Source organism: Anomalospiza imberbis, unplaced genomic scaffold (genome assembly GCF_031753505.1).
Source record: "Anomalospiza imberbis isolate Cuckoo-Finch-1a 21T00152 unplaced genomic scaffold, ASM3175350v1 scaffold_56, whole genome shotgun sequence".
Taxonomy (NCBI): Eukaryota; Metazoa; Chordata; class Aves; order Passeriformes; family Viduidae; genus Anomalospiza; species Anomalospiza imberbis.
This window is the reverse complement of record NW_027100171.1, coordinates 484400-625617: the sequence shown is the minus strand read 5'-3', so window position 1 is coordinate 625617 and position 141218 is coordinate 484400. Positions and strand designations below refer to the sequence as shown.

At 52.2% G+C, this 141218-nt stretch overlaps 3 protein-coding genes across 5 annotated transcripts in view; 2 read left to right on the top strand and 1 right to left on the bottom strand.

Annotated features, from left to right (window-relative positions):
* Positions 1-38372: 38372 nt before the first annotated feature.
* On the top strand, positions 38373-100716 carry LOC137467278 (serine/threonine-protein kinase pim-1-like). 2 transcript variants are annotated; one of them, XR_010995476.1, is made up of 3 exons: positions 38373-38643; positions 39285-39657; positions 100567-100716. XR_010995476.1 is itself a non-coding variant. In XM_068178775.1 (2 exons), the coding sequence occupies exons 1-2, from the start codon at positions 38388-38390 to the stop codon at positions 39548-39550; spliced, it is 522 nt and encodes a 173-aa protein (XP_068034876.1). In that variant the 5' UTR covers positions 38373-38387; the 3' UTR covers positions 39551-39952. The 2 variants fall into 2 exon arrangements, 1 of the variants encoding a protein (XP_068034876.1); XM_068178775.1 differs by lacking the exon at positions 100567-100716 and having other exon boundaries at positions 39285-39952.
* LOC137467276 (serine/threonine-protein kinase pim-1-like) lies at positions 80516-101092 on the top strand. Its single transcript, XM_068178773.1, has 7 exons — positions 80516-80538; positions 81248-81369; positions 98599-98708; positions 98964-99014; positions 99243-99585; positions 100196-100372; positions 100615-101092. The coding sequence occupies exons 1-7, from the start codon at positions 80516-80518 to the stop codon at positions 100719-100721; spliced, it is 933 nt and encodes a 310-aa protein (XP_068034874.1). The 3' UTR covers positions 100722-101092.
* Positions 101093-134256: 33164 nt separating this feature from the next.
* Positions 134257-141218, bottom strand: part of LOC137467282 (TOG array regulator of axonemal microtubules protein 2-like) — a 16830-nt gene continuing 9868 nt past the window's right edge. Inside the window, exons 8-12 of one of the 2 annotated variants that reach the window (XM_068178779.1) lie at positions 140141-140345; positions 138748-138964; positions 137576-137662; positions 134957-135406; positions 134369-134500 (exon numbers count right to left, since the gene is read on the bottom strand). In XM_068178779.1, the coding sequence (XP_068034880.1) occupies positions 135105-135406; positions 137576-137662; positions 138748-138964; positions 140141-140345 (811 nt within the window). In that variant the 3' untranslated portion in view covers positions 134369-134500; positions 134957-135104. Of the gene's footprint in view, positions 134501-134956; positions 135407-137575; positions 137663-138747; positions 138965-140140; positions 140346-141218 lie in introns of both variants that reach the window. The other variant, XM_068178780.1, reaches the window with a different exon arrangement.

The following is a 141218-nucleotide window of genomic DNA, read 5'->3' as shown; positions in this document are numbered from 1 at the left end:
GAGTACATTCTCTGATCATCTCTTGTGCAGAGCAGCCGGGGGTGCCCAGGGCTGTCCTGCAGAGCAGGGTCCTGCAGCTCAGGGCGCTGTGCTGGGCCAGGGACTCTGCTGCCTGCCAGGGACAGCTCTCAGCCGGCCCGGGGAGCTGCTCCCAGCACTGGGGGACAAAATTTGGGTGGAAGGAGACAGCTGGAAAGGCTGGAAAGTGTTCTTCTTGTGTGGTGAGGATTCTGTATTGCTCAGGATTGCTCCCAGCATGACATTTACCTCCAGAACATTTCCAAGCATATTAAACAGGGAGCACAGCCAGTCATGGGCTACAAAATGGGAAAATTCTGCATTTTTAGTGTACTGATCTGTGTTGCCTGTATGGGAAATTGCACATAGATATTAATCTCTCAGTTCACGATGAGAAATATAAAAAAATTGTCTCAGATCTGAATAAACCAGGCAGTGACAGAAATGAGCACAGGGCCCCTTAGAGGCAGCATCAGTGTTGCTTTTCCAGCGTCCTCAGGGTTGCTCTGACATTGCCATCAGAGCCTGCAGAGCCAGAGCTGCCCCTGGGCAGTGCCTGAGCTGGGAGGGGTCTGCAGGGCAGAGCTGAGCCCCCAGGGCTGGGCTGGGCTCTGGCAGCACTGGCAGGGCCCAGCCCTGGGCACAGGGAAGCAGCTGCTGGCAGGGACAGCTCCAGGCAGCAGAGCCCTGGGCAGGCAGGGGGGGGAAGTGCCCCCAAGCTGTGCTGGGATATTTAAAGTCCTCTCCAAACCCAACTATTCCATGATTACTTTTATTACAGAACCCCATGTGCAGCCACAGCCAATGTCCAACAGCAGCTCCAACAGCCACTTCCTCCTGCTGGCACTGGCAGACACGCGGCAGCTGCAGCTCCTGCATTTCTGCCTCTTCCTGGGCCTCTCCCTGGCTGCCCTCCTGGGCAACAGCCTCATCATCAGCGCCGTAGCCTGCGGCCACCACCTGCACTCGCCCATGTTCTTCTTCCTGCTCAACCTGGCCCTCAGCAACCTGGGCTCCATCTGCACCACTGTCCCCAAAGCCATGCACAATTCCCTCTGGGACACCAGCACCATCTCCTACATGGCATGTGCTGCACAGCTTTTTCTGATTATCTTCTTCCTTGGGACAGAGTTTTCCCTCCTGACCATCATGTGCTATGACCACTATGTGTCCATCTGCAAACCCCTGCACTACGGGACCCTCCTGGGCAGCAGAGCTTGTGCCCACATGGCAGCAGCTGCCTGGGCCAGTGGCTTTCTCAATGCTCTGATGCACACAGCCAATACATTTTCCCTGCCCCTGTGCCATGGCACTGCCCTGGGCCAGGTCTTCTGTGAAATCCCCCAGATCCTCAAGCTCTCCTGCTCCAAATCCTACTTCGGGGAACTTTGGCTCATTGTGGTTAGTGGCTGTTAAGCTTTTGGCTGTTTTGTGTTCATTGTTTTCTCCTATGTGCAGGTCTTCAGGGCCGTGCTGAGGATCCCCTCTGAGCAGGGACGGCACAAAGCTTTTTCCACCTGCCTCCCTCACCTGGCTGTGGTCTCCCTGTTCCTCACGACTGCCACATTTGCTCACCTGAAGCCCCCCTCCATCTCCTCACCATCCCTGGATCTGGCCTTGTCAGTTCTGTACTCGGTGGTGCCTCCAGCCCTGAACCCCCTCATCTACAGCCTGAGGAACCAGGAGCTCAAGTTTGCAGTGAGGAGACTGATGACTGGATGCTTTCAGGAACATTAAACTGCTGGCCAATTTCTGCAAATCACTTGTAATAAAAGTTATCTTTGATGCTTCTTGTTGGTTTCATTTTGGAGGTTCTTTTTCTTTGTTTTACATTTTAATGTTGTCCACAAAGAAATGTCCTTGTTTGTGCCATTTCTCATTTTGTTTCTCTCCACCTTCCCTGTGGCCACAGACTGTGTCAATGAGGGGCTGTGCTCTTGGTGGATTTAAAGGAACTAAAGGGTCTGCCAGCAGAATTTTCAGCAGAGATGCCCTTTTGTTGCCTTCTCTGGAGCTGCAGCAGCAATGTCTGTGTGCAGAGCGGGGGACAGAGTGGCTGGACAGCAGCCAGGCAGAAAGGGACCTGCAGGGACTGATGGACAGAAGGCTGGACATGAGCCAGCAGTGTGCCCAGGTGGCCAAGAAGGCCATTGGCTCCTGGCCTGGTTCAGGAATGGTGTGGCCAGCAGGACCAGGGCAGTGATTCTTCCCCTGTGCTCGGCACTCGTTGGGCAGCATCTCGAGTGCCGTGTCCTGGCACTTGGACTTGTTAAACCTCACCTTGTTGGATTTGGGCCCTGGATCCAGCCTGTCCAGGTCCCTGTGCAGAGCCCTCCTCCCCTCCAGCAGATCAACACTCACAGCCAGCTTGTCATCTGCAAATTTCCTGATGGTGGACTCAGTCCCCTCATCCAGATCATGAATGCAGACATTTAAATCCACGCTGGCTGGCTCTGACCCCTCGGCCATCCTGTGGCTGCCCTGTGATGGCACTCAGGGTGATCTGTTCCATAACCTTGCCGGGCACCGAGGTCAGGCTGACAGGCCTGGAGTTCCCCAGATCCTCCTTCCAGCTTTTCTTGGGGATGGGCTCACACTGGCTCCTCCAGTGCTCTGGGACCTCCCTGCTGAGCCAGGACTGATGGTAAATGATGGAGAGCAGCTTGGCGAGTTCATCCACCAGCTCCCTCATCCCCCTAGGATGGATCCCATCTGATCCCATACACCTGTGAGCATCTGAGTGTCTCAGCAGGTCCCCAGCTGCTCCCTCCTGGACTACAGGGGGCTGTTCTGCTCCCTGTGCCTATCTACCAGCTCAGGAGATTTCTTGTCCTGAGGACAACCTATCCTAATATTGAAAATTGATACAAACAAGGTGTTAAGTTACTCAGTCTTTTCTTTGTCTTTACTTACTATATTCTCCACTGCATCCAATAAAGATGTTCTCCTTATCCCAGATTTTGCTATTAATTTATTTACAGAAACCTTTTCAATTTTTTTTCACAGAAGTGGCCAAGTTAAGCAGTAGTTGAGTTTCACCTCTCAACTTTTCTTTCTCCATGACCTAATAACATCCTTTAACACTTCCAAAGTTGCCTGACATTCTGTCCAAAGTTAATGCACCCTCTATTTTTCCTTTGAGTTCTCACAGAAGCTCCATGGGCAGTCAGGGCAGTCATTTTCCTCACCAGCTCATCTTTTGCTACACTGGCACAGGCTGCTCCTTCCCCTGTAAGATTACTTCCTTGAAATGTGTCCATCCTCCCAGGACCCCTTTGTTTTAAAGGGCTGTTTCCCTTAAAAAAATCAGTACCTGATTCGGTACTCCCCAAATCTGCATCCTAAATAGGCCAAAGTCTGCCCTTCCTAATTTCAGTGTGGAAGTTTTGTTGCTACCCCTCCTTCTTTCACAAAACATTGAAATCTTGATTATTTCATGGTCACTGTGCCCCAGGCAGCCTCCGACCCCCACATCTGCCACCAGCGCTTCTCTGTTTGTGAGCAGCAGGAGACAGAGCTTTCCTTGGGAGTGGGAGTGTTACCAAAAATTCAGTAAAACAGAAAACTCCTTAACCCCAATGCAGCATTAAGAAGCAGCATTCTTTATTCAGCTGGATGCACGGGGGATAGCTCCTCCCAAAGCCGAGCGTGCTGAGTACAGGAAAGTTTCTGTTCATATTCTGTATTTTGCACACATATTCATTGATTGTCCTGGACTAAACACACATCTGATAATCATTCCCCCAGAATCATTAACGTATTTCCCCTCCCCTTTTGCATGCTCTCTTCTGTTCTGGGGGTCTCTCTGGTGGTCCCTGGTGGTCGTGGACCCCAGTGTTCCAGTGGGCCTGGCTGAGCTGGCAGGACACTGAGGCTGGTGAACTTCCAGTTCCCCTTCTGACACAATGGGCATTGTGTGGTTTCCATAGGCCTGAGGTTTTGGAGAACAAGCTCCGGTGTTAACTCACCTGGTGTAGATAATTTATCATCTGGTAACATGAGGTCACAGAGTTATGTGAGGTCATCGAGCAGCTACAGCATCATAGACTGCCTCTGTGACATCCCAGAGCCTGCTGTGACATCATAGGGCAGAGGTCTGATATCCCAGAGCAGGCTGTGACATCACAGAGGGGCTGTGTGACATCCCAGGAGGGCTCTGTGACGTCACTGGGTTGGTCACTCCGCCCCAGCTCCCCCTCACAGTTTCTCCCAACAAGTCCAATGCTGTTCATGCCCAGCGGGGTCCCTTATCCCCTGGTATCCCCCCGGTCCACCTGGAGCCACAGCCCCCACCAAAGGACATTCCACAGGATCCCCCCCAGAGCCTGACATGGGGAAAAGGGGCCAGGGCTGTGTGACCAGGACATCAAGGACGTGGATTATCCAGGTCCCTGTGGCCTGGGTTGGGTTCCCCAGGGCAGGAAAGATGTCTGGCAGCTGGAGCAGGGTTAGGGAAGGGCCTCCAAGGTAGGGCTGGAGCCCTTGGGCTGTGAACAGAGGCTGAGGGAGCTGGGCTTGTCCAGCCCAGAGCAGGGAAGGCTGAGGGGCTCCTCATCCCAGCCTGGCAGCGCCAGCAAGGAGGGGATGGAGAACACAGAGCCAGGCTCTTCACCCTAAGACAGCTTTGTGGCTGCCCCGGCTTTGGGATGGGCCCTGGGCCTGGAGCAGGAGCAGCTCTGGAGGGCCCCAAGGCCAGGCTCTTGTGCTGGCCTGGGCAGATGGGATGGCAGCAGGGGCTGCAGAGCTCTCAGCACCTCAGCCCGAGGGGAGCAGGGCACCCAGGGAGCCTCCTTTGGCCTTGGCCAAGCCCCTTCCCCCATGGCTGGGGCTGAGTCCTGGCTGAGCTGCAGCTGCTGCTGTGCCCTGGCCAGGGGCTGAGGCCGTGGGGCCAGTGGCCAGAGCAGCCTGGGCTGAGCAGAGCTGTGGGGCCAGAGCCGGCTGGGCTGTGCTGGGGAGAGGCCCTTGGTGCTGCACAGAGCTCAGGGCAGCTGGCAGAGCTTGCAGGGAGCTGGGCTGGGCTCAGAGAGCCTGGCACAGAAACCATCAGTGTCCATCCCAGCCTGGCTGAGCGTGCAGGGCAGGACTCAGCCCAGGCCTTGTGGGGCAGGGCCAGCGCCTGTGCAAGGCATGGAAAACAGGCAAGTGTCTGAGAGAGGAGGCTGCTGTGTGCCACTGGGGACATGGACACAGCAGGGAGGGGGCCCAGGACATTTGTCTCCGCCTGCCTCTGTCCCCAGCCCTTGGCAGCCCTGGCTGCTGAGCCCAGCTTTGCCCTGGGCTGAGTTTGGCTGTGGCCCAGCTCCATCCTCCTGCGGGGCTCAGGGCCTTTTCCCAGCCATGGCCAGCCCTGGCCGGCCTCTCTGCTGGCCCAGAGGCCGGCAGAGCCCGGGGCAGGGCTGTCTGTGCAGTCCCACAGGTGGCACGGGCTCTGCAGGAGCTGGCAGAGGCTGCCCAGCAGGGAGGCCATGGGGCACAGAGTCCCAAGGCTGCTGTGGGCACCACGGCACAGGGGCCGTTCCCAGCCGCAATGCTCCTGTCCTGGGCTGGGCCTGCACAGGGGCTGTGGCACCATGGCCGGGCCAGCACAGGGTCACAAAGGGGCCACGCAGCCGCTGCCGAGGCTGGCAGCAAGGCCGGGCACAGACAAGGAATTGCTGAGCATGGCCGGCGCTGGCCAGGGCTGACTGCGCCAAAGGCAGAGCTCAGCTGCCCTTGGTGGCTGCAGGAACACTCAGGAGCCCAAAGAGCCTCCATGGCTGTGCTGGAGACCAAGGCTGGAGCAGGGAAATGCAGGCTGCTGCGCCATGGGGAGGGCATTGAATTCCAGCACACACCTCAGCTCTCTGATGATCCCGGCACCATGCTGGGCCCTGTTTCAGAATGGAGCAGAGCAGATGTTGATGGCACAGGAGCCCTGCGGGGCTGGCAGGGACCTGCAGCTTGCAAGGTGCTCTGCTCTCCCTCAGCTCCTCTCTGAGAGATCCAATCCCAGTTCGGCACCTCAGGGCACAAGTGGCACTGCCTGTCCATGGGCACACAGCTGATATCTGCCTGGAAAGGGGCACAGGTTTAAATTCTTGTACATTTCATAATATACAAGGACATTTTTATTATCTGGGTCACTTGAGTACTTTTAAGAAATACCAAAGTCTTCCCTCCAGGAATTTCCTGGAAGTGTACTGATGGGAGAAGGAGAAGAAATACTGATCTTCCCCTTTACTTGAGTCACCAATATTGTTTACTACATCATCTCTCTCTTCCTTCAGGTATTTCCACCTCTTCTGTTGAAATGGCCATGTCTAAGGACATCTCTTCACTAGACCAGCTGGATCTATGTCCTTCCTGTTACTCCCAGATTTCCTCCTCCAGATGCTCTCTGGTCACGCAAGGGCCTCTCAACTGACTGGTTATATGCTTTGAGCTTCAGGGAGTTGCCCAATCTTTAAGAAGTTCAAATAAATATCACATTAATCAACACCTTACTTATATTAATATTTGTCACAGTATTGCCTTTTCTTATGTCTCTGTCTAAAACTGTTCCTGTATGGAAATCCCTTGGGGATGGGGGACATGTCAGATTCTGCTGGGACATCACAGAGAGCTGAGGGAAGAGCTGTGATGGTTATTAAACTGTTCAAATATTCAGCTTGTGTTTGTTGGCAAGAAACCTTTCTGTGCTTCTGAGTGTCACCAGTCCCTGAGCCCAAAGGACACAAACCTGATGAGTTGTGGTTCCCTGCAGGGGCCCTTGGACCTTGGCTCTGCACAGGAGAGCTCTTCATCCACTTTCCCGCTTTTCCTCCCTCTGGGCATGGAAGGAGCTCGTGCCTTCAGTGTGTGACTCGTGTGTGCAAAGAGCAAATCTGGGCAGAATTGGGGCAGGGAGGGTTTGGGGGGACCTTGGGACCTGTGCTGGGCACAGAAGGTGTTTTGCATTGCTCTGAGACTGTCTGCTGTGCAAAGTGGATTTAATATCTAGCAGAGGAATGACTTTTGCATTTGATGGAGCTGTGTTTTCCCTTGGCTTTGCTGGCTGACAAGAAAAGAACATCCCTCTGTGTTTGGGGCAGCTCCTTCTCCAAGGAAAGCAGGTGGGAGTTGGAGCTAAGGAGCTGAAACTTTGGCAAAAGGTTTAATAAGACATTCAATGAACACAAAACACTTCTCAAAGCTGTATATTGGTCCATTCAACTTCACAAACTCTAAGCCACCTGAGTTTTAAGTTGCTCAAAATTTTCAAGAGGTCAGAAATAAAAGAACGAGAGACAGAAATAGAGAATGATGAAAAAGATTTAGAGAAGCACACACAGAGCTACCAACTCCTGGGTTCCAGCACTGTTTAGATAGAAATTCCAAGAGGAGGTAGGGTCAAGATGTGTGCTCGCCTTGTGCTCAGCCTTAAATACCCCTTGGTCTTCCTGGGCCCTTCCCCCAGGTGGGACTTGGGGTCATTTGGTCACTCAGGAGCTGGGCTGGGGGCTCCAGAGGTGGCTGTGGAGCATTGCCTGTGCTGTGCCAGGGACTGGCAGACACTGCTGGGCTGGGATAGAGGCCCTGGGGGGATTGGGGTTCCAGGGCAGGGCAGGGCTGGGGTTCCAGGGCAGGACAAGGCTGGACCTGCCCCTTCCTTCCCCACACACAAAATGTTTCCAGCCCACAATCTCCTCCAGTCTGTCACAACAGGCAGTGTTGGAGGTGAAATCCCAGCTGTGGCCATGGGCACCTGCAGGAAGAAGGACAGTTCTTTTCCATAGGAATGAAAGCCCCAGTTCTCGGTTTATTTCTGGTTTAATTGCCTGGAATTTATTTGGTTTTGTTGTTGCTTTGTTTCCTTTTTTGTGCCTGAAGTGTCCAGTCAGGAGAAGAGTGACTCTTGCCAAGGAACTTTGTGGTGCTGTTGCTCAATATTAAATCTGGTTTTTACTGCTCCCTTGCTGGGGATTTTTTCAGCGCACTCAAGCCCTCGTTGGTAACAGGGTGAAGGAGCCCTGGGCCAGGCTCTGGCCCTGGGGGACACAGGGACGCTGCCGGGGGGTCCCTGTCCCCTGTCCCGCCCCCCATGGCCCTGTGTCAGGCTCTGGGGTCGATCTCATGGAACATCCTCTGGGGGAGGCTGCGGCGCCGGGGGCGGGGGGACCCGGGGGGACAGGGGACCCCGCTGTGCACGAGCAGCGTTGGACTTCTCTGGGGGAACTGGGAGGGGGGGCTGGGGCAGAGTCACCTCCCCAGTGACCTCACACAGCCCCTGTGATGTCACACAGCCCCTGTGGTGTCACAACCCACCCTTGGATGCCACATAGCTCCCTTGTGATGTCATAGGCCCAACTCTGCGATGTCACTCTGTGATGTCACAAAGCTGTGCTGTTACAGAAGATTCTGTGATGTCAGAAATTCACCCTGTACTATGACATCACAAAGTCATCCTGTGACATCACAGTCTGTTCCATGATGTCATAGCCTGCTCTATGATGTCACACAGCCAACTCGGTGATGTCACAACCCACACTCTGATGTCACAGAGCCACTCTCTACATGACGGCAGAGTCTGCCCTATGGCCTCACACTATGATGTCACACCCTGCTGTGTGATGTCACAAGCCCCTCAGTGATGTCACAAAACCCTCCCTGTGATGTCATACTGCCACTCAGTGATGTCACAGCACACACTTTGACCTCACTGCCCGCTCTATAATGTCATACAGCCATGCCATGATGTCACAGCCTGCTCTCTGATGTCACACTGTCCCCTCTATCATGCCATAGCTGCTTGATGACCTCACACAACACGCTCTGTGATGTCATAGCCCAATCTGTGACCTCACACAACCCACGCTGTGCTGTCACACAGCCCCTCTCTGACATCACAGCTGCTCTGTGCCTCTGTGACACAGCCACAGAGGTGCTGCTGTGACACAGCCCCCTCTGGGACACCCCACAGCCCCTGCCAGTGCTGAGCCCCTGTGAGCTCTGTCTGCGCCCTGCTCGTGTCCCTGGGATGCCCTGGCAGTGCCCCAGCCCTGCTGGGCTGTGCACAGGAGCTGCTCCTGGCCACAGCTGTCTCTCTGCAGCGCTGCCCTTGCCAGGAGCTGCCTCTGGGCCAGGAGCCTGGCCCAGCTCAGCAGCACAGACACAGCACCAGGACGTTAATGACCCTCTGGGGCTTTGGTGCTCTTTGCATCGGACCCAGACCTCAGAGTGTGCTCAAAGAACTTCTCAAGAACTCAAAGTCAGACTCAAAGCCCAGACTTTCTTTAACTTTTAATGGGTCCCACTGAGGGACACAACTCATGTGAAAGTGTCCCCGGGTTCCAGTTAGAGCAGAACACTGGAGGCAGTGATGACAGCTGGGGACAAACAAGGCAAAGGTGTCTCTGGTGCTGAGCAAACCTGGATATCACCATGGTGTCCTTGGACCTGCATTGTCACACCGACCCACAGTTCCATGAGGTTCCCCAGTGTCACCATGGTCACTGTCAGAGGCTGGATGAGATCAGTGTCCCGAGACACCTTGGGTTGAGCTGTCAATCAGTCCCACAGCTGGGACAGCGCTAACCCGGCTCTGAACGCCCGAGCAATCACAAGTCCCAGCTGGGGGGAGGCCCACAAAGGCCCAGGGGCTTAAAACCAAGGAGCACAAGGTCAGCCCCTGCTATGGACTCTGCCTTCTCCTGGGGTTTGTGTCTCACCCACACTGGAACGCCAGGAGCTGGGAGCCACATGTGTGTCTTTCTGTGGAGCTTCTGTCTTTCTGTCTCTCTGTCTCTTTCCTCTCCTTCTAATGCTCTTTCTATGGAACATTTTTGGGTCCCTGAACAACTGAAGTGTTTAAGGCTGAGAGGTCCAGCTTGTTCTGGTGCTTTCCATGAACTGACTGAACTCTTGATTTATGAACCAATGCACTAGATGTGGAATCCTCTACACTGAACTCAGAAACAAACGCCCTCTGTCAGAGCATTTTCATCTTCTAGATCACTTTCAAGATGCCCATGGGGATGTTGCAATGATTTTCACACAGCTCTCCATTTCTGGCTGCAGGCTCTGCAGATTCTTTCTCTGCATTCAGTCCGGCTTGCATTCCCTGACAATTCCTGGTACCCCCTCATGGTTTCTTAGGGCAGAACAGTAACAATGAAAACCTTACCAATGGCACAACTGCCCAGCCCACAAGGAAAAGAAAGAACAAGCTGTCAAATCCTTCAAACATTTCTCCTGCTGTGCTGCAAGAGTTGAGCTGCACACACGTTGTGGAAAGCCATGAGAAAGTGCGGCTGGTGGCACATCTTGTGACAGAAGCTGCACCTCGTTCTCCAGGAAAGGTTCTTGGAAAGAGCAAACAGGAGTGTGGAGAAGATTCTGGGAAAACTGAAACAGCTTTTAAGGAATGAAATGAAAATGGCAAGAAACAACTGAAGATGTTTTTCTCTGTTTTTTTTATGCTCCTCTTCTCCATCTTGAACTACTGCTCCATCCCCTTAATCCAAATAGATCTCATCTCTAAGATTCATTACTTGGCGAATTTTAGACCCTGTAAAATACCATGAGCTACACACAGTTTCACAGTTTGCCTTCCCCATTTTTGTTTTGGTTTTTTTGGGGTTTTTTTGGGGTTTTTTTGGGTTTTTTGGTTTTTTTTTTTTTTGTTTTGTTTTGGTTTATTTTGGTTTTTTTTTGGTTTTTTTTGTTTATTTAATCATTGCTGGAGAGGTAAGTGCAGTGCCTGGGTAAGGTACAAATTCTGCATTCAGGGAATGTGCTCCGATAGGGTTTGATCCTCAGCAGGGACAAGGCACAGCAGCGCTCAAGGGGATACCTATGCCCCTGTGCAGGAGTCCAGACTCTGGGTCTGGGCTGAACAGGGCAAAGTTCCCGTGTTTGGACAGGCTCAGGGGCTGCCCCTGGGGAGCGGGGGGCTGGGCGCGGGGGCGAGCGGGCAACGGAAAAACGGACACGGGGACAAACGGCCCCGGAGCTTCAGTTGCAGCGGCAGCAGCAGCGGCAGCAGCAGCGGCAGCAGCGGCAGCAGCGAAAGCAGATAGTCTATCGACCCCCTCGCACGCCTCTCCCTCTCCCGCTGTCCCGCACCCTCTCCTGCTCTCCCTTTCACGGTGTCCCCTCCTCTCCCAGTCTCCCTCTCCCCTGCTGGCCTGGGCCATGTCCCCAGCCCGTCACCGGCCCCGTCCCCGCCCCGGTTCCCGTCCCCGACCCCGTCCCCGGCCGTCCCGCCGGGGTCTCGCCTCCGCCCGGCTCTGGGCGTGCTGGCGGTGGCACTGCTGGGCGGGCATCAGTGCCTGGGGCTGGGGTGGCATCGCCGCCCTCTGGCTCCGCCTGGCCCGAGCCCGGCCCCGGCCCCGACGTGGGCTCCAGTCCCGGCCCCGGCCCCGGCTCCTCCCGGGCCCCGCGGAGGACACACGCGGCGCGGCCGCTCCCGCCGCCCCCGCTGCGGCTTCCCCGGCCCGAGCTCCGCCGCTCGGCACCGCGGCCGCCGGCCCCGAGCCGCCGCTGTCCCGTTCCAGGGACAGAACGCCTGGGGAGGGCCGGCCCGGGGCGCTCGGGGGGTGCTCGGGGGCCGCTCCTGGCCCCGGGCCAAGCGCTGACAGCCGCGTCCCGCCCGCAGGGAAGTCGCAGCAGGGCCTGAAGGAGCGGTACCGGCTGGGTTCGCTGCTGGGCAGAGGCGGCTTCGGCAGCGTCTTCGCAGCCACGCGGCTCTCAGACGGCGCCCCAGTGAGCGGCGGGGCCGGCGGCGGGCACAGGAGGAGGGGGCGGAGGAGGAGGAGGAGGAGGAGGTGGAGGAGGAGGGAAGGAGGGGGAGGTGGAGGAGAAGGAGGGGAAGAAGGAGGAGGAGGAGGTGGAGGAGGAGGGAAGGAGGGGGAGGATGGCGCTGGGCAGGGCAGGTGGCGAGCTCAGCCCGCTGCTGCTCTTGGCTTGCAGGTGGCCATCAAAAGGGTGCCAAGGAACCGCGTCCGGCACTGGGGCGAGCTGGTGAGTGAGCGGGGCCAGCGGCAGAAGCTGGGCGGGGATGAGCCGAGGCCCGGCAGGCTGGAAGCCACCAGGACACCTCGAGGGAGAGCAGGCGTGGGGCCAGCGCAAGGCGCAGAGCATCCCGGGCCGGGTGAAGGGTTCCCGACCCCCGGCACGGCATCAGCCCCACTGACGGCATCGCGCTCCTCCTGCAGCCCGACGGCACCAGCGCACCCCTGGAGGTCGTGCTGCTGGCCAAGGTGTCCACTGGCTTCCCCGGTGTCGTCCAGCTGCTGGAGTGGAAGGAGCTCCCCAGTGACGTCTTGATGGTGCTGGAACGCCCGGAGAGCTGCCAGGACCTGCACCATTTCATTCAGGAACGGGGGTTCCTGTCTGAGGAGTTGGCGCGGGAGCTGTTCTGCCAGGTGCTTGAGGCCGTGCGGCACTGCACCAGCTGCGGGGTCCTGCACAGAGACATCAAACCAGAGAACATCCTGGTTGACCTGGCCACCGGGCAGGCCAAACTGATTGACTTTGGCTGCGGCACCTACCTGCAAGACACAGCCTACACTCGTTTTGCAGGTGAGCCCACGCAGGGGTGTGCTCTCAGTCCCGTCATCTCATGGCCCAACACCTCACAGCCCAAGATGGGTGTGGCAGCGGGGATTCTCCCTTTTGCTGCCCTTCATGGCACTGAGATTTCAGCTGAGTTGCTTTTGAGCAGGGCTGGGTGGGGAGCCAGCTTCCAGCCCTGCTGGCAGCCTTTGCCCACCACTCTGCCCAGGACTGGGGCTGGGGCTGGGGCAGCCAGCCTGACAAAACACCCATGGGTGGGGGTAGCAGAGAGGGGGGCCGGAACCTGTGTCCCAGCCGGTTTGGTGTGCAGGTGACAAAGGGCTTGGACTGCTCCACTCACCTGGTTTGTTTTGGATTCATATTGTTTTTGGGGCAGTGCAGGCAGGGAGGATGAGGGCATGGTTTTCCCAAGCAATGAGTGGGTTTTTTTCCGTCTTGGTCGGGCCTTGACAGGACTTCTGCTGCCCTCTTCCAGCACCAGTGGCTTCTTTTCCATCCCCGAGTCTGTACACAAGTCCCAGGTGCTGGCGAGAGGGCAGCGGTCACCCCGTGTGCCACTGGGGCAGCCCCCACACACCCAGGGATGCTGGGGCCAGGCTCAGGGAGCAGCAGCGTCCCCCTGATGAACCCCATCTGTATTCCATAGGAACACGGTCATACAGCCCACCAGAATGGACCCAATTTGGCTGGTACTACGGCAAGCCAGCTACCATCTGGTCCCTGGGCATCCTGCTGCACCAGATGGTCTGCGGGGAGCACCCTTTCAGGAGGAGCCAGAACATCAGCTGGGACCATCAACTCTCGCTGCCACAACGGCTCTCTCAAGGTGGATCCTCATCTCTGGCCACGGGGGCAATACCAGTGCTGGGAGACAGCAGCAGCTCGTCAGCATCCCGCTCTGGCAGCTGCTGAGGAGGTGGCACATGTCCTGCTCTCCTGCTCTCCTCCAAAACAGGGAATTGATGGGGACGTTTAGGCCCAGCTCTGAGCACATCCAGCATGGCCTGGGCACGGGAATAGTGGGGCAAAGCCAACAGGAGCCTTCTCCAACTGACCGGCGGTTTCTGGTTTCTCTGCCCAGAGTGCCAAGATCTGATCAGGCGGTGTTTATCCATGCTGGACTTGGACAGGCCCTCTTTAGAAGAGCTGTTCTGTGATCCCTGGCTGCAGGATATTGATCTGCCCTAGAAGAAGGGAGAGAGCCACAGGCACGCTTTGATGCAAGGCCCTGGTAAGTTACAGCTCCACACATGCCTTGGCAATGAGAAGCAAAGGAAGCCAGACATTTTGTCCTGCCTGTGTCACTGCCCAGGGGTCATCAGATGGGAACACGCAGCCCTTGTGCTGGAGCTCAGCTGCTCTGCCTAGCACTGGTGGCCACCATCCAAGCTGGTTTTGCTTGTCCTGGTTCCCTGACAGCTGGGGCCCTGGGCAGAACCCTGACAGCCTGGGCTCACCCCAGGGAAGGAGAAGGAGCCCCTGGAGAAGCTGTACCAGGTGGGGCTGCTGCTGCTGGGGACACGGAGGATGACATCAAGGATGACAACCTCTTCCTCCACCTGGTCACCGGCAGCTGAGGATGATGGACTTTGATTCTGGCACCTTCTCCAAAGCCAGGCTGCACAGGGAATGTGCAGATGAGTCCACACGCAGGGGGATGCTCCCAGATTTGGGCATTGCACAGCCTGGCCAGGAACCAAAGGTTCCCCCCTTTGCTGGGGCGGATGCAGCTGATCCTTCAGTCGGCTGCCAGGCTGCTTTTGGCAGGGCTGGGGGGATGGGCTGGGGTGCTGATGAAATGGGAGTGGGCTCCTGGCCCTGCCAACAGCCCCAGGACCCACCCTGCCCCGGGCTGGGGCTGGGGCAGCCAGCCCGACACAAACAAACCCCCATGGTGGGAGCAGAGGTGGGACTCCAGAACCTGTGCAGGGGCTGCTTTGCTTTGCAGGCAAGGAAGGGCTTGGGCTGCTCCACTGCCCCTGTTTGCTTGGGATCACCGTTATTTTGGGGGGCAGTGCAGGGGGGAAGGGAGCAAGCCTGGGCTTCCCTCACCTCTGGGTGGGTTTTTCCCTGGCATGCAGGGGTTGGGCCTTCCTCAAGCCCCTGACAGAGATAAGATTTTTGACCTTTTTTCTTGTTCCCCTTTTTGTCTGTAATCTATTTTCAATAATTTGTTGTGTGTTTTTCTAGAGGAAGCTTTCCAGGTGGGGTCCAGTCTGGATGGGGAAGTGCTTGGGAGCAGCTGTGGCGTGGATGGGCCGTGCCCTTGGAGAAGGCTGAGGACATCGTTTGGGACCAGCTTTTCTTCCAGCGTGATGTGGGTCTTGTCTGCTTGGCATGGTGGGATCAGAGCTTTGGGGAGATGGCAGCGAGCACAGGAGCATCCTGCTCTGGGCAGCTGCTGAGGGCTGGATGTGCCGTGGCTGGCTGCAGGCTGGGCACATGTCCTGCCCTCCTGCTCTGCTCCCAAAGGCAGCAGGGATGGGCAGCTCTGGGCACAGCTCTGGGCACGGCCAGCATGGCCTGGGCACCGTGGGCGGCTGGGACAAGGGGACAGGAGCCTTCAGCTGACGGGCGCTTTCTGGTTTCTCTCCTTGCAGCCGGGCTCTGCGGGTGCTGAGGCTGCTCTGGGCTCTGCCAGGGCTCTGCTGGAGCTCAGCACCGGGCCGCAATCAGCCAAAGAAGAAATGGGGTGACCTGCAGCACAGACCTGCTGGAGCATTTCAGCAACACAGCTCAAGTGTGCAGAGTGTACACCTCCCAGGGAAAACATGACACCACCCAAAAATTAAACTTGTTCAATAACTTCTGAAATGAAATCAATCTGGGATGACCCCAAATGACATTTTGCAGCTTGCTCAAGCTGTAGCTCAGCCCTTCTCTGAACTGTTCTCTCCCCCACCTGCCTTTTACTTCCCAACTGCTCCCTCTTGTCCCCCAGTGAGTTCCCAGCCCATGGCAGTCTCCATCACACTGTTGCCTTCCTTGGTGCCTCTCACCATGAGGAAGGCCGAGCCCCAGGCTTAGGGACTCATCCTGTCACTGGCTGAGGAGCAGCAATGTCTCAGAGCTCCAGTGGGATTTTAGTGTCATTCAGAGCTGCTCTCCAGCCCTCAGCTCTCCTCACTGCTGAGTTCCCACTCCCTTTTCCTCGTCCTTGCAGGAGGATGAGCTCAGTGAATCCCCTTGAGCCTCCCCACTCTTCCCAGTCCACGCACCCACCTCAGTTATGCTGAAGCTGCAGCTTCTCTGTCTCCTGTGGCACACCAGTCCAGTCCCCTGTGCGGGGAGCCCCAGCCCCAGAGCACAGCACTCAGCAGTGCACTCCGGGCTGGAGCAGCTCCCTGCCAGCCCCAGCCCAGGGACCCCTCCAGCCCCGGGGCTTGGGGCACCGTCAGCACCCGCTGCTCCAGCCACCGCTTCTGCTGGCCCTGACAGCAACACCCAAAGTGGGGCTGATCCCGAGGGAGCAGCAGCAGGGCTTGGATCTGATCCCTGGATCTTCGGCTCGGCTTTGGAGCCCTGCCAGCTCCAAACATCCCCCCAAAAAAATCCCAAACTCAGGCACCCCCCAGGATATTTGGGCCGAGCTCCCCCTCCCCGGGCACCTGCGGGATGGGGGCGATGCTCCCGGGGTGCTGCGAGCTCAGGCAGCGCCAGGGCCACGCGATTCCTTCCCTCCTCTCCTCCGGCTGCTCCCTGCTGCCGCTGCGCCTCTTCCTCCCTCCCTCCTCCTCCTCCCCCGCTCCGGGATCCTGAACCGTGAGGGGAAAGGAGCGAGGAAAGGGCGGAACCGTGAGGGGAAAGGAGCGAGGAAAGGGCGGAACCGTGAGGGGAAAGGAGCGGGGCCAAGGGGACGCACTGTCCTAAAAAAGCCCGGTTTGACCCAAAATCACTCAAAAGGGCATCAAATGCAGCCTACATCCACATGGTTCGGCCTGACATCAACCAAATGGGATTAAAAGTATCCAAAGGGCTCTAAAATCCAACCAAAGGGGCTTAAAACTGCCCCAGGTGTTTTATAACCCTCAAGAAATGGCTTAACATCACCCGTTGTTCAAATGTGACTAAAATCCAGCCTGAAAGTATCTGGTCCAGCCTAAAATCATCCAAAGGTATCTAAAATCACCAAAATGTCCCTGACACCAACACAAGAAGACCTAAAATCACCCTAAAAAGGCTTGGTTCAAACTAAAATTGCCCAAAGAAGCAAAAAACCCTACTTAAACGGGCCCAAAACACCCAAAAAAGGGACCTAAAATCACCCACACAGGATTAGGATTCACCCATATGGGCCCAGTTTTTCCTAAACTCACCCAAATGGGCACCAGCCCCACCCCCATGGGCCTAAAATCATCCAAAGGGGTCTGAAATCCCCCCTAAACCCCACCAGATTCGGCCTCAAATCAGCCACAGGGGCTGAAAATCCACCCGAAAAGGCTCGGGATCCCCGCAAGGGATCTGAAGCCCACCTAAACCTGCCCGGTTCGGCCCAAAATCCCCCAAAGGGGCCGAGCCCGAGGCCGAGCCCGGGATCGGCTCCGGGGTCGCTCCGGGACCTCCGCTCTCGCTCCGGGCAGTTTTGGCCGCGGCCCCGGACGGGCCTGGGCGGGACCGGGAGGGACCAGGCAGGGCTCGGGAGGGGTTTGGGCATTTGGGGCTTTTTTGGGCTTTTGGGAATTGTGTTGGGAGTTTACGGGGAATTGTTGGGGTTTTTGGGGAGAGTTATTGGGTTTGGAGGCAGTTGGGGGATTTTGGGGAGTTTGGATTTTGAGGGGCTTTATTGGTGCTTTGAGTGGGAAGTTGTTTTCCTGGGAGTATTTGGGGGTTAATTGAAATTTTTTGTGATTTCTTTTGAATTTTGGAAGGTTTTACTGGGATTTTGTGGGGATTTTGTGGGATCCTCTGGAATTATTTCTGGGTTTTATTGGGATTTTTAGGGGATTTGGAGGCATTTTATTGGAATTGTGGGGGCATTTAGTGGGATTCTTTGGGGATTTGGGTTTTTTAGGAATTTTAGTGGGGATTTGGATGGGGTTTGTGGGTTTTTTTGGGTGTTGCCAAGATTTCTTTGGGTCTCGTGAGGATTTTGTGGGGCTTCTTGCGATTTTGGAGACATTTTTGGGGGGGGATTTGTGGGGTTTAATTGGGATTTTGTGAGCTTTTATTGGGATTCGAGGGTGTTCTAATGGGAATTTGTGAAATTTAATTGCGATTTCATGGGGTTTATTGGGACTTTCAGGGGTTTAAAGCAGATTTTGGTGCCTCTCGGCCCTTCCCCACACCCTGGGACAACTCCAAAGCCCCCCAGAATTCCTCTAAAACCCCCCCAAAATCCCCCAAAAATCCCAATAGAAGACTCCTAAACACCAAAGAATCCCACAAAATCCCAGTGGAATGCACCAAAATTAAAAAAAAAAAAAAAAACAACTCCCAAAAATTTCAATAAACCCCCCAAGAAATAACCACCCCAAAACCCTAAAAAAATCCCCAAAATCCAAAAATCATCAAATCCCACAAAACCCCCATAACCCCACAAACCCAGTAATTCTCTCCAAAATCCAATAATTCCCCCTAATCTCCCAACAAAATCCCCCAAAGCCCATACATGCCACCAAACCCCCCCCAAAATCCCCCCTGAGCCCCCCAGACTCACCGGGGGCCGTCCTGGATCAGGGGGCACCAGCTGGTGGAACAGGAGCCACTTCAGGGGGCCCGCGGAGCTTTTTGGGGAGGGGGCACCATGGGAGACCCCCCAAAAACGGGGGAGGGGAACCCCTGTGGTAGCCCCTCCCCAGAAAGCCCCCTCCCCCGGTTCAGGAATAGCCAAACTCAAGAAAATGTAAACCAGGCTTGACTTTCCAGAAATTATTTTTGGCCAGGTTTAGCTGCATCCTCCAGGCTCAGGATCACCGGTGTATTTGCAGGTTTTGCTCTGCATCATCAGCCTGCCCAGACTCTGCTCGGTGTTTCACAAATGGAGAAGACAATGGACATTGTGCCAAGCTTCCTTGCAAACAGCAACACCTGCATCAGCATGACAGAAAAGAAGGAAAAAAAAAAAAAAAGAAAATATTCACTGGTTAGAACAGAGCCAGTGTCCCACCATCTTCCCCTCCACTGTTATTATAGAGGCACACCTGGGCCTAAAGCTTCCACCTCTCAGTTCCTGATGCTGTTTGACTTCAGCCTTGACTCCCCCTGATCTACCTGACTGCTGTCCAAGTGGGGCTGGGGATGCTCAGCCTGGAAAGAGGAGACACTGGGGAGGCCTCACTGCAGCTCTGCAGGACTGGAAGGGTCCCACAGGAAAGATGGGGACAGTGTTCAGCCGGGCCCGTGGCAACAGGACAAGGGGGGATGGCTTTCAACTGCAGGAGGCTGATTGAAGTTGGATCTGAGGAAGCTGCTCTTTTACACTGAGGCTGCTGAGGCACTGGCCCAGGCTGTGGATGCCCCATCCTTGGCAACAGGGCTGTGAGCAGCATGGTCTGGGGAAGATTGCTCAGCTCGGAACAAGATGCTCTTTAGATCCACTGTGATGTCACAGATGTGATGTTCCAGCAGGAACCTCCAGCGTCCAGCAAAGAGCACAACACAACCACTGGCCCTTGTGTCAGCCCACCCTGTGCCAGCCCTCGTGCCAGCTCACCCTTCACCATGCTCCCTGTCACCCTTCTCGTCACCTGCGCCCTGATGCTCCCATCAGTCCTGAAAGCTCTCTGTTGCCTGGATTTTGTCATCTGTCCCTGCAGGATGCTCACATTTGTCCTGAGGAAGGTACGGTGCCATTCCATGGAGGTGGACACCCCCCAGCTGCCCGGCTGGGCTGGAGTTCTGTGGGGATGGGGTGGGACAGGGACCCCACTCTGAGGTGTTGCTACCTCTGCAGGCTGTCACAGAGAGAGAGGACGAGATGGAGGTGGACATGCAGGCTGATAGAGAGGAGGACATGGAAGTGGATGGGGAAGAGAGTGGAGACGAAGAGATGGAGGTGGACATGGAGATTGATACCGAGGAGGAGATGGAAGTGGATGGGGAAGAGAGTGGAGACGAAGAGATGGAGGTGGACATGCAGATGGATCCAGAGGAGGAGATGGAAGTGGATGGAGAAGAGAGTGGAGAGGAAGAGATGGAGGTGGACATGCAGATGGATACAGAGGAGGAGATGGAAGTGGATGGAGAAGAGAGTGGTGAAGAAGAGATGGAGGTAGATGTGGAAGAGGAGATGGACATGGAAATGGAAGAGTACCTTGAGGACATGGACATTGATGAGAAAGATGAGGAAGAGGCCATGATCTTGGGATGAAGAGCAATACCAGCAGCAGGACAGGCATGTGGTCCCCACAGGCAGAGTGGGTCCCCTGCTGCCAGGCTGGGACTGGGCTGGGTGGTCCCTGCTCAGGGATGTGGGACCCGGTGCATTGGGTTCTGGTGGCCATCCCCAGCCTGTGCTGCGCTTGCTGGGCCAGCCTGGGGGCACATGGAAGAGCCCTCTCTGCCTGATTGGAGTGACTGTGCCTCTTGCTTTTCCTCAAGGATGAAGGAGATCCCGGATAGAGATGCCACCCTTTTGTACATACGTTGTGGAGTTTGTTGTTGTCTTTAGGCTATAGGTTTTAGGGCTTCTTTTTGGCTTCTGTAAATACGTTTCATAGACTTTTGTTAGATATGTTCTTGATTATATACGTTCCATAGATAGTTGTTGTTACAAATATTCTTACAATGTAAATGTGTTCTGTGTTTTCTTTGCTGTTTTTCTGAAAATAAACAAGCTTTATTTTTCACACCCCAGTTCTCTTTCCATTTGCTGAAGGCACAGGTAGCATTTGCAAAGTTGTGGTTTCCACTTGCTCCAGGTTCCCAGGGCTGGAGGTCGGTGGGGGCGCTGGTACAGCCACAACCATGTGCTGCTACCCAAACCAGGGTAAGCTGGACCACATGGTGTCGCTTAACGAGGTTTCTATAGCAGCACACAAAAATTAGGTTCCTCAAGAACTGTTATTCCCTTTTCCTCTCGATGCCCTCGGGCTGCAGGTTGGGCACCAAAATCTGTCTTGGTTTGAAAAGACAGGTGTCTGCTAAGGAAGGCAGGAGCCTTCCTGGAAATGGAAAATGTAAACCCCCTCCCTCCAAATTATTATAATTTTGAAAGTGAAAGGCTCTCAGGCAAAGATATGGGAATAGGAATAACAGTTCTTTACTAGAAAAACTTAAAAGATAACTGCAATAATACAAACAAACAAAAAAACCAAACTGCTGACAGAGTCAGAACACGACCTGACACGCTGTGGGTCAGGGTGTTGGTAGCAGCACCCCAAACCCAGCTGGGGGAGCGGAGGTTTGGGGGGAACAATTGGAAGGGGGTGGGAGAGGGGGCACAGGGGGAGGTGGGACCCACTGAGGCTCCCCCAGGTCACCCCAGGACCCCCAGGCCCCGTCCCAGGCCCCCCAGTTCCCTCCGCAGCCCCGGCTGAGGGGGGCTCAGCCCAGGAGCCGCCGTCGTTCGGGGCTCCCCCGAGGGCAGCCAACGGGAGAGCTCCCGGCTCGGAGAGGCCCCAGCAGAGGAGGGGATCTTGTCCCTCCTCGAGGGCCCTGAAGAGTCTTCAGGCCCCTCTGAAGAGGAGTTTTTCTCTTTTTAAGGATTTTTGGGGGGACCTCACCATTTCAAGGGTGTTTTTTCCTCCCCATTTTCAGGTGTTTGTGGGGCCACAGCCCCACAAGCCCCTTTTCAGGGGTGATCATGACGGCTTTAAGTGACATTTTTCTGGGGGACTCACTCCAAGCCGCTGTAGGGGATGTTTTGCCCCCCAGGGTGGATTTTTGGGGTTTAAGGGCCCCCGCTCTGGTCGGGTCCCACTCTAACTCCCCTGAAGAGGCCAACACCACTCCTGCTGATTCCGGCAGCGCAGCCCGGGGAGGGTTGGGAGTCCTGGGAGGATTTAGGGGTACCTGGGAGGGTTTGGGGGTCCCAGGAGGGTTTGGGAGTCCCGAGAGGATCTGGGGGTACCCGGGTGATGCCAATGATGGTGATGGGGACCCCGTGCTGAGTATAAACTTCCCTGAAGAATTCCTGGGGGGGTTTTGTCTATCTCCAGGGTTTTTCGGGTCCTGGTGGATTTTGGGGGGTTCCCAGGGGGGTTTTAGGGATTCCCAAAGGGGGGGATTGGGCAATCCCAGGGCGAACCCAAGGCTGGTTTGGGGTACCTGCTGGTGACAGAGATGGGGAACCCCTGCCAGGACCGAACCTTCTCAGGGGGGTCTGGGGCGTGCTGGGAGGTCTTGTGGGAATTTTGATGTCCTGGGAGGGTTTGGGGGGTGTCTGTGTGGGGTTTTTGCGGTCTTGGGGAGTTTTTGGACGGCCCAGGGATGGTTTTGGGGTCCCGGGGAGGTCGAGGTGTCCCGGGGGGTTTGGGGGTCCCAGGAGGGTTTGGGGGTTCCTGGGCGATGCCGGTGACTGAGCTGGGACCCCGTGCCGGGTATGAACCTTCTCACTGCGCACGGGCAGTGTCAGCGTGTTCAGGCAGATCCTGGGGGGCCTGGGGGTCACCCCAAAACCCAGGGGACCCCAAATGCTCAGGGACCCCCCCAAACTCCCCTCACCGTTGGATCTGCTGCAGGCAGGGGGGCGCCAGCACTCGGCCCCCACCCCCACCATCACAGGGGGCTGTGGAAGAAATCTGGGGGTGCACGGACAGGTCAGGGGGACCCCCAAAGTCCTGGGAAAGGGTAAACACAGGGGAACTCCCAGGAATCCCCACTGGGGGCTTAGGGGAGATCCAGGAGGAGTTTGGGCGAGCTTAATTGTGTCACTATCGTCAGCAAAGAGGACTGCAAGGGTCCCCGGTGTCCCCATTCCCAGCAAAAGGTGGGAAAACCCGGGCTGGCTGGGAATAGGGGTCCCGGATGTCCTCGGTGTTGAGGAAAGGAGGGGCTGGGCGCTAGGAAAGGCAGGAATAAGGGTCCAGGGGGTCTCTGGGTGAAGGAAAAGGGGGCTCTTGGGCCTGGAGGGCCGGCATGGCCAGGAAAGGGGTGCAGGGCTCCCGGGGCCGCCAGGGGCTGCTCCCAGCAGGAGCCCAGTTGCTGCCAGTCACTCCCCATTATGATACAATTTGCCCCCAGCGCTGTCCCCGTTGTTCCCAGTGCCATCCAGTGTTTTCCCAGTTCTCCCAATTGCCCCTAAATTAGTCCCAGTCACTCCCAGTACGATCCCTGTATGAGTCCTGTATGATCCCAGTCTCTCCCAGCAGGGCCCCAGTCACTCACCCTTGTCCCCAGTTGCCCCCAGCGTGGTCCCAGTTACCCCCAGCACATTTCCAGTGGCTCCCAGTGTGTCCCAGTCCTAGTGCTTGTTCTGGTGCTTTCCATGAACTGACTGAACTCTTGATTTATGAACCAATGCACTAGATGTGGAATCCTCTACACTGAACTCAGAAACAAATGCCCTCTGTCAGAGCATTTTCATCTTCTAGATCACTTTCAAGATGCCCATGGGGATGTTGCAATGATTATCACACAGCTCTCCATTTCTGGCTGCAGGCTCTGCAGATTCTTTCTCTGCATTCAGTCCGGCTTGCATTCCCTGACAATTCCTGGTACCCCCTCATGGTTTCTTAGGGTAAAACAGTAACAATGAAAACCTTACCAATGGCACAACTGCCCAGCCCACAAGGAAAAGAAAGAACAAGCTGTCAAATCCTTCAAACATTTGCCCTGCTATGCTGCAAGAGTTGAGCTGCACACACGTTGTGGAAAGCCAAGAGAAAGTGCAGCTGGTGGCACATCTTGTGACAGAAGCTGCACCTCGTTCTCCAGGAAAGGTTCTTGGAAAGAGCAAACAGGAGTGTGGAGAAGATTCTGGGAAAACTGAAACAGCTTTTAAGGAATGAAATGAAAATGGCAAGAAACAACTGAAGATGTTTTTCTCTGCTTTTTTTATGCTCCTCTTCTCCATCTTGAACTACTGCTCCATCCCCTTAATCCAAATAGATCTCATCTCTAAGATTCATTACTTGGCGAATTTTAGACCCTGTAAAATACCATGAGCTACACACAGTTTCACAGTTTGCCTTCCCCATTTTTGTTTTGGTTTTTTTGGGGTTTTTTTGGGGTTTTTTTGGGTTTTTTGTTTTTTTTTGTTTTTTTTTTTTTTTTTGTTTGTTTTGTTTTCTTTTGGTTTTTTTTTGGTTTTTTTTGTTTTTTTAATCATTGCTGGAGAGGTAAGTGCAGTGCCTGGGTAAGGTACAAATTCTGCATTCAGGGAATGTGCTCCGATAGGGTTTGATCCTCAGCAGGGACAAGGCACAGCAGCGCTCAAGGGGATACCTATGCCCCTGTGCAGGAGTCCAGACTCTGGGTCTGGGCTGAACAGGGCAAAGTTCCCGTGTTTGGACAGGCTCAGGGGCTGCCCCTGGGGAGCGGGGGGCTGGGCGCGGGGGCGAGCGGGCAACGGAAAAACGGACACGGGGACAAACAGCCCTGGAGCTTCAGTTGCAGCGGCAGCAGCAGCGGCAGCAGCAGCGGCAGCAGCGGCAGCAGCGAAAGCAGATAGTCTATCGACCCCCTCGCACTCCTCTCCCTCTCCCGCTGTCCCGCACCCTCTCCTGCTCTCCCTTTCACGGTGTCCCCTCCTCTCCCAGTCTCCCTCTCCCCTGCTGGCCTGGGCCATGTCCCCAGCCCGTCACCGGCCCCGTCCCCGCCCCGGTTCCCGTCCCCGTCCCCGTCCCCGGCCGTCCCGCCGGGGTCTCGCCTCCGCCCGGCTCTGGGCGTGCTGGCGGTGGCGCTGCTGGGCGGGCATCAGTGCCTGGGGCTGGGGTGGCATCGCCGCCCTCTGGCTCCGCCTGGCCCGAGCCCGGCCCCGGCCCCGACGTGGGCTCCAGTCCCGGCCCCGGCCCCGGCTCCTCCCGGGCCCCGCGGAGGACATACGCGGCGCGGCCGCTCCCGCCGCCCCCGCTGCGGCTTCCCCGGCCCGAGCTCCGCCGCTCGGCACCGCGGCCGCCGGCCCCGAGCCGCCGCTGTCCCGTTCCAGGGACAGAACGCCTGGGGGGGGCCGGCCCGGGGCGCTCGGGGGGTGCTCGGGGGCCGCTCCTGGCCCCGGGCCGAGCGCTGACAGCCGCGTCCCGCCCGCAGGGAAGTCGCAGCAGGGCCTGAAGGAGCGGTACCGGCTGGGTTCGCTGCTGGGCAGAGGCGGCTTCGGCAGCATCTTCGCAGCCACGCGGCTCTCGGACGGCGCCCCGGTGAGCGGCGGGGCCTGCGGCGGGCACAGGAGGAGGGGGCGGAGGAGGAGGAGGAGGAGGAGGTGGAGGAGGAAGGGAAGGAGGGGGAGGTGGAGGAGAAGGAGGGGAAGAAGGAGGAGGAGGAGGTGGAGGAGGAGGGAAGGAGGGGGAGCATGGGGCTGGGCAGGGCAGGTGGCGAGCTCAGCCCGCTGCTGCTCTTGGCTTGCAGGTGGCCATCAAAAGGGTGCCAAGGAACCGCGTCCAGCACTGGGGCGAGCTGGTGAGTGAGCGGGGCCAGCGGCAGAAGCTGGGCGGGGATGAGCCGAGGCCCGGCAGGCTGGAAGCCACCAGGACACCTCGAGGGAGAGCAGGCGTGGGGCCAGCGCAAGGCGCAGAGCATCCCGGGCCGGGTGAGGGGTTCCCGACCCCCGGCACGGCATCAGCCCCACTGACGGCATCGCGCTCCTCCTGCAGCCCGACGGCACCAGCGCACCCCTGGAGGTCGTGCTGCTGGCCAAGGTGTCCACTGGCTTCCCCGGTGTCGTCCAGCTGCTGGAGTGGAAGGAGCTCCCCAGTGACGTCTTGATGGTGCTGGAACGCCCGGAGAGCTGCCAGGACCTGCACCATTTCATTCAGGAACGGGGGTTCCTGTCTGAGGAGTTGGCGCGGGAGCTGTTCCGCCAGGTGCTGGAGGCCGTGCGGCACTGCACCAGCTGCGGGGTCCTGCACAGAGACATCAAACCAGAGAACATCCTGGTTGACCTGGCCACCGGGCAGGCCAAACTGATTGACTTTGGCTGCGGCACCTACCTGCAAGACACAGCCTACACTCGTTTTGCAGGTGAGCCCACGCAGGGGTGTGCTCTCAGTCCCGTCATCTCATGGCCCAACACCTCACAGCCCAAGATGGGTGTGGCAGCGGGGATTCTCCCTTTTGCTGCCCTTCATGGCACTGAGATTTCAGCTGAGTTGCTTTTGAGCAGGGCTGGGTGGGGAGCCAGCTTCCAGCCCTGCTGGCAGCCTTTGCCCACCACTCTGCCCAGGACTGGGGCTGGGGCTGGGGCAGCCAGCCTGACAAAACACCCGTGGGTGGGGGTAGCAGAGAGCGGGGCCGGAACCTGTGTCCCAGCCGGTTTGGTGTGCAGGTGACAAAGGGCTTGGACTGCTCCACTCACCTGGTTTGTTTTGGATTCATAATGTTTTTGGGGCAGTGCAGGCAGGGAGGATGAGGGCATGGTTTTCCCAAGCAATGAGTGGGTTTTTTTCCGTCATGGTCGGGCCTTGACAGGACTTCTGCTGCCCTCTTCCAGCACCAGTGGCTTCTTTTCCATCCCCGAGTCTGTACACAAGTCCCAGGTGCTGGCGAGAGGGCAGCGGTCACCCCGTGTGCCACTGGGGCAGCCCCCACACACCCAGGGATGCTGGGGCCAGGCTCAGGGAGCAGCAGCGTCCCCCTGATGAACCCCATCTGTATTCCATAGGAACACGGTCATACAGCCCACCAGAATGGACCCAATTTGGCTGGTACTACGGCAAGCCAGCTACCATCTGGTCCCTGGGCATCCTGCTGCACCAGATGGTCTGCGGGGAGCACCCTTTCAGGAGGAGCCAGAACATCAGCTGGGACCATCAACTCTCGCTGCCACAACGGCTCTCTCAAGGTGGATCCTCATCTCTGGCCACGGGGGCAATACCAGTGCTGGGAGACAGCAGCAGCTCGTCAGCATCCCGCTCTGGCAGCTGCTGAGGAGGTGGCACATGTCCTGCTCTCCTGCTCTCCTCCAAAACAGGGAATTGATGGGGACGTTTAGGCCCAGCTCTGAGCACATCCAGCATGGCCTGGGCACAGGAATAGTGGGGCAAAGCCAACAGGAGCCTTCTCCAACTGACCGGCGGTTTCTGGTTTCTCTGCCCAGAGTGCCAAGATCTGATCAGGCGGTGTTTATCCATGCTGGACTTGGACAGGCCCTCTTTAGAAGAGCTGTTCTGTGATCCCTGGCTGCAGGATATTGATCTGCCCTAGAAGAAGGGAGAGAGCCACAGGCACGCTTTGATGCAAGGCCCTGGTAAGTTACAGCTCCACACATGCCTTGGCAATCAGAAGCAAAGGAAGCCAGACATTTTGTCCTGCCTGTGTCACTGCCCAGGGGTCATCAGATGGGAACACGCAGCCCTTGTACTGGAGCTCAGCTGCTCTGCCTAGCACTGGTGGCCACCATCCGAGCTGGTTTTGCTTGTCCTGGTTCCCTGACAGCTGGGGCCCTGGGCAGAACCCTGACAGCCTGGGCTCACCCCAGGGAAGGAGAAGGAGCCCCTGGAGAAGCTGTACCAGGTGGGGCTGCTGCTGCTGGGGACACGGAGGATGACATCAAGGATGACAACCTCTTCCTCCACCTGGTCACCGGCAGCTGAGGATGATGGACTTTGATTCTGGCACCTTCTCCAAAGCCAGGCTGCACAGGGAATGTGCAGATGAGTCCACACGCAGGGGGATGCTCCCAGATTTGGGCATTGCACAGCCTGGCCAGGAACCAAAGGTTCCCCCCTTTGCTGGGGCGGATGCAGCTGATCCTTCAGTCGGCTGCCAGGCTGCTTTTGGCAGGGCTGGGGGGATGGGCTGGGGTGCTGATGAAATGGGAGTGGGCTCCTGGCCCTGCCAACAGCCCCAGCACCCACCGTGCCCCGGGCTGGGGCTGGGGCAGCCAGCCCGACACAAACAAACCCCCATGGTGGGAGCAGAGGTGGGACTCCAGAACCTGTGCAGGGGCTGCTTTGCTTTGCAGGCAAGGAAGGGCTTGGGCTGCTCCACTGCCCCTGTTTGCTTGGGATCACCGTTATTTTGGGGGGCAGTGCAGGGGGGAAGGGAGCAAGCCTGGGCTTCCCTCACCTCTGGGTGGGTTTTTCCCTGGCATGCAGGGGTTGGGCCTTCCTCAAGCCCCTGACAGAGATAAGATTTTTGACCTTTTTTCTTGTTCCCCTTTTTGTCTGTAATCTATTTTCAATAATTTGTTGTGTGTTTTTCTAGAGGAAGCTTTCCAGGTGGGGTCCAGTCTGGATGGGGAAGTGCTTGGGAGCAGCTGTGGCGTGGATGGGCCGTGCCCTTGGAGAAGGCTGAGGACATCGTTTGGGACCAGCTTTTCTTCCAGCGTGATGTGGGTCTTGTCTGCTTGGCATGGTGGGATCAGAGCTTTGGGGAGATGGCAGCGAGCACAGGAGCATCCTGCTCTGGGCAGCTGCTGAGGGCTGGATGTGCCGTGGCTGGCTGCAGGCTGGGCACATGTCCTGCCCTCCTGCTCTGCTCCCAAAGGCAGCAGGGATGGGCAGCTCTGGGCACAGCTCTGGGCACGGCCAGCATGGCCTGGGCACCGCGGGCGGCTGGGACAAGGGGACAGGAGCCTTCAGCTGACGGGCGCTTTCTGGTTTCTCTCCTTGCAGCCGGGCTCTGCGGGTGCTGAGGCTGCTCTGGGCTCTGCCAGGGCTCTGCTGGAGCTCAGCACCGGGCCGCAATCAGCCAAAGAAGAAATGGGGTGACCTGCAGCACAGACCTGCTGGAGCATTTCAGCAACACAGCTCAAGTGTGCAGAGTGTACACCTCCCAGGGAAAACATGACACCACCCAAAAATTAAACTTGTTCAATAACTTCTGAAATGAAATCAATCTGGGATGACCCCAAATGACATTTTGCAGCTTGCTCAAGCTGTAGCTCAGCCCTTCTCTGAACTGTTCTCTCCCCCACCTGCCTTTTACTTCCCAACTGCTCCCTCTTGTCCCCCAGTGAGTTCCCAGCCCATGGCAGTCTCCATCACACTGTTGCCTTCCTTGGTGCCCCTCACCATGAGGAAGGCCGAGCCCCAGGCTTAGGGACTCATCCTGTCACTGGCTGAGGAGCAGCAATGTCTCAGAGCTCCAGTGGGATTTTAGTGTCATTCAGAGCTGCTCTCCAGCCCTCAGCTCTCCTCACTGCTGAGTTCCCACTCCCTTTTCCTCGTCCTTGCAGCAGGATGAGCTCAGTGAATCCCCTTGAGCCTCCCCACTCTTCCCAGCCCACGCACCCACCTCAGTTATGCTGAAGCTGCAGCTTCTCTGTCTCCTGTGGCACACCAGTCCAGTCCCCTGTGCGGGGAGCCCCAGCCCCAGAGCACAGCACTCAGCAGTGCACTCCGGGCTGGAGCAGCTCCCTGCCAGCCCCAGCCCAGGGACCCCTCCAGCCCCGGGGCTTGGGGCACCGTCAGCACCCGCTGCTCCAGCCACCGCTTCTGCTGGCCCTGACAGCAACACCCAAAGTGGGGCTGATCCCGAGGGAGCAGCAGCAGGGCCTGGATCTGATCCCTGGATCTTCGGCTTGGCTTTGGAGCCCTGCCAGCTCCAAACATCCCCCCAAAAAAATCCCAAACTCAGGCACCCCCCAGGATATTTGGGCCGAGCTCCCCCTCCCCGGGCACCTGCGGGATGGGGGCGATGCTCCCGGGGTGCTGCGAGCTCAGGCAGCGCCAGGGCCACGCGATTCCTTCCCTCCTCTCCTCCGGCTGCTCCCTGCTGCCGCTGCGCCTCTTCCTCCCTCCCTCCTCCTCCTCCCCCGCTCCCAGATCCTGAACCGTGAGGGGAAAGGAGCGAGGAAAAGGAGGAACCGTGAGGGGAAAGGAGCGAGGAAAGGGCGGAACCGTGAGGGGAAAGGGCCAGGGCCAAGGGGACGCGCTGTCTTAAAAAAGCCCGGTTTGGTTTAAAATCACCCAAAAGGGCATCAAATGCAGCCTACATCCACATGGTTCGGCCTGACATCAGCCAAATGGGATTAAAAGTATCCAAAGGGCTCTAAAATCCAACCAAAGGGGCTTAAAACTGCCCCAGGTGTTTTATAACCCTCAAGAAATGGCTTAACATCACCCGTAAATCTTTCAAATGTGACTAAAATCCAGCCTGAAAGTATCTGGTCCAGCCTAAAATCATCCAAAGGTATCTAAAATCACCAAAATGTCCCTGACACCAACACAAGAAGACCTAAAATCACCCTAAAAAGGCTTGGTTCAAACTAAAATTGCCCAAAGAAGCAAAAAACCCTACTTAAACGGGCCCAAAACACCCAAAAAAGGGACCTAAAATCACCCACACAGGATTAGGATTCACCCATATGGGCCCAGTTTTTCCTAAACTCACCCAAATGGGCCCCAGCCCCACCCACATGGGCCTAAAATCACCCAAAGGGGTCTGAAATCCCCCCTAAACCCCACCAGATTCGGCCTCAAATCAGCCACAGGGGCTGAAAATCCACCCGAAAAGGCTCGGGATCCCCGCAAGGGATCTGAAGCCCACCCTAAACCTGCCCGGTTCGGCCCAAAATCCCCCAAAGGGGCCGAGCCCGAGGCCGAGCCCGGGATCGGCTCCGGGGTCGCTCCGGGACCTCCGCTCTCGCTCCGGGCAGTTTTGGCCGCGGCCCCGGACGGGCCTGGGCGGGACCGGGAGGGACCAGGGAGGGCTCGGGAGGGGTTTGGGCATCTGGGGCTTTTTTGGGCTTTTGGGAATTGTGTTGGGAGTTTACAGGGAATTGTTGGGGTTTTTGGGGAGAGTTATTGGGTTTGGAGGCAGTTGGGGGATTTTGGGGAGTTTGGATTTTGAGGGGCTTTATTGGTGCTTTGAGTGGGAAGTTGTTTTCCTGGGGGTATTTGGGGGTTAATTGAAATTTTTTGTGTTTTCTTTTGAAGTTCGGAAGGTTTTACTGGGATTTTGTGGGGATTTTGTGGGATCCTCTGGAATTATTTCTGGGTTTTATTGGGATTTTTAGGGGATTTGGAGGCATTTTATTGGAATTGTTGCGGCATTTAGTGGGATTCTTTGGGGATTTGGGTTTTTTAGGAATTTTAGTGGGGATTTGGATGGGGTTTGTGGGTTTTTTTGGGTGTTGCCAAGATTTCTTTGGGTCTCGTGAGGATTTTGTGGGGCTTCTTGTGGTTTTGGAGACATTTTTGGGGGGGAATTTGTGGGGTTTAATTGGGATTTTGTGAGCTTTTATTGGGATTCGAGGGTGTTCTAATGGGAATTTGTGAAATTTAATTGCGATTTCATGGGGTTTATTGGGACTTTCAGGGGTTTAAAGCAGATTTTGGCGCCTCTCAGGCCTTCCCCACACCCTGGGACAACTCCAAAGCCCCCCAGAATTCCTCTAAAACCCCCCCAAAATCCCCCAAAAATCCCAATAGAAGACTCCTAAACACCAAAGAATCCCACAAAATCCCAGTGGAACACACCAAAATTAAAAAAAAAAAAAAAAAACTCCCAAAAATTTCAATAAACCCCCCAAGAAATAACCACCCCAAAACCCAAAAAAAAATCCCCAAAATCCAAAATCATCAAATCCCACAAAATCCCCATAACCCCACAAACCCAGTAATTCTCTCCAAAATCCAATAAGTCCCCCTAATCTCCCAACAAAATCCCCCAAAGCCCATAAATGCCGCCAAAATCCCCCCAAAATCCCCCCTGAGCCCCCCAGACTCACCGGGGGCCGTCCTGGATCAGGGGGCACCAGCCGGTGGAACAGGAGCCACTTCAGGGGGCCCGCGGAGCTTTTTGGGGAGGGGGCACCATGGGAGACCCCCCAAAAACGGGGGAGGGGAACCCCTGTGGTACCCCCTCCCCCGAAAGCCCCCTCCCCCGGTTCAGGAATAGCCAAACTCAAGAAAATGTAAACCAGGCTTGACTTTCCAGAAATTATTTTTGGCCGGGTTTAGCTGCATCCTCCAGGCTCAGGATCACCGGTGTATTTGCAGGTTTTGCTCTGCATCATCAGCCTGCCCAGACTCTGCTCGGTGTTTCACAAATGGAGAAGACAATGGACATTGTGCCAAGCTTCCTTGCAAACAGCAACACCTGCATCAGCATGACAGAAAAGAAGGAAAAAAAAAAAAAAAAGAAAATATTCACCGGTTAGAACAGAGCCAGTGTCCCACCATCTTCCCCTCCACTGTTATTATAGAGGCAAACCTGGGCCTAAAGCTTCCACCTCTCAGTTCCTGATGCTATTTGACTTCAGCCTTGACTCCCCCTGATCTACCTGACTGCTGTCCAAGTGGGGCTGGGGATGCTCAGCCTGGAAAGAGGAGACACTGGGGAGGCCTCACTGCAGCTCTGCAGGACTGGAAGGGTCCCACAGGAAAGACGGGGACAGTGTTCAGCCGGGCCCGTGGCAACAGGACAAGGGGGGATGGCTTTCAACTGCAGGAGGCTGATTGAAGTTGGATCTGAGGAAGCTGCTCTTTTACACGGAGGCTGCTGAGGCACTGGCCCAGGCTGTGGATGCCCCATCCTTGGCAACAGGGCTGTGAGCAGCATGGTCTGGGGAAGATTGCTCAGCTCGGAACAAGATGCTCTTTAGATCCACTGTGATGTCACAGATGTGATGTTCCAGATGGAACCTCCAGCGTCCAGCAAAGAGCACAACACAACCACTGGCCCTTGTGTCAGCCCACCCTGTGCCAGCCCTCGTGCCAGCTCACCCTTCACCATGCTCCCTGTCACCCTTCTCGTCACCTGCGCCCTGATGCTCCCATCAGTCCTGAAAGCTCTCTGTTGCCTGGATTTTGTCATCCGTCCCTGCAGGATGCTCACATTTGTCCTGAGGAAGGTATGGTGCCATTCCATGGAGGTGGACACCCCCCAGCTGCCCGGCTGGGCTGGAGTTCTGTGGGGATGGGGTGGGACAGGGACCCCACTCTGAGGTGTTGCTATCTCTGCAGGCTGTCACAGACAGAGAGGACGAGATGGAGGTGGACATGCAGGCTGATAGAGAGGAGGACATGGAAGTGGATGGGGAAGAGAGTGGAGACGAAGAGATGGAGGTGGACATGGAGATTGATACCGAGGAGGAGATGGAAGTGGATGGGGAAGAGAGTGGAGACGAAGAGATGGAGGTGGACATGGAGATTGATACTGAGGAGGAGATGGAAGTGGATGGAGAAGAGAGTGGAGAGGAAGAGATGGAGGTGGACATGCAGATGGATACAGAGGAGGAGATGGAAGTGGATGGAGAAGAGAGTGGTGAAGAAGAGATGGAGGTAGATGTGGAAGAGGAGATGGACGTGGAAATGGAAGAGTACCTTGAGGACATGGACATTGATGAGAAAGATGAGGAAGAGGCCATGATCTTGGGATGAAGAGCAATACCAGCAGCAGGACAGGCATGTGGTCCCCACAGGCAGAGCGGGTCCCCTGCTGCCAGGCTGGGACTGGGCTGGGTGGTCCCGTCTCAGGGATGTGGGACCCGGTGCATTGGGTTCTGGTGGCCATCTCCAGCCTGTGCTGCGCTTGCTGGGCCAGCCTGGGGGCACATGGAAGAGCCCTCTCTGCCTGATTGGAGTGACTGTGCCTCTTGCTTTTCCTCAAGGATGAAGGAGATCCCGGACAGAGATGCCACCCTTTTGTACATACGTTGTGGAGTTTGTTGTTGTCTTTAGGCTATAGGTTTTAGGGCTTCTTTTTGGCTTCTGTAAATACGTTTCATAGACTTTTGTTAGATATGTTCTTGGGTATATACGTTCCATAGATAGTTGTTGTTACAAATATTCTTACAATGTAAATGTGTTCTGTGTTTTCTTTGCTGTTTTTCTGAAAATAAACAAGCTTTATTTTTCACACCCCAGTTCTCTTTCCATTTGCTAAAGGCACAGGTAGCATTTGCAAAGTTGTGGTTTCCGCTTGCTCCAGGTTCCCAGGGCTGGAGGTCGGTGGGGGCGCTGGCACAGCCACAACCATGTGCTGCTACCCAAACCAGGGTAAGCTGGACCACATGGTGTCGCTTAACGAGGTTTTTATAGCAGCACACAAAAATTAGGTTCCTCAAGAACTGTTATTCCCTTTTCCTCTCGATGCCCTCGGGCTGCAGGTTGGGCACCAAAATCTGTCTTGGTTTGAAAAGACAGGTGTCTGCTAAGGAAGGCAGGAGCCTTCCTGGAAATGGAAAATGTAAACCCCCTCCCTCCAAATTATTATAATTTTGAAAGTAAAAGGCTCTCAGGCAAAGATATGGGAATAGGAATAACAGTTCTTTACTAGAAAAACTTAAAAGATAACTGCAATAATACAAACAAACAAAAAAACCAAACTGCTGACAGAGTCAGAACACGACCTGACACGCTGTGGGTCAGGGTGTTGGTAGCAGCACCCCAAACCCAGCTGGGGGAGCGGAGGTTTGGGGGGAACAATTGGAAGGGGGTGGGAGAGGGGGCACAGGAGGAGGTGGGACCCACTGAGGCTCCCCCAGGTCACCCCAGGACCCCCAGGCCCCGTCCCAGGCCCCCCAGTTCCCTCCGCAGCCCCGGCTGAGGGGGGCTCAGCCCAGGAGCCGCCGTCGTTCGGGGCTCCCCCGAGGGCAGCCAACGGGAGAGCTCCCGGCTCAGAGAGGCCCCAGCAGAGGAGGGGATCTTGTCCCTCCTCGAGGGCCCTGAAGGGTCTTCAGGCCCCTCTGAAGAGGAGTTTTTCTCTTTTTAAGGATTTTTGGGGGGACCTCACCATTTCAAGGGTGTTTTTTCCTCCCCATTTTCAGGTGTTTGTGGGGCCACAGCCCCACAAGCCCCTTTTCAGGGGTGATCATGACGGCTTTAAGTGACATTTTTCTGGGGGACTCACTCCAAGCCGCTGTAGGGGATGTTTTGCCCCCCAGGGTGGATTTTTGGGGTTTAAGGGCCCCCGCTCTGGTCGGGTCCCACTCTAACTCCCCTGAAGAGGCCAACACCACTCCTGCTGATTCTGGCAGCGCAGCCCGGGGAGGGTTGGGAGTCCTGGGAGGATTTAGGGGTACCTGGGAGGGTTTGGGGGTCCCAGGAGGGTTTGGGAGTCCCGAGAGGATCTGGGGGTACCCGGGTGATGCCAATGATGGTGATGGGGACCCCGTGCTGAGTATAAACTTCCCTGAAGAATTCCTGGGGGGGTTTTGTCTATCTCCAGGGTTTTTCGGGTCCTGGTGGATTTTGGGGGGTTCCCAGGGGGGTTTTAGGGATTCCCAAAGGGGGGGATTGGGCAATCCCAGGGCGAACCCAAGGCTGGTTTGGGGTACCTGCTGGTGACAGAGATGGGGAACCCCTGCCAGGACCGAACCTTCTCAGGGGGGTCTGGGGCGTGCTGGGAGGTCTTGTGGGAATTTTGATGTCCTGGGAGGGTTTGGGGGGTGTCTGTGTGGGGTTTTTGCGGTCTTGGGGAGTTTTTGGACGGCCCAGGGATGGTTTTGGGGTCCCGGGGAGGTCGAGGTGTCCCGGGGGGTTTGGGGGTCCCAGGAGGGTTTGGGGGTTCCTGGGCGATGCCGGTGACTGAGCTGGGACCCCGTGCCGGGTATGAACCTTCTCACTGCGCACGGGCAGTGTCAGCATGTTCAGGGAGATCCTGGGGGGCCCGGGGGTCACCCCAAAACCCAGGGGACCCCAAATGCTCAGGGGACCCCCCCAAACTCCCCTCACCGTTGGATCTGCTGCAGGCAGGGGGGCGCCAGCACTCGGCCCCCACCCCCACCATCACAGGGGGCTGTGGAAGAAATCTGGGGGTGCACGGACAGGTCGGGGGGGACCCCCAAAGTCCTGGGAAAGGGTAAACACAGGGGAACTCCCAGGAATCCCCACTGGGGGCTTAGGGGAGATCCAGGAGGAGTTTGGGCGAGCTTAATTGTGTCACTATCGTCAGCAAAGAGGACTGCAAGGGTCCCCGGTGTCCCCATTCCCAGCAAAAGGTGGGAAAACCCAGGCTGGCTGGGAATAGGGGTCTCAGATGTCCTCGGTGTTGAGGAAAGGAGGGGCTGGGCGCTAGGAAAGGCAGGAATAGGGGTCCAGGGGGTCTCTGGGTGAAGGAAAAGGGGGCTCTTGGGCCTGGAGGGCCGGCATGGCCAGGAAAGGGGTGCAGGGCTCCCGGGGCCGCCAGGGGCTGCTCCCAGCAGGAGCCCAGTTGCTGCCAGTCACTCCCCATTATGATACAATTTGCCCCCAGCGCTGTCCCCGTTGTTCCCAGTGCCATCCAGTGTTTTCCCAGTTCTCCCAGTTGCCCCTAAATTAGCCCCAGTCACTCCCAGTACGATCCCTGTATGAGTCCTGTATGATCCCAGTCTCTCCCAGCAGGGCCCCAGTCACTCACCCTTGTCCCCAGTTGCCCCCAGCGTGGTCCCAGTTACCCCCAGCACATTTCCAGTGGCTCCCAGTGTGTCCCAGTCCTAGTGCTTGTTCTGGTGCTTTCCATGAACTGACTGAACTCTTGATTTATGAACCAATGCACTAGATGTGGAATCCTCTACACTGAACTCAGAAACAAATGCCCTCTGTCAGAGCATTTTCATCTTCTAGATCACTTTCAAGATGCCCATGGGGATGTTGCAATGATTATCACACAGCTCTCCATTTCTGGCTGCAGGCTCTGCAGATTCTTTCTCTGCATTCAGTCCGGCTTGCATTCCCTGACAATTCCTGGTACCCCCTCATGGTTTCTTAGGGTAAAACAGTAACAATGAAAACCTTACCAACGGCACAACTGCCCAGCCCACAAGGAAAAGAAAGAAGAACAAGCTGTCAAATCCTTCAAACATTTGCCCTGCTATGCTGCAAGAGTTGAGCTGCACACACGTTGTGGAAAGCCATGAGAAAGTGCGGCTGGTGGCACATCTTGTGACAGAAGCTGCACCTCGTTCTCCAGGAAAGGTTCTTGGAAAGAGCAAACAGGAGTGTGGAGAAGATTCTGGGAAAACTGAAACAGCTTTTAAGGAATGAAATGAAAATGGCAAGAAACAACTGAAGATGTTTTTCTCTGTTTTTTTTATGCTCCTCTTTTCCATCTTGAACTACTGCTCCATCCCCTTAATCCAAATAGATCTCATCTCTAAGATTCATTACTTGGCGAATTTTAGACCCTGTAAAATACCATGAGCTACACACAGTTTCACAGTTTGCCTTCCCCATTTTTGTTTTGGTTTTTTGGGGTTTTTTTTGGGTTTTTTTTTTGGTTTTTTGGGGTTTTTTTGTTATGTTTTGTTTTGGTTTTTTTTTTGGTTTTTTTTGTTTTTTTAATCATTGCTGGAGAGGTAAGTGCAGTGCCTGGGTAAGGTACAAATTCTGCATTCAGGGAATGTGCTCCGATAGGGTTTGATCCTCAGCAGGGACAAGGCACAGCAGCGCTCAAGGGGATACCTATGCCCCTGTGCAGGAGTCCAGACTCTGGGTCTGGGCTGAACAGGGCAAAGTTCCCGTGTTTGGACAGGCTCAGGGGCTGCCCCTGGGGAGCGGGGGGCTGGGCGCAGGGGCGAGCGGGCAACGGAAAAACGGACACGGGGACAAACGGCCCTGGAGCTTCAGTTGCAGTGGCAGCAGCAGCGGCAGCAGCAGCGGCAGCAGCGGCAGCAGCGAAAGCAGATACTCTATCGACCCCCTCGCATCTCCTCTCCCTCTCCCGCTGTCCCGCACCCTCTCCTGCTCTCCCTTTCACGGTGTCCCCTCCTCTCCCAGGCTCCCTCTCCCCTGCTGGCCTGGGCCATGTCCCCAGCCCGTCACCGGCCCCGTCCCCGCCCCGGTTCCCGTCCCCGTCCCCGGCCGTCCCGCCGGGGTCTCGCCTCCGCCCGGCTCTGGGCGTGCTGGCGGTGGCGCTGCTGGGCGGGCATCAGTGCCTGGGGCTGGGGTGGCATCGCCGCCCTCTGGCTCCGCCTGGCCCGAGCCCGGCCCCGGCCCCGACGTGGGCTCCAGTCCCGGCCCCGGCCCCGGCTCCTCCCGGGCCCCGCGGAGGACACACGCGGCGCGGCCGCTCCCGCCACCCCCGCTGCGGCTTCCCTGGCCCGAGCTCCGCCGCTCGGCACCGCGGCCGCCGGCCCCGAGCCGCCGCTGTCCCGTTCCAGGGACAGAACGCCTGGGGAGGGCCGGCCCGGGGCGCTCGGGGGGTGCTCGGGGGCCGCTCCTGGCCCCGGGCCGAGCGCTGACAGTCGCGTCCCGCCCGCAGGGAAGTCGCAGCAGGGCCTGAAGGAGCGGTACCGGCTGGGTTCGCTGCTGGGCAGAGGCGGCTTCGGCAGCGTCTTCGCAGCCACGCGGCTCTCGGACGGCGTCCTGGTGAGCGGCGGGGCCGGCGGCGGGCACAGGAGGAGGGGGCGGAGGAGGAGGAGGAGGAGGAGGTGGAGGAGGAAGGGAAGGAGGGGGAGGTGGAGGAGAAGGAGGGGAAGAAGGAGGAGGAGGAGGTGGAGGAGGAGGGAAGGAGGGGGAGCATGGGGCTGGGCAGGGCAGGTGGCGAGCTCAGCCCGCTGCTGCTCTTGGCTTGCAGGTGGCCATCAAAAGGGTGCCAAGGAACCGCGTCCAGCACTGGGGCGAGCTGGTGAGTGAGCGGGGCCAGCGGCAGAAGCTGGGCGGGGATGAGCCGAGGCCCGGCAGGCTGGAAGCCACCAGGACACCTCGAGGGAGAGCAGGCGTGGGGCCAGCGCAAGGCGCAGAGCATCCCGGGCCGGGTGAGGGGTTCCCGACCCCCGGCATGGCATCAGCCCCACTGACGGCATCGCGCTCCTCCTGCAGCCCGACGGCACCAGCGCACCCCTGGAGGTCGTGCTGCTGGCCAAGGTGTCCACTGGCTTCCCCGGTGTCGTCCAGCTGCTGGAGTGGAAGGAGCTCCCCAGTGACGTCTTGATGGTGCTGGAACGCCCGGAGAGCTGCCAGGACCTGCACCATTTCATTCAGGAACGGGGGTTCCTGTCTGAGGAGTTGGCGCGGGAGCTGTTCTGCCAGGTGCTGGAGGCCGTGCGGCACTGCACCAGCTGCGGGGTCCTGCACAGAGACATCAAACCAGAGAACATCCTGGTTGACCTGGCCACCGGGCAGGCCAAACTGATTGACTTTGGCTGTGGCACCTACCTGCAAGACACAGCCTACACTCGTTTTGCAGGTGAGCCCACGCAGGGGTGTGCTCTCAGTCCCGTCATCTCATGGCCCAACACCTCACAGCCCAAGATGGGTGTGGCAGCGGGGATTCTCCCTTTTGCTGCCCTTCATGGCACTGAGATTTCAGCTGAGTTGCTTTTGAGCAGGGCTGGGTGGGGAGCCAGCTTCCAGCCCTGCTGGCAGCCTTTGCCCACCACTCTGCCCAGGACTGGGGCTGGGGCTGGGGCAGCCAGCCTGACAAAACACCCGTGGGTGGGGGTAGCAGAGAGCGGGGCCGGAACCTGTGTCCCAGCCGGTTTGGTGTGCAGGTGACAAAGGGCTTGGACTGCTCCACTCACCTGGTTTGTTTTGGATTCATAATGTTTTTGGGGCAGTGCAGGCAGGGAGGATGAGGGCATTGTTTTCCCAAGCAATGAGTGGGTTTTTTTTCCGTCATGGTCGGGCCTTGACAGGACTTCTGCTGCCCTCTTCCAGCACCAGTGGCTTCTTTTCCATCCCCGAGTCTGTACACAAGTCCCAGGTGCTGGCGAGAGGGCAGCGGTCACCCCGTGTGCCACTGGGGCAGCCCCCACACACCCAGGGATGCTGGGGCCAGGCTCAGGGAGCAGCAGCGTCCCCCTGATGAACCCCATCTGTATTCCATAGGAACACGGTCATACAGCCCACCAGAATGGACCCAATTTGGCTGGTACTACGGCAAGCCAGCTACCATCTGGTCCCTGGGCATCCTGCTGCACCAGATGGTCTGCGGGGAGCACCCTTTCAGGAGGAGCCAGAACATCAGCTGGGACCATCAACTCTCGCTGCCACAACGGCTCTCTCAAGGTGGATCCTCATCTCTGGCCACGGGGGCAATACCAGTGCTGGGAGACAGCAGCAGCTCGTCAGCATCCCGCTCTGGCAGCTGCTGAGGAGGTGGCACATGTCCTGCTCTCCTGCTCTCCTCCAAAACAGGGAATTGATGGGGACGTTTAGGCCCAGCTCTGAGCGCATCCAGCATGGCCTGGGCACAGGAATAGTGGGGCAAAGCCAACAGGAGCCTTCTCCAACTGACCGGCGGTTTCTGGTTTCTCTGCCCAGAGTGCCAAGATCTGATCAGGCGGTGTTTATCCATGCTGGACTTGGACAGGCCCTCTTTAGAAGAGCTGTTCTGTGATCCCTGGCTGCAGGATATTGATCTGCCCTAGAAGAAGGGAGAGAGCCACAGGCACGCTTTGATGCAAGGCCCTGGTAAGTTACAGCTCCACACATGCCTTGGCAATCAGAAGCAAAGGAACCCAGACATTTTGTCCTGCCTGTGTCACTGCCCAGGGGTCATCAGATGGGAACACGCAGCCCTTGTACTGGAGCTCAGCTGCTCTGCCTAGCACTGGTGGCCACCATCCGAGCTGGTTTTGCTTGTCCTGGTTCCCTGACAGCTGGGGCCCTGGGCAGAACCCTGACAGCCTGGGCTCACCCCAGGGAAGGAGAAGGAGCCCCTGGAGAAGCTGTACCAGGTGGGGCTGCTGCTGCTGCTGGGGACACGGAGGATGACATCAAGGATGACAACCTCTTCCTCCACCTGGTCACCGGCAGCTGAGGATGATGGACTTTGATTCTGGCACCTTCTCCAAAGCCAGGCTGCACAGGGAATGTGCAGATGAGTCCACACGCAGGGGGATGCTCCCAGATTTGGGCATTGCACAGCCTGGCCAGGAACCAAAGGTTCCCCCCTTTGCTGGGGCGGATGCAGCTGATCCTTCAGTCGGCTGCCAGGCTGCTTTTGGCAGGGCTGGGGGGATGGGCTGGGGTGCTGATGAAATGGGAGTGGGCTCCTGGCCCTGCCAACAGCCCCAGCACCCACCGTGCCCCGGGCTGGGGCTGGGGCAGCCAGCCCGACACAAACAAACCCCCATGGTGGGAGCAGAGGTGGGACTCCAGAACCTGTGCAGGGGCTGCTTTGCTTTGCAGGCAAGGAAGGGCTTGGGCTGCTCCACTGCCCCTGTTTGCTTGGGATCACCGTTATTTTGGGGGGCAGTGCAGGGGGGAAGGGAGCAAGCCTGGGCTTCCCTCACCTCTGGGTGGGTTTTTCCCTGGCATGCAGGGGTTGGGCCTTCCTCAAGCCCCTGACAGAGATAAGATTTTTGACCTTTTTTCTTGTTCCCCTTTTTGTCTGTAATCTATTTTCAATAATTTGTTGTGTGTTTTTCTAGAGGAAGCTTTCCAGGTGGGGTCCAGTCTGGATGGGGAAGTGCTTGGGAGCAGCTGTGGCGTGGATGGGCCGTGCCCTTGGAGAAGGCTGAGGACATCGTTTGGGACCAGCTTTTCTTCCAGCGTGATGTGGGTCTTGTCTGCTTGGCATGGTGGGATCAGAGCTTTGGGAGATGGCAGCGAGCACAGGAGCATCCTGCTCTGGGCAGCTGCTGAGGGCTGGATGTGCCGTGGCTGGCTGCAGGCTGGGCACATGTCCTGCCCTCCTGCTCTGCTCCCAAAGGCAGCAGGGATGGGCAGCTCTGGGCACAGCTCTGGGCACGGCCAGCATGGCCTGGGCACCGCGGGCGGCTGGGACAAGGGGACAGGAGCCTTCAGCTGACGGGCGCTTTCTGGTTTCTCTCCTTGCAGCCGGGCTCTGCGGGTGCTGAGGCTGCTCTGGGCTCTGCCAGGGCTCTGCTGGAGCTCAGCACCGGGCCGCAATCAGCCAGAGAAGAAATGGGGTGACCTGCAGCACAGACCTGCTGGAGCATTTCAGCAACACAGCTCAAGTTTGCAGAGTGTACACCTCCAAGGACAAACATGACACCACCCAAAAATTAAACTTGTTCAATAACTTCTGAAATGAAATCAATCTGGGATGGCCCCAAATGACATTTTGCAGCTTGCTCAAGCTGTAGCTCAGCCCTTCTCTGAACTGTTCTCTCCCCCACCTGCCTTTTACTTCCCAACTGCTCCCTCTTGTCCCCCAGTGAGTTCCCAGCCCATGGCAGTCTCCATCACACTGTCGCCTTCCTTGGTGCCCCTCACCATGAGGAAGGCCGAGCCCCAGGCTTAGGGACTCATCCTGTCACTGGCTGAGGAGCAGCAATGTCTCAGAGCTCCAGTGGGATTTTAGTGTCATTCAGAGCTGCTCTCCAGCCCTCAGCTCTCCTCACTGCTGAGTTCCCACTCCCTTTTCCTCGTCCTTGCAGCAGGATGAGCTCAGTGAATCCCCTTGAGCCTCCCCACTCTTCCCAGCCCACGCACCCACCTCAGTTATGCTGAAGCTGCAGCTTCTCTGTCTCCTGTGGCACACCAGTCCAGTCCCCTGTGCGGGGAGCCCCAGCCCCAGAGCACAGCACTCAGCAGTGCACTCCGGGCTGGAGCAGCTCCCTGCCAGCCCCAGCCCAGGGACCCCTCCAGCCCCGGGGCTTGGGGCACCGTCAGCACCCGCTGCTCCAGCCACCGCTTCTGCTGGCCCTGACAGCAACACCCGAAGTGGGGCTGATCCCGAGGGAGCAGCAGCAGGGCCTGGATCTGATCCCTGACTCTGGGGCAGGGCTGGACAAATGACCCCCAGCAGCAGCAGCAGCAGCAGCACGTGGAGCTGACTTTCAGCACAGCCCCTGCCACTCTTGCCTCCCGTGTGCAGCGGTGTCACAGCAGCCTGAGGCACCTGGGAGCCCCCAGGGCCAGCAGGGACTTGAGATGGCAGCCCTGGGCTCCTGGAGCTTGTGCAAGGAGCGGAGCTGGGGACTCCCTGTCCATGGGGAGCTTCCAGATGGAAAAGGCTGCTGTGCCCAGGCAGCTCCAAGGGCAGAGAAAGGAGGGTCTCGACCACGGGATCTGTGCCAGTCCCACAGTCCTGGGCAGCAGCCACCGAGCCCTGGGGGAGCAGAGGGCACAGCAAGAGGGACAAAAGCAGGCAAGGTCAGAGACTGGAGAGAGCCAGACCCGGCAGCAGGAACAGCTGCTCCATTGCACTCTTGGAGAAAGCTCTTGGCTGGTTCAAAGCGCTGAAAGGCGTGCAGGGCAGAGAGGAGACCACACCAAACACTGCTCCTGTTTCCACAGCCTCCCCTCTCCGTGTCCGAGGAGGAATTGGATGGACTGTGCTCTTCTCTCCGAGTGTCTCGTTCAGCACGAGCGGCTGAGCACCAGGAGCGGAAGGAGCTGAAGCCTCAGGCCTCAAGAGCTGGGCCTGAGGAGACTTTGTGAGCAAATGAATGCTGCTAACATGGACCTGGCTGAATGCAGCAGATGGAATCATGGAATCACAGAATCCTTTCTGTTGGAAAAGACCTCTGAGCTCATCCAGTCCAGCCGGTCACCCAGCAGTGTCGAGCCCAGCACTAAACCACGTCCCTGAAGTGCCAAGGCCTGGACAACAGCCCTGAGTGAGGCCCTGAGCCAAAGGTGGCCTCTGGATGAACCTTCCAACCAAAGGTTATCTTTGTATCTGCTCACTAATGAAATATGCATGGTCATTAGCACTGTGATAGATGTATCCACTCGTTAGTGAAACATGGATTGACCTTTCTGTGTTTAGAAGCCAGACAAGGCCATGAAATCTGACATCTGGCCTTGTCTGGGGCTGAATGGTCAAAGTCACCTCCCTTGGTTCCTCTTGGGCCCTGGCCAGGCTTTGGGAGGAACCCAGGAGGAGGATGAAACCAGATGTTCCCGCACCAGCAGCGCTGTCAGTTTGTTCATTCAGCGCTGTCAGAGCTGGGCCCTCTCCCAGCGAGGCTGGAGCCTCACCTGTGGCTGGAGGCACCTGCAGGAATTCCCAGTGTCCAGGAGTGGCTCTGCAGCCCTTGGCTGTGACAGCTTCCCCAGCTGCTGTGTAGATCTGGAGCATGGTAAAGCCTGAGGGTAACTGGGGCTGGATCTTTCTTAATCACTGCTGCAATCTCTGGTGCTGATGGCTGGGTGCATTGCTGAGCTGCTCCTTTTGGGATTCTTTGCTGCTTTGAGCTACAGTCAATGACACTGAGTCCTTCAGTTGGTGTCTGTGTCTTTGGTGCTGACCCTGCCCACTGGGGAAACAAAACTGGCACAGTCTGGCCAGATCACAACAAAATGTCACTTTTTAAATGTAAATGTGAGGAATCAGTCCCATCAGAAATTCCCAGATGGGAAGCCCTTCCCTGGAGTTCCCTGCCTCTGGAGTGGGCTGAGGTCAGAGCACCCTGTGAGCAGTGGGGCACTCGGTTAATAGAGGCTGAACCCCTGGATGTCTTCAAATGCATCCCAAAATTGCATATGGAAGAAGGAAAAGAACTTGTGGGTTTGGGAAGATGAGGGAGAATTTTCTTAATGGCACATTGGAAACAGCACCAACAGAAGGAAGAATTGGTTTTGGAATGCTCCCACATGGAGGGACAGAGGAAGGTTTAAATCTTGAGCTCAGGTTCATTTGTGCAAGTGAAATATAACATGATTATTATTGTCATTAATCACAGTTATATAAAAAATATAACATGATTATACATTTTTTTCAGATAGAATTAAAAATTGATACTGTGAAAAAAAGGCTGACAATGCCAATATGTCAGCTTTGGCTGCTCAGTGTAACACTAAATACCCTACAGAAAAGGACTGGCCAAGACCCAAATGTCACAATTGAACTTTGTGAATTGTGTATCATGAATAAAGGAGGAAGGGATGATGTGGAAACCCAGGACACCGGGAGTATTTCTCTGTCTGCCCTGTGTTAAGTATTTGTTCTCTATCTATTGATATGATTGATAACATCTTCCACTTACTACCATACTGTAAAATAAGCAATTAAGGCTCGATCAGGATTTCAGTTTCTTCCCAGAAGTTACAGTGATTTTATTTTTCACAAGCCCACAAGACTTCAGGCGAGTTATGTTCAGTGTCCTAAAGAATTCTTTTCTCCAAGGGCTATCCTTGAGGTCCAGTATTTTTCTGGCTCCCATTAAAAAAGACCAGAAGCCTTCTGCCTTGTTATTTACCTTCTTGCTTTCCATAGAGCAGTTACATTGCAGTAGGAAAGCCAGCACCAGCTGTATTCATGCTTTAAAATCTTTAGGAATTATTTGCATTTATATAAGTGCCAAGAAATTTTATTCTTAAGACTGTATTTTACTACCCTTTCTGCTGGAGCCAATCTTTACACCCCACATGCACACACACAAGCAAAAACCCAGAAATGACTGTACTCAGCAACGCGGCTACAAACCTCATCGGGAAAACCAAGTACATTATAAACATTAATTAATTTCAGCCACATGCCCTCCTCAGTGAAGTGGGTAATTACAATCCACATTTAGCACAAGTGGGAAAACTAAAGGAGAATGATTTGCCCAGGTCAAACAAGGTGTATGGCACAGAACAGAGCGCCCATAACCCTAGCCAGCAGCCATCCTTTTCATCCTATAACCCACCTAACTAAATTCTTTCAGTCCAGTAGGCAAATTACCAGAGGTCAATATGATGAAAGCAAAGCTACAGTTTCTTCCTCAAATATAACTAATATGTCCATCTCCTCACTTGCCTACTTTAAGTATTCTCATGAATATTCACAGCAGAGTTTCCCCCTCAGAATGCTCTGGAGAAAGAAAAAAAGAGGAACGACCTACTTAAAAAAATCTATATCTAATGACCTACTGCAACTTGGAGCCATGTATTGGCTGTAAGGTGATTAACTGTGTATGCACAGCCTAAAAGGCAAAAACCAAAGTTTGTGGACTGGGCCCAAAGAGAGCAACCAGGTTCTGATGATAAAGAGAGATCTGCCTGCAGTAAGGAGGTTTGAACTGAAAACCTGACAGAAGCTTAAGAGATTCACCTAATTTACATATATATTCGGATTTCTTGCTTTTCAGGGGGGCAGAGGGAGGGACAGGGTACATCATAAATAAGCCCAGTTTCCTTACCACAGCAATAGAAGCACTTTGTTAGCTGATTTCATCAGCAGTATAAACCTGCACCTAATTGTTTCTCTCTGCACCCTTGGCTTAAAGGAAATAAGTTAGCTGATGGGTTAATTCAGGAGAATTAACTCCCATAAACACAAAGAACAGTTGGGTTGGAAGGGACTTGAAAGATCACCTGGTTTCATACCATGCTTGCCACCCTGTTCCCTTCACAGTCTCAACTTCCCTTCAGCCCGTCTCAACTCCTTCATGGGTTAAAGTGGAGGGCACTAAATTTTTTTATAGGGCTGGGTGGAATAAAAAAAGCCCACGATGCTCTCCAGAATCACTAGAAGAAGTCAGAGCCTGCTGTGCTGACTCTGCCACCAAGCTTTTTCCATCAGCCTCAGGAGCCCCACCTCACATCCTTTTATCACTACTTTCCATTTCCTTACCTCAGCAATTGTGTCAGATGAGACCAAGGGATGTGGTGGTCACACTATCTCAGCTCATCAGTCCACCACTAATGCCTTCCTGTGTAAAGACATCCCTTGGTTACATAATATATCCTTGACACCATTTCTGTTTACATTAAATTAAAATTAATCAGCCAGGCACTTGCCACAGCAATCCATGTAACTCAGCTTGGCAGCTTGATATTATCAGTGGCTAAGCAACATTAGCTTTGTAGGGTTAGGATCTCCTGGGGACTCCTTCCACGAGAGGACTGCAGGTGTTGTAGTCATAAAACATTATGCTCCCTCCCAAGCATCTGTATGACAGTCTCTTCCAAGGACAGCAGAGAAAACTGCAAGGGCAGCTCAAACCTGATTTATTAGCCTGGGCATCACAGGTACACAAGTCCTTAAGCTATCAACTCACCCTCCAGCAAGAAATCCCACAGTTCATTAACCCTTTCAGTAGGTGTCCCAGTGCAGGTCTGCCTACTGTCAGACATCAGACTGAGTCACATCAGGGAGGCTTTAATCAAGTTGGCCTTTTCCTTACTTATTCTGCCCCCAAGATATTCAATTCTTCAGACTTTTGATGCAAATTATTCCCAGGTGTTTACTAGCATTTTAGTTCCTAATTACTGTAGGAGCAACCCTGCCTTGCTGTTGTCAGATCAGTTGCCCACGCTGAGCTGCTGGGTATCAGCTGGCAAGGGCAGACCACAACATCTTCTGGTGACCTGCTTATTTACTAGAAATAAATATCTGTAAACATCCCTGAACCCATGCCAGAGGATTCGGATAAACCATATTGGGACAAAACTAAACAAAACGACACCAATGCATGAAAAGAAATTCTTTAGAAACTAAGTTTTCGGTCTCTGCTGCTAGACTGGGATGGTCATTTCAAAGCCTGTTAAGGATAGCATCAGAACAGTCAGGACAAACAGTGACAGTCTTTGCACCCAGACAAGCAGATTGTCCCAGTCAGAGGAAAGGTTGCCTAAAGGTACAGCTTCTGCCAGAAGAGAGAGCAGCTGTTGCACTGGAAACAGAATCAACTCCAGCATTAGATTACAACCAATGTGACAGGGTTTTGTTTTCCCTTTACATTCTCTGTTAGCCAAAGAACATTTCTCTGCTTAGGTTTCATCCCATCTAAAGGCAGGCTATTAACCAGGATGGTTTCCCAGGAAAAGGACAAAACACACATACAAACAAACAAATACTTTTTTTTTTTAAAAAAGAACATTTTTCCTACTACTAGTTTCAGTGCAGTGAATAACCCAAGCCAACCTATACATTAATAATTTTCCTAGAGACAGATATGCTTCACTCTTGACCTGCAATTGCTAACTTGTCTAGACACTTGTGCACATGTGTACATGCATGCAAAAACATTTGTATAAATCTATACTTGTGTGTGAAAAAAGACTTGTTAAATCAATGCAAACCCCACTGACATTCCTCCTTTCCATGTTCATGGAAAAAAAAAAATAATTTGCCCATCTGAAACTATTCATTTCCCTGCTAGCACTGCAGTGATAATTTTTTGTAGTTTTAAAGATAAAACTTTTTTGTTTTTCTGGTGTGGAGAGATTTAGAACAGTTTGTCGAAACCTTAATTAACTTGAGAAACCATGGGAGTTGCCAGACAAAAACTATTCTTGTTAGAAAAAGCCAGGAAAATATGAATACTTTCTTCCAGCTTGGAAGTCTGCTGCTTCATTCTTTAATTAGTCATATTGCAGAAGGTTGGATTACTAATGGAATTACCTAAAAGGTGTCATAAAAAGATTTGCAATTTTACTACTGAAGTTACACATAGGTTCTAAGATTTGAAGAACCTGACATTCATATCCATATATTATGATGCTGAGGAAAACTCGAGACAATACCTGCTACCTTTAAAAGGCTCCTATACCTGAAAAAGGAGGAAAAAAGATTGTTAATTTATGCTAAACCTAGCCAAAGAAGAAGGATGTTGAAAGTGAATTTTCAGTAAGATCTGAAGATGAGAGAAAAGGGCCAAACTCTGTGCTTATGAAGAACAAGCGGTTCACAGTCATTATTAGGCAGCAAAAAAATCCAGGGATTTCACAAAGATCTGATTGAATCACATTCAGTAGAAGTGCAGTGTTTTCACTGCTGCCTTTGCCACTCTGAGTACACAGGTGGCTACAGGGGAACAGGCTGAGGCTGCACTCTGACCTGAGATCTGTTTAAAATCTTCCCCAGTTTTGTTATTGTTCCAACTGGACCCAGCCAGCCTGTTAACTGTGCTACTGAAATAAGGGTTTAGAGAAACAGAATCAAATCAAGCATGGGATATAAATCACTCTGCTTAAAAGCAAGTGCTTTTATCCTCACTGTTAGAGTCCTAGATCAATTCAGCAGATCTTTCAGACCCCCAGCAGGAATGGGCACAGCCACTTTTTGTGTGGTTTCATCGTAACACGCACAGGATTTCAGTAGATCACCCGTAAACCTGAGCTGCCGAGAAAGAACCAAATGTGTCAATGCACAGTGCAGTGGCCAGGAAAGGTCAAAACGAGGGACCAAAGGCAGTGTGGACCATCAGCCATCATGAACCGTGCTGAGAACACTTTTTTTGCTTCTAGAGTACCTGCACCATGTTGGTCTTTCTTAGCCACAATAAGAAGAGATCAGAGGGATGAACATTAAAGTGCCCCCTTCTTTAGGAGTTCCAGCATTCTCTCAAGTCTTTTCCTACAGCAATTATCAAGACAGCATCCTCTGCTGCCATGTTTTGTTATGGCTCTAAATCTGCATTCCAAAACCAAACTGCTAGTACCAACAAGATCTCTGTGTGAGTGGCTGTGGGGGTGTGAGAGTTAAGGAATGGCAACAGAATCACCCGAAAAGAAAAGCTTTCCATTCTGCAGTCCCAACCTACCCACCACTGACTGTACCTGTTAAAAGCAATATAAACCAGTAAACTCAGTACCAGCAGGCCACACTCCTGTAAAATATTAAAATAGCAATGCTGCAAGTACTACAGACTAGAAGAGGATGTGAAACTGCCAGCAAACTGCATTTAAGCTGGAAGAGAAGAGACTTGTGTTTGTCCTTATTACTGTGAGGGAGAAAAAAATAACATATTCATTGTAGCACATCCAAAGCAACTCCATTTTATCATCTCAGGCTTCATCTTTGCAGACAAAGAAGGATTTCTGCTGATTGATTGAAAGCATTACCTAGAGTTTGTGCTATACTTTATTTATTTATTTGCAAGGAAGGAGTCTCAGCACTCATTAGGTCTTTATTCCATTGACCCGTCTTATCAAGGCTTTTGAAGTGCTATAAAACAGGCTAATCAGGTGAGCAACATTTATATTCATGGTTAGAGTGGCTACAAATGAATTGATCAGGTCCAAGGAAGCTTTCAATGGACGAGGTTTGAGGTTTTGCAGCCCAATACTCCGAGATGCTGAGGCTCTTCTAAACGTTACCTTAGGGATAATAACTGGGAACCTCCCTGTGTGAAAATGAACTGCTCAGCAAGTTTGGTTTTCCCCAGAGAGGGTGGCAAACTTTGAACAGCATGATTCCAGTATCATGGAACTGGTACATCTCTAACCCACGGATGGGAGGAGCAAACTTGTGTTTACAATAATGACAGGAGAGTCACTACAGCCACTGGGCACACCTGCAAGGACAAGGGTGACCAGCTTCAGACACGTTGTGGTATTTAGAAACATGTCCCTAAGAACACAGTGCAACTGCAAGAGCAGGACAGAGCAAAGGCACCGTGCATGTCCAGCTGCCAGCTGGGATGGAACATGTCCAAAAAGGCATGGCAGTACTTCACTTGGTGTTTCCTTCCAGTACCCTGCAGTGTAAGGACAGCCAGCAGAATTTTTTAATTTTTATTTACAAAATAACGACATCATTTTTTCATCCAGTGCTGAACCAAGCCATCTTGTGCTGTGCTTCAGGAACTGTTACCTTTCAGATCAGATGTGAAGCCAAGCCAATGCCCTAATCCCAAGAAGCATTAAAGATCACTCCTACTACATTTTTTCATTAATGTTAATCTCGATGCCCTGGCCATATTCCCACCGAGATAATTGCTATTTACCTCTGCAAATTCCTCCCTTTGTTTCTACAGGGCCTAAGCAGACAAAAATCATCCCTATGTAACAGCACCAGCATGTTTATTCTGTTCTTCCCCCAGGTTCTCTGCTTGCTGTATTGGGAACATGGTGCACTCCTGTCTCTTTTAGCAGCAGCATTACCCTGTGTCATTTCAGCAGGGGATGGTGCAATGCCATATGCAGAGTGGAAAGAGGGCTTTTGTCAACACTAGACTGAATATCCTCCAGGTGCTAAGAATTTCCTGAGTAAGCTGAAGCAAACACACATTAGTCAATGTTAAGTTCGAATCTCCCCAAGCACAAGAAGGAAAAAAACCCAAGCCTGAGACCAATGTGACTTTTACCAGAGAGAGTACAGAAGACAAATCCTTGGTGAGGAGTGAGTGGCACTTGAGTGTGCAGACACCACACTGCACCATCCAGGACTCTGGCACCAAACCCCAGCTTCAAGATTCAGGGAGATGGTACACTTGCATCTTCCCCCCTTCAGCCTCATTTTTAATTGCAATTATTTTATGTACAGGTAGGTTGTTATTCACTAAGGCGGAATTCATCTCTTGGAAATTAAGCTAAACTTCAGGAATGAAACCTGGTCATGTGGACATGACCAGGAAAATGGTGAGGCACTCCTAGAGGGAAAAGTCTTTACAGAAACATTTAAGACATTTCCTGGCTCACCCTTTGCAAGTTGCATCACCTCCTAGCAGGAGCTCAGGCACTAGTTTTTACAGTACAGACGTTTTTTCTTCCCTACTTTTAAACACAGAAGAGGTGTTTTACTTTAAAAAGGTATTTGTCCAGAGCAAGTGTAGCAGAGATTAATCTCTCCATTCTTCAGAGCTGGCAGCACAGTCCCTCCAACAAACATGAGAGATGTGGGAACTATTTAAAGGAACGCTCAGCCAGCTGCATGCAGCACACTGCATGAAACAATATTCCTGTCATTAAATACACCCCATGGAACATCCTTTCCTTGACATTACTGTTTAATGGCACAAGGTGATAGCCATCAAGTTACTGTATGAAATCCCAAAATATTCAAAACAGAGGGAAGGGACAAGGGGGTAAACCTATTAACTGTGGCCTGTCAATGGGGCGGTGGCTTCTGCTCAGGTTCCAATAATCCATGGGCACAGGGGGTTCACTTTTTACCCCTTTAAGACCATGCCCTCCTTCGTGGGTCACCAGGCTGCAGGTGCCAAATACTTTTTATTTTCTGGGCAAGCAGCAGGTCTCGAATCTGCACATGGCATACTCAAGACTGCTCGATGCATAATAAAGTACCTTCTTTTTGCAACCTCATCTCTCCTTTAGGCAAAGCATGAACAATTTTAAGGAGCAATTTTCAGATTTTTTCTCTCACTGCTGAGCTAGCACAGCCAATAGATCATCACTCCCATTTTCCTCCTTCCATCATGGCTTGTCAGTCACAATTAGAACCATTGCTCAGCTCCTGGATTGCTGCTTCTGAACAAAGGCAACTTTGAAAAACAAAAAAAAGTCAACTTCAAACCATCTGATCTCTCCTTTCATCCCTAGCCAACAGCAAACAACACTAAAACATAACAAATCCAGATGTTCATGCATTCAACAGAAATGATCAGAACATGTCACTGTCCCAATCCAAGCATTAAAAATGCAACAATCAAAATGAGGTATTAACAAGGGACAAAAGGATTTAGAGAGTACCCAGTGGCGTTCCTATCATTACCCAGAAATTATTTTTACAGTTATTGTGCTTTTTGAAAGTTTTGTAACAGATCATTAATTTGACACAGAGCAGAAACTTCCCAAAAAGAGTCCTAGTTTTTGAGCAGCACTAATCCAGCAGTACAATTTGTAAAAGTTTTACCAAAATTTATGAAAACAAATTCTTTACTATATTCCAGAAGATGAAAAACACTCTGCAGATGGAATGCTGGATATAATTCAGTCAGTAAAGACAGTCATGTTCATCAGAAATCAAAGGTATTAAATGAGGTTCAGCTTTGCACAGGATGTGCAGAAAAACATCACCTGCCTCATGGGAATTGTGTAGCTAATGCTCCACCCAAAAGCACTTATAATTTGAACACAACATGACAACTTGCTTTTCATCACTTCCCACGAGCCTTCTGGCTGATGAGACTCTCCAGGATTTGCAGCAGAGACTGATGGCAATACCTGGCCATGGCTTAAGGTTGGCATTGGAGAGACACGTTGTAGTTTAACTTCTGTTTTAGAAAGAACATCCAAAGCTGGACTAGAGCTGCTAGAACCTAACTTCTTAAACCAAAGCAGGACAAAGCTCTACTCATGGTGCTCACACTGTGTCTGTGTTTCCACAGCAGGGACATTAATTTCAGCAGTTGGTTCTGGTGGATGTTGGGTATAAGGTCACAATTCAAGATTCAGCCCGTAGGTTGCTGTTCTCCTTCCCCTTCATCCTCACCAAAACTAGTTCATCCAGGTCTTAGACATGGTCTCCCAGTTCAGAGAAAAATTTAGGAAAGAAACTGTCAGGAAAAAATTTTCCTCCTATCCCAACAAACTGGCACTAACACCTGAGGGATATAAAACCCATGACCACACATTAACGATAACCAGCACATCTACAAATTCAAGATTGCAAATATTTACTATCTCATTTCAAAATAAGGAGAGCACCCAAACAATGCCAAGGGAAAAGGGAAAGGAAACCCTTCCACAAGCTCCCTGAGAGCAATTGGTGTCACAAGGACTAAAATGTTGGGAAAACTTCTGTGTTGATGGGAAAACAACATCAGAGGTCAGAGATGCTCTGTATGCATGTCACTACCTGCAGCACCATTTCACTGCAGCTGACATGTCTAGAGAAAGGATTTCCAGCTGCCGATGTTTACTGAGCTGAAAAAGGTCAAAGAAATAGAAGTGACCTTTTCATGTGGGCCTGCTGGGTAAACATGAGGCATTGCTAGGCTTGAAAATGGATTAAAGGGGGCAGAAAGGGAGAAAAGCTTTTGAAAGAGCCTCCATGGATAACATCCAGCAGTGCTTCCCTGCTCCATCTAGTGAGATCTCAGCAGTCATATGGGCTTCACTTTGTTGCATTTTCAGAGTAGGGGCTTTTGGCCAAGTGTCACATCTGACAGCATATAAAGACTGGAAAGCTCTCCTGCTCAGTCACCTAGGAAGGCAGACCCAAATGAGGCTGCAGGTGCACCCTGTGCTTTACTGCTATCACCACTTGAGAGACACAGAAACAATTGCATGAAACCTTGATTTCCCCATGGTCCTTCATTTGGGGAAAAGGCAGCACTTTGTCTCTTTAGGCCAGGGACAGAAGCTGCCTTAGCTTTGCACAGCCAGGATTTCAGCAGTGATGTCCTCTCACACCCCAGCTCTTCAGCAGTAGGAGCTAGCCAGGCCCTCGCTCTCACTTCAACACACAGCACCACCTTATCTCTTCTGTCACTGCTACTAAGACCTCTTTAAAAAGTGTCAATAGAACAGGATTGCAAAGAGCTCTATTTACCAGACACACTGAACATGCATGATCCAACATCAGCATGCTGCTTCAGCAGCATGCACAGGAAACACTGAGCAACTCCAAAAAGCTCAAATTGCATGAAGGCAAACTTAGTCCAACCCTCAGTATTTTTTAAAAAAATCTCAGACCAAGAGCTGACATCCAGTGTTCAAGAAACAAGTATTCACAATGTTAAAGACTGCATGCAGTATGAGAGCAACTGCAGGGCTTTGTCCTCCTCTGGAGATCCTGACAGCAGTGAGATACTGGGGAAAAGCACAGCACCAGGACAGCCTGGCTTTTGGATACAAGACAGTGTTCCTCTGTGGTTTCAGATCTTGTCTCACTGCTTCCAGACTGTGGAGGACATGCACAGAGTAGAACTAAGGTCCTTATAGAAACCTAGAAACAGCAATAACTCCTGTGAAGGGGCAGGTTCAGCGCTGAGCAAACACAAACCCTGCACTTTTGAAACCATAGTGAAATCTGTAGAAGTACAACTACTCAACTTGCTCTGGTCATATCAGCACGAAGCTGCTCTTGTGAAGTCATGAATAAAAATGGACAGCAGCCAACAATATGAAAGCTTCATAATTCCTTGTTTTTTAATATAGCAAAGTATTGTCTCAAAAAGCATATTTGTCCTAACTGTAGCATTCTTCCATATCATGTTAAAATTCAACATTTTGGTGACTTAAAAGCCTGCTGAGGCAAGTGACCATCACCATGTGAAATGGACATGAAAATGAACAAGCAGGAAAAGAAATACAGCCTGACCAGTATCACATTTAGAACAGTCCTGCCATTTGAAGAGAACGTGTCATTTCACAAGAAAGAGCAGTATTTCCCTTTGTGTGCATTCTTTTTTGTATTTTACTTTTGTCCTAGAACATTCAAGTGCATCTTTAATGTATTATTCAAACAGAAGCCATGATTAATTAATCAAAACTCCGTTGTATAGGGAGAAGAAAACTGGGCTCTTGTGCAACACCCGGCCAGATGCTCCAACTTAAAGGGAATCATAAGGGAGGATGTGTTAGCAAAAGTGCTTAATTATGCAGTAAAAAACGATGGAATTTCAGAGACAGCTTTTAGGGTTTTCGCAGCATCTCTTTTCAGTGCTTCTCTTCACCATATATAAACCATGTGCCCCTTTGCATATCCCATCTACCAGAGACACTGCAAAGAGTCTTGATCCAATCTCACGGAAACCGGCTCACACGGAACCACGAGCAGCTGGATTCAAAACTGACCAATGTCTCTAAATTATGCTGCTTTAAATGACAAGTGTCCCTTGTGAGAAGCTCAGTACTTCTTAGGTAAGGATGATGGTCTGTGTAACAAACCAGGAATCAAATCTGGAGTTAAGAAGGCTCTTCTCTGCTTTTAGCTTTGTTGAGCTGTATAAGCCTGCTCAGTTCTTGGTGCTTCTCTTTCCTTTCCCACACTGCATCTTCTTAAAGCTGAGTATTCAGCCCGCAAAGAAAAAAGGAATTTAGAATTGTTTCACATGCTTTAATTTCATCCTAATATATTATCCTAATCCCATCTAGGACGGGTTTGAGCAGGGCTGTTTCAAAAAGGGAACAAATTTCTTTTCAGGTTTGTCATGGGCAGGAGAGGAATCAAAACCTGCAGTCCCTACAAAGAAAATGCAAACTGAGTATTAAGAGAAAAGTTCCTGACAGCAATAGCAATGATGTGTGAGAACAGGTTCCTGAAATTTTCTATTCTCAGTAGCCCAGACCTCCTGAAGCATAGGCTGGATACATTTCTGTCCCAAATAGTTCAGGTTGAGTTGCTCTTGCCACAGGGAAGAAATCAGCAGTATAAGCTCTCATGATGTCTTCCAGCTCTACTTTTCTACAATTCCACATATTTTTAATATCAGAAATGTAAAAGTTTCAAATCAGCATATCTTTTTCAAAGGACTGAGCTCTTCACTGTTTCCATTCATCAAAATATTTGTATTTGTCCTAATTAAACTACACATAAGAAATAGGTTCATCTTTTTTGTTTTTTTAGTGTTTTGCACAACATAACATTTTTGCCTCTGGTTAATACACCAAATCAGAAGCTACAGGAAAACATCAGCCCAAATAACTGATTTTTTTCCCCTGTCATTTAAAGCACAAAGTAAGGTTTTAAGAGATTAAAAATAATGTAACGAAAACATGGAATGAAACAACTATTCACTACTCATCAGTCCTGGAGCTCAAAGACCACCAATTTTGTTTCCAACCAGTGTTATTTCTCTTGAGAATCACTATCTGAAGCCCATAAGACAGAAAAAAAAAAATAGACCAGCTACATGTAGATGTACGATGCACATGCACACAAAATCTCAAGGCAGAAAATGTGTCATTTTGAAGATTCATATTTACTCACAATTCTTTATTGTCCCCTCAACTCCATATTTCTTTCCCTATCCTACTGCATCCTTCTCAAGGTCACACTTTTCCACTTTCACAATCACATGCATTATCAAACTGCAATGTCATGACATGGTAAGGATGCAGACAGCAATGGCAGCAGACTCAAGAAGAGTTATCCACGAGGAAGAGTCCACCACAGCAATTCTTCCTCAGCCACACAGTCAAACTTTCTGATTTAACTACCTAAACAGGCAATATGGGTTTTGCTTTTCCCAAAAAAACACATACCAGTATGCAGAACACAACCACCAAATTTAATGCCAAATTAATTATTCAAAAATATGCAATATGAGCAAAGAGCAGTGCTTGCTGGATACTTCTCCTAGGTGAGAAGTAACTGGCAGATGCAGCTGTCCATCCTGAATTTAAAGAAACCACTCTGCTTAGGTCCCTTAGAACAATCAGTCTGTAAAAAAAGTGAAGCCAATTACTCGTTGTTTGTTCTTTTTCTGAAAGCTGACAATTGCTAGGGGCAAAGCTCCATGATACACAGGTATCTGAACCCACTCTGCTTCAATTAGCCATTATGTCCAAATGGCCTCAGGTGAAACCAAGGGGCCTGAGGAGGCCCCTGGAAGGCAGGTAGCCCTTCTGCACAACTCTTGAGCTAATTAGCCCTTTCAAGAAACAGGAATAATTAGTGTAATTTGAGTCCCTTGCTACAAAGGGCACATTCCCTGCAGGTCCCTCTGCCTGGGGCTGCAGCAGGCAGACCTTGAAAGCTGGACAGCTGTGCTTCTGCCAGAGCTGTGTCTATAACATATTGATGCTAGCAAATCCTTCTCAAAAAATTCATTTCCATGCTTACTTCTACTCCTTCTCCATTTTGTTGTTGAAGATTAATTTTTTTCAGACCTATGTCCCTGGGGCTGTGGCTAGTTTCATTTTTAGCACTTACATTCACATGGATGATACAAAATGGGTTGTTAATGGGTATACTATGGTGCAAAATGGGTTTGTTACATCATCTTTCTTTTGATCAGTAATAGTTAATACTAGTTATGACAAAAGATAACCTACAGGTTTCCCTATCACCTGATTTTTTTTCATCTCACTGAATCAGAAATAACTGGGGAGCAGGTGCCAGCAAGACTGGTCCTTTCATTGGTTGGGAACACTAATGTATCTTAATCCAGCTGGCCTAAACGCTTCCCAAAACATTGTGCACCTTTAGCATCAGAGTCCAGACAACCCTCAAACTAATAAGGACAGTCCCAAGAAGCAGCTTGAGCTGATTTTCTTTGCCTAGTCAGTATGTACAGCTCTTTTTACATTTGCTCAACCATTCTGTGAGGTGTATGACCAGGAGGTATCTGTCTCACTCCACTTTGTGAGCAGCTCAGGAAGAAAAAAAAGGAACAACTCACACACTTGTTCTCCCTTTTCCAATAGAGCAGAGCAGTTAAAAACAATCAGCAATTAGCCATTATAAACCCAAGCCTTGCTTTCCACAGTTGCACATCAAATGTGGTGATGAAGATGGTCAGAGTAACAAGAAGACAGAGTGGCAATGCTACAGATGCCCTGAGGAATTCAGTCCATGTTTGGCATCCTTTAAGGGAGATGAAAAAAATGAACTCTTGCTTTTTTCTTCATTGGCAATGGAGCAAAGCTATTTAATTTTAGAACAAGAATCATCTCATGTCTTTCTTCTAAGGACAAGCAAAGGAAGGTTGGAAAGCCACAAATCCACAGGCAAAGCCATGGCTGTGTCACTGCTCATCACCAAGGAGTGGGGACAGGTGACAGGTCTGGAGTTGAATCCACCTCCACCATGCCAGATATATCCCCAGCGTGATGGCACCCTCAGGCTTGCTCCTTTGGCCAACATGATCCTAAAACTGCCAGAACAGGCAGCCAGGGGGGAGCTTTGCTCTGGTGCACCCTTGACTTACTGCACACACATCAGTCAGTGAGGAATGACTTTGCACTCGAGTTCAGATTCCTGTTGAAACTCCTGCTTTGGACACAAACCCATGTAACTGTCTCCAGATGCAAGGGTCACAGCTGTACAGTCATGCTGCCAGATGTCTACCATGGCCAGTTACCAACCACTGATTGATTCTCTTAATTCAAGTGCCAGATCCCTCCTATTACAGCTCCTCTCCCCTTTGATGCCTTGCATCACAGCCAGCAGACTATCCTTCATCCTGAGGATCTAGGGTGCTCTTTGCCAGCTGCATCCAATCTTGCATCTATTCTTCATCTCCATTGCCACTACCAAATTATACTGTGAGATAGCTCTTCATGCAGATGAAGGCTGAATGTTAATTAACAGTGTTAATATCTGCCAATGTGTTTCCTTATCATCTCCACCAAGCTCTTTTACCAAGACATAATCAGGCTGTTTTACTTCTATCCTGGCTCTGATCCTCTGTCTGCATCTCTTGTTACCAGCCAGTCCTTCTACATCAGGTAAGTCCAAAATCCCCAATAGAACAAAACCAACACTCTTTCTCAAAAAGATCATGTTTCTCTCTTTGCATGAAATCTATCCAGCTATTTACATCTAAAAGAGTGAAATGTTCTTTTTCTTCTAGAGTGACTTTTTAGCCAGTCCTGGATCTTAAAGCACTATTAAAACCTATTATTTGGATTGTACTGCCCCAATGCACAAACCTTACCTTCTCCCACATTTCCCCCTGCCTGCTCTTTCATTTCTCTAGGCCATGTCCCAAAAACTTAGCTTTCTAACACAATCATAATAGTCTTCTCCAACAGCAACTTCCATTTGCTGCCCCATCCCTGTATTTTCCAATCAACATCTCAGCACACAGTTTTCCAGCCTTATCCCCTCCCAGTTTTACTAGGTCTTCTCTCATTCTCCACTTCACATTGCCCCACAAAGAGAAAAGCTTCCTACCTGGTTAGAACACATTTCTACCCCAGTACTGGTTCTTCAGTGGTAGAAAACATTTCAGACCACAGTAGATTTTCTTTCAATTGAGATAGCTTCTCAAAACTTACCAACAACCAAGGCTCAGCTTCTCTGCTGCAAGAAACTCAGCAGACTACTTAAAGCTTCACAAACTTCTACAAAAGACCCTCAGCTGTCTACACATCCCTCATATCCCTTCCTGGTCATTAATCACTCCTTCCACCTGAGAGGGCAGGAAATTGCAGACAGATGGGTCCCTTTCAAGGGCCTCTTGACACCCTGAGAGCTTCCCTCATCTTCCTTCAAATTGCCTTCTTCTGCTTCTCTCCATACCCTAAAATCAGTGCTCATCTCCTGTGTTTGTGCCCATCTGTATCATCTTCAACCTTTATTTTTTTCCTCTTCCTTTCAAAAGTTAATTGTCTAAATCACAAAAACCTTTACTTGGCTGAATGGAGTGATCGCATAATCAATGGATCTGTAAACCCCGTGTTTCTGCTGCTCCTTATCGCCTGTTCACACATTTAAAACAGCAGCAAACATCCACCCTACCTCCTCCCTGAGCGGGGCCACTGCAATCCCGTTATCTGACTCCTACATAAAGCACTCCAGAGCATTCCTTGAGACACCTTCTGCCTCCCAGGTCATGGCTGAAACAGTTCTTTAAACCAGGAATCAAACACTTCTCTTTAAAGCATTTCAGTGCTTGACAGAGAAACATCGTACATCGATTGCAATTAACAGGGAGGAGACATCTCCTTGATCCACACGAAAACGTTGTCAGCCATTAACACCTTCAGGAGGCTCTGCTTGAGTGGAAATAGTGCACCTTGGGATCTGGGCTATCAATCTGCTCAGCAGGGGAAGGGGTCAGAGTGGTGAAAAAACAGCTATGTGGGCCTTCAAAACAGTTTCTCTTGCAATTCATTCTCCCCTTGAGTTTCTGTTCTAGTTAACAAATGGTGAAGCTGCCACACTTCTGATTTTCCACAGAGCTATCCTCAGTAAAAGCTGTCATGTCAATGTTTCCACGACATAGCCCCTGGGGGCGGCGGGAGCGGGCTCGCCCGCTCCGACCCCGGGCTCGTCCTGCGGGGCAGCGGCGTCTCCCGTTCCCGAGCCTGCGCAGCCTGCTGGGCGTGCGGCGGCAGTGGGAGCCGCCGGAGCCGGGGCGCTGGCCGCTGTTCCGTCGGGCCCCGGCCCAGCAGGCGGGCAGCCCGCCCCGCTCCGCCCGGCGGGGGCGGTGCCCGCTGCGCGGCTCCGCGGCACGGCTCCGCCGCTCCTCGGGCCGTGCCGGGCTCCCTCGTGTCGGCCCGCGGTGCCGCGGCTCCGCACACCGCGTCTCTCTCTGCGCCCCATCCCTGCCCCGCGCCGGGGGCGGGGGGCGCCGCGCCGGGTCTGCGTTCCGCGCCGGCGCCTGTGTCCGCCGCGGTGCCCTCTGCCAGCGCTGCGGCGGGCGGCACCGCCGAGCTGCCGGCTGCTTCGGCCCCGCTCCCCCGCCTGCCGCGGGGGCTGAGGCTGCGGCGGGGCGCGGGGCTGTTTACCTTGAGCGCGGCTGCTGACGCGGCCGGCGGGAGGCCGGTGGGTTCCCGTGGCCGCGGACCCTCCCCGTCGGCTTTGTGGACCCTCCCCGCCTGCCAGGTGACCGTGCGTCCCAGGGACCGCGGGCGGTTTTGGCAGGAGGTCCTGGATAAGGCTGAGGAGATGTGCGACTCTGCCTCCTCGCAGCGCCTGCAGGATCGCGGAGGAGGCTCCTCTGGCTCTGCTGATGCTGCGGGGAGCGTGGTGTCAAGTGATGCTGCACTGCCTCGCAGTCAGGCGGCTGCTGCTGTCCCTGTGGAGCCCACGGGACGGGACACGGCAGGTGATGCGACCTTGCCAGGGGGTCCCAAGGCTTTCCCTGTGCTTAGGGGCGTTACTCGCAGCACCCATCAGCCTTTATCGTTTAAGATGGTGAAAGAAATCCGTGACACCGTTGCCCTGCGTGGTGTCGGGTCTGCTGAAGTTACGCAGACGATCGGAATGCTCCTTGCTGAGATGCTGACACCTTCCGACATCCGTTCTGTGGCACGTGCTCTTTTTGACTCTGTGCAGTTTGATGTTTTTGAGGCCAAGTGGGCTCGTTTGGCGGCCAGCGCAGTGCAAAGGAATGCTATGCTCGGGCCGCAGGATCCCCTCGTGAGGATGACCTCATGCAACAAGCTCTGTGATGTCACAGCCCAATCTGTGACCTCACACAACCCACGCTGTGCTGTCACACAGCCCCTCTCTGACATCACAGCTGCTCTGTGCCTCCATGACACAGCCACAGAGGTGCTGCTGTCACAGATTGGGCTATGGCATCACAGAGTTTGTTGTGTGAGGTCATCAAGCAGCTAAGGCGTGATAGAGGGGACTGTGTGACATCACAGAGCAGGCTGTGACATCATGGCATGGCTGTATGACATCATAGAGCGGCCAGTGAGGTCAAAGTGTGTGCTGTGACATCACAGAGTGGCAGTATGACATCACACGGAGGGTTTTGTGACATCAGAGAGTGGACTGTGACATCATAGAGTCGGGTATGAGGCCATAGAGCAGATTCTGCTGTCATGGAGGGTGGCTCTGTGACATCAGAGTGTGGGTTGTGACATCACCGGGTGGCTGTGTAACTTCATAGAGCAGGCTGTGACATCAAAGAACAAACAGTGAGATTGCAGGGTGACATGTCAGAGTCTTCTGTGACATCACAGAGCAGCTGCCTGACATCACAGGGTGACATCTCAGAGTTGTCTCTGTGACATCGCAGGGGCTGTGTGACATCACAGGGGCTGTGTGAGGTCACTGGGGAGGTGACTCTGCCCCAGCCCCCCCTCCCAGTTCCCCCAGAGAAGTCCAACGCTGCTCGTGCACAGCGGGGTCCCCTGTCCCCCCGGGTCCCCCCGCTCCCGGCGCCGCAGCCTCCCCCAGAGGATGTTCCACGAGATCGACCCCAGAGCCTGACACAGGGCCATGGGGGGCGGGACAGGGGACAGGGACCCCCGGCAGCGTGCTCGTATTCCCCAGGGCCAGAGCCTGGCCCAGGGCTCCTTCACCCTGTTGCCAACAAGGGCTTGAGAGCGCTGAAAAAATCCCCGGCAAGGGAGCAGCACAAACCAGATTTAATATTGAGCAACAGCACCACAAAGTTCCTTGGCAAGAGTCACTCTGCTCCTGACTGGACACTTCAGGCACACCAAGGAAACAAAGCAACAACAAAACCAAACAGAATCCAGGCAATCAAACCAGAAATGAACCAAGAACTGTCCCTGTGTGAGTGTGAGACACAAGGAAATGAGGGCAAGGATAAAAGGAATACAGGCCCAAGAGCTTACAGAGCTCAAACTTAACAGAACTTGACTTATACCTTAACCTTAACTTCCACCTTCAACTTCACAATTTAGCAAAAGAGCAGCACTTTACAGTATTTAACCTAACTTATAACCTATGACTTTGCAATTTCACTGAGAAATAACATTTAACAATATTCACCTTGACTTATATATTAAATGTAAAAACTTAGCAAAGAACAACTCTTAGCACAAATTAACTTAGCTTAGACCTTGTGATTTAACCTTACTGACAGGCCTGACTGGCTCAGCTATCCAAGGCACTCAGACCCCTCAGAGAGCAGCATTTCTGCCACATTTCCCGAGCACAGGCACTCCTGTGTGCGCACAGACACAAAGAGTCAGTGCAAGGCCCCTGTGAGAAATTCCCCTGAGGGCAGGGAAATGCTCCCTGCCGATGCTTTGGCATCTCCCCAGCGGGGGAAGGGTTGAGCCTGGAGGAGTGGGGGGATCGGCCCAGGCTCCCTCGTTGTTGGGGATCCCCGAGTGCAGCAAACGGGAGAGTTCCCGGCTCGGAGAGGCCCCACTCCGAGGGAGTCGCTGGCCCAGGAGAGCTCCAAGGGGCTCCTTTTGGAGCGCTGTCTGTAGGGCCCCAAGAGAGGGGCTTCAGTGCCAGCAATGTTTCATCCTGGCCGCACTTGGCATCCACAGCTTTCTTTGGCAGGGTGAGAACAGGGCTGTTGTGCCACCGAGGGAACAAAAACACTTCCCGGGGCTGCTCCTAAAGCCGCCAGGAGCTGGTTGGGCAGCAGCAGTGCCTGGAGCAGACAGTGTTTGTGATGAGCTCCAAGGAGCTGAGCCCAGGGACTGTTGGCCAAGGCCGAGGCCCAGCGAGCATTTCTCAGCTGGCAGGGCGGCCGGAGAAGGTGGAGGCGGGGGAATAATTCACGCCCTCAGTGTGCTCCCAGTCGCTCCCAGTATTTCCATGTCCGTGCCCCAAGTGCTGCTCCCAGCCCTGATCCCTGGGGATGGGAATGTCCCGCTCCCTTGCCGGGGCAGGGTCACACCTGAGCCAGGTGTGCAGGGCAGGCCCTTGCCCTGACCCCCAGCACTGTCCCAGCTGCAGGATCTGCTTCCCACCGGCCTCTTCCTCCTGCGGCCCCGAGCCCAGCTTGGTGCTGAACAAAGGGGCTGGGCCGGGGCCATCCCCCGGCGGGGGCTGCACACCCCCCTGCCCCCTCCCCAAATTCCCTCTGGGGGAGACGGAGCTGGGGCTGGAGCCCTGTGGGGAGGGACAAGGGGGTGACAATGGGATGGGGGGTGTCACACACGCTCTGGGGGGACACGCACGGCCCCGGGGACCCCCCCCATATCTTCTGCAGAGCCAGGACGATGAACCCCACCATGGAGCCACTGACCTCTGGCAGTATCTTGAGGGTGGGGTCTGGTGACAGCTTTGGGAGTCTGGGGGAGTCACAACCACCCAAAAACGCCCTCCCAGCCCCACAGCCACTCCCAGACTCCTCAAACCACCCCACAGCTCCCAGCCAGGATCCCTGCCCCCAACTACTCCCTGCAAGATAAATGACCCCAAGAACCACCAAAACCCGTTTCCATCTCCCCCAGGACCCACCCAAATTCTCTGCAAGCCACACAGCCCTTTCAGGGACCCAAATCTCCCTCATAGACCCTGCCAAGCCCCCAACCCAGCGCCACAAATGCCCACAGGATTGACAGAAGCCCTTCCCAGTCCCCCCACGAGCCCCTAAACGCCCACCTCCCATGGCACTGACCAGGAGAGCTTGGTGGACAGGAACATTTACAGCCAGGATCAGCTCGGGCACTTCAGCAGTGATTTGGGCACTTTGGGGGAACATCCCGGATAGGGAGAGCCAGGCCAGGGACTGGGACAGACAATTAGAATTCTTGGAGAACAGGCGGGCTCTGGTGGACACCTTTTGCCGGCACACCTATGAGATTGTGGACATGTCCCCTGCCTTTGATAGCTTCAGAACACCCAAATCCTCCCTAATATTCTATTGAACCAACCCCAAATTCACCCCCAAATCCAGGTAAATGGTGCAGCTTTAGATCTCTTTGCTCAATTTCTTTATTTTCACCCCGGTTTTGGTTGTTTAGACAGGGTGAGGAAAGAAATTATTGAAATGGAAAAGACCTCCAAGATCATGCAGCACTGCTTGATGCCACCAGAAGAAATAACTGGACAGAGCGGGTGAGAATTTTTTGGGGTGTAAAGTCAACAAATCACTTTCTGCCAATGAATTTCCAGTTTAGATCAGAGTCCTGATGGATCTTCCTGCCCCTGTGTTCATCCAGGTGCCTATGGGGATCCAGGAGGACGTGGAGACCACCTTCCAGGTGTCTTCTCAGCAGGGATCACTGGGAATGTGGGTCACCAGGGCTCTTACCAAAGTGGGTCCTCCCATGGGGGATGGAGTTGGAGCAGGGCACGAAGCTCTTCCCACAGCTGAGGCATTTGCAGGGCTTCCCTTACCGGTGCCTCCGTTGGTGTTGGGTCAAGGTAGAGCTCCTAGAGAAACTCTTCCCACACTGGGGACACTCATAGGGCCTCTCCCCAGTGTGGATGCGCTGGTGGGTGACGAGGTGGGACTTTTGTTTGAAGCCCTTCCCGCAGTTGGGGCAGCGGAAAGGCCTCTCCTCCATGTGAATCCGCTCGTACCTGAGGAGACTGGAGCTGGTCTGAAACCTCTTCTGACTCTCGGGACACTCGTAGAGCCTCTCCCCAGTGTGCATGCCTTGGTGGGTGACGAGGTGGGAGCTGCAGCTGAAGCCCTTCCCACACTCCCCACACTCCTAGGGCCATTCCCCGGTGTGGATCATCTGGTGCTGGATCAGGTGGGAGCTCTGCCTTAAGCTCTTACCACACTCCAAGCACTTGTAGGGCTTCTCCCCATGGTGAACCTGCTCATGGCCCACCAGCTCCGAGCTCTGGCTGAAGCTCTGTCCACCTTCCTGGCACAGGATGCCAGGGCTTTTTGGGCTCCCGGGGTCCCTTCTCCCCTCCCTCTCTGCTTTGGGCTGCAGGGGCTCCAAGGAGTCCCCCCTGCCCCTCTCCAGGCTGTTGAGGGTCCCGACAATGGTATCGCTCCCCCCTCTCTGGGCTCCCCACTTTGGGCTCCTGGGGGACACAGGGCTCTGCTCCTCCAGGCTGCCTCTGCTGTCAGCTGCCACCGGGACCCCCCAGTGTCCCCCCAAGGGGCCTTTTCCACTCAGCTTTGCAGTTCTTCATTCTCCAAACATCCCCCCAAAAACCCAACCCAGGGACCCTTCAGGATATCTGGGCTGAGCTTCCCATCCCTGGTCACCCATGGGATGAGGGGGTGATGGTCCCAGGGGGGCTGCGAATTCAGGGAGGGCTCCACCTCACGATTCCTTTTTCTTTCCCTGATCCTCCTTTGTCCCTCCTCTTCCTCTTCGTCCCATGCCTCCTCATCCCTCCCTCCTCCTCCTCCCCCAGGAGCAGCGACACACTCAGTGCCCCGTTCCCGCAGCCCTGACAGCCCGCGGCAGGAGCGGGGATGGAGCCGGGACAGGTCGGGATGGGCAGCGCGGGGTTCTCGGCTGCTCCCACCCACTGGGGGCAGGGAGAACCCGGCCAGGGCAAAAGGAGAAGCAAACTGGGAAAACTGGGTGCTGCACATCCAAACTGGGCCTTGCTGGGGACCCTGCCAGGGGACTGCCAGCACTTGGGGCTCCTCTCGGGAGATTCGGGAGGGGGGAACGCAGAGAGGGCTGGGAGATCCCAGGAATGGCAGCACTGGGAGTGACTTTTTTATACTGGGATCGTACTGGGATCATACTGGGAGCAGCTGGGCCCATGCTGGGGCAGACTGCGGTCACACTGAGGGAGACTGGGATCATACTGGGATCATACTGGGATCACACTGGGACAGAGTAGGAGCCTGCAGCGGGCAATTGAGACCATGCTGGCGCAAATAGGATACACTGGGAATGACTGGGATCATTCTGAGTTGGACTGGGAGCAACTGTGAGCAACTGGGATCATGCTATGAGCAAGTGGGAGGAACTGGGAGTCACTGGGTGCATGCTGGGGGTGACTGGAAACAACTGGGCTTATGCTGGGATCAACTGGGATCATGCTGGAGGTGACAGGGATCATATTGGCAGTGAGTGCAACTACACTGAGGCTGGGTGGGAGTGGTTGTGAACAAATGGGATCATGCTGGAAGGAACTGGGAGTGACTGGGAGTATGCTGGAAGGAACTGGGGTACACTGGGAGAGACTGGGAGGGACTGGAACAAAAGTGAGGGTGAAAGGGAGTAACTGGAACCATGTGGGGCACAACTGGTTCATACTGGCAGTGACTGGGAGCACACTGGTCTCATCTGTGGACCATACTGGGAAGGACTGGACTAATACTGGGAGTGTCTGAGACTGACTGGGAACACACCAGGCACATCATCCCCCATACTGGGTGTGACTGGGAGCAACTGGGAACACACTGGATGAAAGTGGGAGCAACAGGGACTGTGCTGGGGGCAAATTGTATCATAATGGGGAGTGACTGGCAGCAACTGGGCTCCTGCTGGGAGCAGCCCCTGGCGGCCCCGGGAGCCCCGCACCCCTTTCCCGGCCATGCCGCCCCTCCAGCCCCAGCAGCCCCCATTGCAGGGGTGCCGGCACTGCTAGGGGTCCCCTCCTCTCGGGGTCCCCGCTGGGGCTTCTGGGGCTCTTCTCTCTCTGGGCTCCCACTCAGGGCAGCCGCGGCTCTCCTGGGGCTCCCCAAAACCAGTGTCCCCCCGCCGGGGCTCTGCTGCCCTCACCGCCCACCAGGACCCCCGAAAAACACCTCCTGGGGACCCCCCGATGTCCCCCCGAGGACCAGCTGCGGCTCGGCTTTGGAGCCCTGCCAGCTCCAAACATCCCCCAAAAATCCCCAAACCCAGGGAGCCCCGGGATATTTGGGCCGAGCTCCCCCTCCCCAGGCACCTGCGGGATGGGGGCGATGCTCCCGGGGTGCTGTGAGCTCAGGCAGCGCCAGGGCCACGCGATTCCTTCTCTCCTCTCCTCTGGCTGCTCCCTGCTGCCTCTGCGCCTCTTCCTCCCTCCCTCCTCCTCCTCCCCCGTTCCCGAAGCCCCCGCAGCCGCGGGAGGGGCGGGGATGGAGCCGGAACAGGTCTGAACGCAGAGAGGGCTGGGGGGGGATGCCAGGAGTGGCAGTGCCTGGGCTGTCCTGGGATCATACTGGGAGCGGCTCCTGGGTGACCGAGTTCTACTGGGATCATACTGGGATCGTACTGGGAGTGAGGAGGAGCAGCGCGATGGCTCCAGCGCTGGGGCTGGGGGCACTCCTGGGGCCCCGCGGGGACAGCGATAGGTGAGGGGGACCCCCGGCACCGGGACTCTTTGGTCGCCCATTCCGGAGAACCGAGGGGCCCCTGAACCCCCATTCCCGAGCGCCGCCATCCCCCCACACCTCCATTCCCAGCCTGGATTCCCCCCCGCACCCCCTTATCCGGCACCGGCAACCCCCGCACCACTTTCCCGGCCATGCCGCCCCTCCAGGCACCCAGAGCCCCCTTTTCCTTCACCCAGAGACCCCCTGGACCCCTATTCCTACCTTTCCTAGTGCCCAACCCCTCCTTTCCTCAACACCGAGGACACCCGGGACCCCTATTCCCAGCCAGCCCAGTTTTCCCACGTTTTGCTGGGAATGGGGACACCGGGGACGCTTGGAGTCCCCTTTCTCTATGATAGTGACAAAAATAAGCTCACCCAAACTCCTCCTTGATCTCCCCTAAGCCCCCTGTGGGGATTCCTGGGAGTTCCCCTGTGTTTACCCTTTCCCAGGACTTTGGGGGTCCCCTCGACCTGTCCGTGCACCACCAGATTTCTTCCACAGCCCCCTGTGATGGTGGGGGTGGGGGCCGAGTGCTGGTGCCCCCCTGCCTGCAGCAGATCCAGCGGTGAGGGGAGTTAAGGGGGGTCCCTGAGCATTTGGGGTCCCCTGGGTTTTGGGGTGACCCCCGGGCCCCCCAGGATCTCCCTGAACACGCTGACACTGCCCGTGCGTAGTGAGAAGGTTCATACCCGGCATGGGGTCCCAGCTTTATCACCGGCATCGCCCAGGAACCCCCAAACCCTCCTGGGAACCCCCAAACACCCAGTGACACCCCGACCTCCCCGGGACCCCAAAACCATCCCAGGGCCCTCCAAAAACTCCCAAAGACCGCAAAAACCCCACACAGACCCCCCCAAACCCTCCCAGGACATCAAAATTCCCACAAGACCTCCCAGCACGCCCCAGACCCCCCTGAGAAGGTTCGGTCCTGGCAGGGGTTCCCCATCTCTGTCACCAGCAGGTACCCCAAACCAGCCTTGGGTTCGCCCTGGGATTGCCTAATCCCCCCCTTTGGGAATCCTGAAAACCCCCCTGGGAACCCCCAGAAATCCACCGGGACCCCAAAAACCCTGGATATAGACAACCCCGCCCCCAGGAATTCATCATGAAATTTATACCCAGGAGCCGCTCCCAGTATCCCAGGACAGCCCAGGCACTGCCACTTCTGGCATCCCCCCCAGCCCTCTCTGCGTTCCGACCTGTCCCAGCTCCATCCCCGCCCCTCCCGTGGCTGCGGGGGCTTCGGGAGCGGGGGAGGAGGAGGAGGGAGGGAGGAAGAGGCGCAGCAACAGCAGGGAGCAGCCGGAGGAGAGGAGAGAAGGAATCGCGTGGCCCTGGCGCTGCCTGAGCTCGCAGCACCCCGGGAGCATCGCCCCCATCCCGCAGGTGCCCGGGGAGGGGGACCTTGGCCCAAATATCCCGGGGCTCCCTGGGTTTGGGTTTTTTTGGGGGGGATGTTTGGAGCTGGTAGGGCTCCAAAGCCGAGCCGCAGCTGGCCCTCAGGGGGACATCGGTGGATCCCCGGGAGGTGTTTTCCGGGGGACCCGGTGGGTGGTGAGGGCAGCAGAGCCCCGGCGGGGGGACACCGGTTTTGGGGAGCCCCAGGAGAGCCGCGACTGCCCTGAGCGGGAGCCCAGAGAGAGAAGAGCCCCAGAAGCCCCAGCGGGGACCCCGAGAGGGGGGGACCCCTGGCAGTGCCGGCACCCCGGCTATGGGGGGTGTTGGGGCTGGAGAGGCGGCATGGCCGGGAAAGGGGTGCGGGGCTCCCAGGGCCGCCAGGGGCTGCTCCCAGCAGGAGCCCAGTTGCTCCCAGTCACTCCCCATTATGATACAATTTGCCCCCAGCATAGTCCCTGTTGCTCCCACTTTCATCCAGTGTGTTCCCAGTTGCTCCCAGTCACACCCAGTATGGGGGATGATGTGCCTGGTGTGTTCCCAGTCAGTCTCAGACACTCCCAGTATTAGTCCAGTCCTTCCCAGTATGGTCCACAGATGAGACCAGTGTGCTCCCAGTCACTGCCAGTATGAACCAGTTGTGCCCCACATGGTTCCAGTTGCTCCCTTTCACCCTCACTTTTGTTCCAGTCCCTCCCAGTCTCTCCCAGTGTACCCCAGTTCCTTCCAGCATACTCCCAGTCACTCCCAGTTCCTTCCAGCATGATCCCATTTGTTCACAACCACTCCCAGTCAGTGTAGTTGCACTCACTGCCAATATGATCCCTGTCACCTCCAGCATGATCCCAGTTGATCCCAGCATAAGCCCAGTTGTTTCCAGTCACCCCCAGCATGCACCCAGTGACTCCCAGTTCCTCCCACTTGCTCATAGCATGATCCCAGTTGCTCACAGTTGCTCCCAGTCCAACTCAGAATGATCCCAGTCATTCCCAGTGTATCCTATTTGCGCCAGCATGGTCTCAATTGCCCGCTGCAGGCTCCTACTCTGTCCCAGTGTGATCCCAGTATGATCCCAATATGATCCCAGTCTCCCTCAGTGTGACCGCAGTCTGCCCCAGCATGGGCCCAGCTGCTCCCAGTATGATCCCAGTACGATCCCAGTATAACAAAGTGACTCCCAGTGCTGCCATTCCTGGGATCCCCCAGCCCTCTCTGCATTCCCCCCTCCCGGATCTCCCGAGAGAAGCCCCAAGTGCTGGCAGTCCCCTGGCAGGGTCCCCAGCAAGGCCCAGTTTGGATGTGCAGCCCCCAGTTTTCCCAGTTTGCCTCTCCTTTTGCCTGGGCCGGGTTCCCCCCACCCCCAGTGGGTGGGAGCAGCCGAGAGCCCCGCGCTGCCCATCCCGACCTGTCCCGGCTCCATCCCCACTCCTGCCGCGGGGTGCCAGGGCTACGGGAACGGGGCACCAAGGGTGTCGCTGCTCCTGGGGAAGAAGGAGGAGGGAGGGATGAGGAGGCATGGGATGAAGAGGAAGAGGAGGGACAAAGGAGGATCAGGGAAAGAAAAAGGAATCATGAGGTCGAGCCCTCCCTGAATTCGCAGCCCCTCTGGGACCATCACCCCCTCATCCCATGGGTGACCAGGGATGGGGAGCTCGGCCCAGATATCCTGTGGGGGTTGGGTTTTTTGTGGGGATGTTTGGAGAATGAAGAACTGCAAAGCTGAGTGGAAAAGGCCCCTTGGGGGGACACTGGGGGGTCCCAGTGGCAGCTGCCGGCAGAGGCAGCCTGGAGGAGCAGAGCCCTGTGTCCCCCAGGAGCCCAAAGTGGGGAGCCCAGAGAGGGGGGAGCGATACCATTGTCGGGACCCTCAACAGCCTGGAGAGGGGCAGGGGGTACTCCTTGGAGCCCCTGCAGCCCAAAGCAGAGAAGGAGGGGAGAAGGGACCCCGGGAGCCCAAAAAGCCCTGGCATCCTGTGCCAGGAAGGTGGACAGAGCTTCAGCCAGAGCTTGGAGCTGGTGGGCCATGAGCAGGTTCACCATGGGGAGAAGCCCTACAAGTGCTTGGAGTGTGGGAAGAGCTTCAGGCAGAGCTCCCACCTGATCCAGCACCAGATGATCCACACCGGGGAATGGCCCTAGGAGTGTGGGGAGTGTGGGAAGGGCTTCAGCTGCAGCTCCCACCTCGTCACCCACCAAGGCATGCACACTGGGGAGAGGCCCTACGAGTGTCCCGAGAGTCAGAAGAGGTTTCAGACCAGCTCCAGTCTCCTCAGGCACCAGCGGATTCACACGGAGGAGAGGCCTTTCCGCTGCCCCAACTTTGGGAAGGGCTTCAAACAAAAGTCCCACCTCGTCACCCACCAGCGCATCCACACTGGGGAGAGGCCCTACGAGTGTCCCCAGTGTGGGAAGAGTTTCTCTAGGAGCTCTACCTTGACCCAACACCAACGGAGGCACCGGTAAGGGAAGCCCTGCAAATGCCTCAGCTGTGGGAAGAGCTTCGTGCCCTGCTCCAACTCCATCCCCCATGGGAGGACCCACTTTGGTCAGAGCCCTGGTGACCCACATTCCCAGTGATCCCTGCTGAGAAGACACCTGGAAGGTGGTCTCCACGTCCTCCTGGATCCCCATAGGCACCTGGATGAACACAGGGGCAGGAAGATCCATCAGGACTCTGATCTAAACTGGAAATTCACTGGCAGAAAGTGATTTGTTGACCTTACACCCCAAAAAATTCTCACCCGCTCTGTCCAGTTATTTCTTCTGGTGGCATCAAGCAGTGCTGCATGATCTTGGAGGTCTTTTCCATTTCAATAATTTCTTTCCTCGCCCTGTCTAAACAACCAAAACCGGGGTGAAAATAAAGAAATTGAGCAAAGAGATCTAAAGCTGCACCATTTACCTGGATTTGGGGGTGAATTTGGGGTTGGTTCAATAGAATATTAGGGAGGATTTGGGTGTTCTGAAGCTATCAAAGGCAGGGGACATGTCCACAATCTCATAGGTGTGCCGGCAAAAGGTGTCCACCAGAGCCCGCCTGTTCTCCAAGAATTCTAATTGTCTGTCCCAGTCCCTGGCCTGGGTCTCCCTATCCGGGATGTTCCCCCAAAGTGCCCAAATCACTGCTGAAGCACCCGAGCTGATCCTGGCTGTAAATGTTCCTGTCCACCAAGCTCTCCTGGTCAGTGCCATGGGAGGTGGGCGTTTAGGGGCTCGTGGGGGGACTGGGAAGGGCTTCTGTCAATCCTGTGGGCATTTGTGGCGCTGGGTTGGGGGCTTGGCAGGGTCTGTGAGGGAGATTTGGGTCCCTGAAAGGGCTGTGTGTCTTGCAGAGAATTTGGGTGGGTCCTGGGGGAGATGGAAACGGGTTTTGGTGGTTCTTGGGGTCATTTATCTTGCAGGGAGTAGTTGGGGGGGGGGTCCTGGCTGGGAGCTGTGGGGTGGTTTGAGGAGTCTGGGAGTGGCTGTGGGGCTGGGAGGGCGTTTTTGGGTGGTTGTGACTCCCCCAGACTCCCAAAGCTGCCACCAGACCCCACCCTCAAAATACTGCCAGAGGTCAGTGGCTCCATGTTGGGGTTCATCGTCCTGGCTCTGCAGAAGATATGGGGGGGTCCCCGGGGCCGTGCGTGTCCCCCCAGAGCGTGTGTGACACCCCCCATCCCATTGTCACCCCCTTGTCCCTCCCCACAGGGCTCCAGCCCCAGCTCCGTCTCCCCCAGAGGGAATTTGGGGAGGGGGCAGGGGGGTGTGCAGCCCCCGCCGGGGGATGGCCCCGGCACAGCCCCTTTGTTCAGCACCAAGCTGGGCTCGGGGCCGCAGGAGGAAGAGGCCGGTGGGAAGCAGATCCTGCAGCTGGGACAGTGCTGGGGGTCAGGGCAAGGGCCTGCCCTGCACACCTGGCTCAGGTGTGACCCTGCCCCGGCAAGGGAGCGGGACATTCCCATCCCCAGGGATCAGGGCTGGGAGCAGCACTTGGGGCACGGACATGGAAACACTGGGAGCGACTGGGAGCACACTGAGGGCGTGAATTATTCCCCCGCCTCCACCTTCTCCGGCCGCCCTGCCAGCTGAGAAATGCTCGCTGGGCCTCGGCCTTGGCCAACAGCCCCTGGGCTCAGCTCCTTGGAGCTCATCACAAACACTGTCTGCTCCAGGCACTGCTGCTGCCCAACCAGCTCCTGGCTGCTTTAGGAGCAGCCCCGGGAAGTGTTTTTGTTCCCTCAGTGGCACAACAGCCCTGTTCTCACCCTGCCAAAGAAAGCTGTGGATGCCAAGTGCGGCCAGGATGAAACATTGCTGGCACTGAAGCCCCTCTCTTGGGGCCCTACAGACAGCGCTCCAAAAGGAGCCCCTTGGAGCTCTCCTGGGCCAGCGACTCCCTCGGAGTGGGGCCTCTCCGAGCCGGGAACTCTCCCGTTTGCTGCACTCGGGGATCCCCCCACTCCTCCAGGCTCAACCCTTCCCCCCCTGGGGAGATGCCAAAGCATCGGCAGGGAGCATTTCCCTGCCCTCAGGGGAATTTCTCACAGGTGCCTTGCACTGACTCTTTGTGTCTGTGTGCACACAGGAGTGCCTGTGCTCGGGAAATGTGGCAGAAATGCTGCTCTCTGAGGGGTCTGAGTGCCTTGGATAGCTGAGCCAGTCAGGCCTGTCAGTAAGGTTAAATCACAAGGTCTAAGCTAAGTTAATTTGTGCTAAGAGTTGTTCTTTGCTAAGTTTTTACATTTAATATACAAGTCAAGCTGAATATTGTTAAATGTTATTTCTCAGTGAAATTGCCAAGTCATAGGTTATAAGTTAGGTTAAATACTGTAAAGTGCTGCTCTTTTGCTAAATTGTGAAGTTGAAGGTGGAAGTTAAGGTTAAGGTATAAGTCAAGTTCTATTAAGTTTGAGCTCTGTAAGCTCTTGGGCCTGTATTCCTTTTATCCTTGCCCTCATTTCCTTGTGTCTCACACTCACACAGGGACAGTTCTTGGTTCATTTCTGGTTTGATTGCCTGGATTCTGTTTGGTTTTGTTGTTGCTTTGTTTCCTTGGTGTGCCTGAAGTGTCCAGTCAGGAGCAGAGTGACTCTTGCCAAGGAACTTTGTGGTGCTGTTGCTCAATATTAAATCTGGTTTGTGCTGCTCCCTTGCCGGGGATTTTTTCAGCGCTCTCAAGCCCTCGTTGGCAACAGGGTGAAGGAGGCCTGGGCCAGGCTCTGGCCCTGGGGAATACAAGCACGCTGCCGGGGGTCCCTGTCCCCTGTCCCGCCCCCCATGGCCCTGTGTCAGGCTCTGGGGTCGATCTCGTGGAACATCCTCTGGGGGAGGCTGCGGCGCCGGGGGCGGGGGGACTCAGGGGGACAGGGGACCCCGCTGTGCACGAGCAGGGTTGGACTTCTCTGGGGGAACTGGGAGGGGGGGCTGGGACAGAGTCACCTCCCCAGTGACCTCACACAGCCCCTGTGATGTCACACAGCCCCTGTGGTGTCATACAACCTCCTGTGATGTCACACAGCCCTTGTGATGTCACAGAGACAACTCTGAGATGTCACCCTGTGATGTCAGACAGCTGCTCTGTGGTGTCACAGAAGACTCTGACATGTCACCCTGCAATCTCACTGTTTGTTCTTTGATGTCACAGCCTGCTCTATGAAGTTACACAGCCACCCGGTGATGTCACAACCCACACTCTGATGTCACAGAGCCACCCTCCATGACAGCAGAATCTGCTCTATGGCCTCATACCCGACTCTATGATGTCACAGTCCACTCTCTGATGTCACAAAACCCTCCGTGTGATGTCATACTGCCACTCTGTGATGTCACAGCACACACTTTGACCTCACTGGCCGCTCTATGATGTCATACAGCCATGCCATGATGTCACAGCCTGCTCTGTGATGTCACACAGTCCCCTCTATCACGCCTTAGCTGCTTGATGACCTCACACAACAAACTCTGTGATGCCATAGCCCAATCTGTGACAGCAGCACCTCTGTGGCTGTGTCATGGAGGCACAGAGCAGCTGTGATGTCAGAGAGGGGCTGTGTGACAGCACAGCGTGGGTTGTGTGAGGTCACAGATTGGGCTGTGACATCACAGAGCTTGTTGCATGAGGTCATCCTCACGAGGGGATCCTGCGGCCCGAGCATAGCATTCCTTTGCACTGCGCTGGCCGCCAAACGAGCCCACTTGGCCTCAAAAACATCAAACTGCACAGAGTCAAAAAGAGCACGTGCCACAGAACGGATGTCGGAAGGTGTAAGCATCTCAGCAAGGAGCATTCCGATCGTCCGCATAACTTCAGCAGACCCGACACCATGCTGGGCAACGGTGTCACGGATTTCTTTCACCATCTTTAACGATAAAGGCTGATGGGTGCTGCGAGTAACGCCCCTAAGCACAGGGAAAGCCTGGGGACCCCCTGGCAAGGTCGCATCACCTGCCGTGTCCCGTCCCGTGGGCTCCACAGGGACAGCAGCAGCCGCCTGACTGCGAGGCAGTGCAGCATCACTTGACACCACGCTCCCCGCAGCATCAGCAGAGCCAGAGGAGCCTCCTCCGCGATCCTGCAGGCGCTGCGAGGAGGCAGAGTCGCACATCTCCTCAGCCTTATCCAGGACCTCCTGCCAAAACCGCCCGCGGTGCCTCGGACGCACGGTCACCTGGCAGGCGGGGAGGGTCCACAGAGCCGACGGGGAGGGTCCGCGGCCACGGGAACCCCCCGGTCTCCCGCCGGCCGCGTCAGCAGCCGCGCTCAAGGTAAACAGCCCCGCGCCCCGCCGCAGCCTCAGCCCCCGCGGCAGGCGGGGGAGCGGGGCCGAAGCAGCCGGCAGCTCGGCGGTGCCGCCCGCTGCAGCGCTGGCAGAGGGCACCGCGGCGGACACAGGCGCCGGCGCGGAACGCAGACCCGGCGCGGCGCCCCCCGCCCCCGGCGCGGGGCAGGGATGGGGCGCAGAGAGAGACGCGGTGTGCGGAGCCGCGGCACCGCGGGCCGACACGAGGGAGCCCGGCACGGCCCAAGGAGCGGCGGAGCCGTGCCGCGGAGCCGCGCAGCGGGCACCGCCCCCGCCGGGCGGAGCGGGGCGGGCTGCCCGCCTGCTGGGCCGGGGCCCGACGGAACAGCGGCCAGCGCCCCGGCTCCGGCGGCTCCCACTGCCGCCGCACGCCCAGCAGGCTGCGCAGGCTCGGGAACGGGAGACGCGCTGCCCCGCAGGACGAGCCCGGGGTCGGAGCGGGCGAGCCCGCTCCCGCCGCCCCCAGGGCTATGTCGTGGAAACATTGACATGACAGCTTTTACTGAGGATAGCTCTGTGGAAAATCAGAAGTGTGGCAGCTTCACCATTTGTTAACTAGACCAGAAACTCAAGGGGAGAATGAATTGCAAGAGAAACTGTTTTGAAGGCCCAAATAGCTGTTTTTTCACCACTCTGACCCCTTCCCCTGCTGAGCAGATTGATAGCCCAGATCCCAAGGTGCACTATTTCCACTCAAGCAGAGCCTCCTGGAGGTGTTAATGGCTGACAACGTTTTTGTGTGGAGCAAGGAGATGTCTCCTCCCTGTTAATTGCAATCGATGTACGATGTTTCTCTGTCAAGCACTGAAATGCTTTAAAGAGAAGTGTTTGATTCCTGGTTTAAAGAACTGTTTCAGCCATGACCTGGGAGGCAGAAGGTGTCTCAAGGAATGCTCTGGAGTGCTTTATGTAGGAGTCAGATAACGGGATTGCAGTGGCCCCGCTCAGGGAGGAGGTAGGGTGGATGTTTGCTGCTGTTTTAAATGTGTGAACAGGCGATAAGGAGCAGCAGAAACACGGGGTTTACAGATCCATTGATTATGCGATCACTCCATTCAGCCAAGTAAAGGTTTTTGTGATTTAGACAATTAACTTTTGAAAGGAAGAGGAAAAAAATAAAGGTTGAAGATGATACAGATGGGCACAAACACAGGAGATGAGCACTGATTTTAGGGTATGGAGAGAAGCAGAAGAAGGCAATTTGAAGGAAGATGAGGGAAGCTCTCAGGGTGTCAAGAGGCCCTTGAAAGGGACCCATCTGTCTGCAATTTCCTGCCCTCTCAGGTGGAAGGAGTGATTAATGACCAGGAAGGGATATGAGGGATGTGTAGACAGCTGAGGGTCTTTTGTAGAAGTTTGTGAAGCTTTAAGTAGTCTGCTGAGTTTCTTGCAGCAGAGAAGCTGAGCCTTGGTTGTTGGTAAGCTTTGAGAAGCTGATGTTGAGCTATCTCAATTGAAAGAAAATCTGCTGTGGTCTGAAATGTTTTCTACCACTGAAGAACCAGTACTGGGGTAGAAATGTGCTCTAACCAGGTAAGAAGCTTTTCTCTTTGTGGGGCAATGTGAAGTGCAGAATGAGAGAAGACCTAGTAAAACTGGGAGGGGATAAGGCTGGAAAACTGTGTGCTGAGATGTTGATTGGAAAATACAGGGATGGGGCAGCAAATGGAAGTTGCTGTTGGAGAAGAATAATATGATTGTGTTAGAAAGCTAAGTTTTTGGGACATGGCCTAGAGAAATGAAAGAGCAGGCAGGGGGAAATGTGGGAGAAGGTGAGGTTTGTGCATTGGGGCAGTACAATCCAAATAATAGGTTTTAATAGTGCTTTAAGATCCAGGACTGGCTAAAAAGTCACTCTAGAAGAAAAAGAACATTTCACTCTTTTAGATGCAAATAGCTGGATTGATTTCATGCAAAGAGAGAAACATGATCTTTTTGAGAAAGAGTGTTGGTTTTGTTCTATTGGGGATTTTGGACTTACCTGATGTAGAAGGACTGGCTGGTAACAAGAGATGCAGACAGAGGATCAGAGCCAGGATAGAAGTAAAACAGGCTGATTATGTCTTGGTAAAAGAGCTTGGTGGAGATGATAAGGAAACACATTGGCAGATATTAACACTGTTAATTAACATTCAGCCTTCATCTGCATGAAGAGCTATCTCACAGTATAATTTGGTAGTGGCAATGGAGATGAAGAATAGATGCAAGATTGGATGCAGCTGGCAAAGAGCACCCTAGATCCTCAGGATGAAGGATAGTCTGCTGGCTGTGATGCAAGGCATCAAGGGGAAGAGGAGCTGTAATAGGAGGGATCTGGCACTTGAATTAAGAGAATCAATCAGTGGTTGGTAACTGGCCATGGTAGACATCTGGCAGCATGACTGTACAGCTGTGACCCTTGCATCTGGAGACAGTTACATGGGTTTGTGTCCAAAGCAGGAGTTTCAACAGGAATCTGAACTCGAGTGCAAAGTCATTCCTCACTGACTGATGTGTGTGCAGTAAGTCAAGGGTGCACCAGAGCAAAGCTCCCCCCTGGCTGCCTGTTCTGGCAGTTTTAGGATCATGTTGGCCAAGGGAGCAAGCCTGAGGGTGCCATCACACTGGGGATATATCTGGCATGGTGGAGGTGGATTCAACTCCAGACCTGTCACCTGTCCCCACTCCTTGGTGATGAGCAGTGACACAGCCATGGCTTTGCCTGTGGATTTGTGGCTTTCCAACCTTCCTTTGCTTGTCCTTAGAAGAAAGACATGAGATGGCTTTGTTCTAAAATTAAATAGCTTTGTTCCATTGCCAGTGAAGAAAAAAGCAAGAGTTAATTTTTTTCATCTGCCTTAAAGGATGCCAAACATGGACTGAATTCCTCAGGGCATCTGTAGCACTGCCACTCTGTCTTCTTGTTACTCTGACCATCTTCATCTCTGCAGAGAGCGCGGGACTCCAGGACGGTTTGGATGGATGAGAGTTCTCTGAAGTCAGGTCTTGGAAGATGTGGTTTATTAAAAGGGGTGAAAGGCCCTGCTTGGAGTTGCCAGGCCCAACTCGTGGCAGGCCCAGGGAGAGAGGGAGAGGGAGAGAGCGAGGGTTCCAGGTGAGGGTCCCAGGGGAAGGTCCAAGAGAGCATCCAGTCCCTCGGGCACACCTTATCAGGGGGCTTCAAGGTGGGCTGGAGCAGGTCTTGGGCCAATGGGGTCACAGATACCTGATACTTCAGGGGAGGATCACAGGTGTGGGATGAACCATACATTGGGGGTGAGACAGAGCATTCCATTTGACCTTTGGACCTATCTGCAGGTGAAGGGCGTTGTTTAATCAGAAGGGGGGATTGCTTTCAGCCTGGCTATACTATTATTTTCTAGTTATTCAGTAGTCAAGGTTTGTTATTTCAAATCTAGTTCTCATCTCAATGTCTGTATTTTCCAAATCTTTTGCCAGGCAATCATATTTATAAGGTTTTCCTATTTCATCTTCCCCAACAAGTGACCCCAAAACCTGAGGGACTGAGGGGACTTGTGGGATTTCAGAGAGGTTTTATGGGATTTTAGTGAGAACTTAAGGGATTTCAATGGGATCTTATGGGATTTTAATGAGGTTTGATGGGATTTTTTGGGGGATCTGATGGGATTTTAATGGGATTTAAGGGATTGGGATTAGGGACCAATTCCCGTCAGAGCCCTTGAGTCCAGACATATGGGATTTTATGGGCGGAATATTTATGGGAGGTTTTCACTGGAATTTTTGGGAGGGTTTATTGGGGATTGTGAGGAGGATTTTGGAGGATTTTTGCAGGAATTTTTTTGAGTGATCTTTGTGGGATTTTTGGGGTGGATTTTGTGAGATTTTGTTGGGGTTTGGTGGGATTTTGAGGGAAGTTTTTGTAGGGATTTTTTGGTTGGATTTTCTCAGACTTTGGGTGGGATTTGAAGGGACTTGGGAGCATTTTTGGGGGATTTGAGAGGGGTTTGGTGGGATTTTGGTGCAGATTTTTTGAGTGGATTTTTGGTGGAGTTTGGGGGGTTTCTGGGGAAATTTTTGTGGGATATTTTGGGTGATTTGGAGGGATGTTATGTGTGGATTTTGTGTGCTTTGGAGATTTTTGGGGGGATTTTTGTGCAGATTTTTCTGTGTGGATTCTGTGGGATTTTCACGGGGATTTAGTGGGACTTTTTGAGAGATTTTTCTGTGGGATTTAGGGGGGATTTGGGTCTGATTTTCGTTGGGATTTTAAAGGATTTGTGTGGGCTTTGGGGCGATTCTTGTGGGGATTTTTAGTGGGAGGATTCTATGGGGGATTTTGGGGCACTTTTGTGGAATTTTGGTGGGGCTTTACCTGGAATTTTGGGTGGATTTTGTGGGATTTTTGAGGATTCTTTGTGAAAGTTTTGCGGGCATTTGAGGGGATTTTTGTGGAATTTTGTTGTGAATTTTTTAGTGGGATTTTTGATGGGATTTTTGGTGAGGATTTTGAGGAGATTTTTATTGGATTGAGGTGGGGTTTCTGTGGGGTTTGGGAAAGACTTTTGTGGGATTTTGGGGTGATTTTTGTGGTTTTTTTTGGGATTTTGGGCGATTTTTGTGGGTGTTTTTTTTTAGGATTTTGGGGGATTTTGGACAGATTTTTTTGGTGTGTATCCAGAGTGACTTTGGGCAGATTTTGGGCCTGATTGGGGCAGCTTTGGGGCTGATTTTGGGGTTTTTCTCCCGTTTCCCCCAGCTGTGGGAAGCCCCGAAGCACATCCTGTTCCTGCCCGAGCTCCCTGAGCAGCCCCAGGAGCTGATGCTCTCCGTGCTCCTCAGCCAGTGAGGTCTGGGGCAGTCCCGGCATTCCGGGGATTCCGGCCGGGCTTTGGGGCACTTGGGGATTTTGGGGCTCGGGGGGGAGAGAGGATGAGGGGGGCTTGGGGCTGGATGTTTTGGGAAAATATCGGGATTTTTGGGGGGAGTATCTGGTTTTTAGAGGGGAATTTCTGGATTTTGGGGGGAAAATACCAGATTTGGGCGGGGAGGGGGGGAATAACTGGGTTCTTAGGGGGGAATTTCTGGATTTTGGGGGGAAAATACCAGATTTGAGGGGGGGGAGGAAATACTGGACTTCTTAGGGGGGAATTTCTAACGTTTTGTGGGGGAGTTACTAGTTTTTGGGGAGGTATTTCTAGATTTTTTTGAGGGGGAATTTCTGGATTTTTTTGGGAATGTTTCTGGATGGGGAACGGGGTTTGGTTTGGATTTTTTTGGGGGGGAATATTTCTCGATTTTCTGGAGGATTTTCCTAGTTTGTTGGGAATGTTCCAGGATTTTTTGGAGCATCATTTCTGTATTTCTTTGGGGAAAATTTCTGAATATCTGGGGGAATATTTCAGGATTTTTTTTTTTTTTTTTTTTTTTTTTTTTTTGAGAGCATTTCTGGATTTGTGGGGAACATTCCCGGGTGTCTGGGGGAAGGTTCCCAGCTGTCTGGGGGAAGGTTCCTGGGTGTTTTCGGGCTCTCCTGACCCCGTTCCCATCCCAGGTTCCCGGGTTCAGGAGCTGCGCTGGTGCCCGGGCACCGCGACATCGCCTTGCTGCAGTTGGACACCGGGGTGCAGGCGGGCACCGCCCGCGAGGCCCTGCAGGGCTTCAGCATCACCCAGAGCAATGCCATGGAGATCTTCACCAAAAAGTTACCCAAAATGCCCAAACCCCTCAAAAATAACCCCAAACTAAAAAAAAAAAGGGCCTGAAATACCCAAAAATCCCAAAAAAACACATCAAACCCACCCCTAAATAGCCAAAAACTGCCCCAAGCACCCCAAATCCCACCAAACCACCCCCAAATCCCATAGAAATGTCCTGAAATCCCACCAAACCACCCCAAAACCCCTCAAAACTGCCCCTGAATACCCTAAAGCTGCCCCAAATCCTTCAAGCTGCCCCAAAATCCCATAGAAACACCCTAAAGACCCTCCAGACCAGCCCAATATCCCATAGAAATACCCTGAAATCCCTGAAAACCACCCCAAAATCTTGTAGAAACACACAAAATGCCATAGAAGTCTTCCCAAATCCCATAGAAACACCTGAAAATCCCTCAAAACCACCCCAAATCCTTCCCTGTCCACCCCAAATCCCCTTTTCCCACCCAGGATCTTTCCCCATCCTGAATCCCCCAATTCCCAACCCAATCCCCCTTTTTTCCCCAGCGTTGGACCCAGGGTCTCTCTGCAGACATTGCACCTGGAGCTGCCCCAAACAAACACCAAATAAACCCAACAAACTCTAAACAAACCCCAAACAACCCAAACAAACCCCAAATCACCCCAAATAACCCCAAACAAACCCCAAATAAGCACCAACAAACCTCAAATAGTCCAAACAGACCCCAAATAAACCCAAACAAACCCCAAATAAACCCCAAATAACCCCAAACAAACCCCAAATAAACACCAACAAACCCCAAATAAAGCCAAACAAACCCCAAATAAACCCCAAATAACCCCAAACAAACCTGAAATAATCCAAACAGACCCCAAATAAACCCAAACAAACCCCAAATAAACCCAAACAAACTCCAAATAAACCCAAATAACCCCAAACAGACCCCAAATAAACCCAAACCCCACTGTGCCCACCAGGCTGGAGTGGGTTTTGGGGGGGGTGGGGGATTGGGGACTGGGGGGGTCATGACCCCAAACTTTGGGGATTGGGGGTGTTTGATCCTAAAATTTGGGGTTTGGGGGGGGGTTTGACACCAGGGTTTGGGATTTGGGGTTTTTGACCCCAGGATTTGGGGATCAGGGGGTTTGACCCCCGAACTTTGGGATCAGGGCGGTTGGGCACCCCAGATGTTTCAAACCCCAGGATTTGGGGTCAGGGGGATTTAACCCCATCGTTTGGGAATTGGGGAGTGTTTGACACCCCAGGATCTGGGATTTGGAGGGTTTGATCCTAAAATTTGGGGTTCAGGGCTGGGGGGGTGGGGTAGGGCTTGACATCCCAGAGTTTGGGTTTGAGGGTGTTTGACCCCCCCCAGTGTTTGAACCCCCAGGATTTGGGGTCGGGGGGAGTTGACCCCAGGATCTGGGGTGTTTGACCCGCTGGGTTTGGGGTCGGGGTTGAGAGCAGAGCCATTTCCTGGAAACAGCGGCGGGACCGGGACTGGGAACAGGATCGGGATCGGGAATGGGAGTGGGATCGGGGTCGGGAATGAGAACGGGAACGGGAACAGAAATGGGAATGGGATTGGGATCGGGAACAGGATCAGGAACGGGATTGGGCTCGGGAAGGGGAGAGGCCCTGGCCCAATAATGGACCCCTCCCCCAGGGAGCGACCCTGCCCCAATCCCGGGATGGAGCAATCCCCTCAATCCCAGACCCCTCCCCAATTCCCAAACCCTCCCCAATGCCAGCCCCTGACCCAGTGCCAGACCCCTCCCCAGTCGCTGAACGGACCCTCCCTCAATCCCAGCCCGCCCCGATCCGGATCGGAGCCATCCCCGGAGCCTCCCCCATTCCCGGACCGGAGCCTTCAATCCCTTTTTGGGGCGGCTCCTGCCGCTTCCAGCCCATTTTTGGGGGATCCAAACGGCTCCGGCGACCCTCCCCACTTTGGGGGTGTTGGGGTGGCCCCAGGGCCGCCCCGAGGGCCGAGGGGGGATGGAAACCCCCAAAGCCGGGGGGCTCCTGGGGGTCCCCAGTTCCTCCCGTCCCCACCCCAAAACAGCTCCTGGCCAATCAGAGCGCGCGGCGCTGCTGACAACTCAGTTGCCGGGCCGGCGATTTTCAGCCAATCAGCGCCCGGGTAGCTCTGACTCATCGGTTGCCAGGCAGATCACAGCGCTTCTCAATGCGCTAGCCAATCAGAGACTGCGCGGGGCCATTTCCAGCCAATCAGAGCGCTTGTTCTCGATGACTCCTCAGTCGCCAGGCGGACCCGCAGCGCCCAGCGCTCCCCGGGAGCGGAATTTGGGGAGGGGGGAGGTGACCCTGGGGATGGGGATGGGGCGTGCGGGGGCAGCTGGGGCCGGACTGGTGGCACTGGTGGTGCTGAGAGCCCCCCCGGCCGCGGGGGTCGCGGTGAGGGGGGGTCGGGGGCCCCAAATTAAACCAAAGAGGGATCGGGACCCCCCCACGGAGCAGGAGGGGCCTGGAACCCCCAAAACCAAAAACGGGGGAGGGGAGCGGGGATTTGGGGAACGATGGGGAAGGCGGGGGAAAGAGGGGGATGGGACACCCAAAAAGGATCAAGACAACTTGAGGTGGCCACCTTTAATGTGGATGGTAGCCAATGGTAGCCAATGCTTTTTCCCAGTCCATGGGATCCCAGTCTGTGCAATCCCAGTCGATGTGGTCCCAGTCCATATAATCTCAACCCAGTTTATCCCAGTGTGTACCGTCCTGATCCCTATGGTCCCATTCCATATGGTCCCAGTCCATAGGATCTCAGTCCAGGTGATCCCAGCCCATGTTTGATCCCAGTCTGTGTGGTTCTGCACACACTGCCAGGGTCTGAAATTCCAGTCACCAGCCAGGAAAAAATGTTCCTACCCTTGAATGTCCTTGCTGTCCTCTCAACGAGTTATAATAAAACTAAAAATCAATAAATTTTAATTTAAATAAAATAGAATAAAAATGAAATTAAAAAATTTCAACTCTTACTTACAGTACTCCAATAATGATTTAACCCAAAACCACCTTTTGCTGGGAATGGAGACACCGGGGACCCTTGGAGTCCCCTTTGCTGACGATAGTGACACAATTAAGCTCGCCCAAACTCCTCCTGGATCTCCCCTAAGCCCCCAGTGGGGATTCCTGGGAGTTCCCCTGTGTTCCCCCTTTCCCAGGACTTTGGGGGTCCCCCCGACCTGTCCGTGCACCCCCAGATTTCTTCCACAGCCCCCTGTGATGGTGGGGGTGGGGGCCGAGTGCTGGTGCCCCCCTGCCTGCAGCAGATCCAGCGGTGAGGGGAGTTTGGGGGGGTCCCTGAGCATTTGGGGTCCCCTGGGTTTTGGGGTGACCCCCGGGCCCCCCACGATCTCCCTGAACACGCTGACACTGCCCGTGCGCAGTGAGAAGGTTCATACCCGGCACGGGGTCCCAGCTCTGTCACCGGCATCACCCAGGAACCCCTAAACCCTCCTGGGACCCCAAACCCCAATACCCCGACCTCCCCAGGACCCCAAAACCATTTCTGGGCCCTCCAAAAACTCCCCAAGACTGCAAAAACCCCACTCAGATACCTCCCAAACCCTCCCAGGACATCAAAATTCCCACAAGAGCTCCCAGCACCCCCCAGACCCCCCTGAGAAGGTTCATATCTGGCAGGGGTTCCCCATCTCTGTCACTGGCAGGTACCCCAAACCAGCCTTGGGTTCCCCCTGGGATCGCCCGATCCCCCCCTTTGGGAATCCTGAAAACCCCCCTGGGAACCCCCAAAAATCCACCGGGACCCCAAAAACTCTGGAAATAGACAAAACCCCCCCCAGGAATTCATAATGAAATTTATACCCAACACGGGGTCCCCATCACCATCATCGGCATCACCCGGGTACCCCCAGATCCTCTCGGGACTCCCAAACCCTCCTGGGACCCCCAAACCCACCCAGGTATCCCTACATCCTCCCAGGACTCCCAACCCTCCCCGGGCTCCGCTGCCAGAATCAGCAGGGGTGGTGTTGGCCTCTTCAGGGGAGTTAGCGTGGGATCTGACCACAGCGGGGGCCCTTAAACCCCAAAAATCCGCTCTGGGGGGCAAAACATCCCCTACAGCGGCTTGGAGTGAGTCCCCCAGAAAAATGTCACTTAAAGCCGTCATGATCACCCCTGAAAAGGGGCTTGTGGGGCTGCAGCCCCACAAACACCCAAAAATGGGGAGGAAAAAGCACCCTTGGAGTGGTGAGGTCCCCCCAAAAACCCCTAAAAAGAGAAAAACTCCTCTTCAGAGGGGCCTGAAGACCCTTCAGGGCCCTCGAGGAGGGACAAGATCCCCTCCTCGGCTGGGGCCTCTCCGAGCCGGGAGCTCTCCCGTTGGCTGTCCTCGGGGGAGCCCCGAACGACGGCGGCTCCTGGGCTGAGCCCCCCTCAGCCGGGGCTGCGGAGGGAACTGGGGGGCCTGGGACGGGGCCTGGGGGTCCTGGGGTGACCTGGGGGAGCCTCAGTGGGTCCCACCTCCCCCTGTGCCCCCTCTCCCACCCCCTTCCAATTGTTCCCCCCAAACCTCCGCTCCCCCAGCTGGGTTTGGGGTGCTGCTCCCAACACCCTGACCCACAGGGTGTCAGGTCGTGTTCTGACTCTGTCAGCAGTTTGGTTTTTTTGTTTGTTTGTATTATTGCAGTTATCTTTTAAATTTTCCTAGCAAAGAGCTGTTATTCCTATTCCCATATCTTTGCCTGAGAGCCTTTTACTTTCAAAATTATAATAATTTGGAGGGAGGGGGTTTACATTTTCCATTTCCAGGAAGGCTCCTGCCTTCATTAGCGGACACCTGTCTTTTCAAACCAAGACAGATTTTGGTGCCCAACCTTCAGCACGCGGGCATCGAGAGGAAAAGGGAATAACAGTTCTTGAGGAACCTAATTTTTGTGTGCTGCTCTAGAAACCTCGTTAAGCGACACCATGTGGTCCAGCTTACCCTGGTTTGGGTAGCAGCACATGGTTGTGGCTGTGCCAGCTCCCCACTGATCTCCAGCCCTGGGAACCTGGAGCAAGCGGAAACCACAACTTTGCAAATGCTACCTGTGCCTTTAGCAAATGGAAAGAGAACTGGGGTGTGAAAAATAAAGCTTGTTTCTTTTCAGAAAAACAGCAACGAAAACACAGAACACATTTACATTGTAAGAATATTTGTAACAACAACAATCTATAGAACGTATATACCTAAGAACATATGTTTTGGTTTGACACTGGCGCGATGCCAGCACTCCCATGAAAATGCACTTTTTAAAATAATTGCTGTGAGATGTGATCAGGAACAGAGCAGAGCAGGCTCAAGCTTAATAACAAAGAAAAGAACTTTATTAAACTACTACTACTATAAAAACACAGACACTCAATCCTGGACAAAGACCTTCCAAAACACTCTTCCTCCTCCCAACTAATTCCCACCTAATTTCCAAATGGAACCACAGTGAGACACCACCCGGGATCCTGATCAAGTTGCCACCCTTCAGATATTCAAATACTCAATCTTTCAAGGGAGACAGGAGTCTCTCCTGTGCCACAGACCCCCCAGGAAACACAATTGCCACCCTTGTGTTTCCATGTCACACATGGCAACTGCCCAGAGAAAATCTGCCGTGGTGAAACTCTCCTCTCCATGTCACAGTGCTCTCACCGCTGCGCATGGCCGGACTGCTCATAGGGCTCCTTTAAGGATGCTTTGCCATGGACCAAAAGAGACAACAGTTCAGTTTCTCATCTTGGGACTACAGTGCCCCCCATTTTCCCCTGGGGCTGAGGGTCCAAGAACAGAGGTCTTCTTCTCCTCTTCTTCTTCCTTGAAGATAGAGGGCTTCTCCACACTTTCTCCAACTCTCCTCTGTTCTCTCTAATCCTCTGCTGGTAATCACTAATACAAGTCTCTTGGCTCACCAAACCACCCCCCTAAGTGCAGCTTCTGTCAGGAGAATTTGGTTCAGTCTATGGCTAACAAGAAAAGTCCAGCCACAAGCCACTCCATCATCTCCTTCCAACTCAAGAATTTCTTCTTCCATCATCTCGGATCCCAGACTGTCTCTCTTCTACTTCAAATCAAGGAGGAATAATATTTTACAAAGCCTTCATTTCTCAGGAAAGGGTTAAAATCTCAGACTCCCTGGACGGCTGATATCTCTGCCCAGCACCCGATTCCCAAGGCCAAGGCTGGGTGCATTCCCCCTGCCTCCTTCTCCTCCGCGCCGACAAAGTTACAGGTGCCGTCCGCACTTTCTCCCTCTTCCCGCTGGGGGGGATGACAAAGACATCTCCACTTCTCTCCACCCTTCTGTCCACAGGAGCTGGCTCGGTTCCAGTCCTTCAGCCCCCTCGGCTCACCTCGACCAGGCCACATGGCTTCCCCTCCCCCACCCAGCCCCATGGCTGAGCAGGGGAGATCTGCACTGCACCCTGACCGGAACCAAAGAGAGCGAGCTCTTGGGAGTTCCTGCTTTTAACCCCCTGTGTTCTCAGAGGCGTATCCACACCTTTAGTGGCCACTTTAGGTGCCAATATCCAAACTTGACTACTGATTGGTTTGACCCAACTTCCTGAAAGAATTCACTTCCATGTCAAACCACAACAGCATATCCAACAAAAGTCAATGAAACGTATTTACAGAAGACAAAAAGAAGCCCTGAAACCTATGGCCTAAAGACAACAACAAACTCTACAACGTATGTACAAAAGGGTGGCGTCTCTGTCCGGGATCTCCATCGGTCCTTGAGGAAAAGCAAGAGGCACAGTCACTCCTATCAGGCAGAGAGGGCTCTTCCATGTGCCCCCAGGCTGGCCCAGCAAGCGCAGCACAGGCTGGGGATGGCCACCAGAACCCAATGCACCGGATCCCACATCCCTGAGCAGGGACCACCCAGCCCAGTCCCAGCCTGGCAGCAGGGGACCCGCTCTGCCTGTGGGGACCACATGCCTTTCCTGCTGCTGGTATTGGTCTTCATCCCAAGATCATGGCCTCTTCCTCATCTTTCTCATCAATGTCCATGTCCTCAAGGTACTCTTCCATTTCCACGTCCATCTCCTCTTCCACATCTACCTCCATCTCTTCCTCTCCAGTCTCTTCTTCATCCACTTCCATATCCTCCTCCGTATCCATCTGCATGTCCACCTCCATCTCTTCCTCTCCACTCTCTTCTCCATCCACTTCCATCTTCTCCTCTGTATCAATCTCCATGTCCACTTCCATTGCATCGTCTCCACTCTCTTCTCCATCCACTTCCATCTTCTCCTCTCTATCAGCCTGCATGTCCACCTCCATCTCGTCCTCTCTGTCTGTGACAGCCTGCAGAGGTAGCAACACCTCAGAGTGGGGTCCCTGTCCCACCCCATCCCCACAGAACTCCAGCCCAGCCGGGCAGCCGGGGGGGTGTCCACCTCCATGGAATGGCACCATACCTTCCTCAGGACAAATGTGAGCATCCTGCAGGGACGGATGACAAAATCCAGGCAACAGAGACCTTTCAGGACTGATGGGAGCATCAGGGCGCAGGTGACAAGAAGGGTGACAGGGAGCATGGTGAAGGGTGAGCTGGCACGAGGGCTGGCACAGGGTGGGCTGACACAAGGGCCAGTGGTTGTGTTGTGCTCTTTGCTGGACGCTGGAGGTTCCTGCTGGAACATCACATCTGTGACATCACAGTGGATCTAAAGAGCATCTTGTCCCAAGCTGAGCAATCTTCCCCTGCCCATGCTGCTCACAGCCCTGTTGCCAAGGATGGGGCATCCACAGCCTGGGCCAGTGCCTCAGCAGCCTCAGTGTAAAAGAGCAGCTTCCTCAGATCCAACTTCAATCAGCCTCCTGCAGTTGAAAGCCATCCCCCCTTGTCCTGTTGCCACGGGCCCGGCTGAACACTGTCCCCGTCTTTCCTGTGGGACCCTTCCAGTCCTGCAGAGCTGCAGTGAGGCCTCCCGTGTCTCCTCTTTCCAGGCTGAGCATCCCCAGCCCAACTTGGACGGCAGTCAGGTAGATCAGGGGGAGTCAAGGCTGAAGTCAAACAGCATCAGGAACTGGGAGGTGGAAGCTTTAGGCCCAGGTTTGCCTCTATAATAACAGTGGAGGGGAAGATGGTGGGACACTGGCTCTGTTCTAACCGGTGAATATTTTCTTTTTTTTTTTTTTTTCCTTCTTTTCTGTCATGCTGATGCAGGTGTTGCTGTTTGCAAGGAAGCTTGGCACAATGTCCATTGTCTTCTCCATTTGTGAAACACCGAGCAGAGTCTGGGCAGGCTGATGATGCAGAGCAAAACCTGCAAATACACCGGTGATCCTGAGACTGGAGGGTGCAGCTAAACCCGGCCAAAAATAATTTCTGGAAAGTCAAGCCTGGTTTACATTTTCTTGAGTTTGGCTATTCCTGAACCGGGGGAGGGGGCTTTCTGGGGAGGGGCTACCACAGGGGTTCCCCTCCCCCGTTTTTGGGGGGTCTCCCATGGTGCCCCCTCCCCAAAAAGCTCCGCGGGCCCCCTGAAGTGGCTCCTGTTCCACCGGCTGGTGCCCCCTGATCCAGGACGGCCTGAGTCTGGGAGGCTCTGGGGGGATTTTGGGGGGATTTTGGTGGCACGTATGGGCTTTGGGGGATTTTGTTGGGAGATTAGGGGGAATTATTGGATTTTGGAGAGAATTACTGGGTTTGTGGGGTTATGGGGGTTTTGTGGGTTTTGAGGATTTTGGATTTTAGGGATTTTTTTAGGGTTTTGGGGTGGTTATTTTTTGGGGGGTTTATTGAAATTTTTGGGCGGTTTTTTTTTTTTTTGTTTTTGTTTGTTTTTTTTTTTTTTTTTTGGTGTGTTCCACTGGGATTTTGTGGGATTCTTTGGTGTTTAGGAGTTTTTTATTGGGATTTTTGGGGGATTTTGGGGGGGTTTTAGAGGAATTCTGGGGGGCTTTGGAGTTGTCCCAGGGTGTGGGGAAGGGCCGAGAGGCACCAAAATCTGCTTTAAACCCCTGAAAGTCCCAATAAACCTCATGAAATCGCAATTAAATTTCACAAATTCCCATTAGAACACCCTCGAATCCCAATAAAAGCCCACAAAATCCCAATTAAACCCCACAAATCCCCGCCAAAACTGTCTCCAAAACCACAAGAAGCCCCAAAAATACTCACGAGACCCAAAGAAATTCCGTCAACAACCTAAAAAAAACCTACAAACCCCCCCCAAATCCCCACTAAAATTCCTAACAAACCCAAATCCCCAAAGAATCCCACTAAATGCCCCCACAATTCCAATAAATTGCCTCCAAATCCCCTAAAAATCCCAATAAAAGCCAGAAATAATTCCAGAGGATTGCACAAAATCCCCACAAAATCCCAGTAAAACCTTCCAAAATTCTAAAGAAAACACAAAAAATTTCAATTAACCCCCAAATACCGCCAGGAAAACAACTTCTCACTCAAAGCACCAATAAAACCCCTCAAAATCCAAACTCCCCAAAATCCCCCAACTGCCTCCAAACCCAATAACTCTCCCCAAAAACCCCAACAATTCCCCGTAAACCCCCAACACGATTCCCCAAAGCCCAAAAAAGCCCCAGATGCCCAAACCCCTCCCGAGCCCTCCCTGGTCCCTCCCGGTCCCGCCCAGGCCCGTCCGGGGCCGCGGCCAAAACTGCCCGGAGCGGACGTGGAGGTGCCGGAGCAACCCCGGAGCCGATTCCGGGCTCGGCCTCGGGCTCGGCCCCTTTGGGGGATTTTGGGCCGAACCGGGCAGGTTTAGGGTGGGCTTCAGATCCCTTGCGGGGATCCCGAGCCTTTTTGGGTGGATTTTCAGCCCCTGTGGCTGATTTGAGGCCGAATCTGGTGGGGTTTAGGGGGGATTTCAGACCCCTTTGGATGATTTTAGACCCATGTGGGTGGGGCTGGGGCCCATTTGGGTGAGTTTAGGAAAAACTGGGCCCATATGGGTGAATCCTAATCCTGTGTGGGTGATTTTAGGTCCCTTTTTTGGGTATTTTGGGCCCATTTAAGTACGGTTTTTTGCTTCTTTGGGCAATTTTAGGTTGAACCAAGCCTTTTTAGGGTGATTTTAGGTCTTCTTGTGTTGGTGTCAGGGACATTTTGGTGATTTTAGATACCTTTGGATGATTTTAGGCTGGACCAGATACTTTCAGGCTGGATTTTAGTCACATTTGAAAGATTTACGGGTGATGTTAAGCCATTTCTTGAGGGCTATAAAACACCTGGGGCAGTTTTAAGCCCCTTTGGTTGGATTTTAGAGCCCACTGGATACTTTTAATCCCATTTGGTTGATGTCAGGCCGAACCATGTGGATGTAGACTACATTTGATGCCCTTTTGGGTGATTTTGGGTCAAACCGGGCTTTTTTAGGACAGCGCGTCCCCTTGGCCCCGCTCCTTTCCCCTCACGGTTCCGCCCTTTCCTCGCCCCCTTTCCCCTCACGGTTCAGGATCCCGGAGCGGGGGAGGAGGAGGAGGGAGGGAGTAAGAGGCGCAGCGGCAGCAGGGAGCAGCTGGAGGAGAGGAGAGAAGGAATCGCGTGGCCCTGGTGCTGCCTGAGCTCGCAGCACCCCGGGAGCATCGCCCCCATCCCGCAGGTGCCCGGGGAGGGGGACCTCGGCCCAAATATCCCGGGGCTCCCTGGGTTTGGGGTTTTTTTTGGGTGGGATGTTTGGAGCTGGCAGGGCTCCAAAGCCGAGCCGCAGCTGGTCCTCGGGGGGACATCAGGGGGTCCCCGGGAGGTGTTTTCCGGGGGTCCCGGTGGGCGGTGAGGGCAGCAGAGCCCCGGCGGGGGGACACCGGTTTTGGAGAGCCCCGGGAGAGCCGTGGCTGCCCTGAGCGGGAGCCCAGAGAGAGGAGAGCCCCAGAAGCCGCAGCGGGGACCCCGAGAGGGGGGGACCCCTGGCAGTGCCGGCACCCCGGCAATGGAAGGTGCTGGGGCTGGAGGGGCGGCATGGCCGGGAAAGGGGTGCGGGGCTCCCGGGGCGCCAGGGGCTGCTCCCAGCAGGAGCCCAGTTGCTGCCAGTCATTACCCGTTCTGATACAATTTGCCCCCAGAACTGTTCCCGTTGTTCCCAGTGCCATCCAGTGTTTTCCCAGTTCTCCCAGCTGCCCCTAGAATAGTCCCAGTCACTCCCAGTAAGATGCCACTATGAGTCCAGTATGATCCCAGTCTCTCCCAGCAGGGCCCCAGTCACTCACCCTTGTCCCCAGTTGCCCCCAGCGTGGTCCCAGTTGCCCCCAGCACATTCCCAGTGGCTCCATATGTGTCCCAGTCCTAGTGCAATGATGGGGAATACCAAATGCACTTGAGGCATCACGTACGGTTAACACCAAAGCTGTGGCTATGTTTGTGATGGGGTCATAGGTAAAGTTCACTAGGTTCCACCGGGATTGGAATTCCTTTTCAAAATCAGCAGCACTGTCCCAAACTATTTTCCGAATCTCAGTAGGAAAAGTGCCTTCTTCACCTTCTCTTATAATCGAGGCAGCAACCGACTGCATCCATAATTGAGCCTGGATACAGCTGAGAGCTAAAGAAACGTTCTTTTGTGTGGCACCGAGTGCATCAATTACCAATTTGTGATCATTTACGCTCGCTTCCCCCCAACTTGGTAATATGTTTGATAGCAAGCACTGATGTCTTCCCAAGGCCAGTAAGGACGACTGCAGTGGTTGTTGGAATCTGGTCAAATCTCTAGTGGTGGCAGCCAATGTATTCATTAATACTTCTGAATCAATGCTATTTAGAATTCCCAATCCTGTTCCCACAGCACCGGTTATGTCTCTTAGCATCCGTCTTTTAGAAGGGTTCCGCTGTCACAACCAGGTCGTCCAATCCTGAAAAGAAGTTTACAAAAAAGGTGAACAAGCTGGCTGAATTTCTGAGACATTTTTTTGCATCAGCAATTTGACTTGTTTGAGAGACCACGCTGGATTAAAGAATATTAATGGTGGCTGGTGGTTGGGTGGTAGGTGTCACAACATTAACATCAAGTTCTCCCCAGGATTTAAATCAATACCTTAAACTTAAAAAAAAAAAAAAGCCATTCAGTATTTTTAGACCAAAACCAAAATTCTTATAGAGTTTGTGTTAATGTGAAATTGTGCCAGTCCTGTACGCTTGGGTGCGTACAAACCTTTTTGTGCTTCAAAAGATCCTTTTACTTTTTTTCTGCATGCTACCACAATTATTTCAGACCACTCAGCTGGTTTCTGGCCATGGGGTTGTGGCAGGATGCAGAAAACTATCACCAGTTTTATCATGGTTTAGGTGGTCTTCATGTCCCTCGGAGTTCTTCTGTAAAAGTAAACACAACAGAATCCTGCCCCCGAGAGGCAGAAAAGTTAGAATGATGGAATTATCCAGCATGTATTGATGCGATGCTCTTTCCCTAGAGCACCAGAGGCTTCCCATGCATATTTATTCAGAGGGGGTGTTAGCACAAGTGGTACTAGCCCTAGAGTAAGGGAGGTCCAGCAGAACAGGTTGGCCAGGGTAATGTGCTGGATTGTTAGGATCATTTGGTGCACAGCAGAGGAGTCAGAGTAGATACAGACAAGAGAGGTATTCTGTGCCTCACGCTGGGAAACACTCCAAACTGCTATCAGCTCCCCAGCCTGAGCACTGCTTTCTCCCCCAGTAATAACTAGTTCACCAGAGGAAATGTGGGGGGCTGCTGCCCTGTATCTCCACACCTTCCCCTCTCGTTTGGCAGAGGCGTCAGTGAAGCAAGAATTTGCTGATTGTTCAGGGGAGAAAGGAGGGGCTACTTTGATTCCAGAGGCAGGTTTGTCATTGCTGCTATCCAAGCTCTCAGTTGCATCATCAGGAGCACACAGCAGCCTGGAGGGTGAGGAATGCTGGATCTGTACCACTGTGTGCTCATCCTTCACCTTAATGTGGAGCTGCCCCCAAAGTGGCCATGTATCACTTTTACAGTTCTCCTGTTGGCTATATCTTGGAGCAGCTGTTATATGTGGCTTTTCATGGTGATCCTGTGGGAAGCAGCCATTTGCCTGCTGTGATATCCTCACAACTAATACTAACTCCTCATTCTCTTTGGTTTTATTAGGGTTTTTTATCTATTTGTTTGATTGGTTTGCGTGGGTTTGTTTGTTTGGGTTTTTGGCTGTTTTGGTTTGAGCTTTATGTTTGCTTTTTTATGAATGACTGGTGAAGTTGGCATAGCCAAACTCAAGAAAATGTAAACCAGGCTTGACTTTCCAGAAATTATTTTTGGCCGGGTTTAGCTGCATCCTCCAGTCTCAGGATCACCGGTGTATTTGCAGGTTTTGCTCTGCATCATCAGCGTGCCCAGACTCTGCTCGGTGTTTCACAAATGGAGAAGACAATGGATATTGTGCCAAGCTTCCTTGCAAACAGCAACACCTGCATCAGCATGACAGAAAAGAAGGAAAAAAAAAAAAAAAAGAAAATATTCACCGGTTAGAACAGAGCCAGTGTCCCACCATCTTCCCCTCCACTGTTATTATAGAGGCAAACCTGGGCCTAAAGCTTCCACCTCTCAGTTCCTGATGCTGTTTGACTTCAGCCTTGACTCCCCCTGATCTACCTGACTGCCGTCCAAGTGGGGCTGGGGATGCTCAGCCTGGAAAGAGGAGACACTGGGGAGGCCTCCCTGCAGCTCTGCAGGACTGGAAGGGTCCCACAGGAAAGACGGGGACAGTGTTCAGCCGGGCCCGTGGCAACAGGACAAGGGGGGATGGCTTTCAACTGCAGGAGGCTGATTGAAGTTGGATCTGAGGAAGCTGCTCTTTTACACGGAGGCTGCTGAGGCACTGGCCCAGGCTGTGGATGCCCCATCCTTGGCAACAGGGCTGTGAGCAGCATGGGCTGGGGAAGATTGCTCAGCTTGGGACAAGATGCTCTTTAGATCCACTGTGATGTCACAGGTGTGATGTTCCAGATGGAACCTCCAGCGTCCAGCAAAGAGCACAACACAACCACTGGCCCTTGTGTCAGCCCACCCTGTGCCAGCCCTTGTGTCAGCTCACCCTTCACCATGCTCCCTGTCACCCTTCTCGTCACCTGCGCCCTGATGCTCCCATCAGTCCTGAAAGCTCTCTGTTGCCTGGATTTTGTCATCCGTCCCTGCAGGATGCTCACATTTGTCCTGAGGAAGGTACGGTGCCATTCCATGGAGGTGGACACCCCCCGGCTTCCCGGCTGGGCTGGAGTTCTGTGGGGATGGGGTGGGACAGGGACCCCACTCTGAGGTGTTGCTATCTCTGCAGGCTGTCACAGACAGAGAGGACGAGATGGAGGTGGACATACCGGCTGATAGAGAGGAGGAGATGGAAGTGGATGGGAAAGAGAGTGGAGACAATGCGATGGAAGTGGACATGGAGATGGATACAGAGGAGGAGATGGAAGTGGATGGAGAAGAGAGTGGAAAGGAAGAGATGGAGATGGACATGGAGATTGATACCGAGGAGGAGATGGAGGTGGATGGGGAAGAGAGTGGAGAGGAAGAGATGGAGGTGGACATGCAGATGGATACGGAGGAGGATATGGAAGTGGATGAAGAAGAGACTGGAGAGGAAGAGATGGAGGTGGACATGCAGATGGATACGGAGGAGGATATGGAAGTGGATGAAGAAGAGACTGGAGAGGAAGAGATGGAGGTAGATGTGGAAGAGGAGATGGACGTGGAAATGGAAGAGTACCTTGAGGACATGGACATTGATGAGAAAGATGAGGAAGAGGCCATGATCTTGGGATGAAGACCAATACCAGCAGCAGGACAGGCATGTGGTCCCCACAGGCAGAGCGGGTCCCCTGCTGCCAGGCTGGGACTGGGCTGGGTGGTCCCTGCTCAGGGATGTGGGACCCGGTGCATTGGGTTCTGGTGGCCATCCCCAGCCTGTGCTGCGCTTGCTGGGCCAGCCTGGGGGCACATGGAAGAGCCCTCTCTGCCTGATTGGAGTGACTGTGCCTCTTGCTTTTCCTCAAGGACCGATGGAGATCCCGGACAGAGACGCCACCCTTTTGTACATACGTTGTAGAGTTTGTTGTTGTCTTTAGGCCATAGGTTTCAGGGCTTCTTTTTGTCTTCTGTAAATACGTTTCATTGACTTTTGTTGGATATGCTGTTGTGGTTTGACATGGAAGTGAATTCTTTCAGGAAGTTGGGTCAAACCAATCAGTAGTCAAGTTTGGATATTGGCACCTAAAGTGGCCACTAAAGGTGTGGATACGCCTCTGAGAACACAGGGGGTTAAAAGCAGGAACTCCCAAGAGCTCGCTCTCTTTGGTTCCGGTCAGGGTGCAGTGCAGATCTCCCCTGCCCAGCCATGGGGCTGGGTGGGGGAGGGGAAGCCATGTGGCCTGGTCGAGGTGAGCTGAGGGGTAGAAGGACTGGAACCGAGCCAGCTCCTGTGGATGGAAGGGTGGAGAGAAGCAGAGATGCCTTTGTCGTTCCCCCCGCCAAGAGGGAAGAGACAGAGAGTCCGGACGGCACCTGTAACATTGTCAGCGCGGAGGAGAAGGAGGGGGGGGGAATGCACCCAGCCTTGGCCTTGGGAATCGGCTGCTGGGCAGAGATATCAGCCGTCCAGGGAGTCTGAGCTTTTAACCCTTTCCTGAGAAATGAAGGCTTTGTAAAATATTACTCCTCCTTGATTTGAAGTAGAAGAGAGACAGTCTGGGATCCGAGATGATGGAAGAAGAAATTCTTGAGTTGGAAGGAGATGATGGAGTGGCTTGTGGCTGGACTTTTCTTGTTAGCCATAGACTGAACCAAATTCTCCTGACAGAAGCTGCACTTAGGGGGGTGGTTTGGTGAGCCAAGAGACTTGTATTAGTGATTACCAGCAGAGGATTAGAGAGAACAGAGGAGAGTTGGAGGAGAAAGTGTGGAGAAGCCCTCTATCTTCAAGGAAGAAGAAGAGGAGAAGAAGACCTCTGTTCTTGGACCCTCAGCCCCAGGGGAAAATGGGGGGGACTGTAGTCCCGCAATAAGAAACTGAACTGTTGTCTCTTTTGGTCCATGGCAAAGCATCCTTAAAGGAGCCCTATGAGCAGTCTGTCCATGCACGGTGGTGAGAGCACTGTGACATGGAGAGGAGAGTTTCACCACGGCAGATTTTCTCTGGGCAGTTGCCATGTGTGACATGGAAACACAAGGGTGGCAATTGTGTTTCCTGGGGGGTCTGTGGCACAGGGGAGACTCCTGTCTCCCTTGAAAGATTGAGTATTTGAATATCTGAAGGGTGGCAACTTGATCAGGATCCCGGGTGGTGTCTCACTGTGGTTCCATTTGGAAATTAGGTGGGAATTAGTTGGGAGGAGGAAGAGTGTTTTGGAAGGTCTTCGTCCAGGATTGAGTGTCTGTGTTTTTATAGTAGTAGTAGTTTAATAAAGTTCTTTTCTTTGTTATTAAGCTCGAGCCTGCTCTGCTCTGTTCCTGATCACATCTCACAGCAATTATTTTAAAAAGTGCATTTTCATGGGAGCTGCCCCCGGGGACCGGGGGGCTGGGCGCGGGGGCGAGCGGGCAACGGAAAAACGGACACGGGGACAATCGGCCCCAGAGCTTCAGGTGCAGCGGCAGCGGCGGCAGCAGCAGCAGCAGCAGCAGCAGCAGCAGCGGCAGCAGCGGCAGCAGAGAAACCAGATACTCTATCGAGTCCCACTCGCATCTCCTCTCCCTCTCCCGCTGTCCCGCCCCCTCTCCTGCTCTCCCTTTCACGGTGTTCCCTCCTCTCCCAGTCTCCCTCTCCCCTGCTGGCCTGGGCCATGTCCCCAGCCCGTCACCGTCCCTGTCCCCACCCCAGTTCCCGTTCCCGTCCCCGTCCCCGGCCGTCCCGCCGGGGTCTCGCCTCCGCCCGGCTCTGGGCGTGCTGGCGGTGGCGCTGCTGGGCGGGCGTCAGTGCCTGGGGCTGGGGCGGCATCACCGCCCTCTGGCTCCGCCTGGCCCGAGCCCGGCCCCGGCCCCGACGTGGGCTCCAGTCCCGGCCCCGGCCCCGGCTCCTCCCGGGCCCCGCGGAGGACACACGCGGCGCGGCCGCTCCCGCCGCCTCCGCTGCGGCTTCCCCGGCCCGAGCTCCGCCGCTCGGCAGCACGGCTGTCGGCCCCGAGCCGCCGCTGTCCCGTTCCAGGGACAGAACGCCTGGGAAGGGCCGGCCTGGGGCGCTCGGGGGGCGCTCGGGGGCCGCTCCTGGCCCCGGGCCGAGCGCTGACAGCCGCGTCCCGCCCGCAGGGAAGGCGCAGGAGGAGGCCTTGCAGGAGCGGTACCGGCTGGGTTCGCTGCTGGGCAGCGTCGGCGTCGGCAGCGTCTTCGCAGCCACGTGGCTCTCGGACGGCGCCCCGGTGAGCGGCGGGGCCGGCGGCGGGCGCAGGAGGAGGGGGTGGAGGAGGAGGAGGAGGAGGAGGAGGAGGAGGAGGAGGAGGGAAGGAGGAGGGGGAGAAGGAGGAAGGGAAGGAGGAGGAGGAGGACGGGTGGAGGGGAAGGAGGAGGAGGAGGAGGAGGAGGGGGAGGACGAGGGGGAGGAGGAGGGGGAGGAGGAGGATGGGGCTGGGCAGGGCGGGTGGCGAGCTCAGCCTGCTGCTGCTCTTGGCTTGCAGGTGGCCATCAAAAGGGTGCCGAGGAACCGCGTACAGCACTGGGGCGAGCTGGTGAGTGAGCGGGGCCAGCAGCAGAAGCCGGGCCGTGCCGGGTGGCGAGGAGCCGGGGCCCGGCAGGGTGGGAGCCGCCCGGAGCCCTGCAGGGAGAGCGGGCATGGGCTGAGCTGGGCATGCAGAGCATCCCGGGCTGGCTGAGGGGTTCCCCAGCCCTGGCACAGCCTTAGCCCCACTGACGGCATCACGCTCCTCCCGCAGCCCGACGGCACCAGCGCACCCCTGGAGGTCGTGCTGCTGGACAAGGTGTCCTCTGGCTGCACTGGTGTCATTCAGCTCCTGGAGTGGCTTGAGCTCCCTGACAGCGTCGTGCTGGTGCTGGAGCGTCCGGAGCGGTGCCAGGAGCTGTCGGGTTTCCTGGCAGAGCGGAGGTTCCTGCCCGAGGAGGAGGCGCGGGGGCTGTTCCGCCAGGTGCTGGAGACCGTGCGGCACTGCACCAGCTGCGGGGTCCTGCACAGGGACATCAAGCCTGAGAACATCCTGCTCGACCTGGCCACCGGGCAGCTGAAACTGATTGACTTTGGCTGTGGCGCCTTCCTCCAAGACACAGCCTACACCCAGTTTGCAGGTGAGCCCTGCCGGGGGATGCTCCTGGGCATCTCATGGCCCAGCCGGGGTGTAGCCCCAGGGCTCCCCCTACTGCAGCCGGGATGGGATTAATGCTGGAGCCAAGCTGATTTGGGTGGGGGTGTGAGGGGGGCCAGCTCCAGCCCTGCCGACAGCCTTCAGCACCCACTGTGGCCTGGGCTAAGGCTGGAGCTGGGGCAGCCAGCCTGACAAAAACCCCAGTAGGGGTAGCAGAGAGGGGGGTCTGACCCTCTGCCCTGAAAGGTTTGGTGTGCAGGCGAGAAGGGCTTGGACTGCTCTGCTCCCACTGTTTGCCTTGACTGGTTAACATTTTTGAGGGGATGTGCAGGCGGGGAGTAGAGCGGGCTTTCTCCACCACTGGATGAGTTTTGCTTTTGTGTGTCATGGTTGGGCCTTCCCAGGATTTCTGCTGCCCTCTTCCAACACCAGTAGCTTCTTTTCGAGCCCCAAGTCTGTACACAAGTCCCAGTTGCTGGTGAGAGGGCAGCAGTCACCCTGTGTGCCACTGGGGCAGCCCCCACAGGCCATGGGGTGCCGGGGCCAGGCTCTGGGAGCGGCAGCGTCCCCCTGATGAACTCTGTGTTCCACAGGAACCCTGTCCTACAGCCCACCAGAGTGGATCCACCACCAACGCTACCATGGCGAGGCAGCGACGATCTGGTCCCTGGGCCTCCTGCTGTACCACCTGGTCATGGGGAAGCACCCGTTCAGGAGGGGCCAGGAGATCATCTGGGGGCGGATCTTGTTCCCACGACGGCTCTCTCAAGGTGGGTCCTCATCTCTGGCCACGGGGGCAATACCAGTGCTGGGAGACAGCAGCAGCTCATGAGCATCCTGCTCTGGCAGCTGCTGAGGAGGTGGCACATGTCCTGCTCTCCTGCTCTCCTCCAAAACAGGGAATTGATGGGGACGTTTAGGCCCAGCTCTGAGCACATCCAGCATGGCCTGAGCATGGGAACAGGGGGGCAACTTCTCCAACTGACTGGTGATTTCTGGTTTGTTTCCCCAGAGTGCCAGGATCTCATTAAGAGGTGTTTGTCCATGCAGCCCTTGGACAGGCCGTCCTTAGAAGAGCTTTTCCGTGATCCATGGGTGCAGGGAGGTCCTCTGCCCTAAAAGATGGGAGAGATCCACATGCACAGTTGGATCCAGGGGCCTGGCAGGTAACAGCTCCACACATGTCTTGGCAATCAGTGGCAAAGCCAACCAGACTGGTTTTGTTCTGCCTGTGTCACTGCCCAGGGGTCATCAGATGGGAACACGCAGCCCTTGTGCTGGAGCTGAGCTGCTCTGCCCAGCACTGGTGGCCACCATCCGAGCTGGTTTTGCTTGTCCTGGTTCCCTGACAGCTGGGGCCCTGGGCAGAACCCTGACAGCCTGGACTCATCCCAGGGAAGGAGGAGGCGGCCATGGAGAAGCTGAACCAGGTGGGGCTGTTACTGCTGGGGACAGTGAGGATGACATCAAGGATGACAACCTCTTCCTCCACCTGGTCACCGGCAGCTGAGGATGATGGACTTTGATTCTGGCACCTTCTCCAAAGCCAGGCTCCATAGGGAATTTGCAGGTGAGTCCACACGCAGGGGGATGCTCCCAGATTTGGGCATTGCACAGCCTGGCCAGGAACCGAAGGTTCCCCCCTTTGCTGGGGCGGATGCAGCTGATCCTTTAGTCGGCTGCCAGGCTGCTTTTGGCAGGGCTGGGGGGATGGGCTGGGGTGCTGATGAAATGGGAGTGGGTTCCTGGCTCTGCCAACAGCCCCAGCACCCACCGTGCCCCGGGCTGGGGATGGGGCAGCCAGCCCGACACAAACAAACCCCCATGGTGGGAGCAGAGGTGGGACTCCAGAACCTGTGCAGGGGCTGCTTTGCTTTGCAGGCAAGGAAGGGCTTGGGCTGCTCCACTGCCCCTGTTTGCTTTGGGATCACCGTTATTTTGGAGGGCAGTGCAGGGGGGAAGGGAGCAAGCCTGGGCTTCCCTCACCTGTGGGTGGGTTTTTCCCTGGCATGCAGGGGTTGGGCCTTCCTTAAGCCCCTGACAGAGATAAGATTTTTGACCTTTTTTCTTGTTCCCCTTTTTGTCTGTAATCTATTTTCAATAATTTGTTGTGTGTTTTTCTAGAGGAAGCGTTCCAGGTGGGGTCCAGTCTGGATGGGGAAGTGCTTGGGAGCAGCTGGGGCGTGGATGGGCCGTGCCCTTGGAGAAGGCTGAGGACATCGTTTGGGACCAGCTTTTCTTCCAGCGGGGGATGGCGTGAGGTGGGTCCGGTCTGCTTTGCATGGTGGGATCAGAGCTTTGGGGAGATGGCAGCGAGCACAGGAGCATCCTGCTCTGGGCAGCTGCTGAGGGCTGGATGTGCTGTGGCCGGCTGCAGGCTGGGCACATGTCCTGCCCTCCTGCTCTGCTCCCAAAGGCAGCAGGGATGGGCAGCTCTGGGCACAGCTCTGGGCACGGCCAGCATGGCCTGGGCACTGCGGGCGGCTGGGACAAGGGGACAGGAGCCTTCAGCTGACGGGCACTTTCTGGTTTCTCTCCTTGCAGCCAGGCTCTGCGGGTGCTGAGGCTGCTCTGGGCTCTGCCAACGCTCTGCTGGAGCTCAGCACCAGGCCGCAATCAGCCAAAGAAGAAATGGGGTGACCTGCAGCACAGACCTGCTGGAGCATTTCAGCATCACAGCTCAAGTGTGCAGAGTGTACACCTGCAAGGGCAAACATGACACCACCCAAAAATTAAACTTGTTCAATAGCTTCTGAAATGAAATCAATCTGGGATGACCCCAAATGATATTTTGCAACTTGCTCAAGCTGTAGCTCAGCCCTTCTCTGAACTGTTCTCTTCCCCACCTGCCTTTTACATGTTAATGTAATGTGTTACATGTCCAAAATATAGAATGCCACAGAAAAAAATTCTCAGAATCACCGTTTGTAATGATACATAACATGTCTGTGTGCATGGCTGTCTATCTGTCACTTTCTGAAAAGATTACTTCTGTGTCTGTGTGAAATTTTTGAGTGCAATCCTGACCTCACTGACATTGACCTGAAAAAGATCCTGATATCTTTTGAGGATGTAGTGCTCATTTCCTATGTGTGTAATTTTAGGTGCCCAACAGTAAATTTCATGGTCAGATGAGCTCTTCAGAGCAATGTGACACAGACCATTCTGTAAGGTTTCTACCATTTCAACCAGTGTTTATATCCAAACAGACTACATGCCTGTTAGAAAGGCTTCCACCAGCAGATTCCCTTCAGAATGATGCTGAAAAGTATGAAAAAGTAAACAAAGTAAGGGAGTTCCTTCCTCCTTCTTCTCTCATTTCACTTCCTTAGTCACCATTTTTTACTTGAGCTTGAGTTCATCTCAACAAAAAATCCAGTGTAATCCTCAAATGTATTTTCTCTCTCTATTCGAGAGCTTTATTTATTATCAGATGGTTCTCTGCAAGAAGATTTTTTTGCTGACTCTGTTCCCTGAGTTGTGTCCTCATTGTCTCTCAGACCCTTCATTTTTCTTTGCTCGATTTGGTTTTTCTCAAGTGGGAATCACAGCGGTGATTTTTCTTGCCAAGTTATTGGTGTTGAATGGATGGTGTGTAAATCCTGTGAGGAGCTCAGTAAAAGTTAAAGCCTTTATAGTTTTGCAAAACTCAGTGTAAGCTGGGTTATGCTTCTTAGGAGTCTCTGCTAATTGTTTGGGTATTTTAACAATAGCGAAGACTGCTGCATGGCAAAACCTCATCTAAACCAGGTAGACTAAACCCAGTGATTTATGCAACATAAAATGAAAAAAAAAAATCACTTACTGCAGGCTCACATAATGCTTTTTGATTGTACCATTGTATTTTTATTCATCAATTTCTCCTGGTGTTAGGAAGTGAGGTAATGCTGATCTGGGGTTTGTGTAAAAAGCAGTATTTTTCTGAATCCTGAAAGGGAACATTTTCTGGACTATAAACAGCACAAAACCTACTTAATAAGTAGGAGAATAGTGATGAATAATACTGCTTACCAGTTCTTGGATGGAGTTAGCTTTAACTGAGATTCCACAATGAAGAGAAAAGCATCTTCTGCCAAATAATAAACAGACCATCTATCTAAGGGGTACAAGAACATAGTTTCATTATGCTCTGGATCAATGTAATCTTTGTTATTGCAGAACTAAGTTAAGATTGTTAAGTAAGTCTGAAGGTGTAATTTTATTTTTAGTCTATTTGACTTTCTAAGTTACTAATCTAAGCCATGTATGCTTACAGTATTCCCTCTTACTAACAAAGGCAATTCAATATCCAGTTCATGATTATAGTACAGTTTTGAACCACACAGTAGGCAACCACAGTAATTTTTCTTTTGGAATTTGTATGATAATTTCAAGGTGAGATATCTGCATAATGCATTGGACACACATATCTGTATACTTGTAGTTAAAATAACGTGCTTTAAATTTGTGTGCATATAGATTTTCTACTTGTAATAGTAGAAAATATTCTATCTAAATAAACAGATATTGATCTCTTAATAAAGAGATGATAAAGGGATAATGTACCTTTCAATAAATATGAATCGTAGGTGGGGTAATTTTTGTTTCTATTGTAGCTGGTTAGTTTTAAATCTTTTAAAGCAATATATTTGTCTGAAAGGCCACTCATGCTATTTTGCTGATGTCTGGAAGGGACATTTTTTGCTCTCTTCTGACTCCATTGACCAAAATAAAATAAAACCACAAGATGTCAAACAAGGATAGATGAGGAGAAGAAAGAAAAACTCTTGCATCAGTGATAGAAAATTACGCATTGAAGCTACGTGGCTTAGGCACCTTACTCATTAGGTTTATAATTAACTTATAAGCTTATAGTGACTAGATTTTATAAGCTATAGTGGCTAGATTTATAAGCTTGGAGTGACTAGATTTTATCTAGAGATTATAGCTCTAGATTTTCAGTTGTCACAATTTGCAGCATTGCTATTAGATTCACTAAAACTGAGCCACAACTCTTTATTGGAAAATAAAATTCTGAATTTTAAAATGACCTTGGAAAAATAGTGCTGGAAACAGGTTTTAAATTATCCGCCAATTCCATAAAGGCTTTTTTCACAGAATTAACCGAGAGTTTCCTGAATATAGTTTAAAAAGTGTGTGTTTGCAGATGGGTCACAGTCGTTTCAGCTCTGGACGTCTTGACGCCAGGAGAAGTCGGAAACTACACAGTATTTGTGAATGCAAGATTTTGCATTTAGATAGGTTTGGGCTGAACGATCTGAAAAAGCTCCCATAAGCACAGAGCTCCTTACTGTCTGTGTGTTTGAGAAGGCTGAAGAGCTCTGTTTATTGCCACAAAGGGCCTGGAATAAATTATGTTTAGTAAATTGGCCCCAGGTTTTCTTGTTTCAGACAGTAGCTTCGGAGCAATCTGTTTTATAGGCTCCACTAGATGTGACCAATTGCGGGGAGGTGACACCTCGTTTCGGGACGTGCCATGGCACATGTGCCAGTCAGGTCTGGCCCCTCTCTCTGTCAGGATGGCAACCCACCCACAGCTCCACTTTCTGTCTTCTGGCAGCGTTACCCACAGCCCGGTCCGAATTTATGGGCCCCACTGGGAGGTCCAAGCAGGATGGAGCCAGGCTGCTAAGCCCCTCTCAGCCTTGTGCCTCCCGCCCCTACATGGGGCAAATAAAAGCTCCTTTATTCCGCTGGAAATGCCCCCGTTTCCGCGAGGTGTGTGCATGGCTTCCTTCCCTGGTCGGTCTTGCAGGTGATAATTAACACAGTGCAGTGCTATTTCCTAGCTGAAGCCAAGGTGGGGAAGCAGCTTTAGCCTCAGCATTTTTCTTTTCAGACTCTTTTTCCTCTTTTATTTTGGATCTGTTCACGGTGAGGAAGTTTTAGAAGGTGTTGGTCCTTAGCTCAAGTATCAAAGAACTGAACAAACCAGTAATTTTTTCTTGTCTGACCAAATTCTTCTTACTTTTGAGGGGGGGAAGGAACGGGGCAGTAGAATTTGCTTTTAGGATTTATGTTTTATTTCTGCTCATGGGACTGTTTGCTTCTGATCAGTGTGACTGTGGGTCTTTTCAGCACAGGACACTGATTGACATTGCTTATGTTACAGAGAGGAAGGATATTTCCTGAAGATAAATGGCAAGTTAGTTGGCCTGAAGTTCATTAACCTGAGCTAGACTGTTGGAAGGACTCTGTGTGGAAACTGGAATTGTATTAGAGGATCATCATAAACTAAAAATATATGTGACAATCTGGCCAGATTGCAATGAATCTGAAGACAGGACAGGGTTGGCTCGAGCTCACAGAGCAGCTGCCTCCAGTGTAAACTAACCAACCGCCTTGTGAAGGCAAATGGTTTTTCAGAGACATTATTCAAATAAAAGGGAAAAGAGGCAAAAAAAAAAAAAAAAAAAAAAAAAAACAACCAAAAAACCCTGAAGGTTCCCATTAGCAAAAAATGCCTAAATGAAAAAGTGAGGTTGTGAGCTATGGCCGAAGGCCTGAGTTTGGTGCTGATTCTCAATCAATTCAGCAAATGACAGTGCATCGACAAAATTGGTTTTTTAGTCAAATTTAGTCTTGATTCTTCACAGTAATTTGCCTCAAGGAAATGAACCCCAAATCCTTTGGTGAATTCCCTGTTGTCTGAGGCCCAGACCTTCAGGCCATGACGTCTCAACATGCTTGCAGTGAGACTGGCTCCCACTTAATTGCTTCTTTTTGAAGTATGGTTTGTCACTATCATCCTGCTGAAGATGAACTGGGCTGGTGTCTCACCTTCATATATTCTTCCCCCTCCTCCCCTCCCCTCTGTTCCCCTTCTTCCCCCTAAATAGATTTTTTAAAGGCAGTTTAACCCTACGATAGTCCAATCCACATCAGTCCTTTGTGGTGCACCCTCAAATAGATGTGTTGGCACAGAAGAAGTAAGGGCCTTCTCTTCAGATCTCATTCTGTAATAAAGGGAAGGGAAAGATGAAACAGGCATTTCATGTTTGTCTGTTTTCTCGCCATGGCATCTCATGAACATGCACTCCCCTTGGCCAAGAGTAGTACATTCAGACACTGAATGTCAGTGTTGAAGAGGGGACTGAGAAGAATGAAGCTCAGTGTTCTGTAATAGGAGCTACGCTTTGGGCATTTTACAAATTATTTCCCTCTTTCTCTTTCACCACTGTGCTCTTCTTGCACACTTCTCTGTCTTTTACTATTCGCAGAAGTTCTGGAGGCTCAGAAAGCCCAAGTTTCATCTGAGAGAGATTTCCTCTGTTGGAGAAAACTGTTTCCATCCTTTCATGCCATGGTTCTGGGTGCTGCTGTAGCTCAGAGTTGCCTGACCCAGGGCTGCAGGAGCTCGAATGCTAGACCAGGGGCCACGAGCTGTGCTGCATCCCTCATGGGCTTGTAAGGAGCCTCTCCTTTGATGTCTGTGCAAGTGCTGGCTGACGTGGGCGCTAGGATTGCTCTTTTAATCAGGCAGTTCCAGTACCTTTCAGAAAATAATTTTCATGGCAAGTCATGAGCCATTAATCTCTCGACTAAGCATAACATTTCTTTACTCCTTGATTTTACAGCATTACTCAAACATTGATATTTTTAATTTCACCAGCTGTCTCCCTTGACCTCTAGCAACATGCACTTGCAGGAGGAAGGATCTGGTCTTACAAGTATTTTCATACTCTGATCTCTGTGATTTATTAACCATCAAGTTTTGCCTTCAGAACTCAAGACACCATTTAAAATAATTTTATGTGCAAAAGTGGAGTTATTGGGCAAAAGAGATCCTTGATAGCTGGGTACAAAGGACACCAGGATTGCTGTTGCTGTTTTCTTTTCAAATACTATGCTGTGTGACCTTGAGGAAATAGGTTCACTGCAGCTTTATGGTTCTGTTTTTGCATAGGGAAAATAAGGACAGTGATAATTGCTTTCATTTGTAAAACACTTCAAGATTTATGGACTATGAATGACACTTATTAAGTGAAAAGTGCTGCAAAGCTGGCTTAGTTGCACACTGTGCTAACAAAATCTCATACCAGCCTATTGACCCCAGCCTGAAACACTCATTAAAGTTTATAGGACGTTTTGGTGGATGAGTTGCAGTTATTCTGCTGGAAATATCATACTGAAAGCACTTTTAAATCCATCATCTGCACTGACTTTTTTTCTATTAAAACTAAACACAACTGCTTGTTCTACCCAATTTTCTTAGTTTATTTATGAAAGTTTTGATGGGTATGTACTCATTGTTAACGCTGCTTGTACCCCCATGGCATCTGAGACCTTACAGTTCATTCTAGTCATAGCATAAACATAAAATAGCTTTTGTACTGAGATAAAAAGTTATAAAACATTAAGATATCCAGTCGACTGATATGAACTAACAAATTGTGTGGTCACTTTTGAATGGCAAATATTCTTTGTGTGGATACTGTATTAATTCAATTTGTGCTTGAACTTCAGCTATGCTAGACACTGGTGTTGAAAAGTTTACATATTTTTCCAATGTCAAAATGTGTAAATTTAGTATTAAAGAAACAAAACATTTTTACTTGTACTGGGGAAAAAATACTTTTGTAGCAAAGAAATTAAATGAGCTGCTCTTTAAAGATAGGTCTGGCTTGCTTACAGAATTATTATTTATGCAGTAATGCAGGTCTACAGATGTTTTCCTTTTTTTCTTCCAGATAAAACTTGGGTTGTTTGAAAAGTGGGGAGATAGTGCAAAAGAAGATGCAGAAGAAGAGAGCAGGATGAGAACTTTGCAAATGCCACATGCCTACAGCCTGCTGTCTTTAGTGATGCTGTTCCTTCCAGTCACTAGAATGTCAAAACAAAATATCCCAAGACTGAAGCTTTCCTAGAAAGGTAAACTTTTCAGTGTTTTTTTCTGATTCTGCTGCTTTTGTTTTGATGTGATGTTGCCAGCAGTTAATTTGTATTACTTACCAGGAAAACAAATCAGACATACAAAATAGAAGCCTTAAAGATGGATTAATTCTGCCTAGGGACGGTATTAAATTCTGGGGTTTTTTTGTCGTGTAGAGGCACATGTATCTGAAATAGAGCTGTCTTTTTAAACTATTATTTCTGTTTGCTCCAAGAGGATGTTAACAGACTACATAAATTCGAGGGGAGTTATACTTGAAACACTCTGAGCAGCATTGGAGATATTTCCATGTGGCTGGTGGGGATGATGTGAGACATGGAGGACATTCACATCTTCCTAGAGCATCAGAGAAGGTTGAGAGCGCTGCCTCAAGTGTTTCAAGGGGACTGACATTTATTTTTGTAATTCTTTTTCTATCACTACGTTGGTATATTAAACTCCACATATGTGGTTTTCTTTCTCCTTGCCTCTTTGGATCACCAAATCGTGTTTCTCTGTGGAATTTCTTAGTCTTGTGTGTAGTTCTTGTTGGGAATGGTATCTGAGGAGTTTCAACACAGACACATTTATGTATTAATGGACAATTTTTTAAAGGAGATAGATTTCTTGTTGCTTTGAATGTAGATTACACCTCCACAGGCACAGAGGTGTGACACTGATGCTGTCTTCTTCAGCTAAAACAAATGCTCTCCAGTTAATTACGTTTCATCTATGTCAGCGCCCTGCCCTTACGGGAGCTATTTCTGCTCTGTTTTTCAAACTTATGTCTTCCTATGCATGGCAGAATTGCACTCAGGATGGTGTGATGGGACAGGCTGTAAACCCTTCATTGGGGCTTATGATACGTTTGTCATGAGTTTAACACCCAGATGAATTTAATGAGTAAGCAGAATGACATGCTATTTATTTACAAGCTTCTCTTTTGCTAGATTTGCATGCCACTGTGCATGCTATTCCACTGTGTAGAGATGTGTTTTGATGTGTTTGTGTGAGAGAGACGGAGGAAGCAAGATCAAGGGATCTTGACAACATTTTCATAAATTCAGGAAACAGTTGCACTCACTGAAGCCAATGAATACAGAAACTGAAAACCTGACATGAGTTATGAAAGTTAGCAGTAAAACCCTCCTAACATACAGCCAGCCTTCTAACAGCTAGGCCTTTTGAGATAATTCCCAAAAGCAGCACATACCATATGGCAATGGCATTTATTGTGGATTTGACACTCACGATTAGTGAATTCCTCTCAACTTCAAAAGCAGATAGCCTTTGGCAAAATCCTGATGGATGCATCTGGCAGGTAGAGAGGGGGATAAAAAAAAATTGAGGTCAACACAGGAAAAAAAGAAATGTCTGAAATCTTAGTTTAGAATAGTGGCCGAGACCTGCTGGGAGTGGTTGGGAAAATGCCTGAGCTTGTTTAAAAAGACAATGAGCAGATGATTGATATTTAGGCCCTGACCCAAACTTTTACTAGCAACTTTATAAACCTTTCAGTTTGGCTTGAGGGATACCGTTTCCTGTCCAAACTTATCTACCTATATCCCTGTAGGGGGGAAAGCAACAACAGATACAGATGCAAAATAGCACATAAATCTTAATTTGGAGAGCTGTGATGGAACTGAAAAGCCAGAAGAAAGAGAATTACGAGAATTTATTGTGCCTTGTCTTACTTTTCTTGGGGGGGTGGAAGGTGTGTATTTTTCCACATGGATCAAGAAAAAATTCATTGCAGTTTTTTCACACTTACGTATTGTCAATGATACCAGTATGGCTTATCATAATTAAACCATATTTTTGTTGTTGATATCAGGATGTCAGATGTGCTGAATATTTAATAAAGTTGTCAGAATTAAGTCCATCTTCCTTCTCCCAAGTGTTTCAGACAAAATAATTCCAAGGTTTCTGTAAGATGTAGGAGAAATGAGCTGTCTTGCCAGTTCTCATAAGATTGTTAGTCATGTCACTGACAAGTCCTGGCATCTCTGTTCTTTGGAATTAAGACTTGAAATATCATGAAGAGGAGAATACAAAGTTCTTTCCCTTCTTTGTGGAAAACAGACGAAAACTGGCAACATCAGGCAGTTCCAGAAACCTGGTCACATGTGTGTGTTTGAAGGGAAGTTTTCATTCTCTTCCAGGTGCAGTGTGTTTATGGCATAGGTCCATCTTCCCAGAAGAGCTGAGCATTTGCTGGGGCAGGAGAGCTGAAAGTAAGCAAGATTTTGCTCCACAGTTACTGAATCTCCCAGCTGCATCAGTCAGTGGTGGATGGGGAAGAGGGAGAGGGTGGGGTAGTTAAAGATGTGTCTGTAACTGCAGGAGTGCTTCAAGAAACCACAGCATGTCACAGCTCCTTTGTGTTCAGACAGCAATTAAAATTTCAGACCTTCTCTTAATGGCAGTTACAGGTTTTCATCTTCTCTGGGTTTTCATCTTCAAAAGTGGGAATCTGTTCTGGAAATGTTAAGATATTCCAGCGAGTCATGTGGGGATCAATGCAATACAATGCATTTCCTTTATTGCATGCCATACTCTAAAAATGTGTTCTAAAAAATTGTGCATGTATAAAACTAAAGCTACACACAACTCAATTGAAATACGTTGTAATACAGAATCAAAGTCATATATTCTCCACCTCTGTTTATATAATACACTGTGATCTTTAATCACATATCCTTTGTTCCCACATTTTCCCTGATCCATTAGTTGAAAAATTCTCTTCTTCACTTATACTTAACTATTAGATACTGATTCATGTCATTACTATTCCAGAAATTGTCACTGCTTGCTCTTGTGATGTTTTTAGGGTGCTCGCTCTGCATAGACCTTACTTAATCTATGCATCTTAGATACTTCTACAAGTTTGAGGTGCTTCTATTTTATGTTATAGCTTTAATACATGGAGGAGCTAACAAACTGTCTTCTAATAGAAGATTGACATCTTTAGAAAACCAGGGGATGAATTATTCCTGATTTTCATACTCTTTGTCTAGCTCTGCTTTCAGTCTAAGAGAACTGTGTGTATTTATCATTCATTTTCGTGCACCTGGACATAGCCTGTGACCTTCATCCAAACTGCAGAACTCCTTAAGCACAGAAGTGACATTCAGCTTCCCTAAGAAGTGCATCCTCCTTGTCTGCTGCATCATTTAACATGCTTATTCCAATGTCTAGAGCAGATGCAGAAGGTTTTCATATACCAGTCTCATTCATTAATGTCATTTTCAGGACAGCATCAGTTTTGTTACTAAAGAATGGAAGAGTCTGTATCCTAATTCATATAAGTTCAATTCATACAGTGTAGACAGTCATGTCTCTATCTTCTGGGTAATAATATTTTTTAATTAATTGAGAGGTACTTCCATACATATTTTCTGAGTGTATCTCTAGGTTCTACTTTATAGGGAAAAGTAGACTATAGCCAAACCAGAAGATTGATTGCCGTCTCAGGAAAAAAAACCATTTGCATTTTGCAGCTGTGCTTTGCTGGAAGAGGAAGCAAAACCAGACAAAGCCCTGCTCCTGTGGTAGCATCAGCAGCTGTAAATCTGAATGCTTATGAAAAACAAGGAAAGTGTGTTGAGTGAAGAAATGGTGTTTTCCTCTTGTTTGTTATTTAATTAATTTTTGGTGGTTTGTTATCTCTCAGAAAAATCTATCTCAGATTCCTTTGCGGAAAAACATGAAGTGTTTATGTGAGAGTGAAGATCCTACTACTGGAAGATTGTATAGTTACGCAAAAGAATTTGCCTGTTTTGTCTCAAAAATGCTTTCTGGAGGCAGTTATCATTGAGACTTATAATATACCCGAGACTGATGATGGATGGGCACTGCTGTCCATGCAAGGAAAGGCTCTTGTATGTGCATAAACTAAATATAAATGTGAAGGCATTTATAAATAGAAAAACCAGCAAATTTCTTACAGACTTTTTTTTTTTTTCTTTTTTTAAGCTAGTGAACTTGAAGGTCAGATCCAACTATATGTTGCATTTTCTGTCATATAATTATCATATATATAATGTCCTGGAGAGCAGCTTCCAGTCACTGACATCAACAGTTTACATAGCAGTTGAACTAAGAATAACCTGGGAGAACTGACCCATATCAACCTCTTAAGTGTAAACTGTAGCTCACAACAGTTTTTGTGTTTTCATGGTCACAGAAGGGCCTCAGTTGGGTAATAGAAGAATTGTGTTCAAAAAATACGGAACTATTCTGCTGAGCGTTCACTTTATTAAATCTTGGAAAATGAGAGGAAACAAATCTGGAAGAGTGATACTTGGCAAATAATTTTTGCTCCCTTGTAAAAAGAAGGAAAGGACAACATGAAAAACAGCTTCCCTAGAAGAATGCAGGGAAGATACATGATAAGTGGCATCAGCTCGGAAGAGAGTTTAAAACTCTTTATTGGAATACTTTTACTAATGACATCTGTTAAGCAAATCCAAATCAGAGCAGTTTTAGCAATCCCAACATTATTCTGCTACACACCAAGGGGAGAGCGTGATCAGCCTGACGTCAGTGTCTAGCAGTGGCCATCTGTGGTCACGATGCAGGTACTCAAGTCACATCCTGCTTCCCTTTCCTCCCTCCCCATTTCTGCAGTTCCATTTAGAGATGAGTTCCCCAAAGAAAGGTCGAGGAGTATAATCTCTCCTGTACTCACAGTCCTTTGGAGATAAATACACAAAGAGATAGCAGAAAGAGACAGAAGTTCCTTTATCAGTCAAAGAGATTGGCTAAGACTGTTTAAGGGAGACAATTTTGAAGATGGTGGGAATGACAGAGGTACATCTTTGCACAAATTTGAAAACACAGACATTCTGCTTTCTGAACAAAATCCTGGCTATACCAGAATTTTGCACAGTGTTGAACCACAGAGTTTGAGAGCTAAGAGGTTATTGAAGGCATCAAAATTTTGTAATTAAATTATTTGGCCTTTTTAGGATGGTATTAACTCTTCCTGTGCATCATCCAAGCAGCCTGGATTTCTTCCAGAAAGAAAGAAATCTCACTAAATCTGTAACAGAGCATTAGCTTACATGACATCCTACCCCAAAGTAATAAGTATAAATACTACTAATAAAAAATGTCCCCCACCAGTATTAAATAAAAGCCTGCACTTGTACACTGAGAACATCCATGGGTCATGTCACCCAAATTTGAATTTGACAAGGGTTGTGTGTGAGGGTGCTTGTGCTGCTCTGTCAAGGGAAGCTCTGGTGTTCCCAGGTTCCCGAGGGATGGATCTGCACTTGGTGTCTGTTGGGGCTCGGGGTGCCCAGGGCCACGATGAGTTCCCTGGCCGGGCTGGGGACGGCGGGCGGGGCTGGCCTGTGCCGCGCTCTGGGTTCTGTGACATCGCAGGCGCCGTGTCACAATGGGGGCAGCTAGAAAAGGCCCCAGCGGGTGCCGCTGCCCCAGTAGAGCCTGGGCAAGCGGTGAGTGCACAGCAGTGAGGAGACGGGGCTGGGGGCTGGAGGAGGGCTGGGGGAGAAGCGCCGGTACCTGGGGCTGCCCCCGCATCCAGGGCCCAGCCCCGGCGGGAGCGCCTCGCTGAGGGCACGCTGCTTGCTGGGGCAGCGGTGCAGGCCTTGCCAGCTGCCGGGGGCCCTCTCCTTCCTGCCGCCACATCCCTGCTGCTCCTGCCCCTCATTGTCCGTCTCCATTCCGGCCCCACTGAACCCCTTCTGTGTGTCCTCCTGCAGACCATGGCTTTACTGTCACTGCTCTTCGTGCTCGTGCAAAGCCTGATCCAGTACCCCCAGCCGGCTGGGGATGGGCTGGATGAGGCCACGCACCAGCGAATGAAGGAGCGTCAGGAGCTGCTGGACCGTGAGATGGCTCAGCTGCTGCAGGAGCTGGAGCGGGGGCCCCTGGAGCAGCAGGACGAGGGCTGGGGAGCCGTGCTCTTTGGTGCCCTGCAGCAGTGGCCGTTCTGGGTTCTTGCTGGCGTCCTGCTCTTCTTGGGCCTGTGGTTTAGCTGCAGGAGAAGGAGCTGTGACACCAGCAGCAAGGACCAGAGCTCCTGCAAGACCTTGGGAGATGAGAAAGGAACAGAACAGAAAGAAAACAGCACTGATCCAGAGGAAGGTGGAGAAAACACTGACGTGACTGTGGAGGCAGATGACAGCAGCACTGAAAATGACAGAGGAGGCAGTCCTGTGGCTGTAGATGAAGGAGACAGTGATGATGCCATTGAAGGCAATGACAATGTGAAGGTGAAGGAAGACAGCGATGTTCACAGAGACAATGGACATGATTTAAAGAAAGATGAGGGATGGAGTGATGGGGATGTGCCAGGAGACAGTCGTGGTGACGAAAATGAAGAAGAACCTGGCCATATTTTTGGAAATAAAGAAGACCTAGATGAAGCAAATGAAGGAGAACACAAGGATGTGCGGGTGGAGCAAGACAAGGACACTGGAAAGGAAGAAGAAGGAGATGAAAATGAAGAAAAAAACAATAGTGTGACTACAAAGGTGGGCGACAACAATGACATAAATGAAGGTGAAGACAACATAGATGGACAGGAAAAATACATGGATGTGAAGGTGCAGGAAAGCAGTGATGCCAGTGAACAGAGAAGCAGAGATGTGACTGAGCAGGAAGATAGCAGTAAATGCGGGAATGAAAGTGCCCTTAATGGTTTTGCTGGACCTGAGAAAGAAAATAAGGATGTTACAGAAGAAGATGGCAATGATAGAAACAAGGTTGAAGAACAGGGGGATGTGAACGTGGAGGGAAACAAGAACAAGGATAGAAAAGAAGACAAACAAGGTAACGTGGCTGCCAGTGAAAAAGTTGGCAGTGATGGTGGCAAGGAAGAGAGCGGCAATGGTGGACCCGAAGACAGAGAAGACACTCAGGATGCTGGGAATGAGCAAGTTATCCTTTTAGTGGATGGCATACAGTGGCCTGTGGAGGACCTGGAGAGAGGTTGCTCAGTGGTAGCTGAGCTGATGGAGAGCTTCGCGCGTGTCTTTGTGGACAGCGTGAGCAATAGCTTCTACCCGGTGCCTCAAGAAGCCATCGGGGTGGGCAGTGCCTTTGAGGGCTGGAGTCCCCGTGGGTGGGATGGTGTGTACCACGTGCTGGTCCCACTGAATCCCCCGCCAGGGCACGTCTTCCACCTAGAGCTGAACAGTGCAGGGCAGATGGCAACAAGGACCTTCAGCGTCCGTGTGGAGCTTGCGTGCTTGTGCGAGAGGGAGCGGCTGGGCGAGAAGCTGTTGTGCTTCCTGCACCACTCGCAGGAGGAGCTGTGGCGGGAGCAGAAGCTCAGCCTCCTAGAGACACTCTGCACCGGCTCCTACCTGGATGTGGAGAAAACCTCCCGCTGGTTCTACCAGTTGGTGAGATGCTCATGGCTGCACGTGCCTCAGTCATACTCATGGCACTTGGTGTTTCAGCCCTGCAGCCGGTCCTGCCAATTCCAGCTGAGCAAAGGCAAGAAGAGCCTGACGGTGGAGATGCTCTTTGGGGTGCGCCAAGGGGACTCTGACATCTTTGTGGTCAGCCATCCCACAGAGGCCCAGAAAGGCAACTCCAGCATCTTTGTGAGCAGTCAGCCCGCCAAGGCCAACATCATCGCAAGCACAGCGTGGCCTGAGACATATGCTGTGGCAGAGGCAAAATTCTTGCAGCACATCGCCAGGCAGATGCCGTGCCAGAGCTTGCACCTGAAATGCCTGCAGGTCTTCACCTGCATCCTGAGGGGCACAGGTTTTTCCAGCTCTACCTGGAAGACTGTGGTCATGCACGTGCTGACCACCGTACCGCTGTCCCGGTGGCGCAGGAGGGAATTTGCACAGCGGCTGTGGGACGTCATGGCGTACCTGCGCCGCTGCCTGCACTTGAAACACCTGGAGCACTTTGTGCTAGGCAACGGGAGGCTTCCTGCAGAGATCAGCTTGCCGCCAGCAATGCGAAGGCTTCAGCCACTCAACCTCTTTGAGCACCTGGCCCGAGATCCTGCTGCCCACCTAGAGGCACTGAAAGCTTATGGTCGGCTGCGATTTCGCCTCCGGACGCTGCTCTCCAGCCACTGAGAGGAGTTCCCTGCACAGAGCTGTGCTGGGGGGGTCACACCCGATGGCAGCCACGTGAACGCTGCATAATTGTTGCATTTGTCACTGGCAATCCTGAAGCTGCTCTCCTGCTCCTGCGGAAGGAAGATGCTGCAGCACATGGATTCGTTGTGCAGACACATCTCTGAGTGGCCTTGCCCTTCACCTTCCAGTTACGACGGTGCTGTTGCCTAAGTCTATGAGGCAGAAACTGGCTCCACCTGCACATCCTCACAGAAGAACAGTGCAGTTGATGGAGGTTGCTTGAAATATCTCGAAGACAGCAACCTAGTCTGTTAGGGACTTAATGTATTCATTTAATGAGCTGTAGCTTTAATTAGACTAGTTTCTTAGCATTCCTTCCAGATGCCCTTTAGTCTCGTGAGTGTATAACTATTCTGCAAAGTTACCCTTAGTGTAGAGAAATACCCTACTGTAGTTGCTTGTCTGCTTTTAAATAATATTTGAATATCTATGTTTGAGAAATTAATAAAAGAAAATAAGTTTCTCAAATTGCCTGAAGTGGGTCATTCTTTGAATTTAACCCTCTGTATTTAGAGACTGTCCTTCCTATACCCCTATCTGAAATAAAAACTTGTTGCAAACAGAGATGTTGGATATATGAAGTATGCTGTCTCTCAAGCATTTCCATAGAAACGCTTGAAGCTTGAAGTGAAAATGCCCTGAAGTGCCTGAAATTTTGCAGCAGAGTACTCCTGAATTTTTAGGAATATTTGGAAAAGTTTTCTTCACACAGTCACTTTTATACGCTCCTGGGGAACAATTCAGTCCAAAGAGTTGAAGTCAGAGAAGTCCCTAACTGCAAAACATGTGGTTCAATACATCTTTTTTTGTCTTCTCATAACCAAGGTTTTGGCACAAAATTGTGACAGTGGAAAGTCATTTTTCTGTTTTTCTCTTTTCTCTATTCCTGGTTATCTGTGTCCTTTCGGAGAGGCCCTGCTGGTCTATTAATATAACCTTTTCCACCAGGCCTATATAATATTGTCTAGCAGTGAGAGCCACTTTCCATGCACAGCTTAATCCATGGTCAGATGCAGCTAAACAAAATATGATTTACTTCTTGCCATACATAGTAGAGATTCATGGTAGTTTGGAAGCATTTATTCTCTTTGCCTTTGTACCAACACATCAAAGAACAAACAGTGAGATTGCAGGTTGACATATCAGAGTCTTCTGTGACATCACAGAGCAGCTGTCTGACATCACAGGGTGACATCTCAGAGTTGTCTCTGTGACATCACAAGGGCTGTGTGACATCACAGGAGGTTGTATGACATTGCAGGGGCTGTGTGACATCATGGGGGCTGTGTGAGGTCACTGGGGAGGTGACTCTGCCCCAGCCCCCCCTCCCAGTTCCCCCAGAGAAGTCCAACGCTGCTCGTGCACAGCGGGGTCCCCTGTCCCCCCTGGTCCCCCCGCCCCCGGCGCCGCAGCCTCCCCCAGAGGATGTTCCACGAGATCGACCCCAGAGCCTGACACAGGGCCATGGGGGGCGGGACAGGGGACAGGGACCCCCCTACAGTGTCCCCGTGTCCCCCAGGGCCAGAGCCTGGCCCAGGGCTCCTTCACCCTGTTACCAACGAGGGCTTGAGAGCGCTGAAAAAATCCCCGGCAAGGGAGCAGCAAAAACCAGATTTGATACTGAGCAACAGCACCACAAAGTTCCTTGGCAAGAGTCACTCTGCTCCTGACTGGACACTTCAGGCACACCAAGGAAACAAAGCAACAACAAAACCAAACAGAATCCAGGCAATCAAACCAGAAATGAACCGAGAACTGTCCCTGTGTGTGTGTGAGACACAAGGAAATGAGGGCAAGGATAAAAGGAATACAGGCCCAAGAGCTTACAGAGCTCAAACTTAACAGGACTTAACTTATACCTTAACCTTAACTTCCACCTTCAACTTCACAATTTAGCAAAAGAACAGCACTTTACAGTATTTAACCTAGCTTATAACCTATGACTTTGCAATTTAACTGAGAAATAACATTTAACAATATTCAACTTGGCTTATATATTAAATGTAAAAACTTAGCAAAGAACAACTCTTAGCACAAATTAACTTAGCTTAGACCTTGTGATTTAACCCTACTGACAGGCCTGACTGGCTCAGCTATCCAAGGCACTCAGACCCCTCAGAGAGCAGCATTTCTGCCACATTTCCCGAGCACAGGCACTCCTGTGTGCGCACAGACACAAAGAGTCAGTGCAAGGCCCCTGTGAGAAATTCCCCTGAGGGCCGGGAAATGCTCCCTGCCGATGCTTTGGCATCTCCCCAGCGGGGGAAGGGTTGAGCCTGGAGGAGTGGGGGGATCGGCCCAGGCTCCCTCGTTGTTGGGGATCCCCGAGTGCAGCAAACGGGAGAGTTCCCGGCTCGGAGAGGCCCCACTCCGAGGGAGTCGCTGGCCCAGGAGAGCTCCAAGGGGCTCCTTTTGGAGCGCTGTCTGTAGGGCCCCAAGAGAGGGGCTTCAGTGCCAGCAATGTTTCATCCTGGCCGCACTTGGCATCCACAGCTTTCTTTGGCAGGGTGAGAACAGGGCTGTTGTGCCACCGAGGGAACAAAAACACTTCCCGGGGCTGCTCCTAAAGCAGCCAGGAGCTGGTTGGGCAGCAGCAGTGCCTGGAGCAGACAGTGTTTGTGATGAGCTCCAAGGAGCTGAGCCCAGGGGCTGTTGGCCAAGGCCGAGGCCCAGCGAGCATTTCTCAGCTGGCAGGGCGGCCGGAGAAGGTGGAGGCGGGGGAATAATTCACGCCCTCAGTGTGCTCCCAGTCGCTCCCAGTATTTCCATGTCCGTGCCCCAAGTGCTGCTCCCAGCCCTGATCCCTGGGGATGGGAATGTCCCGCTCTCTTGCCGGGGCAGGGTCACTCCTGAGCCAGGTGTGCAGGGCAGGCCCTTGCCCTGACCCCCAGCACTGTCCCAGCTGCAGGATCTGCTTCCCACCGGCCTCTTCCTCCTGCGGCCCCGAGCCCAGCTTGGTGCTGAACAAAGGGGCTGGGCCGGGGCCATCCCCCAGCGGGGGCTGCACACCCCCCTGCCCCCTCCCCAAATTCCCTCTGGGGGAGCAGGAGCTGGGGCTGGAGCCCTGTGGGGAGGGACAAGGGGGTGACAATGGGATGGGGGGTGTCACACACGCTCTGGGGGGACACGCACGGCCCCGGGGACCCCCCCATATCTTCTGCAGAGCCAGGACGATGAACCCCAACATGGAGCCACTGAGCTCTGGCAGTATCTTGAGGGTGGGGTCTGGTGGCAGCTTTGGGAGTCTGGGGGAGTCACAACCACCCAAAAACGCCCTCCCAGCCCCACAGCCACTCCCAGACTCCTGAAACCACCCCACAGCTCCCAGCCAGGACCCCCCCCCCAACTACTCCCTGCAAGATAAATGACCCCAAGAACCACCAAAACCCGTTTCCATCTCCCCCAGGACCCACCCAAATTCTCTGCAAGCCACACAGCCCTGTCAGGGACCCAAATCTCCCTCATAGACCCTGCCAAGCCCCCTCCCAGCACCACAAATGCCCACAGGATTGACAGAAGCCCTTCCCAGTCCTCCCAGGAGCCCCTAAACTCCCACCTCCCATGGCACTGACCAGGAGAGCTTGGTGGACAGGAACATTTACAGCCAGGACCAGCTCGGGCACTTCAGCAGTGATTTGGGCACTTTGGGGGAACATCCTGGATAGGGAGAGCCAGGCCAGGGACTTGGACAGACAATTAGAATTCTTGGAGAACAGGCGGGCTCAGGTGGACACCTTTTGCCGGCACACCTATGAGATTGTGGACATGTCCCCTGACTTTGATAGCTTCAGAACACCCAAATCCTCCCTAATATTCTATTGAACCAACCCCAAATTCACCCCCAAATCCAGGTAAATGGTGCAGCTTTAGATCTCTTTGCTCAATTTTTTATTTTCACCCCAGTTTTGGTTGTTTAGACAGGGTGAGGAAAGAAATTATTGAAATGGAAAAGACCCCCACGATCATGCAGCACTGCTTGGTACTACCAGAAGAAATAAGTGGACAGAGCGGGTGAGATTTTTTTGGGGTGTAAAGTCAACAAATCGCTTTCTGCCAGTGAATTTCCAGTTTAGATCAGAGTCCTGATGGATGTTCCTGCCCCTGTGTTCATCCAGGTGCCTATGGGGATCCAGGAGGACGTGGAGACCACCTTCTAGGTGTCTTCTCAGCAGGGATCACTGGGAATGTGGGTCACCAGGGCTCTGACCAAAGTGGGTCCTCCCATGGGGGATGGAGTTGGAGCAGGGCACGAAGCTCTTCCCACAGCTGAGGCATTTGCAGGATTTCCCTTACCGGTGCCTCCGTTGGTGTTGGGTCAAGGTAGAGCTCCTGGAGAAGCTCTTCCCACACTGGGGACACTCGTAGGGCCTCTCCCCAGTGTGGACGCACTGGTGGGTGACGAGGTGGGACTTTTGTTTGAAGCCCTTCCCACAGTTAGGGCAGCGGAAAGGCCTCTCCTTCGTGTGAATCCGCTGATGTACAAGGAGACTGGAACTGGTCTGAAACCTCTTCCCACACTGGGGACACTCGTAGGGCCTCTCCCCAGTGTGGATCTATCGGTGGATGATCAGCTGGGACTTTTGGCGGAAGGTCATCCCACATTCCCCACACTCATAGGGCTGTTCCCCAGTGTGGATCCTCTGGTGGCAGATCAAGTGGGATCTGCAGCTGAAGCTCATCCCACATTCCCCACACTCGTAGGGCCTCTCCCCAGTGTGGACGCGCCGGTGGGTGACAAGGTGGGACTTTTGTTTGAAGCCCTTCCCACAGTTGGGGCAGCGGAAAGGCCTCTCCTCCGTGTGAATCCGCTGGTGCCTGAGGAGACTGGAGCTGGTCTGAAACCTCTTCTGACACTCGGGACACTCGTAGGGCCTCTCCCCAGTGTGCATGCCTTGGTGGGTGATGAGGTGGGAGCTGCAGCTGAAGCCCTTCCCACACTCCCCACACTCGTAGGGCCATTCCCCGGTGTGGATCATCTGGTGCTGGATCAGGTGGGAGCTCTGCCTGAAGCTCTTCCCACACTCCAAGCACTTGTAGGGCTTCTCCCCATGGTGAACCTGCTCATGGCCCACCAGCTCCGAGCTCTGGCCGAAGCTCTGTCCACCTTCCTGGCACAGGATGCCAGGGCTTTTTGGGCTCCCGGGGTCCCTTCTCCCCTCCTTCTCTGCTTTGGGCTGCAGGGGCTCCAAGGAGTCCCCCCTGCCCCTCTCCAGGCTGTTGAGGGTCCCGACAATGGTATCGCTCCCCCCTCTCTGGGCTCCCCACTTTGGGCTCCTGGGGGACACAGGGCTCTGCTCCTCCAGGCTGCCTCTGCTGTCAGCTGCCACCGGGACCCCCCAGTGTCCCCCCAAGGGGCCTTTTCCACTCAGCTTTGCAGTTCTTCATTCTCCAAACATCCCCCCCAAAAACCCAACCCAGGGACCCCCCCAGGATATCTGGGCCGAGCTCCCCATCCCTGGTCACCCATGGGATGAGGGGGTGATGGTCCCAGGGGGGCTGCGAATTCAGGGAGGGCTCGACCTCATGATTCCTTTTTCTTTCCCTGATCCTCCTTTGTCCCTTCTCTTCCTCTTCGTCCCATGCCTCCTCTTCCCTCCCCCCTCCTCCTCCCCCAGGAGCAGCGACACCCTCAGTGCCCCGTTCCCGCAGCCCTGGCAGCCTGCGGTAGGAGAGGGGATGGAGCCGGGACAGGTCGGGATGGGCAGCGCGGGGCTCTCGGCTGCTCCCACCCGCTGGGGGCGGGGGGAACCCGGCCCGGGCAAAAGGAGAAGCAAACTGGGGAAACTGGGGGCTGCACATCCAAACTGGGCCTTGCTGGGGACCCTGCCAGGGGACTGCCAGCCCTTGGGGCTCCTCTCGGGAGATCCGGGAGGGGGGAACGCAGAGAGGGCTGGGGGATCCCAGGAATGGCAGCACTGGGAGTGACTTTTTTATACTGGGATCGTACTGGGATCATACTGGGAGCAGCTGGGCCCATGCTGGGCCAGACTGCGGTCACACTGAGGGAGACTGGGATCATATTGGGATCATACTGGGATCACACTGGGACAGAGTAGGAGCCTGCAGCGGGCAATTGAGACCATGCTGGCGCAAATAGGATACACTGGGAGTGACTGGGATCATTCTGAGTTGGACTGGGAGCAACTGTGAGCAACCGGGATCATGCTATGAGCAACTGGGCGGAACTGGGAGTCACTGGGTGCATGTTGGGGGTGACTGGAAACAACTGGGCTTCTACTGGGATCAACTGGGATCATGCTGGAGGTGACTGGGATCATATTGGCAGTGAGTGCAACTACACTGAGGCTGACTGGGAGTGGTTGTGAACAAATGGGATCATGCTGGAAGGAACTGGGAGTGACTGGGAGTATGCTGGAAGGAACTGGGGTACACTGGGAGAGACTGGGAGTGGCTGGAACAAAAGTGAGGGTGAAAGGGAGCAACTGGAACCATGTGGGGCACAACTGGTTCATACTGGCAGTGACTGGGAGCACACTGGTCTCATCTCTAGACCATGCTGGGAAGGACTGGACTAATATTGGGAGTGTCTGAGACTGACTGGGAACACACCAGGCACATCATCCCCCATACTGGGTGTGACTGGGAGCAACTGGGAACACACTGGATGAAAGTGGGAGCAACAGGGACTATGCTGGGGGCAAATTGTATCATAACGGGGAATGACTGGGAGCAACTGGGCTCCTGCTGGGAGCAGCCCCTGGCGGCCCCGGGAGCCCCGCACCCCTTTCCCGGCCATGCCGCCCCTCCAGCCCCAGCAGCCCCCATTGCCGGGGTGCCGGCACTGCCAGGGGTCCCCCCCTCTCGGGGTCCCCGCTGGGGCTTCTGGGGCTCTTCTCTCTCTGGGCTCCCGCTCAGGGCAGCCGCGGCTCTCCCGGGGCTCCCTAAAACCGGTGTGCCCCTGCCGCGGCTCTGCCGCCAGCGCCGCCTACCAGGACCCCCCAAAACCCCTCCTGGGGACCCCACACTGTCCCCCCAAGAGCCAGCTGCGGCTCGGCTTTGGAGCCCTGCCAGCTCCAAACATCCCCCCAGAAAACCCCAAACCCAGGGAGCCCCCAGGATATTTGGGCTGAGCTCCCCCCCCCCGGGCACCTGCAGGTATTACCGCGGGCGGTGAGGGAAGACAAGCACGCAACCAATATGATTGATAAGCAAGCTCCAGTTTATTCAAAGATCCAGTCAGTTTATATAGTCTTTTGCAAGCAATATTAGCAACAAGCTCTCCTTGGTCAATTCATAAAGGTTCATTGTTTTATGTTCTTCTACATGCAGTTTCAGCTGTAGCTAAGTTTTTCATCTGCTAGCTTTTTACTTTGCTAAGTACATCTTGTTTTGCATCCTGTTCTTGTACAACTCATATCTCAAGGATATTCTGCCTTTTGCTATCTGTACATGCACAGTGTACTGTTCACAGGCCAGTGCTGTTTCCCAGGCCAGTTTCCCAGGCCAGAGCACCTCCCGGGCACAGAGCTCAGGTCTGGGGTCTCAAACAGAGGATTGATGGAATAACTGTTCCATCAATCCATGACCCTGTTCCTGCAACCATTCCTCAACAATTCCCCCGTTTTTCTTTTGTGCAAGCATTGTTTGATTGGTAACTGATGAAGCAATTTGATGCATAACCCTCTGTAAGCAAACGCAAATACATGGCAATAAACATACAAACAACAAAATCACTAAACCGACCATAATCAAATATTGATTGATAGAAAGAAACCATGGTCCCCGGCCCAATGATTTAAGCTAGTCATCTAATCCAAATCCATCTGCTTGTTGTAACTGAGTAGTAAGCCTATGCAATTCACTGATTTGTTTATGTATTGACTTTGAATGATCAGACAAATTCATGCAACACATACCTTCAAAATCTTCACAACCATGTCTCTGGGCCAATAGTAAAAAATCAATAGCAGCACGATTTTGTAAAGTAGCATGCCTAACAGAATCAACATCCAGCAAAAGATTAGACAATGCAGCAGATGTAGCATTAGTCTGTTTGGCAAGCCAGCAACCTAATCTGTTCAGTGTAGCTTGTGCCTTAGCTGCTGCAGCACCAGGAACAAAAATAGAAGCAGTTATAATTGCTCCTGGGGACTAAAACTTTATATCATCTCTGCAGTCGCTCTGAAATGCATGGGTCAACCTTTTTTGTCTATGATGTCGGGATACTTTTAATATCATAGACATATTTGGTGTCAATAAAGACAGTCGTCCAATAGTGCAGGGACCTCCTTTAAGTCTAGAAGGGATACCAGACCAAGCACGATCTCCACAAATGAGAAAATACCCAGTAGGTAGCTGCAGTGGAGATGTAGAGGAAACTGAGACATGTGCTGAAGTGTAGTTACACCAATAAGAGGAATTTCTATGTATTGGAAGGCTGGAATTTGCTGAAATTGAATACCTGCTGTTGAGATTCTGTTGCTGTACACTAGCCCAATTAAAAATAATGCATGCATCAGCCTTCACTGATCCCAAAAGCTCTAACTCTTGTGGCTCAAGAGAAGCAAGAGGAAGGTAAGGAACCCAAGAATCCCAGTTATCCACATTATATTGAGGCTGTGTTACTTTACAGGTTGATATCTTCTGAGGGCAAGGCCAATTTTCGACAGGTACCCCTACTAAACAGGTAGAAAATGGATTTCCAGGTGAAGATAAAGACAGACAGATAGTACTCTGATTTGTCAAATTAGCCAAAGTGACCCATATGTTTGTTTTTGGTTGTGTAGGAGCCCAAGCATCAGCATACAGCAAAATTGACAATAGCAAAATCAAAGGTATTATTCTGTCTAGAAATAGTGTCCTCCTTCTAGGTTATGCTTAGTCCAAAGAATATTAGTCTTTAAAACATTATTTAGTTCTTGACAAATAGGCTCAAGCCGTAGTCGTCTTCGGTGGAGCCTTCGTTCATCGGTGGAGGTGTCAGTGGTGGCTGTGGAGGTGCTGGCGGTGGCCGTGTTATAGCTGGACGTGTCCACTTGCTAGGAACCCACAAGGGACCTGTAGGTGTGGATACACACATATGACCTCTACCCATGTAATTTACAGGTGCTGGTCCTGACCAAATCCTTGTAGCAGGATGCCTATACATTACAGTTATTGATTTTTCTGTATCATTTTGTTTTGCAAGTGTTCCATGTACAAATGCAGGGGGCATATCATGAACACCAAATATACAAAGATGATTTAAAGTGAATAATGCTTTTGCCAATCTCTCCTGTGGATCAGTAATTGTTTTAAATTCTGCAAGGTATTGTTTTAAAGTTTGATTTGCCCTTTCTACAATGGCTTGACCTGTAGGGGAGTGTGGTATACCTGTAACATGCTTAACACCCCATAATTGCAAAAAGCAATTAACTTTCTTCTCTACATATGCAGGTCCATTATCTGTTTTGATAACTTCAGGTACCCCTAAAATAGCAAACACAGTGTTAAATGTCGAATGACATGAACTGCTTTTTCTCCAGCTTGTGGCGAAGCCCAAATGAAATGACTGTAAGTATCAATAACTTCATGGACATAACTAAGCGCCCAAATTCAGTTACATGAGTCACATCCATTTGCCACAATTCATTCGGGCCTAAACCTCGAGGATTTACCCCCAGGCCGAGACCCGGTCCATTGTGATGACTGCAGTCTGGACATGCTCTGACAATTCCTCGAGCTGCTTATATTGTAATATCAAAGCAACGCTGTAGCCCTTTTGCATTTTGATGAAACGAGGCATGGGCATTGCATGCTTTCGTGAAATTGTCCATAGGTACAGTTATTGACACCAGTCTATCAGCACGAGCATTACCTTCTCCTAATCCTTCCACCCACTTAGGACTCCTGATGTGAAAAATAGCATATGGAGCAGATCTTTGTCGTATTGCAGACTGCAACTGTGCGAAAAGTGCATTCAAGCGCTGATTTTGCACTTCTCGCAACAGTGCATCCTCAATACGCTGCGTTACCCCAACTGCATACAAAGAATCAGACACAACATTTATAGGATCATGCATCCATCGACAAAATGCACACACAATTGCTGAAAGTTCCAATGTCTGTAGAGTATCTGATTCCTGACCCTCTGTTATGACATGATTCCATTGTCCCTGTTCATTGCAGGTAAGAGCAGCTTTTCGAGATTTGTGACCTGCATCTGTAAACACAGTAACAGCATTAATCAATGGTGTTTCACAATATTTTGGCCGTAACAGCCAATTTTGTGAGGAGACCCAAGGTAAAACAGGTGAAGACAGCGGTGACAATTGAATTTCAGCATTAGAGTCTAAAATGCTAGTTTGCAATTCAGAAGAATGTTGTAAAAACCAGTCTAAATCAGCCTGTTTTATCGGAACAAAAATTCTTTGTGGCTCTTCCCCTGTAATCTGTACCACCCTTTTCCGGCTTTTTCGAATCAAGAGTGCAAGTGCCTCCACACGTGGTTGAATAGAATTACAAGGCTGTAAAGGTCCAAACACCCATTCTAACACCTTTGTATCCTGCTGTTTTCCTCTTTTGTTTTTTAGCTGTTGAGTGAGAGCACCCATAAGGTGTTTTGGATGAGACAGAATAGTAATGTCTATAGGTAAGTCAGGATTTCTACGATCAACAGCTCTTTGGGCCACAGTATCAGCAATATTTGCCACAACTGCATGCTGCCTATCAGTCAATTGAATAGGTGCAGCGGGATCTGTACCTTTTAGCAATGGTTTTAATTCATCAAGTTCATAATTTGAAATACCAACAACTGGACGGAGCCACTGAATGTCACCTATGAATCGCTGCATATCATGCAGAGTGTGCAAATCAAGTTGCAGAGCAACCTTTTGTGGCTGAATGTGCATATCAGAAATTACTCAGCCCAAATATTTCCAGGGTGCAGAATGCTGAATTTTTTCTGGGGCAACACATAAATTGTGATTATGTAGCTGTGTGAAAATAAAGGCCTCTTGCTGAGTAGTAAATGGAGCTTCCTGTGCAAACAAAATGTCATCCATATAATGATATATCATCATATTAGGACAAGCAGTTCGAATGGGCAGTAAGGCGGCATCCACAAACAACTGACACAATGTAGGACTTTTGCGCATCCCTTGAGGAAGGGTCACCCATTCATACCGACTTACAGGTGCCTCACGATTCAGGGAAGGTAGTGTAAATGCAAATAGTTTAGTATCATTTGGATGGATATTAATTGTAAAGAAACAATCCTTTAAATCAATGACAAGGAGGTTCCAACCCTCAGGTAACATGGCTGGATTGGGGAGGCCTGGCTGTAGTGCCCCCATTGCCTCCATTTGGGCATTGACTGCACATAAATCATGAAGCAAACGAAATTTACCAGATTTCTTTTTGATTACAAATATTGGAGTGTTCCATGGACTAGTAGAAGGTTTAGTGTGCCCCTGATTCAGTTGTTCATTAACCAGAACATGTGCTTGTTGCAGGCTTTCTCTTTTTAGCGGCCACTGCTCGATCCATACTGGATCATCAGATTTCCAGGTTAAGGGGATCGGGAAAGCCCAAGTAGTGACCGCTACTAAAAACGATCTTTTGTCACCAGGCGAGCTCCTAATTGCATAAGGATATCTCTGCCAAATAATGTTTCAACTTTAGGTGGTAATGGCATAACAGTAACAAATTGCACACAAGTGCGACCATCTAGTAATAAATTTTGTCCTTACTGCGGCAAACTGAAGCAGATCCCCCTACCCCCTCAACTCCAGCAATCATAGGAGAAAGTGACCAAGAGGTAGGCCAACAGTCCTTGCTGATGATAGTGATAGCTGCTCCAGTATCGAGGAGTGCCATTAGCTGCAGCTTTTGATGACCATTCTCCAAAAAATAACAGGAGCTTTGGGCCGCTCCTCCATGGGAAGACAAAGAAGTGCCATACCTCCTGTAGATCCAAATCCTGCCGACCCCCATTGTTGCTGTATGGTGGTCGAGGCAGCTTCTGTCAACTGTAATGTAGGCATTAGCGGAGCGATTTTACTGCCCTTAGAAATAAACAAAGGAGGATAAAATATCATAGCAACAATAAGAATTTCACCTGTAAAATCAGCATCAATAACACCAGGTAACACAAAAAGACCCTTCAAACCAGTAGATGATCGACCGAAAAGAAGAGCACCACAAGGTTTATCTTTGTGCATTACCAGTCCCTTGACCCCAGTAGGGATTTTTACAGGCTTTTGATCAATCAGGGTAATGTTTATTGTGGTTGCCAGGTCCAGGCCGAAGCTCCCTCTTGTGTCTGGCTGGAGAGAGCTGGCTGGTTGTAGTTGTCTGGAGCACACCATACGGGAGCCGCCGTTGAGATCTTCGCGCCGCGGCCCTTTGCGCTCCGATTCGCGTTTCCCGATCGTCTACAAACTTCAGTAGAATGAGAGTTCACAGAACATTTGTTACACCATACTGTCCCTTCTCTGCAGTTGTGACAAAAATGTCCCATTTTTCCACACCGGTAACATCTTATACGAGGTTGTTGCTTAAACTTATTTGCTGATTGTAATGGAGTCAGAGCAGCAAAGGCTTGTGTTTGGGCTTGCACCAAATCTTTCCCTATATCCCTGAGTGCTTCTACTAACATTGCCTGAGAACCTGCAGGAACCCTCGACATTCTTTCTAACATTTCCTCCACTGTTGCATCAGTGCTCATTGTGTTAAGAATACTTCTAGTGGAGGCATTACAATTTTCTAAAACACACTGTCTTAATAGGGCTCCCTTCATAAAGTCCTGTACATCAGCTAAATTGATAGCCTCAGTCACCCAATCCACAAAGGAAGTAAAAAGCTCATCTCTGCCTTGCTTAATAGACATATAAGAAGGAGATACTGGTTTTATCTTAACCCTGGAGAGTGCTTTTTTAGCTAATCGCATAGCAGCCTTTAATACTTCAGCCCCTACCTGTGCCTGCATTTCAATTGTAGTGAACTGCCCAATACCCATTAATTGCTCAACAACAGTTACCCCAAATAAAGGGTCATTCCGTTGTCGTGGAGTTTCAGCAAAATGATTACATAATTCATGCAAATGAGCCTGCCACAGCATCAACTGAGACTGCGTCATAATCATTCTCATGATACCCTTAATATCTTCTGGAAGAAGCAAACCTGAGCTCCATATGTAATTAAGCATTTGCTTTGCAGGTTCCCTGTGTATTCCACATTCATTAACTGTGGCTCTCAATTGTGAAAGCAATTTCCAATCCACAGGATGATAATTGCCTGTCTGACCCCCTCCTGCATTTGGTGTATAAACAACAGGAAAAGATTGGCAATCTATGTCAGAAATAGCAGAACACATGTCATAATCCTTATTATTTATTGCTTCTTTTTGGATACTTAACCAATATATTCTGTGTATTACTGGTAAATTTTTAGGATGTTCTTGCTTAAAAGAATCACCAGCAGATGTCATTAAAACTTTTTTGTGATTGTTCTGAACAGTTTCATCCTGTAGCTGCTCTCTGTCACCCTCTGGGATTTTTTCATTATTTATTATTGTTCATTTCCAGGGAGAGGATCTGTGGATGACTGAGCAGCATTAAAGACAGGATTAAGAGCAGGAGGAGCAGTAGGTTGTTTATCACTCTGTCTGCTCTTAATTTCAATAATATTTCTTACTGGAGGAATAGGATTGGAATCAACCCCTAAAGAATGCATTCCTGGTTTAACCCCTTCTAGAGTAGCAGTAGCAACAGCAGCAACTTTCTTTTCTGCCTGATACCTCTGCAAACAATTTAAGACCAAGCGCCACGACCTCATTAACTTTCGAGCAACTTTGTCATCATCAATCACTTTAAACCAAAGAATATTTCCTAATTCACGCCACTCATTTACATCAAAGAGATCCCCCGAGGCTTTAAATAAGCCCTGAGCCCGACCATAGGCGTACAAAGCCGGCGGATCTTTCTCTAAATCTATATCAGCTAAATCATGTTTCTTTAAGAAACTATTGAGTAATTGAAGAGCTACTTCACTTTCCATAATCTGACCCTTAAGTGCAGCCTTTGTACCTCACCAGCTCTTCCCAGACAGCGAGTCTTGTCCTGACTCCTCGGATGGCGAGTCTTGCTCTGACCAAGGCTCGAGACGACTCCTTATGCCAGCATCGAGTCGAAATTTTAGCCCTCCGAACGCTGCTTATTCGGTGCTACCAGTCCCACTGTCCTGGTCCACGAGGCACCGAGACCCCTGAGGGTCGCAAGGGTCCCTGTTCCGGGCGCCAAATATTGCCGCGGGCGGTGAGGGAAGACAAGCACGCAACCAATATGATTGATAAGCAAGCTCCAGTTTATTCAAAGATCCAGTCAGTTTATATAGTCTTTTGCAAGCAATATTAGCAACAAGCTCTCCTTGGTCAATTCATAAAGGTTCATTGTTTTATGTTCTTCTACGTGCAGTTTCAGCTGTAGCTAAGTTTTTCATCTGCTAGCTTTTTACTTTGCTAAGTACATCTTGTTTTACATCCTGTTCTTGTACAACTCATATCTCAAGGATATTCTGCCTTTTGCTATCTGTACATGCACAGTGTACTGTTCACAGGCCAGTGCTGTTTCCTAGGCCAGTTTCCCAGGCCAGAGCTCCTCCCGGGCACAGAGCTCAGGTCTGGGGTCTCAAACAGAGGATTGATGGAATAACTGTTCCATCGATCCATGACCCTATTCCTGCAACCATTCCTCAACAGGATGGGGGCGATGCTCCCGGGGTGCTGCGAGCTCAGGCAGCGCCAGGGCCACGCGATTCCTTCTCTCCTCTCCTCCGGCTGCTCCCTGCTGCCGCTGCGCCTCTTCCTCCCTCCCTCCTCCTCCTCCCCCGTTCCCGAAGCCCCCGAAGCCGCGGGAGGGGCGGGGATGGAGCCGGGACAGGTCGGAACACAGAGAGGGCTGGGGGGGATGCCAGGAGTGGCAGTGACTGGGCTGTACTGGGATCATACTGGGATCGTACTGGGAGTGAGGAGGAGCAGCGCGATGGCTCCAGCGCTGGGGCTGGGGGCGCTCCTGGGGCCCCGTGGGGGCAGCGAGAGGTGAGGGGGAGCCCCGGCACCGGGACTCTTTGGTCGCCCATTCCGGAGCACCGAGGGGCCCCTGAATCCCCATTCCCGGGTGCCGCCATCCCCCCGCACCCCCACTCCCGGCCTGGGTTCCACCCCGCACCCCCTTATCCGGCACCAGCAACTCCCGCACCCCTTTCCCGGCCATGCCGCCTCTCCCAGCCCCCCGATCCCCATTTTCCTTCACCCAGAGAACCCCTGGACCCCTATTCTTGCCTTTCCCAGCGCCCAGCCCCTCCTTTCCTCAACACCGAGGACACCCGGGAACCCTATTCCCAGCCAGCCCGGGTTTTCCCACCTTTCCCAGCGCCCAGCCCCTCCTTTCCTCAACACCGAGGACACCCGGGACCCCTATTCCCAGCCAGCCCGGGTTTTCCCACCTTTTGCTGGGAATGGGGACACTGGGGACCCGTGGAGCTCCCTTTCCTGGATACAGGAACCCCCTTAACCCCGCCCGTCCCACCTCTACCCACCCCAGCCTCCCCTTTTCTCAGTCCTGGAACCCCTAAACCCCGTCCTCAGCTCTCCTGTTCCCCTATTCTCTTCCCCGTGCCCCGCCAGCCCCCAAATCTCCTTGTCCCCCCAGTTCTCCTGTCGCCGCGTTCCCTGCCTGTGGCGCTGTTGGAGCCCGGCCTGGGGTTCCCCCAGTTCGTGTCCATGGGGTCCCTGGATGGGATCCCCTTCCAGGGGGGCCGGGCGGAGCTGCAGCTGCCGGGTGTGGCGGCCGGAGCCAAGCCAGGATCTCGGCACCGCCAGAGCCGGCACAACGAGCGGCACCGGCACCGGGGAGCTGCAGGTGCTGCAGCATGCATCCTGTCATTCCCAGTTGCTCCCAGTTCCTCCCAGTGTGTGCGCAGTTGGCTCCCAGCATGCGCCTGGTACCTCCCAGTAACCCCAGTCAGGGTCCACTGACAGCCACTGCAATCCCAGTACAATTGTAGCTACTTTTGGTATGATCCCAGTCACTCCAAGTATGATGCCAGTCAGTTGTGGTCTAACTCCAGTTGCTCCCAGTCACTCCCAGTATGATGCCAGTGGCCCCCCGTGTGATTCCAGTTGCTCCCTGTCGATGCCAGCATGACCCCAGGAGCCTCCAGTATGATCCCTGTGATTCCCAGTCTCTCTCAGTATATCCCAGTCATCCCCAGTATGTTCCTGCTCCAGAGGCTTGAAGTGTATTCAAACCGAATATATCATCTTTAAAAAGACAGTGAGAAAACATGTTTTAGGTCCTGTTTAGGTTTTTTCTTCCTGTTAATACATGGCTATGTGCAATCTCCAAGTGACACTGAATCCAAGTACCTCCTCATGCAGTTGGAATCGATAGGAACATCGAGACCCTTCATGGCTGACAATCAATCAGTCTCTGTCCCTACTCCCACCCCAGCATTTCCCCCATCCAAGCCCTGCATATCTAAGCAAGAATTTTGTCTCCAGAGAAATCCCCAAAAGACACATTCACTCCTCTGGTGATGGCAACCCCATAAGCTCACGGACTAGTTTTCCTTGCAACATGCCACTCTGCCTGGGCTTTACTAGGCCAGGACTAGACCCAGAGCTAAGCAAGCACATGCAGCAGGTGACACATGCATCAAGTTTTGCTTTCAGACAACCTAATTAACACATTCACATGCCCTTCTGTGACATCAGAAGCTGGCAAGCATGAGGACTTTGCTGTCAAAGGTTACAGTTTGCACTGGGCCCAGAAGTGGTTTTCCCTAAGGCAAAGCAAATTGAAATTCAAAGTTTAAAAGCTTCAAGTGACTATGAAAGGAATTGCCGAATAATTTCTGGAAAGGCAGCATTGTCAATGATCATGCAGCCCACCAACAGCGGGAGCTGAATCCAGAATTGCTTCTTCCAGATCTGCAGAAATTCATGACACTGGCAAGCACTGGTCCATGGGAACAAATGACTCCCTGGCTCTGGGCTGAATGGCACCCAGGCTGCGGTATAGATTTGAGGAACCCTTGGCACTTGTTACTGGCCTCACAATGCACTCATCCTTCTGCAAATAAGGTGCAAACAACACAGCTGGACTGCTGTCCCAGGTAAATGTACCTACAGATGACTTTTCCAAAGCAGTGCATCTTTTCCCAGTGAAATACACAACCTCTTCTTACCTATGAAATTGTGATTGAAGACCCCTGTGAGCCAGATCTGTGTGAGATTGCAAAGGGGCAAAGCTTTGGGATTTGGGCACACTTCTCTTTGTTTCCTTGCGCGGGCCTTTTGTGAGCACAGAACACATCTAGGTAGAAAACTTTGGACTATACAAGAACTTTTGGATCCATTGTCCCCCAAAGTGGTCAACAGGTGGCCCCGCTGTAATGCCAAGTAACAAAGAGCAGCACAAATGACACAAAGAAAACATGGCAAAAGAGGAAGAGGAGAGGCCCAATGAGGAAAGGATGTGGTGAAACAATGGCTCATGGAGTGAGCTGCACTGCCATAATCACTAGGCTAGCAGGTCCTGGTCTCACATTCTCCTCTTGGTTTATTTAAATTTTATTTATTTATTTACCTTTTTTTTTTAGTCATCAAAATAAAAGATATACAATTAAAAATATGTCATCAAAATTTAAAGATACAATCAAAACATATTTATTCAAAACTACATCTAAAGATCAGAACATATGTACATCTATAACTATGAAGCCTAACACATAAATCCTATTCTTCAAACACTCTGCAGAAAGGTGGCAGCTTCCTCCTGAGCTTGGAGGAAAGAGAGCTCTTCTGGATGGGAGGCAAGGACTTTGTGGGTAAGGCAACATCGAAGTGTCCAGAGAAAATGTCTCGGTGAGACTGTAACCAGTCAGGCCTGCAAAGTGGAGACACAAAATATAACAGAGGCCACAATGCAAACCTAAAGCATCTGAAGCTCCGTATTTCATGGGACGCATTTCCTGCCAACTTCTAAACAGCTGCCCAGGGAAACATGCTCCTGCTGGCAGACACTGGAGGCAGGCCAGGGGAAAACCCTGACCCACTTCCACAGAGCTACCACAGGAACAGCCTGGCCTCTGGGCTGCCCTGGGACAGCAGGGAGCCCAGAGGCCTGTGCTTTCCAGGAATGGCTCAGCTGCACATGCACCCTCCTGCTCCTCTCCCTGCCCCACAGCTGAGCAGCCCTACAGCTACACGGGGCACTGGGAGAGCACAGCTCCATGCAGGGGGCACATGCAGGGCACAGCTGTTCCCTGGGAATGTGCACAGGCTCTCTGGGCTGCCACAAGACCCTTCCTCCCACCAGAGATGGGCCCAGCTCCCCCCTCACCTCTGTGTGAGGCTGAGCCATGCTCAGCCTTCACCTTGTCCTCAATCTGGCGTTGCTTCAGGCCCCCCATGCCATGACTAGGAAGGGCGATGGAGAGAGCAGGGGCAGATGCACAGCCTTCCTTAATATTTTGCCATTTTTGGCACAGCTAAAAAGGCAAATCTCGAGGTGTCCAACTCAGCATGTCCTCAGCTTCCTGGAGAACATCACACCTTGACCAGCCCAAAATTTTGGACAGGTTGTCCCGCACATCTGGAGGCTTGCTGGCAGCACACTTCTTCAGCTTGCTGCCCATCACCTTGTAGAGGGCAGAGGCGAGCTTGGTGGCCACAGTGCGGACATTGGCACTTCGGACAGGCAGAGCCTTGTTCTCCAGGAAGGACCAGAGCACGGGCAGGGTGTCGCGCTGGACGACTTCAGGGCTCCTGGCATAAACCCACTCCACAAGCACTGCCGGGAGAGAGACACAGCTTCTTAACCACCAACCTTAATGCAAACAAGGATCTACCTCTGCTTTTGCTTCTTGGAAGCCTCTCTTGCTAAGATCAGCAAAATAGCACACAGAGCCACAGCATCCAGAAACGGGCAAAGCAGCTGATCATCCTTGAAAATGAACCACCAACCCCTCAGGAGTAATTTCTCCAACCGGAGCCTTGTCCCTGTCGCAGACTCCGTACCTTTACGAAATGATTTCACAATCTCTTTCTGCATGAACAATGAATGAAATGTCAAATTGCCTTTTAGTTCCATTAAGAAGTTGTCTAAACCCACACTGAAGATTTGGAAATGCACCATAGAGAGGAAATGGAGAGATTTCTGATAAAAGGGATGATTCCATTGTAGTAACTTTGATGTCAAGTGCCAAATGTCTAATCTGGCTCTTCCCTTTGCTCAGTGGCACACAGCAAAGGGCAGTATTAGAACACACTTCAAAGCTCCAGCCCACCAGAGATGGCTGCTGCTTGACAGCTGGATTAAAAACATCAGTGACTAGCTGGTGTCTTTGGCAAAATACTTTTGTGACTTCCAACAAAGAGCTGTTTCAAACCTCAGGCTGTCTTAGATAATTACCCAGACCCCATTGCCAAGGCATTTGGGCATCTCCACATTTCAATGCCATTTCCCCTCCTAATGTTAATGGCATTTTTTCTCATAATGTCCACTGCAATAGGGGCATAGAGAGAGAACAATGCTACACAGGGGACTGCAATGTAACCAAAACACGAGTGTTTTCTCCTATTGTCTCTGAAATCTGCTCCCCGCTCATTTTCTGAATTGAACTATATCATATACAGACAAAAATTTACTACCAACAGGGCTCCTTGCACAGCTAATTGGGCTGAGAGATCAAAACCTGAAATGCTCTGGAGACCATTCTTCTTTTCTAATCAGGCAAAATGTTATCTAGTAGCCATTTCTTATTCTGTGGTGGAAGAGACTTCATTTTCCCTATGCTGTTAATCCACCAGCAGTCATCAACATTGAAACAGCTCCTGAAAGTACCCAAAACCAACTCTGCTAAGCAGGAAAAGGGTTATGGTACCCACTTTAAAATAGGAATTCATTTGAGTTTAAATGTAATTAAAGACATCGGTGTCTATTGAATGTGAGGAACAGCTGTCTGTTCCTAAAAATCTCAGAGAGAACATCTGCTTTTTCTAAAGTAGTACTAATTTATGGTTAATTCCTTTATTTGAAAAGGAGATCAAAATAACTGCCAAACTAAATCCCCTATTGCTGGAGATCTACTTTTTTCAAATGCTCTTGAAAGGGCCTTTGACATTCCCAATCACTGAACATGCCCTTTTAAGATTCCTAATGAAGACACAAAGTGTATTAAACCTTGCATTTAAAGATGTTGGCATAATTAGCAGTGCCATTAGCCCCAGTTAAAGCAAGGTTATCAATCGTCTTCTCTACTATATATTGAGATTATCATTTTTCCATTCATTGCCTATTGCTGACATAGCAAGTTCCTCTGAGGAATCAATTATCAGCTGCATTTGTAGCATTTTGGACAGCGCTGTCACAGGAAGACACTGTTTGCACACCCTGAAATGCTCAGTCCAATGTCACCTTGACAGCACAGCCAGGGAGCCTCAGCACTCTGCTTCTGCCCCTCTGCCCCCAAAGGCTGCCTTGCACTGAATCCATGCCTCTAATATGTCTGTTGAGTTTTGACCTAAGCTGTGACCCCCAGGCTCTGCACGGTTCAGCCTCAAAACTTTCCAAGAGAAAAACAAGAATTCTGTGAGGACAAAACAAACTGATCCCCTGAAACAGCATTTGCCACCATCCTCCCTAAAGGATCACAGATGTCCCTGAGCCTCCAAGAAAGGAGCCAGCTGGGGTATTTTTAGCCCCTTCCTTTCCTGGAGGTGGGTTCTGAGATGCCCCAGTGAGAGCTCAGCCCCGAGGCCGAGCGCCGTCCCCATCTCAGATGCTGCACAGCTCTGCAGGAGCCAGGGAAAACCTGCCAAATACACCTGCCATGGGTATTGGGCAGGAGGGACAAGCTCAGCACCTCCTGATTTAGAGGAGCTACTCTACTGTCTATTCACAGGCATTCCTGTAAACAGTGCCTGGGAAGACCTCTTGGCTTAGAAGGGGAGGCCATACCTGTGATACGCTCCGCGACATCCAGCAGAGCTTGGCCACTCAGTTGATTCCATTGGTAGCTGAACTCTTTCAGCAGTGATACTTTATCTACAAGTGAAACACATGTTTCTGCTGACTTTTCTGAGGTGATAGGAGAAAGGACAGTGGGGAGGGAAAGGGCAGGGGCAACCCCATTTTATAAAATAAAGTACATTTCTGCTGACTTTTGAATCCTTTTCTTCTTTCCTTCCAGCCTACTTGGCAGGCTTTTAAATTCCAAAAGAAAAGCTCTCCTTTCACATTTGTAAACCCAAAGTTGTCTGCTGTACCAGAAGCTATGTTAAAACATTTCACATCAGGCACCTCAAGAGTCCAGTCACATGTAAGCAGTGAAAAGGTTTTGCATCCCAGAGCAAAAAGGAAGAACCCCATCCTTGGGACACAGAAAGGCACTGAGTCAGGCAGTTTGTGAGTTCACAGAGCAGATGAGGAGGGGAAAGTGGAAAGTCCCTTTGCAGAGCTGCCTCTTCAACACTCCTTTATTCAGGCATATTTCCCCAGTGCGGCATTTTCAGAGCTGACATAAATCTGCATGGCAAAGGAATTTAGAGCAGCCCTTGCCTAGGTACTTATTCGCTCCAGCCATCTTGCCCCATGCAAAACAACATGTGGAACAAGGCATCATTGACAGCTGGGTTTATACCTGTTTGTTATAAAGAAATGAACTTGGTGAATCTTAAGTTTCCCTCTGAAAATAGAAGACAAAGAAGAAAAGTGGAAAATAGGCAGCTAATGCCTATAATGTAGAGCTTCCCAGGTGGCTGTTCTGCAGAAGCTCTGATGGGTCAGTGTCCCTTCATGCCAACAGCAAAGCTATTCACTTGGGAAGTCAAACGGGGCCCATGCAAACTCCAAAACCCCCTTTGCCTCTGAACTGTAGCAAAGCTGTGGTCCGGGACATGCTCTTCAGACAAGCAGCACAGAGCCATGGGCTCCTGGGACTTTTGGGAAATGCTGATCACATTCAAGCCTGTTGGGGGACTGGTGCATAAGGACTGCACCTCCACAGCTTCTGGTGGATGTCAGCTGGAGCGTTCCACAGACAACAGCAACTATAAAGGCACTCAGCGTTCTCTTGTGCAGGAGAGACAGAGATGCAGTTGAGGAGAGTCCATGCCAGGGGTCAGCCTTACCTAAATGAGCAATGGATTCTTCCAGTGCTTTCACGGCTGCAGCACGAACCCTGGGATCCTTTGAGTTTAGGCTCTTTGTTATGCCTTTCACCAAACCAGTGATCACCGGGTTCAAGGCATCCTCCAGGATGCCTGTGATTTCAGCCAGTACGTCCAGCGCCTTCTGCTTCACTTTCTTGTGGCTGTCAGATATTCTCAGGACAAAATAATCAAAAATCTGTGAAGAGAATGAACAATGTGAAAGCTGGATTAAAATGTCCTTGTTTGAAGAGTGGATGGAGCACTCAGCAATATAAAAGATGAAAGTGATCCTTTCTGTCAGGTCAGCTCCTGCTTGCATAATTTCACTGTTTTCCTCTGGGCCACTCACTGGAATGGTGGCGCAACCTCATGCTGGTTGAAAGATTTTCTTCTGTTTTTAAGAAGTTTGGTTGGGGACAGAATCGTTCCTATGGTATTTCTCTCCTTCTATAAATCATTAAATCAATTCCATTTCCTAATGCAAAAGATTACCTTTGCTTTAGAAGCATGGAAGCAGAAGTTTACAATGCCTGGTTTTCTACACAGTTGCCTCAAGTACTGAAGGCAATTAGGATTTTGCCAAACTATGGCTGGAGGAGATCTAAGTTTTCTTTTGTTTGTCTCAGAACCAGGGTCTGGAGAAGTGCAGGGCTCTGATCAACTCTTCCAGGATCTAGACCATTTCTCTAAGTAAAAGGTAGACTTCTGAAATTCCATCTGCTCTACAGCTCTCATTAGAGCAGGTTCAGTCCCTTGACAGCCACATTATCAGGCACCTTTTCCTGGAAAAAGGGAAAAAGCAGCTACTGGGAGGAGAAGGCAGAGATGTGTCCTTAGCTGTTTTTCTCCTTTTCCAAAGAGAAAAAAAGACCCCTCCCAGAAGGGTGAGCACTGTCTTTACCAAAAAGAACAGGAACTGGGATAGAAAGGAGTAGCCAGAGTTGTGCTTGTGCAAGACAAGATGGAGTATATAGAAGTATTCTTTGAAAAAACAATGGGTTTAAACCAACCCAGCCTGATACTTCTCTTCCCTATGCAAACCCATTTTTGGTCTAGAGAATAATTGCCATGCTTTCAATGGCTGCATTCCCTTCACTTAACCCAACTGGGAGTAGGAGAGAGCAGCAGTTAGACCAGCAGAAAATTCTGTCATCATCTGATGAACAGTATCAATAGGCACCTGCCAGACAAATACAGCTGGACTGAAATAACTTGTCCTGAAGCCTGGACCTGAATTAAATATGTCTGGGTAAGAGGGACCAGCGTGTCCCAAACAGCCAGGATGGAGTGCCAAGACACACTGAATTAACTTGACTGCTACAGGCTTAGGAACGGAGGTAAAGGAAAGGAAGGATGAAGATACCCTACATACTTGGACAATGTTAGTGGAGATGAGCTGGGGGCTGGTTTTGCACAGGTCTTGGAGGAGTGCCACTCCTTCCATCCGTGTCTGAAAGCCCTTGGCTTCCAGGAGATTGTAAAGCCTCTGGAGCAGCTCCCTTTCTTCCACAGCTGGAGGTAACGTGACCTGGGCTTTTGCACAGTGTAGGAGGCGTCCATCAGAGGTAGATTTCACCCTGGAAAATAAATCCAAATGAGGAACCTGTTGGTGATAACACCTTCAGTTAATTGTGAGCAAAACATCTTGAGGAGCTTTCCTAATTATGTGATTTCAAGCTCAAAAATCATGAGGCTCTGAAGAACAACGTGGGCCGCATGCCAATCATTATGGGAGACAACCTGCAAGTAACATTCCCGCCAGCGCTCTCAGGAAGACCAAGGATGAGATGCATCTGATCTATCTTCAGATGGCTTCCAAGGCACACAGGTCACATTGCTTTGTGGAGAAAGAGAGATGCTACTTCCAAGTTTAAATGCCTCCTCATATGGGACGTGTGTGTCTTATAATAAGGAAATTCATCATTCTGGAGAAGTGTCTCCACAACCAGGCATGACAATCTGGAAAAGCAGCTCAGATGCATCTGAACAGAGGAACAGGGCCATATTTGAATGATTCAGAAAATCAGTAACAGAGATAAAAACAGAAGCCAGACATCCCAGAACTACGCTCACATTTCATTTGCTTCCCTAGAGACTAGATCCACAGGTTAACAACCCCACTGGGAACAATTCTCCTGGATCAGCCTGTCTCTTCCATGAGCACAGGAAGATGCTAGCTATGCTGCTGAGGCATGTGGTCACTTTGCTGCCACCGCTGAGCATGACAGAGCTAAAAAAATCCCCTCTGTTATCAGAGAAGAACAGGTACAAGTAGCTCTGCCACTGCCATCAAGAGACAGCAAGGACCAAATTCCTGTCTTAAATGCTGATTGTGGCACAGGACGAAATAAACCAAACATGCTGTCCATCAAGCGAATTATCTGAAGGACAGGACTATCAAGACAAAAAGTCCACATTGAGACACCTGTTGACCAAAGTTGCTCAGGAAT

What these genes read in the sequence shown, in the direction of transcription:
- LOC137467278 (XM_068178775.1), top strand. Translation starts at nt 38,388, where the DNA reads ATGGTGCTGGAACGCCCGGAGAGCTGCCAGGACCTGCACCATTTCATT. An exon ending in AGCCTACACTCGTTTTGCAG is followed by an intron (nt 38,644 to 39,284) that starts GTGAGCCCACGC and finishes TGTATTCCATAG; the next exon opens with GAACACGGTCATACAGCCCA.
- LOC137467276 (XM_068178773.1), top strand. Translation starts at nt 80,516, where the DNA reads ATGCTCTCCGTGCTCCTCAGCCA. An exon ending in GGGCTTCAGCATCACCCAGA is followed by an intron (nt 81,370 to 98,598) that starts GCAATGCCATGG and finishes TCCCGCCCGCAG; the next exon opens with GGAAGGCGCAGGAGGAGGCC. An exon ending in CCCACGACGGCTCTCTCAAG is followed by an intron (nt 100,373 to 100,614) that starts GTGGGTCCTCAT and finishes TTGTTTCCCCAG; the next exon opens with AGTGCCAGGATCTCATTAAG.